Source organism: Saccostrea echinata, unplaced genomic scaffold (genome assembly GCF_033153115.1).
Source record: "Saccostrea echinata isolate AGI-Se365-2 ecotype Australia unplaced genomic scaffold, CSIRO_AGI_Sech_v1 ptg000046l, whole genome shotgun sequence".
NCBI lineage: Eukaryota > Metazoa > Mollusca > Bivalvia > Ostreida > Ostreidae > Saccostrea > Saccostrea echinata.
The window spans coordinates 1,891,049-2,035,227 of NW_026889795.1; the positions used below are offsets into that span (position 1 = coordinate 1,891,049).

A 144,179-nucleotide genomic window follows, 5' to 3' on the forward strand; every position below is an offset into this window, starting at 1 on the left:
TCACTCCTACATAGCACCTGATCCCACCTCTGATGTCTCAGACGTCCTTGTTTGCTCTGCTACTATTTTGTAATGTTTAATGGACTTTTGAGCTCGAATACTGTTCATTATCTCCACATATTTCTTTGTTTATTCTTAAATTGATAATAATTTCGATATGATTTTTTACGATATATATTTTCTTTCAATGTCTAGAATTTCATTACGTTTAAGTACAAATTACCTTATTTCAAATACCCATATAAATATTCATGAAATATATTGATACTGCTACGCATATGAAAAACAAGCACTTCTCTCACACATTTTGAGTGCATATTTTTAACACATTACGTGAAGGAATTACATTTTTTCTTGTTCAGGAATTTTAGATTTGGTGTTTTCTGGAGACGGGATAATATGCGTTGCGTCTGAGGTTCAAATGGTATCAATAACAGCTTTAGACTGTTGCATGCAGTTTGTTCTTACCCAAAAAAGATCCAATTTCTGAAGATAAATTGGCAAACATGCAGACTGAGCATACGCTACACAAAAAGTAAAACAATGACATTAAGCATAAAAGTTCAAAAAAGTTTCTCATCAAAAAAAAAAAAAAAAAAAAAAAAAAAAAAAAAAAAAAAAATTCCAAAAATATAAAATAAAATCTAAAGTTATCCACACCAAAATATATTTTAAGATATATGGGAGAATGACTCTTAAATCAAACGTATATTTGTGATATTCTGTTAAATTTTACATTCATTTAAGTTATAGAATTTTTTGAGAATACATATATCCTTTTTGTGACTGCATTATGATTAAAAGAAATTGTCTTTAAAAATTTGTCTTATTTATGTTAACAGGATTCTGTCATATTCTTTTTAATGTTTATTTTTAATCTGGTAAACAGTTGTGAAATGCCATATTTTACATTACAATAAATTAAATCTGAGACCTGACAAAGATAAAAGATACAAGGTAAATTAAGGTAGGATCATGGTATTTAATGTATCTCCTTTCTTCTGTTGTTGCTTTTACCTTTTCATTATTATTATTCTCTTTCACTTTAAGACTGATCTTTTTTATTTCTGATAACCATAGCCAAAGCATAATTATGATTGATAGAGAATATTTGAAGCATCTGACGAAGTTGAGCTGTATATACACCATATTATCTCTTATGCGGTTACTAAACAATTAATCAATCAAAAATGCATGATACCTCAATATTCAGAAAATATGTAAGGACATTCTTTCAAAAGTTTAATTCTTTTTTTTTTTTTTTTTTTTTTTTTTGCATTGAATGTTAAAATGAATGTGAAAGTATATTTTTGAGGAGAATGCAAGAAGGATGGCTTTAAAAGAAAACTTAGTCAAGGTGATGTGATAAACATGACTTTTAGTAGTAATAAAGGTCATACAAACTGTTTCCATAGCATATTTTTGAAGTACCCTATGTCCGTAACCTATACATGTAAGTTGAGTACTGGAAAATTTTTCATTATATAGATAGAGAAAATAGAGGTTTCTTTATATGTTTATCCTTGAATAACCCATATCTTTGGCACTGGAAGGAATTTTAGCTAAATTTATATGCACACATATACTGAATTACGTGTAGATCCTAACTAAATTGTGGGAAAATGCACATTCAAACATAACATACCAGCAGTGACATTAAAATATTAAAAGTTTAAATGAGCAGTTGCTTTCTAACTTGATAGCTAAATTTGGGCCCGTGTGCGCATGTTTACCACCAACAGGACAATGGGTCAGAACTTATGCAACTCGGGTCCCTGCGATATGGAAGAACAGCGTGATGTATTTAACCCTCGATTCCAAAGCCAGGAATGAGAGAGCCTGTCAGCTGTATACAGACACAAGCGATGAGCTGTTATTTCCGATAAATAAATCCCAGGCGATAGGCAACAGGAACAAGGAATAAAGTAGAAGGATACTGGGAAAAAATATTTATTAAGATGATTTCAGACTGTTAAAGTATAGAGCCAGGACGTGGATGGAACATTGAATAAAAAAGGAAGGATTAATACTGTATAAATACATATGAATCGAATATAAAATAAAAGATTAATATTATTAAGCGGTGAAATTGACACGAAACTTTCACGACTTGTGAGGAGAAAAAAAATTGGACAACACTGAATGATCATAGGAAAAGAAGAATACTTTTTCCTATTAATGAACGTGGAAAATGGAGAAGAAGAGCATACTATTTGAAAATGATTATTTCAAAAAGATTCATGCTATATTTGAAGGGATTTGTTACGATGAAGTAATATCCAAACCTCCACCATCAGATGGTAAGTTAAAATTCAGCTGCAATTTTAGTATCATCTTAATTCTGAAGAATATGTTTTAAGTCTTAAATATAAGTAAGCTCAAGCTCAGGACCATAAACTGGGAACAGACTTAAGTCAAAATTTTGATTTTGAATATCTTGAGTTTTATTTAGCATAGAAATTTGCAGGTTTGTATTATATTCAAGTTCAAAACCATACTGAAAATTTTGTTTCAACATTAAAATAATTTTTAAAGTTATATTGATTTGAAATTTTGACTTAAGCCTATTCTCAGTTTATGGTCTTTGGGTTAGATCAGTCTTAACCAAGAACAAAAGTAATGAGATTGCTCCTTTTGTTTCTGAACCTATGAAAAAAAAATGGACTCAGGGTATGGCTAAATTTTTAAAACTCTACATTGACCCTCTCTGCATTTGAATCTAATCTCATTTTTGATATTAAAAAAATCTGATTTTGTCTGGAATTTTATTGAAAACTTTAAAAAAATGTATCAAAGAACTCCTTTAAGGTTGGTTTAAAAGTAAGATAAACTGTTCTCTCAGAATCAATAATTTATAATTATAGATCATTTTGATCCCAAACATGTCTTGCGTCTCGCATTGGTTAAAGCTTAAATCGTAATTAATTTTAATATTTTAAGTCCTGGAGGTCACATTAGGATGGAATTTACCTACAACTTGTGAAAGATAAATATATCACATGTCAATCTAAGATAAACCGTTATTCAGCAGCCCACGTAATACATAATTTCTGATCAATTCTAAGATACACTATAATTCACGTAATTTGGATTTTTTAATGTCGTAATTTACATACTTTGGTATTTCATTATCACTCTATCTTAGACTCTTGCCTTCAATAACATGACATGTAAAAAGTGTGTTTCTGACATGTCAGAAACATAGATTTTATTGTTTAAACCATTAAACAACATATGTCCTGCTGTCAGGTTTGGGAGGTGTTGAAATATTCCTTCAAAACATAATTGTGGAGCAATAAAATAATGACTTTAAGCAGATTTCTGGGCAGCAGAAAAAACTTTATGATACGCTTATTTGTAGAAGCTGGGCATCCCATTGTTACTTTTAGTAAAGTAAATCAGATACAAAATGATTAGGTTTGAAATTTTGTCATGTGTACGAAAAATAAATAAATATATATAATTTTACAAAATATGTCTCAAAAGATAGAAAAAAAAACGTTACAATTAAATCCAAGTTTTATTTTATTGGCATTAAGCGATTAGAACATTGTTTGTTGAAATTTCGACAAAAAAGCGATCTTTAAATTGATTTGGAAATACAGTTGAACTTCGGTATCTCGAACACGGATATCTCGAATACAATGGATATGTCGAAGTGATTGAAAAGTCCCAACACTTTTTTCTTTATTTTACCCTCAATATCTCGAACCTACGGTTAAGTTTTTTTTCTCGGCACATTCAAGTTCGAGATAACGAGGTTTGACTGTAATTGATACTTCTCTGAGAGTTTAATAATAATAGTTGTAGGGTAAATGTTTGGATGTGAGTCTAATTCCAAGTATCTTAACCCTGACCAGATACACAATAGTATGATGGAGATTTCATGTAGTATTCAGAACTACAATACTGACCTGACATATGCTAGTTTGGTGGACATACCATGTCATATCAAGATTAAGAATCTAAGCTAATTGGTTAACAGAGGTATAGAATGATAATGAACAAACTCCATACCTTCACCAAAGTGAAATAAAAACATTTGTTGTAAGTTAAGAATTATTTTCATTTTTTTTTTTTATTATTATTATTTTTTTGTTTTTGTTTTTGTTTTGTTTTTTTTTTTTCAAAAGGAACAATATGCCCTCATATAATAATTATGTTCAACGTTAACATCAAAACGAATGCAAAAGCATGGCGTGTCAATGTGGTCAAATACTTTGCTATGAAGCGATTGTTCTAGGCTTGACAAGTATTGAAACCAATTTGTTAAGTGGTATATAATATTAATAAAGATGATAAAGATAAAATGAGTACTTAAATTGTCATAGTTGAAAATATTAAGAAACTAAAAAATGAAGAATTGGAACTGAAAAAAAACAAGTAAATAAAACATGTAAATAAACAAATGAAAATTAAAATCTCGCTTAAAGATATTCTTTTCTTTCTTTCAAAGTAATTGTTAATTATGATAAACAAAATTAAACCTGTCATACTTATTACATGTAATAAAAGAAATCAAGTAAGAATTTAAACTATAAACACTCTTAATACAGTGAAATTTGACAAAATAATTATATTCATTAATGTACTCTAGTATTTTATTTTTGCGTTTTTCTCTTTCATTTCTTCTGTTAAAACCACCTGGTATATATCCATATAATAAATATATCCTCTTGTAAAGGAATCTACCAAAGTGGACAAAAATTCCTTCATAAAGCTGGAATCTTTCTTTTTTGTGCACTGATTAAGATGTTTTTAAAGGGTTTCTTAATCGTCCGAATCCAACTTTCATGATTCAAAAAGATGTGTATTTTTTTGTTGTTGGGCGCAATAATCATGCATTGGCAAAGTAAATTCCATAGCAGAAAACACCCTGTTTTCCTGGAGGAAAACTTAATGAGGATTATTTTTGATCCTGAAATAAACATTGATGTTAAATGTCGACGGAATTATTTTAAAAAAGCTAAAAAAAACTGAAACGAATTAATTTGTGTGGACAATGAAACAATCAAAACACAAAAACCTTTATTCTGAAAAAATCAAAATGAAGCATCTCAGTTTGCTTCGAATATGAACACCATTAGTTGTTAATTAGTATTCAAATACCGGTCTTGTAGCACATTTAATCTTTGACCGAGTCGTGAAACCAAAAATAGAAATTGAATACCAAGCAATCAAATGCACTGGCTGCATTGATACAGTGTTCTTGGTAATATACTGTATTGTCTGCTTTGCATGCGTAGTTGAACTTCGGTATCTCGAACACTGATATCTCGAATACCATGAATATGTAAAAGTGACTAGCAAGTCCCAACCACTTTTATTCATTACGTATTTCATCCTCAATATCTCAAATTCCTGGATATCTTAAGTTTTTCCCCTCGGTTCCATCGAGTTTGAGATAACGAGGTTTGTATGTACATCGCGTTTGCAATGTTTTTGAATGAGTGGAAAGAGATGAAGGTCCCTGAATGCAGATTTTTAATTTTGATATTTATAAAGTTTTACGTTGTATTGCAGCCAATAGCAAAAACTTTTGAATTTAGTGCAGCTTTAGATTTCTTTGAATGAATGTAACTAATGCAGAAGTTCTACGTGATACTTTTTTGAGGCCAAAAATTATATCGCACATACTTCAAAAGTAAATGAAAAAAACCCAGCTATTTATCAAAGAATCTTTTAATTGCAATCTTTTAAAATCTGTTTAGACTTGCAATCAAAATAAATCATTTTAATTTAAAATAAATCCTCGCTTCCTCGAAAATAGATTTAAACTCGCAGGAGAAAGAATGTGCACCCGACAACCCAAGCGTTTAATCCATTGCTGAATATTATTTTAATCATTCCTTTATATAATTATTTCGTATCTTATGAAGGACGCACCATGCCCTCATTTAGCCAGATGGGATGTCATGCTGATAAATATTTTGCCATAATAAACATTCAATCTTCAAAAAAGTGATTCGCCCGCTTCACATTGGAAGCCAATTTTGAACACTAAATGAATCTGAATAAATTAAAATTTTCTTTAAAAATATGGTCAAATCCTTTATTTTAAATACATTCTATACTAAATTATTTAGGTATTTTATAATAAAGGGTAGCATATACTTATCTGAGGAAAGCTTATAAAGCATTTTTATTATGTTCCGCTTAGAAAAAGTAGGCATATTAGTTTACACCTGTCGGTAGGTAGACGAAGTGATGTCCGGTCAATATCTTTAGAACACGGCTTGAGAGACAAAAACTCTGTATACTGGTACCCCATTAGTAGATGACCCTTATTATTTTGAAGGCACAAGGTCAACAGGCAAAGGTCAAACTCTGGACATAAAGAAATATTGTCCGATCAATGTTTTGAGAACCCTTTGCTAGACAGACAACAAATCTAGTACACTTGTACCACTTTAGGTGTAGATGACGCTGGGAAATATTCAAGTCAGATATTCTTAATTTTAACCTTATCCTTTACAATAATGCAGTATGGCGGCATATATATTCCTAAAACATTCTTTTTTTCAAATATTTAGAAACGTGTCTTGAAGACATCAATATTATGTAATTCTTACTATTCTATTTGATCATTTGTTCTATTAAAAAAAAAAGTTTAGGATTATTATGGCAAAAACTTTGGAAAATAAGGTTTTAATTACCAGTATTTGATTTTTCTTTCTTTATCTTCACCCCACCCCTTCTCGTCTTGATTTTAACTAATTTTTTTGTGTATAAATTCTATTTCTAGAGAACCATAACATGTATATGTAATACTAGTATTCTGTCTATCTGTCTGTTAACATTTTTTTCTCTAAAAAACTTATCCTACTACAGATTATTTACGTTTATAAGACTCGGTATATGTAAATAGACTTCATCATCATCCCCATTGTATGTTGCCATATGGCTACTAAAACACAATGTTTTCTTCTCTTCGTGTTCTTCCCTTAAATTTCCCATGAAAAGCTATTACACAATCCATCTTCATCGAGGAACATAATTCAGTTCGTCATGTTTGTGATATTGAGGAAATGAACCGCATTTTTTACTTACATTTAAAATAATCAAAAAAATTCTTTCAAAATGGTATTCCTCCTGCAGTTTCAATTCGATTTGAATTAAATTTAGATTTAGTGGAATAAATGATGCAAATAAGAAAAGAAACAGTTTACACATTTTTGTAATGAAAAGGGGTGAAGATAACGAAAAGTTATCGATCTCATAAGAACTTCAAGCAATACAAATCTATGAAAAGGGCATAAACACGAACCCCTGGAAATTCCTGAGGTGGAATCAGGTGCTTAGAAGGAGTAAGCATCCCCTTGACCTTTTCACACCCCGCCGTGAGCCCAATGTATTGATCAGGTAGACGGAACAAAGTTTAACATGTAAATGTTATTTTTCCTATTTCAAAATCTTCAATAGGACTCCTTATGAAAGTTGCTAAAAAACATGGTTCGATGGAAATTCACATTTTTAAGAAATGAAGAACATTTTCTTTTTCAAAAAAATTAAAGAAATAAAAATAAATAAAATACGTCAATACCTCAAAAACAACTGGATGAAAAAAAGAAGAAAATTTCAAGGGTCTCTTAATATATAGATGTTTTTCATTAAAATCTAACTTCTTATCAAGGGCGTGTTCTATGAAGTAAAAAAAAATCTTGCTGATATATTTAATTCTTATATTATTTATTTCTCTTTTCAAGACAAGTTTTAAAAATTGACCTTTATGTTCATACCAATTATGCCATTATTTACACACTAAATTATCTACGATCATGACAAGGAGCACACGGCGGATGTGACCGGTCGGTAGGGGATGCTTACTCCTCCATGACACCTGATCACACCTCTGATGTTTTTGGAGGTCCGATTCGCTCTGCTGCCCATTTGTTTTGTTTAAATGGACTTTTAGCTTGAATACTGTTCGTTATCTCCATATTTCACTTTAATCATATTTTGATAAGTTCAAATAGGAAAAAAAATTATATTATTATATATTAGCTCAACTGAACTTTTCTGTCTATCTATCTATTGTATCTGTCTGTCTGTAATGATTTCTCCAATTTCAAATTCTTCAACTGGATTCCTTATGAAAATTGCTAAAAAGCATTGTTAGATGAAAATTCATATGTTTAATAAATGAAGAACATTTTCTTTTTCAAACAAAAATAAAGAAACAAAAATAAATAAAACACATCAATACCTGAAAAAAAAAGTGGATGAGAAAACAATTCTTAATAACTTTTTCATTTTGAACTTTGTTTAAATTTGCATGTAATGCATTAAAGAGACACAGTAAATCATTTACAGTAAGCTTGAAAAAGAAGAATGAAACTTTCGCAAGGCACATGACTTTTAAATTTTCTTTAAATAAGAGTCATAAGACGTTGACAAAGAAGTTAACAAAAATGCAGTTGACTCAACCTTTGTTTTTCAGGATCTTTTATATTTTACTTTTTAATTGCTTTAGAGTCCAGGCTGCAACTTTGCTATACTCAAAGTTTGAATAAATCTTTTGATTTATTAATAAATATTTAAAAAAATAAATATTAATATGGTTGACTTATCATAACTGTAAAAATATAACGAATCAGTCTTATCCACAGTTAACGATCACTTCACAATTCATAGCCTTTTCTTTTCAGGTAAGTTGTATTGTTCCCCCAAACATGATGATTTTCTGGGATGTTGGAATTACACAGAAGCAGGAACAACGGCATCCATTCCTTGTCCGGAACTCCCCGGATTTCATAAAACACGTCAGTTATCTTTTTTAAAAGTATTATTTACATGTTTATTGCAAGGTGTTCACAATGCAAAGATTATTATTTAATTTAATTACATTTTCAATGTAAGGTATTTACAGAAGCACAGAGCTACCGTTATACGTAATACAAAGATTATGAAATGGTTTTTATCACAGAAAATTATTAAATTTTCAAAAATAGGATCGAACTGCCTTATTTATTTTCACAGTTATAATAGTTGTGATAAAATGAAATATTGTTAGCTTATGATAAGCTTTTTACATACCCTCTATAGATATTATGAAATTATGTAGAGTAATACCTAAATTTGAATAGTTTTCAACCTGATTTGTGGTAAAAATCCCGTTTCCTATGATCTGTTTGATTAGTATGCTATGCGAAACCTTCACAAACCTTGGAACATAAAATATAAGAGCACTCTCCATACATCACATGCATGATTAAATCTCTTTCTGTGGTTAATTGGCCAATTTGCTCACACACTTGTAAACAGCAGAAAACTGAATGAAACCATGTTAGAAGCCTTTAATACAAAACATTTATCGCATTCAACTCTTAATATAGATGTGCCCGTAAAGTTACTTTGATAATACATGAAGCTCGTCTATATTTACATCTATATTTATTATCGAATTGTAATAAAGATGATCTATTTGACAATATGTCCTGTAGTGTAGACAGTTGAATGTAGTCCACTATCAGATTTATTAGCAAAGAGAAAGCTGGCATTCAATTTATGAAAAACCTTCTTCAATAAATCCCATTTTACTGCTACATTGACGATAATTTAGATGGGATATTTTATCAGCCAATTATCACTTCTGAGATGCTTATCTATAAATTTTCGTCAAATCAGCAAACCTAAAAGGCGGAAGCATTTGAGCATAATTAGCAGAATTAAGTTACATTTAATGGAATTGATTATGAATCTAAATTACAATTAATAATGATAATTCATTCGATCAGAGTGCAGGGCTAATATCAATACAATAAAAAAATGAAACATAATATGGTTGTCGTGCAGTCTTTAAAAAACTGCATACGTATTTAACATTCTGAGTAACATTTTGTAAAACTTACTGTATTGACACACAACAAAATTGGTTGCAAGTTTCACATAGAATTGAAAACTAATATATTAAATCCTTCGGTCGCCAAAACATTCATTCATCTTTTTCCAACAACAGAAAATGTTTATTTCGACTGCACTGACAACGGAACGTGGTACGTCAACCCTAGTACAGGTAGAGAATACGCAGACTATTCCAGGTGTAGAAACTACGAAAATGCCGTAAAGGTATGGCATTCATTAACGTTTAGAAAGAAATCTATAGATAAAACACGATTATATTGAGTGTTTAGCAAGTTGCAGATATTTCGAGAAACTAAACGTAAGAATGTAAATTCACTTATTTTGTGGGATCAAATTTTCGTGATACAAACGTGATACGGTAGTAAAACTTTTTATCATTTAGTGAATTTGTGTTTTTTCTTCACACCACACTACGAAAACACCTAAAATTCAACCCCAAGAAAGATCTGCGATTTCATAGTTCGTGGTTTTTAAAACATTTTTTTTTTAAATTGAAACTATTTATTGTCTTCTTCCATAATTGATTTTTACAGGAGTTGGAAGAAGATCTTATTCACATCTACCTGACCATTGCCTTATTTTGTCTCTCTTTAGTCTTGGTCTCCATTTCTCTCATCATATTCTTCAAATTCAGGTAAATATTATTAATTAATAATTCAGAACGTTTTCAAAAATAACTAAAAAAGCAACAAGTAGAAAACAAACCAAAAAATACTTAAAGAAAAAGAGACCAGTCGGCAGGGGTTGTTCACTCCTCTATGGCACCTGGATCATCCATGTCTTCAGATGTCCGTGTTTGCTCTGCTCACAAGAATTTATTGGATTTTTGAGGATGATTACTGTTGGGCATCTTCACATTTCATTTAAAAAAATATAAAGAAAAATAGAATTTGATCACTCCTAGTGTATCATCTAAAAAGACTAAACAATTGTTTCTTAGAAGACGTTTTGCCTCTGTTAATTATTTTTGTCCTTGAAATCGATAAAGCTTTAATATCTTTGAAGAGAAGTGTCTGACTTTAACCATACATGTTCACCGGGGATTTCAGTAAAGCTCAGTTTTGTATTTAAAGGGATGACTTTTCACTTTTATAACCACAAAGTTAAACATTTTTCTTTTCCAATCAGATAATGGTGCTTCTCTTGGATTTTTTCCCTGATACTTATCGAGATAAATAATTAGATTACAGAGGTCTTCCTTTCACAGCATTATTCGATTTTTTTTAGTTGTTAATGAAACCATAATAAAATTAATAAAAGTATAGTAAAATTAGGGAAATTCAGAGTAACGTTTAACAGTACAGACACTACTTTGAAAAAAAAAAACCCGGGTTTTTCATTGTTTCATTGTCCTTGCCAACTTGTTTAAGATGCTCTATGAATTAAATGATATATTTTAGACTGAACCGGCAAATCATAAGAAAAAGAAAATACCAATTTGAAATAAGCCTTCTTTCCAGTGTTACATTTATCTTTATTATATCTCCTGATTGAAAAGCGAGGTGTCTATAGTGATGAGGTGTCCGTCCGTCTGTCCGTCAGTCTGTTACGCTTTGGGATACACATCTCATATCCGCAACTCCTATTATACCACTGAATAAAACTTAATGAGAATCTTTGTTAAATACATGTAGTGCCATTGCGACCTCCTATTTTACTTTTTGATTGAACACGTATTTCGGGTTTTCCATACCAAAATATAAATACTGCCATTCGTTCTATAACATTCAAGGGTACCCATCGCTTATCCGCAACTTCTCCTATATCACTGAATAAAATTTAATGATACTTTCACAGAATCTTTAATACATTGTGCCATTGTGCATCTCTTATTTTACTTTTTGATCGCACAATTATTTCGGGTCTCCTACAGCAAAACATGGACTTTGCCATTTTTAACATATGGGAGGTGGAGGGTATTATTTTGTGAGCTCAGTCCTCACAGTACCTCTAGTTTTACATTACGTTCCACTTTTCTATATTTTTTTTTTTGGTATATTCCCTATATCGACTGTTTTTTCATAGTGATATATATATTACATATTTCTTGTATTTTTTCAGACAGTTACGATGTGACAGAATTACGATTCACAAGAATTTGTTTATTTCCTATCTGCTTACGGATCTGATTTATCTTGTTTATCTTTCTGTTGTACATTTTATGGAAGAAGTCGTTTTGCATAACCCGGTATGTTCTATCTTCGTAAAAAATACATGTAGCATTTTTTTAACATTAATTCCTACATTTTAGATGAACTAACTCTCAGTAATCATAAATGTTCAATGTTTTGTACTTTGGATCAATAGGGAGCAGAATAAATTAATTACTTTTATAATCATTGACATCTGTGATGTTATTACTTATGAAACATCATTTTTCTGGATAACTAACACCATTCAATAAATTGTAATTACTATTATCCCTGATTAAAATGATAATTATTGACACACTATTTCTAGGTTTGGTGTCAAATTCTCCACGTTGTCACGCAATATGCAATCGTTTGCAACTTTGCCTGGATGTTCTGTGAAGGACTATATCTCCACACTGTAATAATGAGCGCATTCACATCCGGAAAATCTGTCATTATTGCATGTCTAATTATTGGTTGGTGTAAGTATCATGCATTGAGATTTTTCTTTTTATTATTTTCAGAAATCGTTGTGATTCGACTTTGATTTTATGAAAGAGATTGATATTTTTATAATCCTTTGATAAAACCTCAATAATGATGCATGTTGCACCTGAAGACACCTTTCGGGATTGTAGACTTTTTAATAAAAAAGAAAAGATCAATAAACAAATGGATAATTGTCTGTTATAATTCACTTCAGACATTTATATGCTTATAATCATTTTTAGGTGTTCCACTTGTGTTAACAATAACATATGCAGCAGTCAGAGCTTCAATGAATGATAACACGATTGCGTATGTATAACAACCAATCCTCTACCGATAACATGATTAAGCATATGTATTATATCTTAACTAGAGCGTATATAGTAGAACCAATTACAATAGAGAGTTTTATAATGAATATTCGGAAAATAGTACAGTAACTTATGTATCATAATTAAATTTTCAATCTAGAATATCTGCTATCAGCATCTATTCTTACCTAGGAAATTCATAACAACTAGGAAATGGTTGCACATTTTCATTAAATAGAAATGATTGTTTATGTTTCAGGTGTTGGAGCGGCGAAAGCAGTTACCTATGGATAATGTACGCACCAGTAGTATTATCTATGTCGGTAAGGTTTGTTTATGTCAAGTAGAAAAGAATTAATTTCTTCTTTTGATTTGTCATCATTGTTGAACAGCTGATTTCTATAAAGTTTTCACGAGACTGGTAAATGAAGCAAAATGAAATGTATATAAAAATCACTCTTTGAATTATTTTTAGATCAACGTGGTCTTTGTGGTTAATATTATGCGCCTTTTGATAACAAAACTTAGACAAATACCGGAAGTCGCCCAGACTCGGTAAGTGTGGAAATTGTTTTGCAAACTCTTTTTCGTTTCTAATAGGAATAATTACTTAAACTTGTGTTTTCAGATTATACATCTGCTAAATTTGTACAACTTTGATTTACATTGTGTAAACTAATGAAAAACGTACTATGAATTGTGAAGAAAACAAACAGTTGTCATCATTCTCCAAAATCCATTTAAACAATAAAAATTATGAGAAGAGCCAACAAAGACCTTTGAAAATAGGGGCAGGATCAGGTGCATGGAGGAGTAGGAATTCCTTGTCAACCAGTCACACATGTGACATTTGATCCTTGTCATATTCGGGTAAATGGGAAAAATAGTTGACAATCCATTTGGAAAAATGGCCTAACAGTATGTTTGAAAGACGTAAATCAACATCGACTTTGGTATAAGATTTTTTTCTCCTTTACACTTTCAAAGTTTTAACAAAACTGAAGGCTTTATAGAATCTTTTTCCAATAGCTTTATGGAAACCCTATATCATATCATCCAAAATATAAATATAATCTGAACATTTTAAGGAAAAAACTTTGTTGAGATTTATTACAGACGTAAAATATTTGTCTTCATCATAAAAAATAAATTGTACCGATTAAGGAATAAATGAGGCATGTTCAGGAAAACTATCCTGCTAATAAATCCCCATTGATGACTTTCCTATACACCAAAACCTAAATAACATCCTTTATCATCATTGACCGCAAATAATAAATCTTATTATCAGAATTAATAACTTAATAAAGGATCCGTAATTGTCTTCATGCAAATAATGTAAATAAAGTTCCATTTTCGCAAAATATTTCTCTACTACTGTGAACCAGATATGACCTTGATCAATATTTCGTGAACAAAAATAATGACATTGCTCATAACTAATACAATTGCATTAAAGTACACGTGAATGTATTTTTTGTGTGTGTTTGTTATCTTAACAGGAAGGGAGTTCGTGCTACCGCCATTTTGATTCCATTGCTAGGACTACAATTTCTTATTTTTATCAAGCGTCCAGAGGATAAAGATTCAATATTGTCAGTAGTATATCATTACGTACTGGCTATATTTGTGCCGTTACAGGTACTAAACCATTGAATTTATGTAAAATCTGCGTGTTACTTAAAATATTATATTTTTTAAATTTTATTTCTTGGGAAATATATCTTAACTTTTTGTATAATTGAAATATAACATAAATTCAGTATCGTATATTGTTGCTACGGAAGATTGTACTAGAATTACATATTTCTCTTTTCAGGGTGCGTTCGTATCCATAATGTACTGTTTCTGCAATGGAGAGGTGCGTAAGTTAAAGAACTCGTATCAACTCTCGACCATTAGTACATTTCGAATGAGCCGATTATTATCAAAACGCGCAGGTGAATAGAATGTTTATTCACACACACAACGTGATGTCGTGGTGAAGCGTCTTTGTCACACTGACGTATTAACTTTAAAGCACATTCATATTTCATTTGATGTTATTGTAGCTAGTATTTTTATATTGTCAAAATTCCATCTACTAATAATTACAGCGGCGGATCATCATATTATAAAACAAAAATGACGTCGTTGCCTCAATATTAACATACGCAACTGGTAAAAAACAATTTCCGGATTATAAATAAAATATAAAAATGAAATATACTTACTACTTTGTGTTGCCCCTATTGATCTTCTTTTCTAGTTTTTTCGCTGTGGAAATTTTTTGTGTAGATTCCAAATATAGTGAATTGGGATGTTGGTTCATATTTTTCTTATTTCTAGTTTGAAATCGGCTGTGTTATTAATTTAGCTTTGCATTGTCTCAGCTGATTTTTAAACAATAAGCAGAAATTTACGAAAGCATCTATCTGGGCATGGGTCAACCAGAACATTCCATGATATTATTTTCAGCTTTACAATTAGCACAGTCCTTGTCCGATGCACTACATTATCTTCATAAAAATAGTTATTTAAGGGGGAAAAGGCTGGACAGCAATTGGCCAAAGTTTTTCGATAATTATCTTCATGTAATTAAATGCATGAATATTACCATTGACAAAAGTCAGAGTACCTACATCAACTTTGCCCTCTAGCCCATGCTACTCATTGTTTAAGCTAGTTACATCTGGTAATTTTTAAATAAAACACTCTGTAGTAATTTTTTCTTAACAAACTTTTTTCGGAATGACTTTTGGATTTTTTTTTCATTGAACTAGTTTAATGTATGAGTTATTTCTTCAAAGCTTGACATTATGTGTTTTACCAACCTCAACATTGATAGTTCTTCCACGCTGAGTTTTTTCTCTCCCCTTCTCAGTTAGTTCTTAATCATACCCTTTTCCGTATACTGAGTATCGGTTTCTCAAAGCAACTTGTGTACATCAGTGCTTATTCCACTTTGAAAATCTTGGTTTATACTTGTTAATTTATTTTTAGTTCTTCCCATATTCGAATTATATGACGTACTTAATTGCGTCACAAAACATGATTCGTCATAAATTACATATTATGACGCCATTGTATCCGGTCATGTGCTCCTTTTATATGAATATTCATACTGAGAGAGTCAAGGGTAAATGAAAGTGTTTATAATATTATGATCCTCCTCTGTATTTTGTATTTACAATGTTTGTACCTTTTATACACGTTAGTAATTCTTGATAATTATTTTTATCGGAGCGAAAAGAAGCTGGCCTCTGGAAATAATTCCTCCTTCAATTTTTTTTTTAATTTCAATGCTTGAAAACATGAAGAAAAGGAATTTAATTTAAGTTAAACACAGGCATTTGCATGCATTTATGTTCATAGTACATGTATAAATAAATAATGGTGTTGGGAATTAAATTCATACTTTTTTCAGAACAGCAAATAAGACATCCAATAATAAATGTTATTTAATCTCTTCCCTTATAAGCTTGACTTGTAAAAAAGACAGAACTATTTGTACACAATTTACAATTTCTTTTTAAGGTTCATTCACTACTAAAACGAAAATGGAGTCAACATAGAGCGATGTTGCCATGGAAACAGAAGCGCACACAGTCTACCATGGTGTCAAATACAACATATACCTTAGTTGATCAGATGTCACAGGTCCAGACGTCTGTTACTTAATTAAATAGATCAAACGAAAGCCGTGCTTAATTAATATTGATTATTAACCGATCCCCTAACAGAGGAAACGAAGTCTGTGAGCAGAGAAAAAAATATCAATTCATGTATTTATAAATAAAAATGTCATGTACATCAAATTCGATAGATTCGATTATCAATTTCCAATTTAACTCTGTATGGAAATACTTCTTAATGGAAACGATTCACTGCTCATTCCTCTGAATCTACAGAATGAAAATAAAGTTTATGTGAAAATGAAGTCGTGATTTATCTGTGCTTGCTTGTGGTATACATTGTACTACATGGAAATGAAAATTGAAGATAACAAACAATTAATGATCATTCTCAGAGGTCCTTTATATGAAATGTGAAAATAACGAATAGTAATCAATCTCAAAAGTCCATTGAAATAATGCAAATTATGAGCAGAGACAAAACAGACCTCTGAAAATAGAGCTGGGGTCAGGTGCTAGGAAGGAGTAAGCATTCCCTGATCAATAATATACTTTATTATATATATATATATATATATATATATATATATATATATATATATATATATATATATATATATATATATATATATATATATATATATGTTCAATATTCTGTGTGTATAAATAAATTATGGATGTGGTTATTTCGAAAATATTTGAGTGGTTCATTACCAACTTACACTGTTGCTTTTGTGCAAAGGTTTTCATCGACTCTGAGTCGATATTTTTTTTCAATGTTTCGTTTTTTAAATTAAGCATATATGTTAAATCATAACCCTTTTGAAATACTGGCATAAATTTAACTGACTTGAAACCAGCAGATCTTGTAGGGGATGCTTACTCCTCTAGGCATCTGATCCAACCTCTGGAATTTTCGGGGGTTTGTGTTTTATGCCCAGTTTGCAGGTTTGTATTCTTTGTAGTTTTTTTCTTGTTTGTTTAGATTGATCACTTTTCGTTTTCCTCATCTTTTTTTTTTTGTATTATCCCAAATCACTTTTTGTATTATCCCAAATCACTTTTTAAGGTTTTAAGCTATGATTTTATAATATTAAAGGAAGAGTCAAATAAATAAAAAAGTTCTCTTCTGAATATTGTTGCAAAAGAATTCGCACATAATCACAGTTTTGTGTTCTGCAAGAAAACTTCTGTCTAGAAAATGGCAGGCAATATAATGTCAAGAAATCAAATCTGAACGCTGCTCCTATATATTAGGTCCAATCCTCGTTATTGCTTAAAAAATTAATCTCAATATTTCTTTTTTATTTTATAGCTGCACCATCATCAAAAGGTTATTACACAGTTGACTAAGGCGCGAGCTCACAAAAATAAATATATATATAGATAAGAAAATACAGCAACTAAGGACCAAAGTTAGGTTATTTTGTATATTTTGCAGGTCCTAATATACTCAGAAAAACTAAATTAAGACATAACGATGAATGTGGAGAATCACAGAGACTTTTCACCCTTCCGTAATAATACATATTTCATTAATCCTATTGTTAAACTCTTAGGAATCAAAAGACTAAACAAACCATGTCTTAAAACCTTTTTGCTAGTTTATCATATATTTTAAGTCAACTGTTCAGTTTCTTAGATCTAATTGTTATTTGTTGTGTACTTTGCAAAAGAAAACTTAATTTGCATTCTTGTTTTCGTCAGTCATGTTCATAAGAGTTTCTGAAATCAACTGTAATACGAAATATGAACATCCGCAATGAATTGAATCTCGAAACTAGGAAGAAAGTTTTCTGGGATTTGAGATATCTTTGTAGGCTTTTTTTAGTCACAATTATACGGAATGACTTTGCAAGCTTCATTAAATATATACAATATGTACATGCATATCTAAATTTGGAATTTGACTTTGGAATCATTTGATGACATCATTAGATAACTGGATTTGATTATAATTTGACATCAATTTCATATTTTAATGAGCTTAATATTAATTATTCTTACTGTAGTTTTCACTTTTTCTGCAAATTCCATTTACAAGTGAACAACTAACAAGCGTTCCTACGTAAAAGAGGCTCCTAAATATGACAACTTGATTTTCTCTACCAAACAGTGCTCAAATTATAAAAAAAAAAGTGTATAATATTGGCTCTTATTTCATGACAAAACACGTTTTCTTGGTTTTGACGTAATGAAAAGGATACTTCTTTGATAGGAAATTAAATTGGGTTTTTCATAATGTCTTCCTACACGTAGTCGCTATCAAAGGAACGGGTTACCAATAATTTTTTTAACAGATCCATGTCAACTTATTCTATTTTCAATGATATTTAAAAAAAGAAATACAGATCTATTTCTTACGTTAGAAATATGTAACATTCTAATTTACATTGGCAATAGCTGGCATTGAAAACTCAATATATTAGTTGCAAATTAAAAATTTATATATTAACAGTGATAAATTGAGGCTTTAATCTACAAGCCATCTGTTTTATTAACCATAGATCATCTTGGCACAACGTAGTGCATACTTGTTTTAAGTTAGATTATTTTCAACAACTGTTATTTTTTACAATGATTGTAATATGAATTATGATATTATAAGTAAAATTTAATATACAGTCAAATAGGGTGTATTTCAGTGACTAACTCTTGACAAAATAAAGTAAATTGTTACAGTTTGTCAAGATAGGGCATAAGCTAAATATTATGTCTTTCCATCATAGCGAGAATTTGTGTCAACATATTTCTTATAAAAAATGTCAAGCAAAAAAAAAAAAAAATTATTTAACAAGTTCTTTGGTGTGAAATGCTTCACGTTTAACCTCGCTGGTTTAAATGATACAGCAAAACATAAAATAAATGAATTAAACTCAGATCGGAATATTTTTTTCGTACCACCAGATGTAAAAAAAAAATTAAAACATTAATAAAATGTTCGAAAGGAATGTTCTGATAATTATTTTTTAATTCATTAATTAAAAAAAGTACTGGTTGACAAACGCCTTGGAGAAAATATATCAGGGGAAAAGCCATTTTCCTCGAAAGAACGTTGCTAAGAAAACTGCCCGTTCCAAAAGTCACACATAACGAATGATTCTCCGAAGATAAAACAGGCAAATTTTACAATGAATGGTGAACATGGCCGATAATTCCTAGAAAAAGTCTCCTAAATTATCATTAAAGCCAGTCGTAAATCCTCTAAATTGGCCGTTCAAATGATAGACCCGCGCGCAAAATTCGTTAGAGAAAGAGGGTTGATTAAATTTCTCGACAATAGTTGCGAATTTAGAGAGTTTCCGAATATATTCCCTTGCTGGATTCTTGTGAAAATAAAGGTTAATTTGAGCTCTAGAGTATCTTTCTGTTCCAAGATAGGACAAACAAAATCCCAATCTGTTCTTGCATTTTTTGTAAAGAAAAAGTTTACGTTTCTAAGATCAGTGCAATTAAATTTTGTTTTGTCAAATTTATCATTTTTCTTTTATTTTTCACTTTCATCTTGAAAATATACTTATTATAATCCAATGTACAAGCTTTTTAGTATCTAAAACATATGACAATTGGATTTATATTCTTGAATAAATTTCTAATTCGGAAATTTTGCCTATCTTCCAAATTTACATATTTCATGCTCTAGTATCAGATACATCTTGTATTTGAAAATCTTAGGAAAACATGCATTATGTGTTTGTCAAAGCGAGTCTCAAATGTGACGAAAGTCCATCAGAATTGTGGAACTTCTGGAAAATGTTCTGATTTGTCACTCTCTTGTTGTCTCTGTGTACATTTTGAATGAAAATCAATGCTGATTTTAAATCAAGCATCAGTTGAAATTCTAAATTTCAAATTATCACAATTTAATTTCGTTATAAATTTTGTAAACATTTTTAAACAAGGGGCTTTCTTTGGCCGTAAGCATACCTTTTCTTTAAACTTGTGTTTAGTTTGTATTTGGCAAATTGTAATTTTTGGTAAATGAAATATGAAGATAACAAATAGTAATCAAGCTGAAAAGTCCATGAAATCAATACAAATTTGGAGCAGAGCAAACCCGAACCTCTAAGAACATCTGAATTGGGATCATGTGCCATGGAGAAGCAACATTTCCTGTCGACCGGTCACATTCGCCGTGTGAAAGGAAGATCATTCTAATTCGTGAAACATGTATTGTAATGTGTCACAAAGAACTCTAGAGGACACAACAGATATGTAGTCACACCTTTATCAGACCCCCCCCCCCCCCCACACACACACATACAAAAGACAAATAACCTGCAAATTCAAAAGGGAGAGAGTTTGTTTGATAAAAACAGCAATATGAAAGCTTTAAAGGTCAGAGCGCGATGGAAATGTTACGTTACATAACATACAATGTATGTGTATCGCGACATCATTACCATTTGAAAGAGACAGCTTTGGTGCCTGTTAATCCATAAATTCAAACACTTTTCCTAAGAGGCAAAATGAAATGCATGTATAACCAGTGGTTCTAACATAACCTTAACGATATGGGTTCCAATCGATCTAGTTATGCAAATGTGCGCAAGACGTTGCAGCAAATAAAACCATCTGTTTCTTTATTGTTTTACAAGTCCATTGACATTATTTGGTGGCCATCGACCGCCATTTTAATTTTCAAGCATCTAATTGACGCAGACTCCTGTGGGTATTCTGATTTGTCAGAGAGCTATTATTGTGAGGTTTGTTGTAGATTTCTATATAATGTGATTTCACTAGAATAAATAGACTTAAAATATAGCGGACAATAAGAACAAATAGTCGTTTATTGTAATTGAATGTATTCTCTTGATAAATAAAACAAGATTTTGTGTCAGACATGGTTAAAAATTAATCACTGAAATCCCAGAATAGATTTTCATCATAGTCATCTAAGATTGACACATTCAAAATCTCTTAATAAACATTTTATGTGCTAACGTCTTTGGTCATGTGAGAAAATATTAAATTTACTCAAATTGATAATTGAAATATCTTAAAGATTGTGAATTTTGACGTTTTCCATGAATAATAATAAGCCGGACATCTTATTAATCTATGCTGAAGTGAAAGAGGAAACTCTAATCAATTTATGATGCAAAAGAATAATGACACCTAATTATAAGCATCTGGATATAAATGAGATCAAACCAAGTAAGAAAAAGATCTACTTTAACAATTTTGTTCTAGATCTACTGACAATCATGTTTACATTCGTCTTAAAACTTTTGTCATCAATGATTGACGGAGGAAAACCCTCTGCCATAATATTTTAATTACATTATTTTTGCTAATACAAGGAAGATAATTATAAAATCATGAAAACGCAAAAAAGAAGTACGTTTTGTTGAAATTCAAGTTCATATAGAAATATTTTGTAACTTTCAAGATTAAATACACCCAAAACAAAAGGGGGCAGAGGGTGATATAAACACTATAGAAGTATACGAGTAGTACAGGAGTATAAAATTATTTATACGGAATTTATGTAGAAGGAAGACAAGATAGGAATATTGTATACGGGCTTAAACTTTGATATATCGTATAGCTTACCACTTCCTTAACAGGAAGTATTGCTTTCGGGCAAACTTTAGATCCTGTCCCACGCCTAATTTAAACTAGCTTTTTCAACGCCAGGTTATAAGTATACTCTACAAAATTGAATGATTTACAGGATATTGAAAAATTAAACAAAATAAATAATAAATAAATCAAAGACGTATTAAAGATTCAAACGAACTCTCCGCATCATTTTTAGGCAGGCTCTTTGACCAATCAAATAACAGGACATGGATATTCAAATTAAGTGTATGACTCACAACTAGTAAAGCACCTACATGTACCACAAGTGACCTGGAACAGACTTAGATCATCAAAACGATTTTAAAAACTTTTTATTGAGTTCTTTAACAATAGCAGGAATATTGTGCAGAAGAAAAGCAACAAAAAAAAAAATTATCGGAAAGGAACCTGCATGTGTACGAAATCAGGATTTAAAAAAGAGTATAGATAAAATCTTCTATAAAGTTCGAAGTATTTGAAGTCCTTCTATGAGTTTGTTAGAAAATAAAAAGACATTTTTGTACATTGTGTCAATACAATCCAAGTAGATATTCTCTTTTCAGGTAGATATTCTCTTTCAAAAGAAGTAGGCATTTCCTCTTCGAAAAAAAAATTCCGTAATTTAAATAATATCACTAACATACCAGAACGTTGCATTTTATCAAATGCAAATTAATTCCCTTCCGTAGTATGGAGATACGGAGCCTAAGGACTTTGGATCATTATGTAGTTATCAGACGAGGGGGTATTGGTATCTTAGACCTGATTACTGCCTTTAATTACGGGATAGACCTTGTATATCAGTAGAAATGGTCTACAACGGGTCTATATTAATCATGGCAATCTATTGGCCCATCTAGCGCTTCATTCCGACTGAATGCTTGCTACTGGGCATGAAGTAAGTGATAAATACCAGTTCCCTTTTTCATACCGATGACAATCAATTTGTTTTGTGTGTGGTAAACATGGGTTTTAAATCTATAATCAGATATATAGTGACTGAATAGGAGACATAATAGTTTGATGAGAAATTTAAGATTTATGAGGCACTAGAATATTTTGATACAAGAAAATTGAATCTGTTTTACTTTGATGTACTTTCTCTACCACGCAATGTGCAAATAGACAAGCCGTACTTATGATTAAATTTGAGAATAAAAGTAAAATGAGGTTTTTTTTTTTTTTTTTTTTTTTTTAATTTGATATAATGAACACCTGATGATGTCAGAAAAAAAGGACAAAGATGCTGGTTGTTGGATTACGAAATGCAAATGATAATATCCTGTCTGGTTTTTTTCTTTCTGTTAGTTTCAATACAATTTTAATACGAGACCAGCTGTGATGATGAAATTGGTTCAACATTTAGATCCTTGGCCCGACTAATGTAAGAAATTGTATTATTCGGTGCTTCGAAAGTTCCAAAAGTTGTACCTTATACAATGTATAAAAGATTGGTTGCTATCTTAAGTAAACACTAAGTCTTGGCATAGTTCGGCAGAGAAGATTGAACATGTTTTTAGAAAAGAGGCATAGCAAGACACGTAAGATTGGGACAGGTTTTCCCATCAGGGCAAAGGTGTTTGACTTCTGGTTCTGTAATACAGGATGAAATTATGTGAATCATTTAATTTAGAGGTGACCGGAAGTTTAATGGCTGCAGAGCTACAATGTATGCCCTTCAGCCACTTTCCACACCTTTCAGTATACAATCATTTGACTGAATAGTGCACCTTTATCCAGAGTAAGTCATACCTGTTGCCCTCATACTCAATCAACAACAGTTACTATTTATTGTCCGAACCTATTCATCGATAGCATTGATTTTCAAATGTGGACTGAAAACAACGAAATGATATAGGCCAAACTTACGAAGTGTAGAATACACTCTTTGTAAACGTAACAAATTAGCTTATATTTGCCAAAATTATTATCTATACATGTATACATAATCAATTGTTTAATTACAAATCCATGGCTCATATATAGAATACCTGAAAATTTCATCTATCATAATGTTACTTATGTGATCTACATTAAAAAAAACCTTCATCATTTACAATTAAAAAAAAAATTTCTCGTCCCCCCCCACCTCAAAAATACTAGAAATTCGATGACCTCTGTTGAAGACCTGACACACTCTGTTTAGTGCTCATTATATATAGTGAATCAATATCATTTCTGTCAATTTTTCTCCTTTAAATTCTAAGAAAATAATTTTATGACCCCAGTTATTTTCAGCTCATATTGCAACTTATATTCTTCCCGTAAGAATCACGATTCTCTCTCTCTCTCTGTGATTTAATTTAGATTTAGAAGTTTGGTAACTAATTCTTCGATATAAATTTCTTTGCATGTTTCACATGCCAATCATTTTTTTCTTTTTGACACCAGTTTGGTGTATTCGTGTCTTTCATCGTTATGGGCAAGATTTCGGAATACACAAAATCCAGATTAGGCAGGTTTTACTGTACATGACGTGTATATCTTTTTACACTTGAACATTAACTTCATTGTTTTCTTGAATAACAAATTTGATTGCGATTCATTTGTAGCAGTCAATATTTTGTGATCGTAAATTGTTTGATATAATATAATTCAACTGTGAACGAAACCACGTAAAATCCGACATTTCTGAACACATACTATTTCTGGGTTTTTTTTGTTTGTTTGTTTGTTTTTAATTTCTCTGCGTCCAGTCTGTTTAATCAACCTAATACCGTGGATTTTTTTTTCAATTTTTCTACCGTTTTCTTGATATGAAAATGTTTTCCCAAATTTTTTTATTTCTTTTTGAAGGTATTTGACAGCATATTACACGAACACGTCAATCAGTGTCAGCACATGAACAGTAACACAAACAATACATACATGTAGCTCCGATTAGACACAGATAGAAGATGTGAATTGTACATACATGTATAGTGCTTTATAACGGACGTTTATTGGATGCAACCGAAATGAATCTGATGCTAGATTATAGAGTATCTTACTGGTCTAAATAACAACAATCGCGGAATCAGATGCCGCCATTCTAATCGTGGATATGGTCAAGTATAGAAGCCTTTGTTCTGTGTAGATTCACCGGTCAATTGTACAATTCTAAACGACGTGAGCATTGTAGATTGAGGTTAAAGGGTCGATGAGTTAAGATACAACTAATCATTATGCTTTCTGATTCATTTTGTGTTAATTAACTTATTAATATTCTGTTATTATCTTTATTACAAATTAATAGATGTTGTAAACAAATGAAGTATGGCGATATCGAACAGTGCCCAAGCTCAAAAGTCCTTTGAAACAATTAAAATCGAGAGCAGAGCAAATATATACCTCTAAAAATATCAGAGGTTGGATCACGTGCCATGGAGGAGTAAGCATCCCCTGTTGACCGACCACACCCGCTATGTGCTCCTTGTCATGATCGGGTAAACTGAAAATCCGTAGACAAGTCAACTGTAAATACTGCAAAAATACATGACAATATTTTATAAACAGACTTAATTATATATATAGTTGTTTTGCAATCTTTTGCAACCCAAGATATTATTTTTCTCTCAAATATTTGAACTTACAGGAACTGATATAAAAGCAATTGTTCACCTTCTTCGTAAAATCATCAATTTTGTAAATCATAATAGTTTTGAAAATGTTCTGAGACCAGAAGTAATTTTGCCAAAGACATAAAGCATTGTTAATTACACTCATTAAAGTGAATTAATTTCCAGTTTGGTAGCAATTATCAAGGAGTTGTATTTACATTTTTGCTTGTTTCCGATTGATTATATCACTATATTTTATTGATAATTTTAGAAATACAGTAAGTGTCATTATAAGATATAGTAAATAAAAAGTCTTGTAATGTGAAAAAAAGATAATTTAAAAAAAGGTTTACATTAAATGAGTTATATGTGAACAATGTAAATAAATATTCGAAGTACAGTACCAACCAGACCCAACCTGACACCAAAGCAGTCCCAGAAAGCAGTCCCCGGGACTGCTTTGGGACCGCTCTGGGACTGCTGTGGGACTGCTCTGGGACCGCTTTGGGACTGCTATGGGACTGCTCTGGGACTGCTCTAGAAAGCAGACCCAGCAGTCCCAGCAGTCCCTGGGACTGCTTTCTGGGACTGCTTTGTTCACTCATGCGTGAAAAAGGTTCTGAGTGACATGATAGCTCCGCCCCTTGTGTATTCTGAATTTGCAGCTCTTTGTTGTTGTTTTGTTTACTTTCTGCAGAGAGGTGTTTAAGATAGAAACAAATATAAAAAAACAAGTATTAATTTCTTACAAAAATTTAATAAATAGAGATAGTCATACATGTAATTACTAAATGTCTTAAGAGGGCTGTAGATTTACACAATTTTAGTCTAGAATTAATTTTAAGAAAATAAAAGTAGTCAAAAGGGAAGTCAGGGGATGATTTTTATTCCTTAAATTAAACTTCGATACAGGTGTTTGAAAAAAAAATTATCTAGGCCTATTTAATAAATTAATGCTTTCAAATTACATATGTACTCAAAGTTTGCAAAAACAAACAAACTTGTCATTTCAGTAAGATACATGTATTCAGAGGAACGTACTGTACTGGATTTTTTTCTTAATTGAAAAAGCTAATACCATGCTTAAAAAAGAGCACTCCATGCTATTTTTTACCACCCTCAAATAAAACCTGATAATTTATTTAATGACCATGAAATAAAATTATTCTACCATTCTTCTGTCACATAAACAATGTGAACAATTATTCGGGGATTTATTTATGAATTAGTTTTTAATTTATAAACAAGTTATTAAAAGAGTACATTTATGTAAAAAATAAACATTTGAAAATACCGGGAATTGTGACTTGTTTCTTATTTCTTTGTTTGTGTTTACCTGGCCGGTTAATACAGCTGGATTGTATAAAATGGTTTCAACACCTGAGGTTTCAATCGCCTTTGGGCATAATTAGCAGAAAGTCAATGCATGTTATGTGGGTATCAGTTTTACACATCATTGAACACGCTGGTCAACATTGACACTAATTTCAATCTATGTCCTGCAAAAAATCTTAGTTTCAATAATTGTGTATAAATTTATTTCGGGATTAATTAATTTTGAACATAATCTGAGGGTTCCATTTGCATGATTTACAGATGTACACTCGAACATTTATATAATAAAACACTTAAAACTGAGAATCTAAAGATAATTTAATTAAGAAGTCATTGAAAATAATCATGACTGAAATATAATACTCGGCAATGTGCAACAAAGAATTTTTCAAAAGCTCCAATACTTAAGAAAAATGCATTCAGAGTATAGTATGGGAATCGGCCTTGCTCTATCATTATAATTATCTATTTAAAGCTAATTCTGGTATAAAATAAACAATTCAAGTTTAATTTTCTATATAAAAAATAAATATGAAAACCAATATCAATCACAAAAAATAAAGAAATTGGTTTATTTTGGTTAAAAATTAATACATGTATACCAAATAATTGTGTTTAAATATTCATGTTATTAATATATGTGAACGTCTTCTTCATTCAGTAATTATAATTTGTTTCTATACGCGTACTGTGATTTTCTTAACAGTTCAGAAACGACTGTCGCGTAAGAATTGTAAATATTTGTTGATACTACTCAGAAAGAATTGCTCATCAATTTCAAGTGCCTTTTATATAGTTACATTGTTTATTGGTAATCTCATTCTGAGTAAGCTCCGCCCATTAAATTAATTAACCCCGCCCACTGGGACTGCTAGGACTGCTTTCTGGGACTGCTGGGACTGCTTTCTGGGACCGCTGGGACTGCTGGGACTGCTCTGGGACCGCTCTGGGACTGCTCTGGGACCGCTCTGGGACTGCTTTAGCAGTCCCAGAAAGCAGTCCCCGGGACTGCTCTGGGACTGCTTTGTGTCAGGTTGGGTCTGGTTGGTACTGTATATCATGGCCTGTAGTTAAACCTTTCGCTCAAATATATCATGGCAGCAACAAAGTATATTAATTTTCATTGATAAAATATAAAAATCTTGCTGTATATTACTAACCAAGCAATTTGTTTACAATATGTAACTCTCATTGAAGTTTTGTTAAAACAGTGTGCAAAGAGCAAAAAAAACTGTCTTCTATTCAGTTTTGTGAATTTTGTAAATGTAAGCTTGCATGTATACTTGACAAACCTCACGGCGATTGTGACCGGTCGACAGGGAATGCCTACTTCTGCTAGACACCTGATCCCTCTCTGGAATTTCCAGGGATCTGTTTTTTTTTATGCCCTGTGCATAGATTTGTATTGTTTGTATGTTTTTTTTTTAGTTTTCACCTATTTAATTTGATGCAAATTTTTCCCAAAGAAGTAAAATCCTTTTTTTTTTCATTGGTTAGCAATTTGCGGCAATATACATTTTATTTGAGCGAGGTTCTTCAGTCATTTTATATTCTACACAATCATATGATGAGGGAACCACATCAAATTATGTATAAAAAGATATAACTCAAAACAGAATTCAAATCTGCAGATTCGGTCTTCACTTTCTTGCTATGATAAAAAATCATTCTCACTCTTGAGAATCTTTTACTTGAATAAATAAACTGCAAATCATTCAAAAATTACTTGAAACATGGACATTTTATTCAAAAAGAAGTAATTCGTTGAAGAATATATCAACTTGGTAAACTTAGGAAGCAAAAAGCCTTCGTGATTTTTGGATTTATTTTGAAATATATTATTATTATTATTATTATTATTATTACTATAATTATATGATATTTAGATTATATTTAAATAAAGAGAGAAAATGTAAATAGGGGCATGACTATTGGTCGCTCTACATCTCTTCATACATGTAAATCATATACGGTACCAATTTTGATGCACCAGATGCGCATTTCGACAAATTATGTCTCTTCAGTGATGCTCATTCCGAAAGGTTGGAATCTAAAATTTTGGAATAAAAATCAAAAAATGAAGGAGCTGAAAAAAGTGCCAAAAATTAGAGCCAAATACGTCGAAGGATTAGAGCTATGCATGAGGGAGATAATCCTTAATTTTGAAATAAATTTCTAAATTTTACCACAGCAATTAAATATATGTCCGTATTTTAAAACTAGTACCGAAGTACTTAGTTACTGGGCTGTGGAGACCCTCGGGGACTAACAGTCCACCAGCACAGGCTTCGACCCAGGGGTCATAATGTAAATCATATACGGTATTAATTTTGATGCACCAGATGCGCATTTCGACAAATTATGTCTCTTCAGTGATGCGCATTCCGAAAGGTTGGAAATCTAAAATATTAAAAAAAAAAATCAAAAAAATGAAAGAGCTGAAAAAAGTGCCAAAAATTGGAGCCAAATACGTCGAAGGATTAGAAATAAAAATGAGGTCAGAAGTCCCGTATAAACTTTGTAAAGTATAATGTAAAGTGAGCTTTAGTCCAACTGCAGTATCAACAGAAGAATAATTTTTGTGAACCAAGGAACATTCCAGTCACGTTTCTATATCCAGTGACGGATTTAAGGGGGGGGGGGGGGCGCACCCAGCGCCAGCCCCCCTAAACTTGTCAAAGTTAGCGTAAATCATATTTTCCTAGAGAAAATGTAAAAATGTCTCTTTGGTAGACCTCATTTTTCCCAACAAAATCTCTAGAATACAGGAACTTCCGGGGGCTTCGCTCCCTGGGCCCCCACCAGGGCTTCGCCCTGGACCCACTCGGGGCCTCAAGGCGGCCCCCAGACCCCCTGCCTACTTTTTGCGCCCCCTTTAGCTTCAATTCCTGGATCCGCGAATGATATCCCATATCTCTAATAAGAATTAAACCCAAGTGTGAAGCCTCCATGAAAAGTTGACGAGAAGCAACAAATCCTGATGATTTTCCCTTCGCGAGGAAGGATAACTCCAGAAGTTTTCATTCTCATTTTGAAAAAAAGTCTGCTTATTGTCTGAGCCAAAATACTCGAAACACAATGTTAATATCAGTCATACCCGTCTTTTAATATCTGCAATCTTTTGTATCTCATTGAATTTTTGCAACATATATGTAATGTTTTCAATTAACTGCGGGTTGAGGGGTGAGAAAAAAAAAGTTTTGCATTTGCAACGATACATGCAAGCAGGTAGGACATTATTTCGAGAGCACCTGTATAAGCCCTTCACTTGTTTACGATTCAATGTCATACGTTTTCAGGCTTCACCTGTGTGGACGTACCTTACATTGCCAATGTACATGAAAAATTCCCGGTAGAGACAAAAGAAACTACTTGCATGCTTCTTTAACGACAGGATAAAAAAATATCAAAGAAATATGATATAAGTTGCATAAGTCAGTGCAAAACAAAACAAAGGCAAATACATGTAAAATGCAAATAAATGTTAAAATAAGGCAGCGTTAAGATACATGTATGTGTCATCCATTCTATGCACGTAGCCGGAAAAAAATCATATGTAACGAAGGGTATAACCCAGTGGCGATTACACAGGAAACACAACAAATACTGTACGCGTACATAAATGGCGTATTCAAAATTTAGCGCAATCACTAGGTATTGAGTGTTTGGCGTAATCATGAATAAGCGATACAGACGTCTGTGCCATGTATTGTATTTATTAATGAATTATTAACGGTATTCATTAATTAGCGCATTGTTGTCTGCGCCAAAAGCGCTAAAATATGAAACCCGCTTTTTTAAGTACACATACAGTAATCGTTTTAATGTATTCATCAATGATGTATTGAGAAACAATTTCAGAAAAAAAAAAATTGGCGGGGGTTGGGGGTCATCTGGGACAAGACTCATCAGAAACTTAAATTCTTACAGATTAATTTGTATGAATCTGCTCTTCTGGTTCAAAAAGCGCATTGATTTTCATTAAGAACATACATAAAAATCCTTAAAACTTAATGAGCTCACATTTGATCTCAGTCTTACTTTTCCACTTCGCATCCCTTTTGTAAAAGTGAGACTGAGATCAAGAAAAGCGCTAGCTAAGTTTAATGGCACCGGTACCAGGAGCAACATGAATATGATAAATAACTTCTGCTAGACAGTTCATCCCACCTCTAGTGTTCCAGAAAGTCTGTGTTCTTGCCCTATTAATGATATATTTTGTTTACAGGATTTAAAAGATTGACGAATATTTGTTATCTTCACCATTTTCCCCCTTAAAGATACCATAGAGTAACGTTAAGGTCTAACACCCAGAAATATTTTCACACTATATTTTTCTATATAGCCTAAATCAAAGTCACCTAGTTAATTATTTTTTACTATGGTTAACTATAGTTTACTATGGTATCAAAGTTTTATTACTATAGTAAATCAAAGTATTTTTACTATGGATTTTAGATTGTTATATTTTTTCTTCAATTCATACATGCACATTATTTATATTAAATGGAAGTATTATTTGTATATTCACAAACTGTTTCCAAGTTTTACATAACTATTTTCGAATTCAGTAAGTAAATAATGGCTTAACAATTGGTATGAACACAAAAGTCAATTTAATAAAAAATATCTTGAAAAGAGAAATAAATAATATTAAAATTAAATTTTTGTAAGGTTTGCTCTTTTCACGATTTGTATTGTTTACAGGAATTTTTTTTAAGATCAAAAACTGTTTGTTAGCTTCACCTTTAAGGAGGTTGGATCCTGTTATCAAAAGTATTGAGAATTTTTTTTATTAAGTATATTTCTAGAATCTACACACATAGCTTAATAAAAATCAAAACAAAAAAATGGGGGTCAATGCGTTACTTTTAGCATACGGAGCATTTAATACAATGACCTTTTTTGCACTGTAATAACGTATAACACATAAAATTAATTTTTCAAAGTTTTTCCTCTAATATTTTTATCCAAATAAGTTATGTTAACAAACACAGTCTTTTTTCACTTGAATAGTCACGTTAAAATTTGTGACAACAAAAAAATTTCAAATTACTTTGCATAGACAATTACCTTTTTACACTCAAAAAATGTCATTTTTCTGGCATTAAAAATTTAACAAGCAATAAAATCATTTGAAAGTAATGACATTTTTCTGAATTTAAGCAGAATTGTTAAAATTATATTATATATTCAAAAAAGAAAATTAAAAGTGGGGGTCTTTGATGTAATATTTTAGATATTACTGAAATCATGCTGTTGCGGGTTCTTTCCCAAATGTATTCCAAATAATAAAAACTCAAAACGTTTTCACATTTATCTAGTTAATTAATTGTACATAGTATTCTGGCTCTCGTCCTTCCACTTCACAACGGTGAATTTCTACATTACACCATACTCCGTACACTGTGCACCATACACTGTACACCATACACCATACAAAGTAGAACGTGGAACGGGACCTGCATGACACAACATTAAGTTACACATTATACACAAAGCTGCATACAAGTTATGACCCACATAACCCACCGTACACAATAAAGGAACAATAATGTGGTGAACATCACAGCGCTGCATTACAGAACTTGTATTAAATGTTTTTACCCAATAATTACATTATTTTACATGTAACTTAAACTTACACATAGTAACTTTACTTACATAGTTACTTTACTGTTTAGAATCATAATGAAACTAAATACTGAAATACTAGAGCCCAATTAATTAATACTACTCACTATAATATTTATAGAACATACAAACTATACAAACGAACGAACGTTCAAACAAAACTAACTAAAATTAAAATACGTTGAAATAACAATTAGTTATCCCAGGACCGTAAAATTAACAAAACAGAGAAGAAAATGTAAATTAAACATGTTACTCACCTCAGAAGTCAGTGTCTGTAACTATACTTAGTAATACTTTAACTTTACAAAACTTTGCGAGTAAAAAAGTTAATTGGTCATTCAGAGCCCGTGCAGCTATGTGTCCGAAAGCCGGTTTTAAGAAGCGCGAAAGCCTAAACTCAGGTGAATAAATACTGGTAATGGAGAGGTACCATAAAGGGTATTCGAATAAGAGGTCCAGAATAGGATAACTGAAAGATACTACGGAACAAAGTTAGCACAATAATTACAATAAATTTAAAATACTTTACAAGACAAATAAACTATACAACACCGTAAATGTGACAGATGCTAATTTTAAGCTTAAATTGGGCTTTTTTTTCCCCAGGACTTTCACAATATTTTTGTTTTATTTTTCCAAATACGGTGATAGAATTCATGACAGTTAATTTAATAAATGATTTAGGACCGGTAAAAAACAGTTCACTGCATAAAATAAATCTGTGTGCAGATTGTAAAAATAGGAATCCAAACTTAACAATACTGTAAATATTTCGAAAGAGAAAAATTAATCATTTTCTTCTATGGAATATGGAATACAGATTATTTTTAGTGAAGTAGGCCTAATCTTGCAAGGGACAGAAAACTAAAAAACAATCGACTGATCAATCATGGCGTTCACCAACGCAAGCAACTGTAAATGAAATCAAGAATATTCTTTATTCAGATATAAATAAAAGGACAATTCAGCTGCAGAATTTACATTCTCATGACATTTTTTGTAATTTACTTTTCATAGATAATTGAATCATTGATAAATCATAATCATTTGTACCAGCTGTAGTAAACGAGTGGAATTTTTTATCGTTAGACGCAAGACTTTCGAGCTCCTAGTCTGCTTTTCAAAGTAAAACCACACAGAAAGTAACAGTAGTCTCGCCTTATATCAGTTTTGGAAAAAGACACTACAATATACTGCACACTAGACTTCGACACAATTGTGTGCTAAACGTTGATCTTTATAGGTGTAACATAATATCTAGTCCATTATGCTCTTGTGGTAAGGTAGAAGACACACATCATTAATTTTTCTCATGTCCTAATTACACTGAGGCCAGGAAAGATTTCTTCGACAAGTTCTTGAGATTTAATAAAGTTCATATTGTTGACACTCATACTTAACTTGGGAGGGGGGGGGGGGGGTACTTCACTCAGTATTGCTGAAAATGAATATTTATTTTCTATTGCTCATTCTAATATTCAGCACTCTGGCAGATTAATCTATTGTTCTTAAAATGTATATAGACAATAATTCGATCAGCAGTATGTGTTTCTATGTTGAGTTCATTTACTCTGTATACATACTGTTCGACATGTCTAATTCAATCTTTTGTGATATTACATGTACATGTAGGGAGAGGGCGAATTCAGTTTTTAGAACTTGTGCCCAAGCCCATTGTATATATTTATTGCAATAAAATATGTTCAAATCAATGAAGTGCTAGTGTCGTTTCTGATAAAGAGGAAACGTATGACATTATTCATTATAGAAAACATTAACAAATTAAACGTGTACAAGTAGTTAATTTCTTTATTTTTGCAATGGTTCTTTTGATTTTTAACAAATAACTACATGTAGTTAATTCTATTTACGCATAGAGTACTATTATAAGCACATGGTTAGAATTTCCCTACTTTTCCCTTGCTGAAATCTTATTCTAATTACCCAAGATTTTCTTATTTTTAAAGTTAAAAAAAGAAAAATACATAATTATAACGACATAGAACAATTCCTTTCACTTTCGATGCTTACATTGTATATATAATACAGTTCTTGTGTTCATCAGAAATCACAGTAAATGTATCTGTGTATTGAAAAAAATGTAGGCACCTAATTACTGTTCGACAAACAGGAAGAATTACTCAACTAAGGGGAGAGAAAACATACATGCATCTCCTGCATTTTTAGAGATTTTTAGAGTTGTTTCTCTTTGAATGGTGAACTGATGAAAACGCTATCGTAATTTTTGGTGGTGGTGGTGTTGGAGTTTTTTTTTTTTGGGGGGGGGGCTTTTTTGTTTTTGTTTTTTTTAATTTTCATTTATTTATTTATTTTGCTTATTTATTTATTGTTTTAGGTACGAAAGCCTATTAGGATCAAACTACGGTAAAAAAAAAAAATAAATTAAAAGGCGTTATAACGCCTTTTCAAGAAACGACCTTGCCCTTTGGTATGGGTGACAGATTTATTCAGACCCGCATAAATTTTACCCGTCCTATATAGAATTATGTATTGAACGAAAGAAAAGAAGACTAAATCCAGCAGTTATGATTTTATTCCTGACTACATAATATGTACACTTTCCAAGTCATACTTAAATATATATTCAAAATGAACTATTTATGAATATATATCAAAGAATGAATACAGCAGATTTTTTTTTTTCGTAAACAAGAAAGATTAACTCTTAGTTGAAGAAATGTAATTCGTTAGTTGCAAAGAGTTATTTCCCACATAATTAACTGCTTAGCTTCAGTTAAAGAACAATAACAACAAATTAACCAAATATTTACTTTTTAATGGTATCTCCAAAAAATTTCAGATATGATATTTTAAACAACAACAAGAATGACTTTATCCTTTGAAAATACAATGTAGAGAGAAAACATGAATATAGTGATGTCATGAGTTGCAGAACATGCATGTTAGTTAAAATTAGTTAATTAAAGTTATTTGTAAATGTCAAGAATATAAGCCTTTCACAACTTCCATAAACAAATGACTATCTGATGGATGAGATTTTAATTTTTTTTATGTACCTATGTCAGAAATCATAAATCAAAATTGTCTCTGTTTTAAATGCATGGAAGAAGTTGTGATTGGACAACTGTATGAAATTATAACTGAATAAGAGATCAACAAGAACATGTTTTGAAATCAAAACCAAAAAAGTCCATGGGAATAAATGTTCATTTCTACATAGTTACGGTTTAGGAAATAAGATTTTTATGCGAGCAACAGTTACTGATATAGTAATTGTACACTTTTTTCTTGGATAATTGCCAAAAAATTTTCGGTCATCGATCATGATAAAAAATAGTTGTGCTAAAGCCGTTGTGTCTCAAATGAACATTTTTCTCTGGAGAATTTTGTTTCAGATTTCAAGACTGTAAAAGAGTCAATATGGCAGATACATAACTGCAAGGGCTCAAATAACCTTCCATGTTTAATGTGACTGTGACCCAAGGGCGCTGACTTTGAAATCCGACAATATACAGTTAAACGTGGTTATTTCTAATATTGATATCTCAAATACTATGGATATGTTGAAGTGCTTTGGCAGTCAAAATCATCTTCTTTTATGTTTTTTACACTCACTGGTTATTTCGAATCATTGAATATCTGAGTTTAATCTTGGTTCAGTCTAGTTCTCAATAATGCGGTTTGTATGTATACGAAAGGCATAAAGAAAACTGTTCTTGATAGTGTATAAGGGAAAGGGGAGAGAGCGATTCTCTGAAAATCTGTTATCTCTTCGAGAAGCTAAAATCATTTTTCCTTACCTAACCCAAAAGCTTAGGCAAGCAAACTATTCTGATCAAAGATTATACATGTAAAACTCTGTTCAGATGACAAAACATCCCCCCCCCCTTACCACTGAGAGACAATGCAAATAGGTCCATAAGCCACAATGATTAACCTTTGTTCAGCAGCTGTTGATTTTTACGAACTATTCCCTCTTTCTTCACATGAAAATTTGAACCCCCTAGTGGGGAGGGGCGGGGGTCTTGACCTATTCAGACCTCGATCAACACATGGAAATACTTGAGGTCCTGGTACGTTTTAAAGGTTATTGAAACTTTAATCCAATAAATTACAATGTATACAAAGCTACATGTCTGATCCCCTATACTACCCCCTCCCCCCTCCAATACCCTGGGGCCATGACTAGAACAAATTTTAATGCACTACTCAAGGATGCTTGTATTTCAAGATTTACAATCATGACCTTGCTGTTCTTGAAGACTTTTGAAGATTTTTTTTCTTTATAATCTGATGTAAAACTTTGATCCCCTTTGAAAAACCTCCACTTGCGTATAATTGTGATGAAGATGAAACTCATGTGCAATCATCCTAAGGTAGTGTAGTTTCAAGTTTGTTCAAATCATGACCCCTGGGGGGGAGGGTGGGGTTACAATGGACGATCAAAATTTTACATAGGAATATATGGGAAAAATCTTTAAAAAATTTCTTCTCAATAACAGCAAAGCTATGATTGGTCATTATATATATGGAAGCATCCTCCAGTGGTGTAGATTTAAGTTTGTTCAAATCATGACTCCCGGAGGTAGGGTTGTGCCACAATGGACAGTCAAAGTTTTACATAGGAGTATATAGGAAAAATCTTCTCAAGAACAGCATAACCATGATTGGTCATATTTATATGAAAGCATCATCAGGTATTGTAGATTCAAATTTGTACGAATCATGACCCCTTGGAGTAAGACAAGGCCACAATGGACGATCGAAGTTTATATTGGAGTATATAAGAAAAATCTTCTCAAGAACAGCAAAGCTATGATTGGTTATTAACTATTCGGAAGTATCTTAAGGTAGTGTAGATTCATGTGTGTTCAAATCATGACCCCCTGGGAAAAGGGTGGGGCCACAATTGATGATTAAAGTTATACATAGTAAAACATACAATTTTTTTAAAATCTTCTTTTCAAGAACAGTAAAGCCATGGTTGGTCATATTATATGGAAGCATCCTTAGATAGTGTAGATTCACATTTGTTCAAATCATGACCCCCAGGGGGAGGGCGGGACCATAATGAGAGTTCAAACTTGTATGGAATAAAGTCACAGTTAGTCAAAGAAATATGTAAGCATCTTTAGTTAGTGTAGATTCAATTTTGTTCAAATCACCCAACCCCCTCTTTAATTGGGGTAGATTGGGACCACTTATGCATTTAAGCTTTTCAAAACTGAACCGATTTTTGTTTTTTCCAAGCCACAGTGCTCAGGTGAGTAATGTGGCCCATGGGTCTCTTGTTTATCTTGCAAAAAAGATTTTCGATCTTTTCTCATATAAAACTTTTTAAAAATAAATATTCCGATCTAGTGCGCTACAGCATATTCTATAGGTATTGCAAATCAGATGTGGATTCTAAAAAAAATCTCTAAAGACGTTTTAGAAAATTTGAAATCGATACTTTTTTTAAAAGTCAGTAATATCAAAACGTACGACTTTTGTACAGTCTTTACAAACATTCCTTACGACAAATTTAAAACTCTACAATTTATCATGGACAACTGCTTCCTCAATAAAAATGGAAGTCGGAAATTTTCGTATCTTGTAATAGGTCATCAACAAAATCACGTTGTTAAAAATCACCCTGATTCTACCTTAAAGTATCCTGAAGTTGATGTTAAAAGGTGGCTGGAGTTATTAATTGACACCGCTTTTGTAATCTTCGGAGACAGGGTCTTCCAACAAAAGTTTGGAATTTCGATGGGCACTAATTGTGCTCCTTTATAAGCCGGCCTGTTTTTTAATCTCTATGAAGAAGAATTTATCTAAAAAAATTTACATGAGAAGAAGAAAAAACTTGCTTTGGCCTTCAACTCGTCATTTTGATACATCGTTGACGTATGATCAAGTAACAATAGTTACTTTAGTTCATATGTTGACTCGATATATCCCATTGAATCTGAAATTAAAGACGCCCATAATGCAATTATTGAAAAAGAATAAGAAAACATCACATAGGAAAGATAAAATTATCGAATAAGAATAAGAAGATTATCAAATAAGAATCGTATCTTTTCGAAAAGAAATGGATATCTTTTCGAATGGGAACAATAACGTATAAATCACATAATTTTCGAATAAGAATGACAAAATTATTGAATAGAAATGACAAAATTATCGAATAGGAAACACGTGTTTTCGAATATGAATGATATATTTTGGAATAGGAATCATATTATCATATTTCTTCTAATAGGAATAGCAATTTATCGAATAGAAATGACAATTTATCGAAAAGGAATCACATTTTTACGAATAGGAATAACAACTAATGGAATAGAAATAACATTTTATCGAATAGGAATATGTTTTAGAATAATAAACTCTTTGAATAAAAATAACAAAAAAGTATAATAATGCAACGTTTTACACGCCATAATATGGTGTTTACATATCCAACTTAATCCATTCTCAAGGTTTGCTCCGAGTAAGATTAATTTTTAAGCCGAGGCAGGCTACCGACAGATAAGTTTGTTACAGGGAGTACTTAAATGCTATGGTCGCTTTGTTGACCTTTTTTCACAAATATAACCAACCTATCATTGGATTTATTTTGGCCGGTGTGTTTCATGCTAATTGTAAGGCTTTTGCTTTTGTTTTTATACTGGATTTGACTAGATGGAGTGTTCTGTCCACCTGATCAATATATAGGGCTCACTTTCTAGATACCAGATCCCACCTCTGGAATTTCCAGGGTTTTTGTTTTATGGCCTATTTATAGATTCGTACATGTAATTATTTATAGATGTATGAATTTTAGAAAGTGATGCCAAAAGTAAGGTTGTCATGCATGAAAATAAGTGTAATCGTGTATTGATAAAAAATGTACATATATACTCGGGATGATAGGCTTATTTCTATTATTCTTGAAAAGGGAAAACTTTAAAACCGAAATATGAATATATAGATACTGATTAATCCCGTAAAACAACTTCCCAGTTCAAAGAAGTCAAACTCTGTAGTGGGGGTCAATATTCAACAGGGTCAATTTTTCAACGTGTTGAGGTCATCAGAGATTAGAAAAAAAATTTCAAACTGTTGAAAAATGACCCCGGGTATAAATTCAACGATTTTGGGTTTCAATTTTCAACGGAGAAAAAAGCACCCCCGGTTCAATATTCAACGTTGAAAAATGAATCTCGGGTCAATTTTCAACTCGAATCAATATTCAACCTTACACCGGATCCCTGGAAAACTCAAATTTATTTAAACTGACATAGTAAAATTACTAAAGCTATGCCTCGGACCTCTTCCCCTTGCGATTTGAGCCAACACCTCCTAGGGAAAAATTTGCGTAATATTTGTCGGAATAAAAATGCATAGAAATAATCCCCATTATTTTATATATTCCGAATTTATAATGTCGATATGATACCATTTGTTAAATTTTAACTCCATATTTTGATAATTCCTTGCCTGTTAACAAGGAATACCAGTTCAATTTTATCGTCTTGTCACAATTTTGTTTAATTTGATTATGTTGGTTATGGTGTACCATAGGTTCATTCTCATCGTATAGTCGTTACGGATAGCTGGTCACGGCTGCCAGACCGGTTTTAACAATTTTGTCTACGTGTAAGTTAGTTCTGAGCAGGCCGTAGAAGTGAGAAGGTGTGTCCTTCCTAAGTACAAATGTTGTATGACCTGTGTGGTCGCGAGAGAAATAGCTACGTGCTTTGGGCCTGAATGTTTTGTGTGTGTTCGAGAAGTTTTCCTGTGTGGACAGTAGAGTAATTTTGAGAACTTTGGCAGCGGTGAGTTTGAACTGTATATTTTGTTAGCTAGGTTTTTTTTGTTATTTTTTTTTTTAAAGAAAAAGTTATTATTTCATTACTTTGTTAAGTTCAGTTTTATTTGTACTAGATAATGTACCCGACATATTCAAGTATTCCTTATGAATGCGTTTATTACCGACTATGGAAACCCAGACCTTTAAATAATGTGTTATTGTAGGTGACCATCTGTGTATGTGCGTGTTTACAGTAGCAGATGAACATTATGGCATACTGAGACATTCGAGGAAATTCTACGTACTAAGGCGTTGAAGGCTAGAGGGACGTGCGACCTTTGGACAGTATCGTAACCGTAATTCCATGAGTAACCAACGACTGTGTGTCCATGAACAGTATACGGTAACGTCTTGGGTCAACCTCTGTGGTCTCGCCAGTCAGTGTTTCCAATTTTGATTTTATTCGCACATGGCAATAAAACATTTGTCGGGTCTGGTATGACTCTATTATAGTCGGTATATTGATACTATCATTATTTTTTTTTGTTTATTATTATTTTGTTTGTTTGTTTGTTTGTTTTTATTTGTGCGAGTGTTGTAGATGTGCGTGTTGAGTGTGTGTGGAGGTGTGCAAATATTCTTTGCATTTTTTTTGGAGCACTATAATAAACTTGTTTGCACTTACTCTTTGTTCTTTTTCAAAGATTTGGTTACAGCGAGGGAATATTTCCATGCCATTATCACAAATTGTGACAATTGGGGGCTCGTCCGGGATGGAAATATTTAAGATCACATTATCCTTACGCTGATTTAACTGAACTTTGAAAATGGAGAAAGAGTTAGAGAAATTAGTAGAGATTGGGCAAAAGTTAGGTTTGCAAGGAGATCAGTTGTTAGAATATGTTAGAGAAAAAGAGAGAGCTGAAAGAAAAATTGAAGAAGATAAATTGTTAAGAGAGGAGAAAGCAAAGGAAAGAGAGGCGAAAAGAGAAGAGAAAGAACTTGATTTGCAGATAGTGCAATGTGAGCAAGAGTCTAGGAGAAAAGAAAAAGAGTTGAGCATGGAGATGCAAATGAAAGAATCAAACAATCATTTGGCATTGTTGGAAAAACAAATTCAGTTAGAGAGTGCAAAAGCAGAGGCATTAGCATTAGAAATTAACTCTAAGCATCAAAGTGCCCCCATGTCCCCTGATGTGTCTGTTCAAAGTCGTGCTAAGTTGCCCAAACTTCCTCCATTTAATGATCAAAGAGACTGTATTGACGCTTATCTACAAAGATTTGAAAGGTTTGCAGAAAATGCTAAATGGTCTAAGGATACATGGTCAATAAATCTTAGTGCTTTGCTTACAGGTACTGCTCTTGAGGTTTACTCTCGTTTATCTCCTGGCGATGCATTTGATTATGATAAGCTCAAATGTTCGTTGCTTCAGAGGTTTAGATTGTCTGAAGAAGGTTTCCGCGAGAAATTCAGAAGTAGTAAGCCAGAAAAAGGGGAGAATCCCCCTCAATTCTTCGCGCATTTAGACAATTATCTGAAAAGGTGGATGGAACTCGCGAAATCCCCATCAACGTTTGAAGGCTTAAAAGATCTTATGTTGCGCGAACAATTTATTTCAAATTGTAGTAAGACTTTAGCTACTTTCTTACGAGAACGTCACCCGAAAGATGTTAAGGAAATGACGCGTTTAGCAGAACAGTTTATTGAAGCGCATGGCACTTCTTCATTTTCTTACGATCGCACAAATTATCGAGTAGCGACCGATGATGTGAGGTCAACATCAACAACGGTTCAAAAGAAACCTTTTTCAAGTACAGGTAAGAATGATAGAAAGTGTTATGAGTGTGGTCGAACTGGACACATCGCTAGAGATTGTTTTGACAGGCTTAAGAAAGGAAATCGTACCCACACTTACAAAAGCGCAGCGATGTTAACCTCTGGTTCTTCATCAAGGGTTACTTCCCGATCTACGAAGTCACAGCACCAGAAATTGGATGTTGAGGTAGAGAATCAACTAGGAAACCAATCCCCTGAATCAGGTAAACATGTAGGTTCTTTGTGCATTTTGTCAGATAAACTAAAAGATTGTTGTATACAGAACAATCAAGTAACATTACGCTGTGGACATATGTTACCAGTTATTGGTGGAGCTTGTCGTGTTTGTCATAATATGCCAGTTTCAGATGGGTATGTAGGTAATCATCCTGTGGAGGTTCTGCGACACAGTGGATGCAGTGGGGTTGTAGTAAAACACAGTCTAGTTTCTCAAGACCAGCTGACAGGGCGGAATGTGGAATGTGTACTCATTGACGGAACTGTCCGGAAAGTTCCTGAGGCGTACATCAACATACATACACCGTTCATATCAGGTAAGGTCAAAGCTCTATGTATGAACAACCCAGTCTATGGTTTAATCATAGGTAATATAGACGGCGCCAGAGATCCATCAGACCCTGATCCAAAATGGGACACTCGCAGAAATAACAACGAAGTTGTGGAAATCGATACACAAGAATTGGTGGTAGGCTCAGCCGTACAGACAAGAAATCAAGTTCAGAAGGAAAAAGAAAAGTACAAAACATTGAAGGTAACTAGTATCACTGACAATTTTACCTCAGTAGATGATATGAGAGTTGCACAAAATGAGGACGCTACACTGGATAAGTATCGGGAATATGCAAGGACTGGTGTTCGGAAGTTCACAGGACAACAGAATGTGTCTTGGTTTGTCATTGAAGATGATCTGTTGTTCCGATATTTTCAGTCTCCGAAGGTGAGTAGCAATAACATTTTTAGACAGTTTGTTGTTCCCTCACCACACCGCATTACAGTTATGAAACTTGCACATGATTGTGTACTGTCTGGTCACTTGGGAATTAAAAAGACAACGGATAGGGTATTGTCTAACTTTTATTGGCCTGGAGTACAAGGAGATGTAGGAAGATATTGTAGATCCTGCGACGTGTGTCAGCGAACCGTACCAAAAGGTAAGGTCTCCCCAGTTCCACTAGAGTCAATGCCCCTCATTGATACTCCATTTGAGCGAGTTGCTGTAGATTTGATTGGGCCAATTTTAACCGATAGGTATGTACTCACTATGGTAGATTACAGTACAAGGTACCCTGAAGCCGTCGCACTGAAAGGCATTGAGACGGAACGTGTTGCTGAGGCAATGTTTGAATTCTTCACTAGACTTGGAATTCCTAAGGAGATTTTATCAGATATGGGAACCCAGTTTACGTCTAACCTTATGAAAGAGGTAGGTCGTCTACTTTCCATTGCACAACTAACAACCACTCCGTACCATCCTGCCTGCAATGGTTTAGTTGAAAAGTTCAATGGAACACTTAAACAAATGCTTAGACGTATGGCTGCTGAAAGACCCAAAGACTGGGACAGGTATATAGCACCTTTATTGTTTGCATACCGCGAAGTTCCTCAAGATAGCATGGGTTTTTCCCCATTTGAATTATTATATGGTCGATCAGTCCGGGGACCGATGACAGTTCTACGAGAGATATGGACGAAGGAATTAAAAGACCCAGAAGTCAAGAGCACTTATCAATATGTGATCGACTTGAAAGAGCGCTTAGAAGAGACATGTGAATTAGCTAGAAAGTACTTACAGAAGTCCAGTCAGCGCTATAAGAAATATTACGATCGGAAAACAAGGTCACGTTCATTCAGTGTCCAGGACAAGGTTTTAATCCTCCTTCCAACGGACAACAATAAGCTACTCATGCAATGGAAGGGTCCATTTACCATCGTTTCCAAATGTGGAATGGCTGACTACAAAGTTGATGTTCAGGGCAAAATCAAGACTTTCCACGCTAACCTTTTGAAGAAGTATGTTGAAAGAGAAACAAATTCACCTGAAGTTCTTAGTTCTTGCTCTGTCATAGAAGAAGAAATACCTCAAGATGGTGAGAATTTAGAAGTCGAGAGTGATTTCCCTCTAGAGATACCGCCTTCCGAAGCCAAGGAAACATTTGAAAACGTGAATGTTGACGCGGATCTGACTGAATCGCAACAAGAGGACGTCAAAAAGATTTTATCAGAATTCAAAGATGTTTTGTCTGATTTACCTAATCTTACTCATTTGGCTCAACATGAGATACATCTGACAACTACGGATCCTATTCGCAACAAGCCGTATCAAATTCCATTTGCTTTGCGTGATTCCGTTAGGGAAGAAATCAAGAAAATGATTGAGATGGACATTATAGAGCCGTCCGAATCTCCGCACGCCAGCTCTATTGTTGTTGCCAAGAAAGCTGATGGTTCTAAGAGAATATGCATCGACTTTAGAAAGCTAAACAAGGTGACAGTGTTTGATGCCGAACCAATGCCTGATCCCGAGGAAATTTTTGCTAGAATTGGATAAAGTAAGTATTTTACTAAAGTAGACCTTTGCAAAGGATACTGGCAAATTCCTATGAGGGACGAGGACAAAGACCTGACATCATTCGTCACTCCTGATGGTTTGTTTAGGTTCAAAGTAATACCATTCGGTTTATCAAACGCGGCGGCGACATTTAATCGTATGATGCGTGTTCTGTTGAAAGATTTAAAATATACCGATAGTTTCATTGACGACATCTTAATTCATTCTCAAACTTGGGAAGAACATTTGGTGTCTATTAGGTGTCTATTAGAAAGACTACGGTCGGGGAAACTGAATGCAAAACCTTTTAATGTTTTATAGGTTTTAGCTCACTTGATTTTTTAGGTCACTCAGTTGGAAATGGTGTAATGCGACCTAATAATGACAAACTTGAAGCAATCAAGAATGCCCCTCGTCCTGAAACCAAGAAACAGGTACGTTCTTTCTTGGGACTGATTGGTTATTACCGTAAGTTTGTTCCCAATTTTGCTGTTGTTGCTTGTCCTTTGACGGATTTGACTAAAAAAAGGCACCCCAAATAAAATTGAATGGTGCGATGAACATGAGAGATCTTTTATGAATTTAAAGTCATTACTGTTACATGCCCCAATTCTGAGACTCCCAGACTTTAAAAGAGATTTCTTTCTCAGAACAGATGCTTCCGACTGCGGAATAGGTGCTGTTTTATTGCAAATGCATGAGAAAATGTTTCCAGTGGCATATGCCAGTAGAAAGTTGAATGAAAGAGAGAGAAGTTATTCTGTGATTGAGAAAGAGTGCTTAGCTATTGTATGGGCTGTAAGAAAATTTCAGGCATACTTGTACGGTAGGACTTTCCTTTTGCAGACAGATCATCAGCCATTGGTGTATCTGAACAGATCAAAAGTTTCAAATGGTAGGTTAATGCGCTGGGCCATCTTTCTGCAGTCCTATAATTTTGTAGTTCATGCTATCAAAGGTGTTGATAACGTGGGCGCTGATTTTTTGAGTCGTCATGTTTTGTAAATATAGTTGTTTCATGTTTACTCTCAAAATATGATTTCCAATTTTGAAACTTAAAAGGGGAGGTATTGTCACAATTTTGTTTAATTTGATTATGTTGGTTATGGTGTACCATAGGTTCATTCTCATCGTATAGTCGTTACGGATAGCTGGTCACGGCTGCCAGACCGGTTTTAACAATTTTGTCTACGTGTAAGTTAGTTCTGAGCAGGCCGTAGAAGTGAGAAGGTGTGTCCTTCCTAAGTACAAATGTTGTATGACCTGTGTGGTCGCGAGAGAAATAGCTACGTGCTTTGGGCCTGAATGTTTTGTGTGTGTTCGAGTTTTCCTGTGTGGACAGTAGAGTAATTTTGAGAACTTTGGCAGCGGTGAGTTTGAACTGTATATTTTGTTAGCTAGGTTTTTTTTGTTATTTTTTTTTTTTAAAGAAAAAGTTATTATTTCATTACTTTGTTAAGTTCAGTTTTATTTGTACTAGATAATGTACCCGACATATTCAAGTATTCCTTATGAATGCGTTTATTACCGACTATGGAAACCCAGACCTTTAAATAATGTGTTATTATAGGTGACCATCTGTGTATGTGCGTGTTTACAGTAGCAGATGAACATTATGGCATACTGAGACATTCGAGGAAATTCTACGTACTAAGGCGTTGAAGGCTAGAGGGACGTGCGACCTTTGGACAGTATCGTAACCGTAATTCCATGAGTAACCAACGACTGTGTGTACATGAACAGTATACGGTAACGTCTTGGGTCAACCTCTGTGGTCTCGCCAGTCAGTGTTTCCAATTTTGATTTTATTCGCACATGGCAATAAAACATTTGTCGGGTCTGGTATGACTCTATTATAGTCGGTATATTGATACTATCATTATTTTTTTTTTTTGTTTATTATTATTTTGTTTGTTTGTTTGTTTGTTTTTATTTGTGCGAGTGTTGTAGATGTGCGTGTTGAGTGTGTGTGGAGGTGTGCAGATATTCTTTGCATTTTTTTTGGAGCACTATAATAAACTTGTTTGCACTTACTCTTTGTTCTTTTTCAAAGATTTGGTTACAGCGAGGGAATATTTCCATGCCATTATCACAAATTGTGACACGTCTTAAAGGGGCATTATCAAAATTCAATGTCTGACAAAAAACTAAATCCACGTAGTTTTTCTCATCAATCCCTCCTTCCCCTCAATAATAAATATGATGAATTTCAAGAACTAATACTGTACTTATCACTTAAAAATTTATATATTTCTTTTGTTTAATAAAAGAAAGAAACATTTTAATTTACCAATTTGGCATGAAATCTCATGCACAGTGTGTATTTTTTGCGTTATATCAAATGTGGTAGAATAAAAAACTTTGGGGGCTCTTTATTTTACGGAAGCTACAATAAAAAGGTGAAGGTCAGCAGGCTGAAATGTAGTGCATGTAGGAAATTCACATGCCTCACTTTGACAATAGTAAAAACAGCTGACATGTTTGTGATCCTTTTTGGGTATGGAATGAAAGTTTAATATCTAAAGTTTACAATATAATATGCATTAATTAGGGTGTATTTCAAGCATAAATTATGCCTAGAAATGTGTATTGTATCGTGAGACAGGATTTTTCATATTTTCACTCGTGCTTCGCACTCATGAAAATATAAAAAAAAAAATTCTGTCCCACTCGTGAAATAAATTCCATATCAACTATAAAAAATTGAATATCTTCTATTTATTACCACCATTGTCACCATGTGGTAAACATAGGATACGCCAAATAGACAAGAATCTCAAATAGGTCTACGTGGATCTCCACAGCTTGGAAACCCCCCCCCCCCCACACACACACACACATATAATAAAAACAGTGAATCATGACAGAATAGTAGATAAAATATCAATATCAGCAGATCAGATCTAACGTCTTATTAGGAAGGAAGTAATATCATTTTGCTTCATCATTCCTCATCATCGTGGACAATCCGCAGAAGCTTAATCACAAAGTTCCAAGGGGGTGAGGGGGGGGGGGGGGGGGGTAAACCAAGTAAAATATTTGAAAAGTTAAAAGAAAAAAAAGAGATCTGATATTCCAACTACGAGTATTTGCCATTATTTTCGGGAGATATTTACTCAGGTAAAAAAAATCTGGAGGAAGGGGCACAAAGATACTCTTGACCGCCCCCTTTTCGAAAGTGGTGGTGGGGACATTACTATTACTACGCCTATGATCTAATTGCTGATGTCTCACCATCCCCCTTCAAAACATTTCTGAATCTCAAAAATAGCATATGTATCACACTGTAATCGTATATATTATATATTGCATAAACGCCTGCGATATGTTGCACTTACATTGTCTTTGATATTTATATTTTAGCGGTATAGAATAACTGTCTCGTTACAACGAGTTAATTTTTTTTATCTTGTCAAAAATGAGCCTATTCGGCTTTCGTAAAAGATAAATACGCATTTAGGCAATAATTCAATCAGTCGCATTTCAAAGTTTGCAACTTAGATAAAACAACTATAAACATGTAGTTTTACATCCCCGTTTGAAAGGCAGAGTTTATAGTGATTGGGGTGTATTATTTCATGTCAGTATTACTTGGGGGCTCACATCTCTTTTCTGCAACTTCTCGTATACCACTGAATAAAATGAATGAGACTTTCACAGAATTTTTTTATTACACTGTACCATTGTGCGTCTCCTAATTTATGTTCTGATTGACAGCTATCTGGGGTTTCCGTCAGCTAAAGAAGGACTTTGCTATTATATCCATATAAAGGAAATTATTAATAGTCCTTTATGTTAAAAAACATGAAGATGTGTAACATCTCTTTTTTGCATGTAAAAATTATTCTAATGCAAGACCTAATCTTTTCAATCGCTTGTTCATGCTTGAATTGGTCACTATTGATATAGATCTATTTATAATGATGTTAATTTGCCTTTACAGATAAATAGCAGATTTGCTGCTGTTCATATATTTATTGACGAAACATGTAGATTCTCTAGGTGATATGTTATTTAATTGCATTTTCACTTGTATCAATTGTATTATTTTTATTTAATTTGCATGACATATTGTAATATATAAGGAAATGAACTAGTAAGTTATAAGAACTTGTTTCATATCCTTTTGATGTATTCAATAAAATATATTCAAAACAATTATGCTTTGTGAACGGTTAACACGAGCGGCTGGTGAACGCTGAACGCAAAACTGTGAACAATGCGCGCATTATGAGCTCATGGTGAGCAGACGTTGAACGCACGATGAATGAAAGGTGGGCAAACGGAAAAATTGGAAAGTAGAACGTTTCCTAATATATCTATATATTTAAAATATTTTAAAATATGTTTATTCACAATATTAATTCTTGGCTGTTCTAAAATTCAGTATAAAATAAATTAATGGAATTTTTCAAAGTAAATTATCAAAAAAAGATTCATTTCTATTGATATTATTGTGCTTTAATTGACATAATTAAACGTTTTCCGCTGTAAGTGTTCTCACCATGAGAAACCAAAACACATGAGTGGGCACTTTTTTGTACGATTCGGTTGATCGGTGATCATGAAATATTTCCATTTCTATTTGTTTTCTCTATGATAACTCTTTGAAAGTTAGTTGAGTTGATTTCTTGATCATTCTTCCGGAATGCAAATTTTGCCAAGCGAAAGGTCAGGAGCTAAGAAGGCCTAATATGTAATGTTATTCTCGTGCGGCTGTCTTTGTGTCTGACGCTAAGGAGGTCTAATATGCATGTAATTCTCGTGCAGCTGTCTTTGTGTTTCAGTGACGTCAGTGGGCGGGGACTATTGAAATTGACATGTGAGGCCTCGCGTAATTTAAATCTATTAGTCTATATTTTTAAAATCTAAATTTACAATTTTATTTCAAAATGAAATGGAAATATAAAGAATCACTGTCTAGTTAGTAGAGTATGCCAGGGACATCAACGATAGTTGGAAACGTTGGATAATTTATGCATAATGGGCTTCGCCCGTTATGCAATTTATCCCACGTTTCCAACTATCGTTGATGCCCTGGCATACTCTACTAACTAGACAGTGATTCCTCAATTCCGGGATGTGTTAAATCTTGTCCATAAAGAATATGTATACCTGACTATGTTAACGAGGCAGATTGACGTAATACATGTATTTCTATCTTGTTAAACTGTTTTATCTGGAGATGGTATTGTTAATCGTATGCTTAAGATGTTTTTAATTAGTTGACTGCGTGTATCAGATGTGGTTAGTTGATTGTGTGTGTCAGATGTGGTTAGTTGACTCTGTGTTGGAGCTGCACAGGTAACCATGCATGCATGTCTTTAAGAAGTGATTAGTTGGCTGTGTGTGTTGAACATGCTTAGTTGACTGTGTGTATTAGTTATAATTACACTATAGATATTAATTGGTTAGCGGTAAATACACTCACAGTTTTTCATTCACGAGGGGCGGAGCCCCGAGTGAATAAAAACTGTGAGTGTATTTACCGCTAACCAATTAATATCTATTGTGTAAGTTACTTGTACCAGAGGACCAATGTGAGAAAAGCAAGTTGATAATTAGAACCGCCTACTACGAGGTGTCAAGCCACGGTCCGGAGTCTGTATAAATAGCTGTCTCCATCTGCAAGGATCATAGTTAACTGCGGCACTGCTACTGCAAGTTGTTGATAAAAAATTCGGAATTGGTACGTGTGAAGATATTGTACCTTTGAAATGTTGAAGACGCAGAAAACCCGGCATGATTTTTGTAAGGTACAGGTATAGGGGTAGCGATTGTAGGCTTTTATATTCAAGCTGTTTACTCTGAAAGAAAATTTAACTTTCTAGATCGGTTTTTTGTTTTTTGTTTTGTTTTTTTTTTAAAAGGGGGTATGGGTATGGGAAACATCGCCATTGAACTTTTTCTTTATGGCAATCGGCGTACAGAAAAAAATGAAATGATTTGTGACATTTTAATGAAAGTTTGAAATGGAATTAGAAGTAAAAAAAAAACGCGGGGACTTCTGATGTGAAATTGCTATATGTATTTGGAGACGGGAAAGGGAATGACGAGAATTCGAGATAGCACGTATCATTTCCTGATTAAAGATACGCGTAGAAAACATACAGAACCATTTATGAAGCGAACATCGACAAGCTTATGTTAGTATTTTTTTAAATTAAAAATGTTGACTTATTAATTCATTCATCGGCCATTGCCACTTAAAATTGACATCATTCAGGTCTTGTCACAGTATGGCTTGATGCCAAAAGATGGGCGTGACTTAAAAAAACTGTGATTCTTCTGGCAAATACACCACAGCAACATCAAAGCAAAATCTAAATTTACCGCCAGTCCTATGGTACAATACGTGTTTAGATGACAGTGTGTGTCAGACGTGCTCAGTTGACTGTGTGCTTTAGAAGTGTTCAGTTAATAGTGTGTAAATGAAAGTGTTCAATTGGTTGTGTATCACTTAAGTGTTCACTTGGTATGTGAAAAATTAAGGAATGTAAAAAAACCTTTTTTGATATATATTGGGTCTGATATAATGTTTGGTTGTTATTTTTAGTTAAAAAAATTAATATTTCTTCCGTCTAACTCTCTTTTACAAGAAGTGTCCACTTGCCTGTGGGAAGTTAACGTGTTCAGTCGGCACGTCATATACTTAAGTGTGTGTGTGTGTGTGTGTGTGTGGGTGTGGGTGTGTGTGAGGGTATGTGTGTGTGTGTGTGTGTGTGTGCCATTTTTGAACCACTCCATGGACCATGTGATAGCAACAAGTGACATAAACATACCTTGTGAGTGTATACAGAGCTTGCAAGCGTATTATTATTTTTTAAATACACAGAGATTCCATTTTTGAAAATTTAATCCCCCTCTCGCATATATATCTATATGAAAACAAACCTCATGCATATTCATTTTAACTGCAAACGTGTATTTTTTCCATGGGGTCATAATTCCGTGAAATCACAAATTCTGCTCAATCTACGGAAAGAAAATATACATGTACGTGGATTTCTTAAATTGCCACTATATACCTTAAATATACGGACATGAGTTGTCCCAGTTTTTTGGACCTTATTATATTACTGATCAGAATTAACAAATACTGTTTTCTTTATTTTCCACAGCAATTTTATTTGAAGATGGAAATGAAGAAACGGTTTGCATCAAGGAACGACATGTAATCATTAACAACTTCCTTCATGAATTCTTTAAATTACATTCACTCTGGTAGGAACAGCCAAGATTTCTTTGCACATTACCTAAAACATTGATCTAAAAAAAATATCAAGACAAATAAAAATTAGTTGAGACTCCATTGTTCATAACCTGATCGAAAGAATAGACATTTTAAAAATTTCCTCTGAGTTGGTCCAGCAGGTGTAGTAAGAACAAGGACAGTAACATTTGGGCACAAAGATCGCAGCTCCTTAATCTTTGAAAACCATTCCCTGAAAGGATCTTCATCTGTCCTTCCCTCTCCCCTGAAAAAATTATAATCCTAATTAGAATTAAGAAGTATACGTGTAAACTCCATGACATGCAAGATTCTTATACTACATGTATATGGTGTTTGATAATTTCAAATGTATTATATGGTATTAATTTGCAAAAATCTTGTTTGCTCTGTCACCAAAAAATAGCAACTATCCAAGGTGAGATCATCAACATCCTGATAAAAAGTAGTTAATTATAATCTTTCGTTAAAACAAAAAAGACCTTTATAGGACAGGACCTTGATCAACGTGATACAAGATATATGTAATCAGGAAGGAACGCACACACCCCCACACCCATCCCCCCCCCACCCACCCACCCACCCACACACACACCCTCACCCACACCCACCCCCCCCCCCCCACCCACACCCACACCCACACACACACACACACACACACACATATATATATATATATATATATATATATATATATATATATATATATATATATATATATATATATATATATATATATATATATATAAAATAGGACTCCAAAGTCCGATGGTCACACCAAAGTCCGATGATCTGCGCCAAACCCTGATGGTTGGACACGCCAAAGTTTGATGGTGCGGAAAACAATTAACGTTTATGACGTCATAGTACTACTTCGCCAAGCTGCAATGCCGCGCCATGCCAAGGTCCGATCGTTTTAAATAATTACAAATAAATATTGATTGCAATGACTATCCCTCACCTTTTGGATAGGTGCGAGACTAACCCTAATCAGTAGAAAAGTGTGTAACAACTATAACCTAGATATCTTGGGTGGGTGCTAGACTAACCCTAATCAGTCAACTGGTGTGCGAGGACTAACCCTAAATCTCTCAAGTGGTATCGGAATAACTCATTATCAGTCAAATAGTGTGCAAAGACTAACCCCTTAGTGGTGTGCGAGGGCTAACCATAATAATTACCTCAGGTGGGTGCAAACAATAAGCAAAATCAGTAAAATTGCATGCGAGGACGAATACTGAATTGATGGCTTTTGAATGCAGGACAACGGCGTCAGAGATTGACTTCGGACTATTGTGACGTCATAGACGTTGATTATTTCTCCGCACCATCGGATCTTGGCGTAACAGTCCATCGCACTTTAGCGCAAAGTTGTATATATATAACAATTTGGCATGGATTGTTTTGAATGTTCTCCCTGACAGGAAGACTTAATCATTAACTTTTTCTGAATTTTCTGATTCACGGAGTAAGGAGTTGATCTTTACGTCTCAGGTTCAAATCTCACTGTGGGACTTGGAGACCGGTTCTTCGGATGAGACCGTATAAACCGAGGTCCCGTGTCGCAGTAGTTGCTGACACGGAAAAGATCCTTCACTGCTCAGTGAAGCTAAGTGCCGAGGTCAAAATAGGTCAAAATTTGCAGCTCTTCACCGGCAAGTGGTGGTCTCTCCATATGAGTCAAAAAATTCTCGAGAGGGACGATAAACAAGAAGCAAAAAAAAAAAAAAAAAAAAAAAAAACAAGCTGATACGGCATTATTACATTTTTTACTCAAATGGTATTTAATATGGACAAGAGACCTTGATCACAATTCTTTCCTTTCGATCCTTCCATATATCTATCTGTACAATTTCCGTCCACGTGGTTACACGTGTTCCTATTTTTACAATTCCTAGAGCACTTCGAAGAACACTCTTGCCCATAAAATCCATCTGCACAGGCTGTTCATGAAAAAATTTAAAAATACAAATTTGTGATAAAAATGAATCATATGTATTTTATTACATGTGAAAATATTTACATATAAAAATATCCATTTTAAAACTTATATGATGCATACTTCAAGCAATGAGAATGAGAAGTACTTCTTATTGTATTATAAAGATGAAACTGAAATATTTGTCTTAATCTGGTTGTTTTTATGTAGCCTTCTTTATGGCTTTTAAATTCATTCTCACTTTGATTACAAAACATCCCTCTCCATCCAGGCATGCATCCGAAACAAGAGCCATCTGATATATTGCATCCTTTTCCTTGGCAATTAGCAGGACATGGGATTGAACAGTTAATACCATAAAATCCTTGCTCTCTACAGCCTACATAAAACATTCAATTTTAGAGGTAATTAGGACACTAACACTTGATTTCATACAGTTTACGACCACATTGCTTATGAATAAATTAAATACCTTTCACTGTTACTTCACACAGACTGGTATAAGAATTAGTTTCATATCCTTTAGGATAAATTGTGCCTGGAAGCCTTTCATTATAATAGATGATATATCTTCCTTGTTTTAGGCAGGTGATAGTGAAATCTAGCGGTGGTATGTGTGATCTGTTTTTATAACAGATAAATTTGTCATCCATTTTGGTTGAGTTTGAGACATACAAAGAGAATCCAGCAAAACGCCCTCGTTGTCTTTGAACTGTAAACGAGAAGAATGACACTAAGTTTCAATATTTCAACGTGTCAGGGAAGAAACCTTAACCAACGCATGCCTCTGTGAATGTTTGTTCACAAGATATTTCAAAAAGTTTAATTTACATTTGGATAAGTTGACAATTTTATAAAAGAAAAATAGTCATTTGATCCAGATTTATTTCTCATTAGACGTTTTATAAACCTTTAATTTATTCTACATCACAAAATTCACACTGCACTCGCTAGTGACCTCTCAAAAACATGTTGTATAAAATTGTATACTAGTAGTCATTCCCAGAGCACATAAATTAGCCACTCTCAGGATATAATCACATGAACTACAAATATCACCCCACTTCTTGTGTGAACTACTTCGGTGAAAAAACAATTATAATAATATCCCAGTACAGTAAATAAATAGTTATTATCATTTTCAAATATTTCACTAGTTTTTGTTACAAGCTTTCTGATATTTTATTGCAAGAGGTTGTTTAAGACACTTCTACGAATTACTATGTGCTTGCTTATATATAGATATCTTAAATTTTAACCTACTGTTTATTTATTGGATATAATCCGTGCCTTAAATAAAAGTATAAGCATTATATGAATAGATGTAGATCAACGACAAAGGAAAATTTTCATGTAACTTTTACGAGGCTGGAGATTAGGAACTAGAACTCTACCATATATTCTACCTACTATAACCTCCACTCTCTTTGAAGTCTCTGAATTGTATCCTGATGCTGTAAATACTTAGTTCCTTGCCAAGGTCTACATGCCATCTCACGTTGTGATCTGGACCACTCTGGCTGATAAACTGTGTTGAAGTACATGTTGCAATGTTCCCATCAACAGCATTGTCTGATGCACATTGATTTCTTGGATTGCAACTCCTTGTTAGGGTCTGTTTCGTTGGGCGTTGTAAGGATAAATTATCTAAAATTAATTCAGAAATTTTAATATATGTTTCTCAACAAAAGATAGGGATCAAGACTTTAAAGAAACATAGAACAAGTGTGGTGAATGTAAATGATGGTTTTTGTTTTCCGCTTGATAGGAAGTAGCATAACGGACGACGTATCACGGAAGATCTATCACGAAAAAAACCTACTCTTTACTAGCATTGGTATTCTAGTTCCTCATTTTTTTTTTCTACTTTTGCAAAAAGGATAATATCACATAAAGCACATAATACGAGTATTTGGATATTTTAATTGTGAAAAGGGATAATATAATCAATAAAACATTTGGATGAATTTCTTTCTTTTTTAATTGTACTGTGACCTTAAATATCTTATAATATTTTTTTTATATAACCATATCGTGTCTCAATGAATGAAATATATTTTCTAGGCACCACGGTTAAAATTCACATTTTTGAGGGGAAATGTTTCCTTTGATTTCGTTTTAGAGATGCGTTTATTGTTTGATATTTCATAATTTTTTGAAACAGCTTATTTTGATAAAAAATATACTTATTATCTTTGAAGTTTGCTGAGATCAGACCATTTAGCTGAGCAGCCCTAACCAAACAAATTACTATAGTTTACCATACTATCGAAATTTTTATTTAGCAAAGTTTTTACTATGGATTTCAGATTGTTATATTTTATATTCTCCAATTCATATATGTACATTTTTATATTAACTGGAACTATTACTTGTATATTCACATACATGTATTTTGTCTAAAATTTACATCACTGTTATCGAATTAAGAGAATATAAATTTTGAAATCCTAAAAAAGAGTCCTTGAGTAAAGTTTCATAGTAAGAGTGTCAAGGTATTTACTATAGTTAACTATAAACTATAAACTATTATACTAGTAAACTATAGTTAATTATAGTAAATGTTTGTTTGCGAGGGTTTGAAACGCAGATATCAGTCATAATATGGTAGAATGAAAGTTAATTGGTATATATATTGTATGAAATAAAGCCGAGACCAAATTACAAGTATAAATTATAACAATTTTTATCATAAAACCTCTTTTGATTGATGCTAATGATGACATTTTTTTCTTGATATCAGTAAAAAAAATATAAATTTCTCATGAATACAAACAATGATTAGACATATTTCAAGAGAAAATAAAAAAAAAGTGTCAGACTCTATGTTACCAACAATATAATGCAATCAACCAATGGTATCCTTAGCAATATCAGACAGTATATTCATTTTGTAAATTCATAGATAGTTTAAATAACAAATACTAATACAATATTATTATGCTATTTTTTTCAATATATGCCGATAGCAATTTAAGATCATATTTGAATTTCATAAAAAAAAAAAATAATAATGTATGTCAATATCTTATGCAAAAGAAAACAATAATAAGAGAGGATTTTCAAAAGGGTAAAGAAATCAGAAAGTTTAAGGGAATACGTTTTCAAAGTAATATTCTTCTTACCGTATCCTAGGCAACAATGAAATCCAAGAAATACAAATATTGCCTTATACATCAAAGTAATATTCATTTTACCGTATCCTAGGCAACAATGGAATCCAAGAAATACAAATATTGCCTTATACATATCTTTATAGAAATGTGATGCGTTGTACGTGATTAAAATAATGACATTACTTTTGTGTATAAGGAAGTATCCAGAGTCCTTACTTTTTTTCATAAATAAACCTGACATAGAATTAGATCTGAAATTAGATTTTCAAGATACGTCATGTTTTTTTAATCTGATAATTTGCACGGAAGCCCGTTGAGGCCAGTTCAGAGAAAGATATGTTTCTAATGCGTTTAAATGCAATAATTATTGCGTTCAAACGCGAAGGATTTCCTTTAATCGCAAAAATCATTGCGTTAAAATGCAAAACATTACATTTTATCGCAATGTATATTGCGTTAAAACGCAAAACACTTTGCATTTAATTGCAAAAGATTGATTAGACGCAACAATTTTGTGATTAAAGGCAATACCTTTTGCGTTTAAAGGCAATAATTTTGCGATTTAACGTAATAATCTTGCGTTTGAATGCAAGGATATTTTTGAGTTTAAACACAATAATTTTCGCGCTTAAACGCAATTATTTTTGCGTTAAACGTAATAATATTGCGATTAAACGCAATACGTTTCGATTATACGCTACACTTTTTGCGTTTAAACGCCATACTTTTTGCGTTTAAACGCATTCTCTTTGCGTTTAAACGCAAGAACCTTTGAGTTTAAACGCAACAATCCTTCCTTTTAAGGATTTCTTTTGCATTGTTGTGAATATAAGTTTAAGTCTATATACGTGTACTTCAATATGTTGTACGCAGGTGCAATATTTCATCAGTCTTTTCCTGAACCCCTTCATACATGGGTGAAACTTTGTGACCACAACGTGGGGGATAGTTTTTAACAATTTTTTCTTCTTTAATCTTTTATTTAGAAGATCCAGTCTATTTGTTTGCAGAAAATTTTTCAAAGAAGAAAAAATAACAAAATAGAAAAGTGATTTGTGATTGTAAGCAACTGACCAAATCTTCATTAAGAATATAGCGATCTAATAAGTTTAAGTCATGTCTCGTTCTTAGGTTACCTTTCTTTTTGCAACCCGACATTTTTCTCTCCTCTATCAATTCAAATCAGTGATTTATCCTATCAGAGAGCGTTTGCTCGGAGGAATCTGATTCTATAAAGCTAGACAATACAAATTTTCCAAATAAGTAAAAATGAGAAAAAAAGGTATCAGTATGCACTGGTCCATTGTATTTTGCAAGGATTGATATAAATGATTGCCTTTAAACACAAAGATTATTACGTTTAAACGCAAATGTTATTGCGTTCAAACGCAAATGTATTGCCTTAAATCGCAATATTATTGCGTTTAACCGCAAAAATTATTGCGTTAAAACACAAAAACTTTTGCGTTTAATCGCAAAATTACTGCGTTTCGACGCAAAAGATTGTGTTTAAACACAATGATTTATGCTATTTAAGGCAATCTTTTGCCTTTAAATACAATAATTTTTTGTTTAAACCCAATAAAAAATATTTCTTTTTCTGAGCTGGCCCCAACGGGATTCCGTGCATTTGTGGGTTGGTATGAATTTTTTATGTAGGTATATTAAATTAAAGATAGAGAATTCACTTAAAGCTTTATCGATGTTTTTTTTAGTTTAGCAAATAATAATGTGGAACTTCTCTGAAATCAACACTCTTATATAAATATATATGAAAATTACTCTTTTCATAAAATATGAATAAATATCAAACATAAAAAGGCATTTTTAAAATTAAACAAAAATTTAACCGTTTTTTTTTTCAAAATGAAACAAATTAGGTTAGCTGTGTAGGAGGGAGCCGTAGTAACAGAAAACCCATCGTGTATGAGAAAATTACAATCACATCTTCTTGCGATTCATTTCAATTTTTAGAATCGAAACTACAAAGTACTTATGAGAAAGTACAGCCCTACCCTCCCCGCACGCCCATCAACAGGACTGTCAACTAAACAAGGAAGCTACGTGTAACTGTCAATGCATAAAAACCGTCTTCAAGGAAAATTAATAAAGAATTGACCTATGATAGAGAAATTCTAAGTAAAATCTAATCTATAGATCTCTTATTTCAGTCAGTCCTCAGTTAAGAATGTTTTTCCTGTTGTGTCGAGCAGTCTTGTTGGGGCCTAGTTCAAGTAGAATCTTTAAAAATTACAAAAATAGATATCAGGCTTAGTGTTTATAAGGCTAATATTGTAATCGATTTTGTTTTTGAGCAAATGAATAACATTTTCCTCTCAAGAATGAATTGAAGTCATAACTACTTTCAAGAAGTGCATGGAACTAATTTTGTTACAGCCGATGGTTATTTTTTAAAACCCCTGCTTGATGATATAATACTTATTGCTGTTTCAAAACAACAGCATTATTCTAATGGAAATAGATAAGTGGATGCATTTAGATTTTTACCTTGAATATTAAAAAATAAAAATACTTACATGTCATATGAATGACCTATTCTGAATATCTTCAAACTTCAAATATAGTTAAAATTTTCACTGCTATTTTAATTTGCCTTCAAAACTATAATTGTTAGTCTTTATCCATGTCACTGTGATCGGTATTAAAACAAGTTTATTTAATTTATTGGTTTAGTTGCATCATATCTAAAAATACATATAAAATAGGATGAGTTAAGCGTATTTTTTTAAAAGGTTGAAATGAAATAACCATATACATAAAGAATTAATTTCATTATAATGAAAATCACTCACATTTATTTCCTTTGAACATCCCTTTAGATGGTAGCCTTTCAATTTAATCTATCAAATTTAACCTATAAAAGGATGATTTAAAAACTGCAACGAAAGTTGATAAGGATTGTTAGAAATTGTAGCTAAAAGACGAAAAAGAAATTCAATAGGACATTCCCTTTTTGTCATTGCTGCTTATAATAATGTGAGATTGACCATTGATCATTATCCTCTAAATACATGAACTATTCACTGCTTACAGAAGAGTGCATTTATTTATCTGTCTGGTTACATCTTTAATGTATATTTAGAAATTTGAATATACTGGTACTTTTAATATTGTTCGAAAAAGTTGAAAATCAGGACAAATATAATTATATGAATTATGTGCATCGTATATTTTCTCACTTCTTTTTGTTTTTACCGATTCTTAATAAAAGGAGGTAATGTATGTATATCTACTTGTATATGCACATATGGTATGTCTTTCAAATAGTTTAAAATTCTGTTGCACCAATATAATAAAGTAAAAATAAGTAGCATTTTTACATCTTATTCTCTCTCTTTCCCCTTCAGTCTCTCTGTATTGATGTGTGTGGGCATATTGATTTTTTAAAAGTGAAATCAAAACAGAGGGCTCAAAGCGGGTGTGACGGGTCAACTGGGGATGTTTATTCCTGTTTGGCATCTGATTCCACATCTTGTGTTTTCAGAGTTTTTTCTTTCTTCTTTTAAAAAAAAATATTATATAATGTGCAGGATTTTTGATTTATCACTGTTCTTTTACTATTTTCTAATAGATCTGATAAACTATCATTATTCACTGTGTACATTGTAACTGGTTTACAAGAACCAATTGCAAGTTGAATGGTTGCGTTGAAAAATGGTACAATCATGCATATGGTCCAGGGTGTTTTTTTTTTTTTTTTTTGCATCAATAATATTTGATCTAATTCATAATAATTTAAAATACCGTTGGATTAGTCAATAAGAGCAAAATTTCTGTGCTAAGATGAATTCGATATCAAAATAAATGATACCTGCACCAACTTTAGTGTATGCAACAAGAACATTTTTAAGTAAATTAATTTCCTAAAATCCGTTTTCATACAGGTCTAATAAATACTTCCCTGCTAAATGTATATATATATATATATATATATATATATATATATATATATATATATATATATATATATATATATATATATATATATATATATATATATATATATATATATATAAGTATTTTCTGAGTTATCTAAAACAGTAATCTTGCAGTGATATCTCCCTACCAGTTAATGAGATATAATCAGGAAAAATATTTTTAAAGGATATAAAAATGAAGATCAAATACCTACTTCTCGAGGAACTTACTCCATATTTTACCCCTTTTTATATATTTCATTCAGATGTATTTATATATCAAGTATAAATTTGGCTTTTGGTTAGGAGTGCTTGTAGAATAACATCATTTTTTGGCAAAATTTTCTATCATTGGAAAAATAAAAATGGTTATCCGATATTTTAAAGAGTGAAGCTTTATGAAACACATCCATTCTATTCAAACTCAAATTTGTTTTCAACCCCCCGGAACAAACAGAGGAGTGCCACAAGTAAATCCACCAGGTACATGTAAACAACAGGAACAACAATAAGAGACCAGCAAGATATCCACAGACTTTACTTACCTCCAGAGAAAGCTACTTCCATTGACACTCAAACACCAATCACCATAAAGTCCTTCACACCTAGTAAACTTAAAGTAAACTTTTGATATTATATAACACAAATTAGATATGGACATAGATCTTCATAACTTGTGTCATTATATGTTGCACAAAGAGATGAATCAATTAATTTGTTTTTCTTTATTTTGGCCATATAAAGAAAAGAAATTCTGTTTTATTATTAATTTCAAAATGTAAACAAATTAAAACATCATTTTTCATATAAACTAATAAATTGAAAATTGAATACAATGATTATTAAAGTGTATCATTGATGGAAAATTGTTATTATTTTGAAAGAAATTTTATTTTATATATATATTAGGTTGTGTACAAAACAAAGAGAAATTAAGAACAAAATTGGTAAGAGATTGTCAATTAAGTGAAATTGTCAGAGGTTTAACCATCCACAAAGAGAACAGCTCGGGTTATCTACAATTCACCTCTAAAAGAAGTAATCAACAACCAAATTATGAAAGAACTAAAGGAAGAAATTGGGAAACTGACATCAAGTATTAACTGTTCTTTGCTCAGACAAATAGATAGCAAAAGTCTGGCTACATTTAGTTTTGACAAAGTGAATGAGGAATAAAGTTGTGGACTCCTTTTTGCACCAGTACATGGCAACATTAACTAAAAACTATGCCATGTGAACAACTGTGGCTACATGTGTACTGCTGAAATCCAACAAGACGCACATGTCTGCTTTCGAACATTCCAATACAGATTTTTGACCATGGTGGAGCTACTGATGATGAAAAAAAAATCTAGTGGTTAACATTTATCAACCCTACTCACAACAAAGTTTTTTTTTTATCTGAAATAAGCTTCTTAAACACGATTCTCTTCAGTTAGAATTACCAGTCCTGTACAGTGTAAGACTAAATTTAATTTGCTCATGTGGACTTAAATCAATAACTTCAAATTAATAATTGATATGCAATTTATTTTAAAATAAACTATGTCTACTTTCTAAAATTTTAGTACCTGAAATTAATAAATTAATAATTGACATATAAGTAAAATTTAATCTCTTTTGCTCAGATTTTGCGTTTAAGTTTTTTTTTCTTTTTTAAAGACTATAAATATTTTGTCAAAGATGTGTGTGTGTGTGTGTGTGTGTGTGAGGGTGTGGGTGGGTGTGTGTGTGTGTTCGTTCATGTCTAGAAGTTAGGTAACTGATAGTTAGATATAATTTTCATTGCATGTTGCACATGCCATGCATCAAATCAGATTTTCTTTTGCACAACTATTTGGTCTTATGATGGCATCCAAAATTTCTTTTATTAATCTACAATATACATTACATGCGTATATCTTTTGAAATTTTAACAGTACATGTAATGTGTTTTCTTGAATGATATATTTGTTTGCAATGCATTTGTAGCAGTCAATATTTTGTTATCCTTATTGTTTGAAATAATATTAATCAAGTATTGGGTTAACTAGTAAAAACAAAGCCACGCAATTCTGAACATCACTTTTTCTTGGATGTTTGATTTCTCTGCGTCCAGTCCATTTAATCAACTCGATACTGTGGATCTTTTTTAATTTTCCTACTGTTTTTATATGAAATTTTCTTTTTTCCAAAAATTTTCATTTTTTTAAAGATATATGACAGCGCATTACAAGAACACGTCAATCAGTGTTAACACATGAGCAGTAACGCAAACAATACATATCTCCGATTAGACACAGATAGAAGATGTGAATTGTACATATAGTGCTTTATGACGGACTTTTATTGGATGCGACCGAAATGAATCTGATGCTAGATTATAGAGTATCTTACTGGTCTAAATAACAATAATCACGGAATTAGAAGCCGCCATTGTAATCGTGGATATAGTCAAGTATAGAAGCCTTTGTTCTGTGTAGATTCACCGGTCAATTGTACAATTCTTAAGCATTCGTTAGCATTGTAGATTGGGGTCAAAGGGTCGATGAGTTAAGATACAACTATCTTGCTTTCTGATTCATTTTGTATAAATTATCTTATGAATATTCCAGAATGTACCAGATATAGAATTGTCATTATTGATTGGTACATATTTTTTGAAGAAAGATAACTCTTGTAGATGAAATGATAACTCTTGTAGATGGATGTTTTTTTACAACACAGATAACAATGTGATATTCAGTTTTAAAAAGCAACGCTTCATTATGTTTTCAAACATGAATTTGATATGTATGCCACTAAATATTATTTTCCTATATACCTCATATTTTTAATTTTATGTTGAGATAATACATGTAAATTATTGATCTTTCTATTCACTGTCTCAAATTTTCTTCATATCATGATTAGACATAATATTCATTAAGAACGTAAGAAACGCTTCATACATTAATTCATTTTCCATTTGAATCTGACGCTATTGTTGTTGATGAAAGCCAATGTTGGGAATTAAGAAAATGGTGAAATTTAGAGTAGAGGGTTATTACACTTCAAGCTGCGTCCCTTTCTCTACAAATTCATGTACATAAAAAGATAATGAAGTATAGAAAAGTATGTGGATTAGCATGTAAGCGATTTTTGCAAAAGTGTCAATTTCTGTTTTTGTATAATAAGCATTTCCTCCAGAATGTCCACCGTCCTTTTCTGCAGATTAACTTTTTCCTCATTGATCTTTAGAAGACTCTGGCAGGCGAGAGAAGTGTTTCTGTCTTTCTGGTTCTTTTTGGTTAAATTTCCTGTCAAGAGGAAAGAATATCATATATTTTGTGTGAAGAGAAACATCTCAAACATCTAACAACATTCCTGAAGAGTCAGATCAGAGCGAACTTTCGATAATTAGTCAATAAAATCGCCTCGCCACCGAAATGTTGGCTAGTAGCTAAGATATTTCTTAAATGGTTACTTACAGTCTTTTACAAATAAAAACAAATCAACTTTCTCTCAATTCTAAAGCAGAACTATCTTATCTTCATCTTTTACATTTCATTTGAAGAAAAAAAAAGTTCGAGAAGAAGCACTCTGCGGGAAATTCAAAACATGCTTATTATATGTAATAAATCATTCTCTCAGGTTATATAACTTGTGCAAACATTTCCGTGCTATTTTTTGCATGAAAAAGTGAAGAAAGAATATATAAATACACATCTAAATGATACGCCGAATGATCACTTACTTGAAAAAAATTAATTTTCCGTAGTTTTCAACAGTTGTGAAACAAAAATCTAGGATTTTATGCTAATACAGTGAATAGTACATCAAGACATTTTTCACTTATGATACCTGTTAAAAATAAATATGGTATCACAGGACTTGAAGTTGTTGGTTGCTCTGTAGTTGTTATGGTGGTAGTTTTTGATTTTTTGTTGGCGGGGTTTGTAGAAGCTGATGATGTGGTGATGGTGGTATGCTTAACTGTCAGCCAGACATTAGTGTACTTTATCCCAAACAAATTCCCTACCAGACATGTGTATTTTCCAGCGTCTTCTGTCCTAGCATTCTCAATAACCATTTCTGGTCCACTGCTTAGAAAATTCTAAAAAAAAAAAAAAATTTAAAAAAAAAAAAAAAAAAAAATCCAAAAAAAGGATATCAAAATTGAATCATAAGAAGCAAATTGAGAGAATTGTGATCCCCCGCTCTAGGGGTTTTGTTGGTTGAGGTTCAATGAACCAATTATCATATGAGAACTGTGTTGTCTGTTCATCATGCTAAAAAATTATATATTTTTAAAGTAATATCTTCAGGGGCAACTTAGCAACAAGGTATTTTTTTAAAGTAGGTCAAACTTCAAGGCCATAAAGTAAAAATTCACAGTACACTTGGAAAGACCTTGATACAGGTAATGCACAGGTAAAATGTGAAAGCCTATCTTTTCCGGTACAAAAGCTTCGGCCAAGGTTAAGATATTTGAAGAGTAGATCAATGTTCAAGGTCAGAGTAAAAAAACAATAGTACATTCAGAAAGGTATTGTCACAGGTATTGCATACATGTATTATTAAATAATAAATTACTTCCATTCACATGTCGACTCGATATATCACGGTGAACTTGAAATAAAAGACACCACAGAGTCTGCCACATCTGTTTCATATTTGGATGTTTTACTGACTATAAAGGATATAAAGGATAATGGCCAACTAACAACTAAACAACTAAACTGTTTTCCATCATCAACTTTCCTTCTTTATGTAATAATATCCCGCTATAACCTGCATCTGGTGTTTACATCTCCTAAGTTATTCGATACTCAAGAGCATGCTCCAAGTACGATCAATTTTTAAACCGAGGCAGGCTACTGACAGATAAGTTGATATTACAGGAATTTCAACAACCTCGTTTAAAATCAACAATTCTATGGTTGTTTTAATGATCATATTAGCAAATACTCGTATAAGCTATCATTGGGTCGTATTTTGGATGACGTGTTTCATACCAATTGTTAGGCCTTTGTTTTCATACTGAATTTGACTACGGAATGTTCCGTCTGCCTGATCAATACATAGGGCTGTGTGACCGGTCATCAGGTGATGCTAACTTCTACTACCGACCTGATTCCATCTCGGGAGTTTCCAGGAGTCCGCGTTTTATGCCCTCTTCACAGATGTGTATCGTTTATAGATTTCTTTGAGATTAATCACTGTTATATTCACCTTTTTATTTTTAGAATCATAATTCAAGGTCAAGACCATGAGGTCTAATATCAAAGTATATTCAAAAAGGTCTTTTCTTACGTAATGCACATGTGAAATATGAAAACCCTATCTTCTCTCATTCAAATGTTATTACTTAAGTTAAAATTTCTGAAAAGGAGGTAAAAGTTTTTAAGTAATTGGGTGAAAAATAATTATTCATTCTGAAAGGTCTTGTGACATATATGCAGATGTGAAATATGAAAGCCCTATCTTCCCTCACTCAAAAGTTTGACCAAGTTTTTAAGTTTTGTGACTGACAGACAGCTGGATGGACAGCTAAATCGACGACAGACAAACCGACAAATGAGATTCAAGCCCCCGCTCTTTCGCGGAAGCAGAGAACAATAGACGCCCAAGAAAATTATCTTAAGAAAGTGCTAAATCAGATAATAGACTATTGATAGAAGATAGGTCTCATATTTATTATAGGCACTAAAGACATTACTTGGCAACAGTATGAAAATAATATTTTTTAAAAGATTTTTTATCCATACAAAAGCTACAGAACAGCTTCAAGGAAAATCATTTAAGTATACAATCTCAAAAGGTGTAGACAATTCCCAGATTGGTAATTTCTAATACTGATGTTACTCTGCAATTTATTTGTCACGTAGTGGTAACAAACTTGTGGATTATTTTTCTTTACATTTATTTATATATTGAGTAGTGCGGTGATATGGTTAAGTACACACATACATTTGTATCGAATCCACTTGCAGAATCACCGTCAGTGTCCCGCTTCATCCACTCAGTGGTGGCATCTGGGTCATTCAAGGCGCGGCATCGGAACACCACCCTTTCTCCCTCCATCACTGTGGCATTCTGTGGCTCCTCCAACTCTAGTGGCCACGGGATTGCTAAATGTAAATAGACTGATATATATCATTTTAAGAAACGGAAGCAAATTTTTTGTCCTGTTTCTCAAATATATAGTCTTCTTTATGATAATCTTTTGCTTAATCGCTGTCTGTTATGGAAAAAATCAAATTCAAGACAGTAAATTGTACATTCTGAACTAACGAAAACATATATACGCTTACGTTTAACATCCACAAAGAACGTGAATTCTAGGCTGCCCTCTGAATTTTGGACCACACATTTAATTTTTACTTCAACATCCTCTATAAAAAATTATTTTTGTCTATATTTTATCAAAAAATTAAGATGTACTGAGATTTTATAATAAATAACGTTTGCTGAAAACTCCAGCTTATTGAACGCATTAATTTTCAATGACAACTTTGTCCACGTTTTTTTTCCCGAACAACCCTCGTATTTGTAAATATTAACCCGATAACGTATTGTAGGATTTTTTTTAAAAAAAAAGTTTTCTGCAGCTTTAATGGCAGTGTTTAAAATTTAATCCCTTACCCATGCCCTGAAACAAAGCAGAGTAAAATTATACTGTAATTCGTAATCTCATACCTTTGGTCTCTGGCTAGCACCAAACAGGCTTTCCTCTTTGTACCATGTTACTGCTGGCTTAGGGTTCCCGTATGCTGGACAGCTCATTCTAATGTCACTTCCTGATGTTGTGGCAATCTTTTTATCTCCATTGTATGGTCTAGAATTGGGTTTCCATTTTGGGGCTGTTAAGAATAGGTGTACATGGCATATTTATTTTGGAGTTTTGAAATCCTGTGATAGATTTTCTCTTTTTTAATTGTATTAACTTGTTTGGTGTATATCATTAGTGAATATAGGATCTCAGTTGAGAAACCAGTATACTTCAATGATCAATTCTGTGATGGATGTCCTAGTCATGAATTTTGCAGTAGTCTGTGAAATTGAATGCACAATTTGTGAACTTGTTTATGTCGGGGAAATCAAACATTAACTTATCAAAAGAATGTCGGATACAGGTTTGAAATAAATAAGGGGTCTTTAACATATTTATAAACATTTAAATTCCCTTGACTTCTATTCTTTCAATGGATAGTGGTTTGAAAAAAAAAGATTTACCGTCACACAAATAGCACTACTCTCTCTACTCTATTCCATAGACAAGCAGAGGAACAGTTGATCAGAAAACTGGGCCTAGGTCCCTTAATAGTTGCAACGACCACATCAATAAGGAAGGACATCTTTCAAGTCCACGATATTTTATCGTAAATGTGATTAGTCCTTTTAAGAGTACACTAAGACGAACACGTATTCAATATCAACAGTCACACAATAAGACCAATATGTTTCATTTGATTCGTTGTTAAATTTCTTCAAGAGACATTTCAATGTTCATCACCTTTGACGAAGAAGGATGTTTATGGCCAGTTAACAACTAAACAATACGACAAACGGGATGACTTCGTCTTTTCTTTGTCAACTTCCCTTAGTTCACAATCACCATCATATTGTGTTTGATTTCGGAACGGAAGAGAATTATCTGAGTACGATCACAGGCTACTGGCAAATAAAAATAAGGTTACAGGGTTTTCAACTACCAGTGTCTCATTTATGTCAGCGTTTTTCCTATATACGTTTTGAACTTGTTATTTATTTTATGCCTCTTATTGTAAGTGTGAATGTCATATGATCATTTTTCGGTTAAACTTTTGAAATCTGAAATTATGACGTATTTGGATACAGTTTTTGGCACCTTTTTTCAGCTCTTCAAAGTCTTTTTTATATAAATATTTTGGATTTCTAACGTTTCGGCATGATCATTACTGAAGAGACATAATTTGTCGAAATGCACATACGGTGCATCAAAATTGGTACCGTATATGATTTACATAATGCACATTGAAAATAGATTGTAATTGATTATATTTCATATTCTTAATTAAAATTAAACAATGTGTTTGATAGTACTTACCTCTGTTAATCTTTTGACCATCCACTGGTAATGCAGGATAGATTCTACACACCAGCAACAAGGTTAATAAATGTTGTGGAGGTAACATAATGATAAATGTAAAAAAAAAAAATTCAAATCATTTAAATATGAAGAAAGCCGCAATTACGTTTTGTTCGGAATGTCTACATGTAAATCCTTTTTGACCTTGTTTATTTTTTAATGCTCCTTACTGTAAGTGAATGTCATATGATACATTTTTCCGGTTGAACTTTTGAAATCTGAAATCATGTACACTTATAATAGTCTTTAGTTAAGGGAAGATAGTTGAGGACCTCACGTGACAATAAATTAATTATAACTTTACAGATAAACAGGTTTATTTATTTAACTATTAATTTTGACATTTTTTCTTATATTCTTTGGTAACGTTAAGCAAGGACCAATCTTTATAAACAGACTTTAAAAGCATCTTTACTAAAACCACGCAAAAAAAATACCATTTTTCTAATGCATTAAGAGATGAACAATATACATATAATTTAAAATCTTTTCCTCTATATAAACAAATGTTCTTTTCAAAAATTTTATGTAAAATATTCAGTCATGACGATTACAAATCTTTGAAAGATTCGAATCAGAATGAAAAGCATTCTGAAGTTTTCTTTTTTATCCTAAGAGTAAAGTAAGTTAAAAGGATAAATAACTTCAGTATATGATAACAGTTGTTTGGATACATGTCATACTTGATCTAGTCCGTTGTTGGGAAAATACAATATAACCTGGATTATTACAAAAAAGACGAAACTCCCTTAAGAATCTATTTTATTAGCCAGCTCTTTCTGCAAAGGTATATATGTTAATCTTCAAGTAGAATTGATTTGAATTTACATTTTTTCTCTTTTGAAAATTCAATTGTATAACAAGGAAATTAAAAATTGTGGCGTGTAATACTGAATCAACTACTAAAATTATATACCAATTATTTGACATTTCAACAAAAATACTACCAAAAAATTTTAGAGCAACATAGTGCTTACAAACTGTGTTTTTCCACTTAGGTTGAAACTGTGCCCCTTTTTATGATCCCCCCACTCAGGCCGCAAGGGGACAAAGACCATGAAATTTAAAATTTTTCTTTTCTTTTGCCCATACATGAAATACACCAAAATTAGGCGGGTACGTTAAGGGAACATTAAAATCTTTTCCTGGGAAATTTAGACTTTTAAAGAAACTTAAGTCTGATAAATTATCAAAGCCGCCGATAAAGTATAAACTATTATTGAATATGCATAAAGACAACAGGGTGTAAGAGGCCAAGAAGTGCACCACCACGACGTCATCACGGGACTGCTATTAATAGAAAATATTCTTTAATAAAAAGTAAACAAAACAACACTTCCCCGGGGTTTAATAAGTAATGTAGCTGAAAAACATCTCTTATGCCTAAAAAATGCTGCTAGAGTCCTGCTGTCCGGCCGGGAAAATAGTTATTCCACACATTTGCACGAAACCTTAACAGATGTTTTGCATTAGGCCTATATTCAAATAACCCGAGATATTTCTTCAAACCATGTATACCTCATGATGCTAGCAGCACTTTCCTAGTATTATAGAACTCATGCTTTCGATCTGTACAAATATTATGTTTTGAAGTATACAGCTTAAGTTGTTCTTTTGCGTTAGTTTGTTACGAATGACAGAGGAAAGGCCGACCGGGATACGTAAATAGCTGATTGTCTTCAATAGAAGATAAAATCGATGAAAATAAATCAGCATACCTGCTTAACAAACCTAAAATACTTATGAATAACACACAATTTTCACGGTATTAGCTTCTAAACTCAGTTTTACGTATCCTTTTACATGACGTCTTAGCCAAATTCTCGTTACACAACATGATCAAGTCTCAAGTTATTTGTTGAACAGTTATTACTTCATAGGTTGGAGCTTTTAATCCAAGTGACAGATACAGCAAATAAAAAAAACATTTTATTTTTGTTATTTTTTGTATGTTTCTATTCATTTTCCGGAGATTAATTACATCTCTAAGTACCAATATAAAAAAAAACTTGTTTTCTTCATCTCACCTACTATGACGTCATATTGTATCAGTAATTTAGTCAAGTCAGAATATTTGATTATTTCCTTAACACACCTGCACGATTGAAATTGGCTCAGCGGTTTAAAAGAACAAGCTGAAAATGTTCAAATTTTAACAAACAACGCATGTCACAAGGCAATGCACACAAACAGATTACAATGTCATCAGAGTAATTCAAGTGACCTAACAACATTGAAGTTATTACACCTAGTTTCAATTTCTTTGAATATTTTTATAACATGATACTATTTTGGTTGGCCCTGTTTAAACAGGTATTCTTAGTACTGAATATGCTGATAAAAATTGAACCGATGTTGTAAAAATGGACGGTGTGCCTTATATGCAGGCCCAAAAACTGCTTTCAAAGTCTATTTTCTTAAAAAAGACATTCGCTATTCCCCATCTTCCAAAGGTTAATTTGTAACTGTTAAGCTCCTCAAACGATATCGATAAAGTACCGCCACAATAGCCACCAATCCCACCAAGAGTGCAACGCCCGCCACCAGACCCAAGATAACGTCAATTGAGTCCTTCCTCATCTGTATGGGCCGGTTTTCCTGCTGGGGAGTCCTGGATACTTTTGTTATTTAGTGGAAATTGGTCCTTCTCTAACAAAAAAAAATACTACAGTTAACTATAGTTTACTATAGTATCAAAGTCTTACTATAGTAATCAAAGCTTTTACTAAAGTGAATCAAAGTTTTATTAATATAAATTTCAATTTTTTGTATTTCATTTTCTAAAATTCCTATATTAAACTTTCTAATATTAAAAGGAATTATGACTTGTATATTCACATATTATTTCTAAAGAATACATCGTTGATACGTAATATAAGAATTATTATGTCTCTAAATCCCAAATAAAAAATCAAGAGTAAAGTTTTATAATAAATCAAATATTTACTATAGTTAACTATAGTAAACTATAGTAAATTTTTGTTTGGTAGCCCGGAATTTCATAAAAGCAGTCGTCCTCCAAAATGGATGTTTTGACAAAAAAATGGAAATTGATCTTTTAAAAAAAGATGCAGTAGGAAATATAAATGTTGAGCAAAAAAAATCTCTTTGAAAAGGCGTTACCACATTTTATGCTTTCTGTAATGATTTAAAGAACGACGAGTGAAATTATTAAGTACATTTTACGCATTAATATAAAACGAAACCAATACTGGAAATGTAGAAACAAAAGTACATGTGTTTATATCCTCTTTTATATATTTTTGAAACAAGTTTTCAGTGTATTCGGTTAAATTTACAAGAAAAGTTATAACGAAGACATTCAATACTTCAACGAATGATACATTTTTGTTGATTACATTAATTGCTAAACACAACTGGACATTCATTCAAAATATGCGTCCGATAATCACGTTTTTGATCAGACACAGAAAGAACCACACCTTGACTGTAGTTAAAGTTGGATAGACTATTAGTGAACATCGGTCTAAGAATTCCATCATCAAAGTTCTCATCCACTCCACTGCCTTTGAAAAGGAAAAAAAATAATGTTTTTGTTCATACATAAAGTTAGCTTAATAGAAAGAAATAGTACATTGCATAAACATATCGGTAATATATTGCACCGTTTATTCTTAGATTACCAAATTGAATACCTACATATGTAGTTATAATGAAGCTAGATGTAGATTCTTTATGCAAAAGAAAAACCATAAAAAACAGAAACAATGAAGACATTACAACAGGTCCTGCTTGATCACTTTTTTCATGTTTTTCAAATAAAAGAATTGATTTTTCTCAGCGAAAACTTGGTATTTCTGCGTCTGTTCCCCGGGCTAAAAAGGCGGAGTCCCTCGCCTAACCAATTAAAAACGTCAACCAATTCAAAAGTTTTTGCATGCTTTTCTTGCAGATTTTTTAATGCATGAAAACAGATTTTCTTTTATCCGCAGTAAAATCAATATAAAAAGACAAAGTCAATCTGATGAATAGTTAATTGCATGGGTGGTAATAACAACTACCAGGGATTAAATTTGAACATCTGTAATTTTCTTAGAGGGAAAACAATCCAATGTTTAAATCTACTGTCTGTATAAAACAGTCCATGGTTTTATTTTGAAAGATAGCTTGAGAAGATTTTACGGAGTAAGTCAATGTTTTCAAGCGTTTTACTAATGTATAAAATGCAATTTAAAACAAATACCATTGGTAAAGTTCATTCCCGTATAATTAAGGTAAATGATTCACACATCCGATTTCAAACCATTTACAGTATCCTTCAGATTTTTCTAATAATATGTTTTGTTTCTTTACCTATGTATAATTTTGTCTTAGACTTAGTGATCATACCTATAGCATAAATCTTTTTAATGGATGCAATGGTTTGTTCACTATAACAGAGGGATTATTTTATGACTAATTCCTAAACCAAGTGATTTTTAAATTTACTTTTGTAATAATATTGGTAGGCTTAAAAGTGCTTCTGATCAAATAATGAGTAGCACATTACCGAAAATTTCTTCATCATCTAATCCATACATCTTGGGATCTGTAAAAATAGGTTTTGAAGTTATCATCGATGCTGCTGGTTTGGTCTTTGTGACAGTTCTGTCTTTATTTACTGTCAGCAAGAAAACAGCAGACTTTACTTCGATAGAATACGTAGTAGAATACTCTATGGTACAGGTATATTTCCCTGCGTTACTGACTTGTACTTTCTCAAACACAATTTCTGGGTCATTGCACGAAAGGAACTAAAATAAAACATTGTACGAAATTCATATCATTTGACAGAATTAAATTAGGATGAGATTAATACAAAAACTTTAAATTTAACATAAACATAAATTGAAAGATCATATCATAAAAGAGATTTCGATTCAAATATTGATTGCGGAAAAAATGATGTGAAATGAACAGATGAAATTTAAGAGTTATCTTAATTTGTTGTCGAAAATAATAGATAAGAGAATTGAGACTTGAATAACTCAGAAAACTTGTATGATAGCACTGATTTAAAGCAATATACAATAACTGTCTTCGTCAAATGCAGTATCTTTGAATTTATCATCAAGAGAAGATTTTACTTTAAACCGTTAAATGTAAGTTTATTTAATGTATCCACATAATTAATATGTCATCGAAATCTGAATATAATGTAGATAAAAATATGTTGTTTAATGCACTCAATTACTTACGCCATCTAATTAATATTAAGCTTAATATTATGCTGTCGCAGTAGTTATTAACTTGAAAGAAAATACAATGAAAAGTTGTGATTTGCTTTTTGAGTGCTAATACTTGTTACTGTGATTTACTTAGTTTCTTTTTTTTTTTTTTTTTTTTTTTTTTTTTTTAGAAATTTACAAAAATGCAATCTTACCTACAACATTTAAACGGAAGGTAAAGTCAATACTGCCTTCTGAATTTTGGACCAAGCATGTATAGTTTCCAGTGTCTGATTTCTGGAGAACCTTGAGTCTCAAGTAACCATTTCTAGCTTTTGTCTAAAATTTATTTGACGCAAAATAAATTTTTAAAACTTTTAACTGGTATCTTAAAACATAAACTTTAAACAAGAGGCCCATGGGCCTTAACGGTCACCTGAGTATAATACAACAATTTAGAGGATCCCAGAGTATAAAATAAACTGATAAATGAAGCTTTGTTACCCAAAAGCAAGAGAAATAGGATGATCAGGATCAATGAAATAATTAGTCTAGTATTCAGTAACAATTTAAAAATTAAGTTATAATCTGTCCCCATTTATCACTATGCAGACTATTAACAAACTATGAGTGCTTCTGTACTATTTTTAACCCATATCATAACCTCTCACATTTGTCTCTCTTGCTCTTTGAAGGAAAAAATTAATAAGATAAGTTATTTTTGTTTTTTTTTATCTATCTATATTATATACAAGTCTACCTGATCATTCAAACTATAGAAGTACTTTTTGTATTATACAATAAAAATTCTTGCATAATTCACTTATTCTTTTAACCTTTCAAATGCATTACGTACAGTGATTAACTATCAAAAGTGAATGGCAAAGGGGATTAAATTTTCTCACTAGAATACAAATCTTAGATAGAGCCCTGGTCAGGACCAAATGTTAAAAAATCTGGTAAAAATGTCCTTGCTCATTAAAACTATTCAACTGTTTGCTTCCGATATGCCCAGGAGCAGAGAAGATTTTCAATGAAATAATGAATTTTCGCTACAGATTCAACACAGCCTACCCTAACACCAGAACCCATGACCCAGGTCATGAAATTCAAAAATTTGAAGAGGTACCTTCATCATCATAGCTAAACACTTTGTTGAAGATTTTCAAAGAATCAACACATTTTCACTATATTATCAATATACCTCCCCCCCCCCTCCAAGAGAAACACCAGAACCCCTGACCCTGAGACCAAAACTTTTTGTAAGAAGCACCCTTGATCATATTAACCATGCACTTTGTGTACCTGCTCAACACCAAGGTGCAGACAGGACTATTTAATAGAATTAAAGCATTTTCACTATGTAATCAATAGAGCCCTGCCCTAACACCAGAACCCCTGACCCAGTGGCCATGAAACTCACAATACTGGAAGAAGCTCTCTTGCTCATTATAACTATTATCTTAGTTTCTTTGCTTTGTAACTAGGAGCAGAGAAGAATATTTTCAAAGAAATTATCCTTTTTCACTATATAATCAATAGAGCCCCCCCCCCTTTTCACCAGAACCCCTGGCCCTAGGACAATGAATTTCACAATTTTGGAAGAGGTATCCCTGCTTATCATAATTATTAGAAGATTTTCAAGGAATTAATGCATTTTCTCTAAATTATCAATGTAGGCTCGCCCTAAGACCTGACCCAGGGGCAATGAATTTCACAAGTATGGAAGAAGCACTCGTGCTTATCATAATTATGTACTTAGTTTGTTTAATACCCAGGAAAAGATAAGAAGATTTTCAAAGAAATAATGCACTTTCATTATATGATTTATATAGCCCCACCCTAGCACCAGAAAACCTGACCCTGGGGCCATGAATTTCACAATTTTGGTAGAGGACTTATTTCATAAAGATTGCAAAGGTAAATTCATAAATTTCAAGCTTTAGTTTTTCCTTCAGATATGACAAAAATGTATTGACTATTAATTTTTAATGCTTCATAACTTCTTCCAACAAGTTATTGGAATTTCGATGGGTGTTAATTGTGCTCCTTTTTAAGGCGAGTTCTTTTTATATTCCAATGAAGCAGAGTTTATTCAAAAATTTCTACATGAAAAGATAAAATCACTCGTGGCCTTAAACTCGACATTCAGATATATCGACGACGTTTTCTCAGTTAACAATTATAGTTACTTCTTTTCATATGTCAAATCAATATATACCAGTGAATTTGAAATAAAAGATACCACAGAGATTGCCACATCTGTTTCATTTGACTATAGACGATAGGGACCACAAAACAACTAACTTGTTTGACAAACGAGATGACTTCAGCTTTTCAATCATCAATTTTCCTTATTTTTATAGTAATATTCTGCTCTCACATGCGTATAGTGTATATGTTTCCCAACTAATTCGATACTCAAGAGCATGCTCTGAAAACGAAAATTTTTTTTAACAAAGGCAGATTACTGACTGACAAGTTGATTTTACAGAGATTTCAACAACCTTGTCTAAAGTAGGCGTTCCGTACATGCTGTGGTCGTTATGATTACCTTGTAAACAATCTATTATTCGGTCGTATGTTTCATACCAATTGTTAGGCCTTTGTTTTTATACTAAAATGAATACGGAGTGTTCCGTCTACCTGATCAATACTTCGGGCTCGGGTGTGACTGGTCAATAGGGTATGCTTACTTCTCCTAGGCACCTGATCCCACCTCTAGAATTTCTTTGGATCCGTGTTTTATGCCCTGATCACAGATTTGTATTGTCTGTAGATGTTTTGAGATCGGTCACTGTTCGTTATCTTCAACTTTTTCATTCCTATCTCTCTAAAATTGATTTTTTAGTGTATGATACATGTTGATTAAGGTGTATAATAATGCATTAAATTCGTGTTTTGTTAGATCAAAGAAAATGCAATGCACTCTGATTCAAAACAAGAAAGAGGAAAAATTTTATTTTCTTAACTATGTGGAATAACGGTTATATTTCTCTATATCATGTTTATTACAATATATTTCTATAAAGATTATTTATATTAAACAATATTTTTATTGATTGCTGTTTACGGATGGTAAGGAATTCAATCATACTAATAACAATAACACTTATCTTAAAATTAATACTTTCAAAATAACACATTCGATGATTTTGATCACAATAACAAAAATTTATAATATTAATGAAAGATATATTATTTTATCTTCATATTTCAACAATTAGATTTCCAATATAAAAAATTACAAACCTTATGTCGTAATTTTTCATGAAACATATCTCCGTCTTTAAACCACGTTGTTTTGGGTTTAGGATAGCCGTATGTTGAACAGTTAAGCTGGACGTCACTTCCTGAGAACTTGGTAATGCTGATACCCTTATTGAGTGGCCATGACTGTGGCGTCTTCCATACTGGAGCTTTTAAAATAAATTGATTGTAGAATTATTAGATTAGATTTCACACGTACTTTATTTTCAATGAGGAAACTTTGAAGATAAATACTGATTTATCATTTTAATTTCGTCTATGTTTCTTTTAATTAGGTTGGTGTTCAGTTTTTAATTACCGTCGTGTTTTGTAGAAATTTTTGAAAGGATGTTTTTTTTTTCCAACAAGCCTGGGTCATGGGTTCTGGTGTTAGGGTAGGGCTGTTTTTTTTTTTTTTTTTTTTTTTTTTTTTTTTTTTTTTTGAACAACAGGTTGACTGCAACGGACCTTGTGGATAAGCTTAAAGATTATTTGAGATATGACTTATAAGGTAGTTTCATTAGTCATTACCACATATTACTCCAAGTACTGCACTGTCTTAAACTGAGTAGAGTGGGTTGGGTAGAATACTATTTAGGGGGATTCTTGACTAGACAACGATAACCCAGAGATATTTAGCAGGGGCATTTCTTTAATATCTCAATTTATAGCTAGTTTTGATGTGTGTAAGGCATAAGTACAATTAACAACATAAACAAAGAACTGCGAACGATAGTATTGTTCTCCCGCCTACCTCAAAGTCAGTTTTCAGAAGTTAATACATTTGAATGATATTTCATATCTATATAGATATTTACATGCATTTTCATAAAACATTACTTCTTTGGGAAAACAAAGAGAGATAACTCTATAATTTTGGTAAAACTTGTGTTTTTCACTATAGAAATCAACGGAAAATATTTTTAAAACATCCCCCCACCCGTGAAACAAAAATTCCTTTTTACAGGTAATATGGACTGTCATTTCACAATTTCATACCAAAGCTTTTTATGTTTCACGGGTGGGGGGGGGGGACATATGTTTACAGACAAAAAACCACAAAAATGCTTATTTTTTCAACAATTTCAAAGAGGTTTACAACTAAAACATTGTATTCTATTAATAATATATGTTTAATTTTATATGAGTAAAACATAAGAAAAGATTTAAGGAACATTTATTCATTTCCATGAATATTTTAAAATGTGGTGATGCTTTAAAGCCCGATTTCAATGAAAAATATCGTCTACCCCCCTTATTTAAAGAGCTGGAATTAGGGGTAAATAACTATTTAACACTGGTATTAAAATTATCAGTGAATTACCATTGAACTGTTCTTTGCATTCAACAAAGATTTTATGGCCAAATTGCCATTAGTATTGAATTAAATGGGTGTAAAAAGTAGGCGGGAATCGAAAGTTAGCGTGCGTAGTTCTTTAGTCGTACTTAAAAGCCTAGATTGACTTTAATAAGACCACTTATCTTTGTACAAACCTTGTACAAAAAGTAAATTCTGCATAGCATTACATCACTCCAAAACCTTTCTGAACACATGACTGTTTGCTGAAATGGCTGTGTGTACATTTTCACCGAAATGTTTTTATTTGTTAATATTTTGTAATGATAATTTTGAACAACTGACTTCTACTATTATATATATACATGTAGAATATATTTCATTTTTCTGCAATAATGAATCACTCAGGAACTTCAATGTTTTCCTTATTTCATACTTTAATTATTTTAAGCTTCCTCTGAAAAAAAAAAATCTGCAGAAAAAAATTAAACCTGCAATATCACTTCAAGTACATCATATTTTTTAAAGATTTTTTTGATATCTGTGAAACATTCAGTAATTACATTTCTCTAGTTCATCGTAAAGGCAATTGAATAACTTTTTGTGCGTATTATTTTTAAACATTAATATTTACTTTTTATAAAGTTTAAGTTCTGTATTATGCCCGAATAGTGAAAGTGTTTGTATATAAGCTTAACTTAAGGAAATAAGTATCTTAACAGCTTAAAAAAAATAATTGAACTAAATGCAAATTCTGGAATTAAATATATTACTACTAAACAAAGGCCTAAACGAAAAGATATGATGAATTTTGCAATTCTATTATAGCCTTTTTTATATTCATTATGGATAATTTACTTTGTAGTACTTATGTAGTACTTATGGTTGCTCCTTTTTTGCATAAATATCAAGCCTAATGCAATTAGGATTGTTATGAACTAAGTTTCATAAAACTTTTTTGGTGGGGAGGGGGATTAACACCTTTCTTGCTAGAGTGATTTTCACATCTTTTTATTAATATGCTGTTTCCATGTTTTGAGTATGGTCCAGTCTTCCTTTTTTGTTTTTATTTTGGTTTGAATCAGGATTGCCTAAGGTCAATGAACGTGTAGAAACTACATTTCGTTTTAGATATCTTTTGCGCTTTTTGAGTTATGACACGCTGCTAAATACAGGTATTACATATATATACAAAATGTTTTCTATGAAATTCTGAATAAGCCCATGTGGTAAAATATTCATCGCTCCTGATGAGTACAAGTCATTGAGAAAGTTCTTAGAAAGTTTCTCAAACGCAATGCATTTTCTAGACTAATGTGGCCGAGAAACATGCATTCCTAGATGAAACTCAATCACAAGCATTTCAGTTGAAATTTAATATGAAATGAGAAGACTTTAGTTTGAAAAAAAACATGCCGACGGATCAAAAAGACATGTGGAAGACACTTCAACGAAAATTATATTCAATTGTAATCTGTGAAAACTTAATTCATAGCTGCTAATCAGTTAATCGTGCAAAATGGGAACATCTAAATACTAGGGTGGAAAATATATCCATCATGATTTTTAAAACATGATAAAATTACAAAATTCATAATACATTTAGTCAAATTAACGATAACTTAAATTATAAAACATACAACTTAATTGATTTTTGAAACCAATACTGAAAAAGACAGCAGCAAGACATTCTGCATTATATTCCCTTAGTAAAATATTTCACAATACTTACGCTTCTTTTGTATTTGACCATCAACTAATGATGCAAGACAATTACTGCCAACCAGTAAATATATACCCAAACGTTCAAAAGGTGGCATGATACAAAATACATGTTACATTCACGATTTATGAAAGAATGTTTACTTTTTTCGTAATGCAAATTTGGTTCGTTTCCGCTTTTTAAGATTTTAAAACAGTTACAACCTTCTTCCTCGTGCTCTCCAATAAGAAAATGGAAAACAATCTTGGGCCAAAGTTTAAATGAAACAAGAAGGAAGCATTGTCAAAATAAACTTTTAAAAACTTGACCAAATGTCAAGGAACACTTTATTTCCAAAGCCCCTAGATTTTCTAGCCGTCTCTCACAATCTCTTCCGACATAATTTGAGTAACATTTATAAAGGCGTGATAGTGCATAGATCTAAAGAATAATAATTAAAACAAAAAATGCAATAGGTGTATTTCATAAGGTAAAAGTTAATACTGTTAGCACTGTTCGGTGGGGATTGTCCTTCCCGCGACGGCACTGCCCAGAAAGAAAATTTAGAAAGGTTAATAAGAAGTACCCGGTGTTAAATAATTTGCTGTGATGCACCAAGAAATTATTTTATTTGTTCATTGTTTAACGTCCCTCTGGAGAATTTTCACTAATATGGAGACGCCTCCACTTGCCGGTGGAGAGCTGCAAATTTTGGCCTATACTTGGCACTTAGGGTCATTGATCAGTGATGGATCTTTTTCGTGCCAGCACCTACAGCGACACGGGACCTCGGTTTATATCCGAAGGACCGGTCTCCACGTCCCACAGTGGGATTCGAACCCGCGACGTAAGTATCAACTCCTTACTCCGCGACTCTAAAACGAACGCTCGAACCACTGTGCCACGTGGGCGACACCAAGAATTTAACACTAACAAATAATGTTTGTTTACATGACAATATCAAAAACTGCTATGCATCGCATATGATACTGATAGTGCGTTCCAAACATAAATCATTCCACAAGACTGTTTTTAAAGACAGGGATAAATCTGAAAATTATAAATTGAAGTATGAATTTTTGACTTCATAAAATTTTCAACTTCAGTAGTAATTTATCTAAAGTCAAATCCCATATGGCATATATAATGTGCTTGATTTTCAATCAATCTAAATCTTCTGTTCGAAAATTTTTGTTATATAAATCAACACGTGAGCAAACATTTATAAAACTTCTTTTATTAAGAACGTACTTTACGTATAGTATCTTCGATAATTTTGCAAGATATTCTACAGTTAATTAAATATTAAAGTACATTCCGATGCTCTAAGACAAAAAAATCATAATACATTAACAGGGGTTTTGAAAAATGTCAAATGATGAAAATACTGATTTTTCAATGAGAAAGAGACTAATTATATACTAGTAGCTGTAGCTGATATTTCCTCAAAATGACTTCTAGAAGTTGTATACATCGTCATAAGAGTCTCATAAACGTGTTTAATTTTCAGGAACTAGAGAAAAAGTTAAAAACAACTTTAATTTGCATGTGTCCTTTAGTATTTATGCACTGTGTTTCTCAATAACAGACTAAAATATAACTCAGATCCGGAATACTACAAAGACATGATTAAAGAACAATTCTGTATTTTGATAGAAGAGGTGTCCTCTCTCAATAATGTAAAAACCAAGTATTTAACAGATATGGTTGGCTACATAATAAAATATACACTGTACACACTTGTTAAGATATTGAGCTTTGTTAGAAAACAAAACTTGGAAATTTTTGTGGATTATTTTAAGATATTATGATTTGCATATATTTTATTGCACATGTGCTTTGGGACTGGACAAAAGTTCGAAAAACTTAAATACTATAAGATATCATAATGACCCAATTGAATATCAAAAGATATTCCAATATATATATATATGAGTAATAGAAATTGATACATGCAATTTCAATACTCGAAGAAAGCATGCATAATGATAGTAAAATTTAATCAATTCATATTTCTCTCCTACAGTGTATAATAAAGAAAGTTGAGAAAAGGACAAAAATACCCATAAAAGTCTCTGAACCCCCATAGTTTGAAAAAAATACAATTCAGGTTTTATTAAACAACATGCTCATGTTGTCAGTTGTCGGAGTTGCCGTTTTATACAAATATACCAGCTTATTTTCTCATCCCTGAGCTTACTTAAGTCTCATTTCCTGAGGTGTTATTCATATTTTCTCATATTGGTGTGTATTTGTATTATATGACATCTTTCTCCGATTGCAATAATATACCACAAACATTATCACGAGCACGACACCCACGGCCACACCCACGATTATGTAAATTGTATTTGAAATTGTTTCCTCTTCTGCCTCATCATGCTGTGTTGATTCTTTACTGGTCGGTGGACGTTGTATGTTAAATTCTGTTAAGATTGTATTTAAGTTATATGACTGAGAAAATTGAAATAAATATTAATATTGATCACTAAGCCTTGCTATTAATAACTAATGAACCTTTAACATTAATCCTGTAATGATGTGTTCCCTTAGGTCAATAAAGAGAAAGGGGGGTAAATAAAATTATAATATGATTGAATGATTCAAACCTCTCCGAATTGCTGACATCCAACTTTGTAGAAAAACACTACGTTATATCATCGTCACACGACCTTCCAGGTTAACAAAGGGATTTATTTTTTTCTACATTGGACTCAAAATAGAATGGGAACTTCTATACTGATACGATAAGTTCACCGGCATTCGACTTCCACTCAGATAAATGTTACATTCAGCACGTGGTATTTGTATGTGTGTTAAAGATTGGGGCCGGGCATAGAAGGGTGTGCCCCATTTCTCCTTATTTTAAGAATCAAATGTTTACTATATCAATTTAGGATAAACCTTTCATTGCAAGAAAGCTTGCCTTCCCCCTTCACTTTTTATATTCAAATTCCTCCAATGTTCATGGACAATACATCCTCCCCCCAAGGAAATAAGACTTTGGAGTGTGGAGAATTCTCTTTTATGCTTGTCAGTGATTTCTTTATAGGTACATTGTCAATTATTTTCCTTCCTGCCCCCCCCTTTCAAAATATATACCATGTGCCTGACCATTTATTTTTATTCTGCCAGACAATTCCAAATTGATGCAAGTGGTTATGTTTATTTTAACCCTGTTCTCTCACTTTGTTTAGCCAGGACTTCAACACATGTAAACAATTTAAAAAAGATACCATGGTTCGCTTAGCGAGTTTGTATCATTTAATCATTGAATATTGTACTTCTCAGGTGACTAAGTCGATATATTGACCTCAAAAACAGCAATATTTGTATATTATCACATGTTTACTCCTTTATACGGTGGATATAGCTTGGGATATCGTTTTTATATCCAAGGGTGTGAAGTCACAATGGTTTTTGTCTGAATTTGATCAAGTCACATATTGTGGATTTACAACAGTAAAACAGTGTAAAATATGTAATAGCTATGTGTAAAACACGTGATAAAAAGAATCTCCTATGGTTTGTGGTTAGATACGAGGTTTTTTTAATCCAACTCGTTGTGTGTTTTTATCCCCGAGCCTTAGCGAGGGGATAAGAACACACAACTAGTTGGAGAAAAAATCATATCCAACTACAAACCATAGGAGAACTACATGTATTGCCTGTTCTCGTTCTTTTAAAAATAAAATATTGATTGCAATTGCTCATTGTTTTTGTTAGTCTTGATGATGAAATTGCACCTTAAATGCTAAGAAAGTTAAAATTATATTACTCTCAAGATCCTAGTTGTCTGTGGTATCTGGGAAATGTATCATAGAACTTTTGGGTTATTGGTCGTGGCGTCGTTGTAATGGTGGTGGTTGGAGTAGTGTTGTTTGTTGTTGCTTCTGTTGTGGTGGTTGTTATTGTGAAGCTGGTGTTAGGTTTCACTGTGGTGTTTGTTATATTTCTGGTAGTGGTGGTGGTCAGTGAAGTGGTGGTGATGGTTTGTGGATGTCCCTGTAATGAAGAAGGTGGTGTGTGGTTTTGTTGTGATGCTAGTTCGTATTCTTCTAGCGTAGGTCCACCGTGTAGCAGTATTAGTTGTCACTATAGTGCTTAGTGATGTTTTTGTTGTGGCGATAGTTATTGATCTTCTAGTGTTGGTGGTTGTTGTTGAAGTTGTGGTTCTGTTGGTTGTTTTGGCATTTTAAGTGTGTTCTGATTTTTACATCAAATAATGGGCCAAATTTGGCCACAATCATAACCTCTCCTTTAATGCATTCCCAAAATTAACATGTTTTCGAAATGTGAATTTGATATCAAGAAAAATACTTTGTTTAACACATTCAATTATTTACGTCATTTAATTAATGTTTAACTTAATATTATGCTGTAACTGTTTACTTGAAAAAAGTATGATAAGAAGTTGTGATTTGCTTTTGAATTGTAACTAATTGATACTGCTTCAGTTTCTTTTTTTTTCTTTCATTTTTTTAGCAATCTTACCTACAACAATCAAACGGAAGGTAAAGTAGACGTAGACTGTCATCTGAATTTTGGACAAAGCAAGTATAGCTTCCGGTGTCTGATTTCTGGAGAATCTTGAGTCTTGCGTAACCATTCCTGGCTATTGTCTAAAATTTAATTTAAGCATATTAAATTTTTGAAACTTTTCACTTTTTGTTAAGACATAAACTTAAAAAAAATAATAATGACTCAAAAAAGATCGCAAAAATAAATTCATAAATCTTTAAGTTTACCCTTCAAATGTTACAAAAATGTATTGACTATTAATTTTTAAAACTCCAGAATTTGATATATCATTTCTTTCAAAAACTTCTACATGAGAAGAGGAATACACTTCCTGTGGCCTTAAACTCGACATTCAGATATATCGGCGACGTTTTATCAATTAACAATAGATACTTCCATTCATAGGTCAATTCGATATATCCCTGTGAACTTGAAATTAAAGACAACACAGATGTCTGCCAAATCTGTTTCATATTTTGATATCTTACTGACTGTAGAAGATAAGGACCAACTAACAACTAAATTGTATGACAAACGAGATGACTTCAGCTTTTCCATCGTCAACTTTCCTAATTTTGTAGCTTTATTCCGCTATCACCTGCATTTGGTGTTTACGTCTCCCAACTTAGATACTCAAGAGCATGCTCAGAGTACGATCATTTTTTTTAAACCAAGGCAGGCTATTGACAGATAAGATGATGTTATAGGATTTCAACAACCTTGTTTAAAGTCATCATTTCGGAAATTATATGGTCGTTATGATGACCTTGTTAACAAATATAACCTATCATTGGGTCGTATTTTGCTTGACGTGTTTCATACCAATTGTTAGGTCTTTTTAATATACAATTTGCCTACGGAACGTTCAATCGACCTGATCAATGCATAAGGCTTACTGCCAGTGTGACCGGTCAACAGGGGATGCTTACTCCTCCTTGACACCTGATCTCATCTCTCTAATTCCCAGTTGTCCGTGTTTTATGCCCTGTTAGGAGATACGTATTGTTTGTAGATGTTTTGAGACTGATATTCTTCGTTATCTTCTTTTTCATTCCTTTCTCTCTAAAATGAACTTTTTTGTGCATGATACATGTTAATTAAGGTGTATAATATGGATTGAATTAGAGATTGTTAGAACAAAAAAAATGCAATGTACTCCGATTCAAAACAAAAAAGAGGAAAATTTTCATTTTCCTTCTTATATGGAATAACGGTTATATTTTTCTATATTATGTTTATTGCAGTATATTTCTTTATAATAAACAATTTTTTTTTTGAGATTGTTGATTACTAATGTTGAGGTATTCAATCATACTAATAACAATAACACCTCTCAAGAAAAAAAGACTAATCTTAAAATTCATTTTCCCAAAAATAACATATTCAGTGATTTTGATCGTAATAACAATAATATACAATATAAATGCAATAAATAGGATTTTATCTTCATATTTCAAATCAAATTTCCAATATAAAAAATTATATACCTTAAGTCGTAATTTTTTCAGGAAACACATCTCCGTCTTTGAACCACGTTGTTTTTGGTTTAGGATACACGTATATTGAACAGTTAAGGTGGATGTCACTTCCCAAAAACTTGGTAATACTGATACTCTTACTGAGTGGCCATGACTGTGGCTTCTTTCATGTTGGAGCTTTAAAAATACTGTAATCGTTCTTTTTTAAACGGATTCATCATTCCGCGAAAACAATTTCTGTTCATTCCACGGGTAGAAAATTATGCAGATTTCTCACAATGCTATTAGTCGCCCGCGTGGCGCAGTGGTTAGAGCGTCTGCTCTAGAGTCGCGAAGCAAGGAGTTGATCCTTACGTCGTGGGTTCGAATCCCACTGCGGTACGTGGAGACCGGTCCTTCAGATGAGACCGTATAAACCGAGGTCCCTTGTCGCTGTAGGTGCTGGCACGAAAAAGATCCCTCACTGCTCAATGGCCGTAAGTGCCGAGTATAGGTCAGAATTTGTAGCCCTCCACCGGCAAGTGGTGGCGTCTCCATATGAGTGAAAAATTCTTGAGAGGGACGTTAAACAACAATCAACCAACCAACCAACCACATTGCTATTTGAACCTTAGATGTCCTTTAAGTACGCTGGGACAAATTTCTTCGGAGAATTTGTGAACGCGTACATACATGTATAACGTAAATTAAAACCACGCAGAAACCGTTCTTCTACAGTATATTAATAGCAAGAACATAATATTATTAAATTTCAGACGTACTTTATTTTCAATGACAGAACTTTAAATATAAATATTGATTTAAATTTATATTAAACTAGAATTTAAAACAAAATTTAAGTAAATTAAATTTGATTGTTTTAAATAGGTTGGTGTTCACTTTTTATTGTCTTCATATGACAATTTATATGACAAATAAGATGACTTCAAGTTTTCCATCATCAGCTTCCTTTATTTATATAGAAAGATTCTGGTATCACCTGCATATGGGGGTTTACGTCTCCCATCTTATTCGATATTCGAGTAAATGAGTACTGTTAACTTTTAAACCGAGGTAGGCTACTGACTGATAAGTTGATGTTACAGGGATTTCAACAGCATTGTTTAAAGTCGGTATTTCGTTTATTCTTTAGACTTTATAATGACCTTATTAGCAAATATAACCTATCATTGGGTCGTTTTTTGGGCTGACGTATTCCGTACCAATTGTTAGAATTTTTGACTACGGAACGTTTCGTCTACCTGATCATAGGGCTCACGGCGGGTGTGACCGGTCGACGGGGGATACTTGCTCCTTCTGGGCACCTAATCCACCTCTGGGATTTTTAGCGGTCCGTATTTTATGCCCTGATCACAAATATGAATTGTTTGTAGATTTTTTGTTAGATCGATCACTGTTTGTTTTCATGTAATGAGAATTTTTATAGAAACATTTGAATGGGAACTGCTGGATATTCTTGTAAATTGAGATTTGACTTGTAAGGTAGTTCCATTAGTCATTACCCTGTACTTCAAGTACTGCATTGTCTGAAACAGGGAGGAGTGACTAAATTGGTTTGAATACTATCTAGGAGGTTTCTTGACTAGAAATGGATAACTCGGAGACAATTAGCAGAAACATTTAGGTAAGATCTTAATTCATAGCTAACTTCAATGTGTGAAGTAAGGCTTAAGTAAAATTAAAAACATAAACAAATATAGTCGCACTTAAAAGCCTGGATTGACTTTAATACGACCACTTGTACAAACCTTAAAGTAAATAAAATTCTAGCATTATATCTCTCAAAACCTTTTTGAGCACATGACTGTTTGCTTAAATTGCACCAAATTTTACTGGAAGTTATTGTTGACAAAGTATAGGCAGATATATATTAAGATCAATCTCAAAGCTATATTCATCGTGCATACAAGGCAAATAAATCCGAATTACAGAACAAAAACGGTAAGTTGAATTATAAAAAATACAATTTAATTTTTTCAATCAATGTTAAAACAAACAGTCAAAAGTCCTTCTGCATTTTATTTCCCATCTAAAATATTTCAGAATACTTACGCTTGTTTTTGTTTTGACCATCCACTACTGACACAAGACAAGCATTGCCCACCAGTAAAAATATAACCAAACGTTGAAAAGGCGTCATGATATCAAATGATACACTCACGATATATGAAAAGAATGTTTTCCCTTCTTCGTAATGCAAATTTGCTTCGTTTTGACTCTGCGTTCACTATTTAAGATTTTTTAAAAATCTACAAAAAGTTGCATCCTTCTTTCTCGTGCTCTCCATTTGTAATTTGAAATCAGGAAAATTGAAAACAGTCTTGGGCCAAAGTTAATTGACACAAAAAGGAAGCTTTGTCAAAGTCAACTTTTAAAAAACTTGACCAAATGTCAAGAAACACTTCATTTCCAAAGTCCCTAAATTCCCCATCTTCGCTAGCCAAGGGTTTCCGATCCGAAATCTACTCTACAACCCTTGACAGATTTATTCCTATTATACGGGAAATTCAATCGCGCCGCCTATCGCCGTAATTGAGTTAAGTCCCTTGAAGCTCTTTACTATTTGTCCAATGAAAATAGCTGTAACATACGTGAATATGAACGATTTTGTTCCCTTTGTGATCACAAGGAGATTCAAGATGAAATTCATTTTCTCCTTGTATGTCCTCATTTTAGTGTACACAGACTTGAACTTATAAATATTTGTAATAATAAATGTAAAAATTTTCAGTCCCTATTATATGATAATCAATTTCTTTGGTTCATGACTAATGAAGACCCTGAGATCCTAAGATCTCTTGCTAGATTCCTTGATAATCTACCTTAACTGAAAAATTTAAATATATTTGGGGATGTATATACATGTAGGAATGGCAATATATCATCTCTTCTGTTCTTTGATATGCATATATGTATCTTTCCAGCTACTTGACTATATATTATTATTATATTACAATATGTATACTCGTATATATCTCTTGTAGATGCATTTATCAATGATTATACAATTAAGCACTGCTCATTATATTTAAGATCATGTTTGTTCTATCATTTGGATCTTCCTCCTTCTTTGTTTCATGTTTGTAAATCTTTTTTCTCCTCCGGGGGCCCAAATTGGACTAATAAATCTTGTATCTTGTATATGACGTTTGAAACAATATGGCGACCTCCATGGTAGAACAATGCGAGACGATTTGTAATCGATTTAACATAGAATCGTTGACAGAGAAGCAAGTAAAAAGCGTAAGTGCCATTGAAAATGGGAAAGATGTGTTTTTAAGTACAAGAACTGGTAGTGGGAGGTCTCTTAGTTACGAGTGTTTCCCAGTGTTACATCCGGGAAAATGTGTCTTAATCGTCGCCCCATTATTAAGCATAATGAAAGAACAGTGTATAAAACTTGGACTTCTAGGATTTAAAGCAACGTACATTGGAAAAGATTTGTTAGAGACTGATGCAGTGGAACAAGGCTTATTTGATTTTTTGTTCGGTAGCCCGGAGACCTTCATCAATAACGGCAAGTGGAGAGAGATGCTGAAATCAGACATATACCAAAACAAATTACAATTAATAGCTGTCGACGAGGCACATACGGTTACACAGTGGTATGTTAAGTAAATCAAACCTTAAATTTAATATAAATTAAAACATGTACTGAGAAAAGAGCCAAACAAATTAATTTAAGTAATTAATCAATAAGTTAAAGTATCCCTAATTGAAAAAACAAATTGTTTGTTCATGCTAAAGGGAAAAATGTATTTTTAAAAGGAATAATTGAGCATTTCTTTTTAGGGGAGAAGGTGACAAAGATGACAAACCTTTTAGAGAGGCATTTTCCAATATAGGGGAATTGAGGTCACTCTGCCCTAAAGCATCTTTGATTGCTTTAACTGCAACATCAGGACCAAGTCAGCGTAGGAGAATTATAAAAATGTTATGTTTTCGGACCAATGTCGAAGTAATATTAGATTCGCCAGATCGTGAAAATATTAAAATAACATCTATGTGTATTCCCAATTCTGACAATTTAGAAAAAGTGTTTAAGTGGTTGATCGATACTTTAAGGACCCAAAAGGCACAAACTGAAAGGCATATTATTTTTTGTGAAAGTATCTCAGATGTCTCCAAAATTTACACAACATTTGTCAAACATTTTGGCAATGACTGTCAACTTTTTGAAATGTTTCACAGCAAGACTGATGAAAAAGTAAAAGAAATAATATCTGAGGATATGAACAAGAATGGCAATATCCGAATTTTGATCTGCACAAATGCAGCAGGTATGGGGGTTAATTTCTACAATGCGTACCATATTGTCCATTACAAATTACCTAGAAAATTAGATACATTTGTACAGCAGATGGGGAGGGCGGGAAGGGACGGAAAGTTGTCGGATGAATTGATTCTGTATAAAACTAATAAAAATCAACTTTAAAAAATGGAAAGTGAGCTAATTCGATTAGCTAAAGATAATAAATGTAGACATGAAATCCTTTGTGAAGCATATATTTTACATAACAAGAAAATATTACCACTTCATGACTGTTGTGATGTATGTGAAAAAACATGCAAGTGCAAAAGTGATCCATGTCCTCGGACACATGAATGTTTAAAAATAGATAATGAAGACAGTGGATCATCTGAAGATGAAGATGAGATGAAGAGATTTGTAAGTGACAGAGAAAAAGAAATCATTCATGATAAGTTACTATTTTATAAATCACAAATGTCCAATACTGATTGTATCATAGATTTTGAAGTATTAAATGGGCTAACAAATGAAGTTGTTAAAAAGATTGTGGAAAATTGCAACTCAGTTTTTTACACCTGATGATGTAATGAGAAAATTCCCCATTTGGTGTACAGATACTGCTACTGATATCTGTGAAATTATCTCTGATGTTGGTGGTGATTCTGATATGTATAATTTTGCTCAGGACACTGAGGAGTCAGACTGATTTTTTGAAATAAATATATATAAGAATACCAAACTTTATTTATCTTGCATCTTGTTTATTTAACCTTTAACATATTTAAGGGAAAAATATCATTAAAGTGTTGCCACAGTATGGAAGATTCATACATCTAAATTTCTGACCATAACAGCATAAAGTCGTTTTAGACAAATCAGAATTTGCATAAAATTTTATGGATGACAGAAAAAAAACATAAAATTTAAAATATTTAAAATTGTTTCCTATTCTCGTTCTTAATTTTTTATTTCAATACTTAGTTTAGAATAAATATTGATTTAATGAATAATCGAAAAATGAATTAAGTCTAAAAGTGCTCCAAGTCCTGGATCTATTTCAAAGGTTATTTGTCTTTTTTGTCTATGTCACTGTAAGGATGAAACACACACACACCACTTGAAATATGCCATTCAATTTTCCCTCTGTTAAAATACGTCAAACCAGAAGTCTCTGATGAGACCTGAAGCATACTTTTGTGTACCTGGTGAATCTAAGAATAAAGATGTTCTATTGTTTCTTCTTCCGAGTGACAAAAATTGCAGTACTTAGAGTCATTTTTTTTTTTTTAATTTTGAACTAAAATGAATTTGTCGCTAAAATTCTGTTTGTAATTCTATACTAAAACCAATGGAGTTTGCAGTTTTTTGTCACTTTGAAGGGTATTTTGTGAAATTTTCAAATAGTCATGAAAATGAAAACGGATAAATGACTCTTAAATCTCACCGTATGTTTTAACTTATGTAAAGTTTAACGTATGAGATTGATAAAGTGATAAAGTACATTTTTTATTTGTGATCTCATTGAAATTAGTAATAAAATGACTATTTTCCTGCTTTTAATCTTTAAACACGTGCCCCCCCCCCCTCCCCCGTGAGACAACAAAACCTTTGGAATGAATAAAAACTGGAAGAAAAAAAATCTGTTGTTTCGCGGGGGAAGATGTTTTGAAAATAAATTTCCATTTTCCGTTAATTTCTATAGTGAAATATTTTTTTCAGATTAAAGATTTATATTTCTTTATTTTCCCAAATAAGTTATGTTTTACATATATGTATTTAGAGGGGGGTAGTTGGGAGGGGGGTCCGGACCCCCCTGGAATTTGTAGTTATTTAATGTATAGACCTATACTAAACCAACTAAAAGTGACCTTGGAACCCCCCCCCCCCTCCTAGAAAACGCGGATCCGTGTTAAGTTGATATGAAAAGTCATAGATATGAAGCATAAGATGTCAATCCCCCCCCCCCCCCGAAATAGGTTTTTCACGTTTAGGAAAGGAGTTTACGTTTTTGTTTTTTGTTGTTTTTTTTAATTGGTCAAGAAATTTCTGGGTTGGATTTTTTTTACTGGGATGGGCCCCTCCTGTAAAAAAAATCCTGGATCCGCGCCTGGTTTTATGAAAATTCATATAAATATCAATATAAATATGAAAATTTATTCAAATATGTGTGGCAGATGGCGGTAAGCAGTGAACAGTTGGCATTAAGCAGTGAGCAGTTGGCAGTGAGCAGTTGGCAGTAAACATTGAACAGTTGGCAGTAAGCAGTGAACAGTTGGCATTAAGCAGTGAGCAGTTGGCAGTAAGCAGTGAGCAGTTGGCAGTAAGCAGTTGGCTGTCGTATATGGAATTCCATAATAAATAAATGAATAAATACATTAAATAATAATCTGAAATGTGTAAGTTAATTGAACACTCTTAAATAAGAAATAAAATATCTTAACATGAAACACTGATTATAAATAAATAAGTTAATTGAATACTCTTAAATAAGAAATAAAATATATTAACATGTAAGAACACTCTGATTATGAATAAATACTCCATGTCAAGAGGATATATTTTTTTCAAATTAAACATTTTTTCCCCAAATATAGCCAATAAAATTAAAAATAATCAAGATCAACCTCTGTACAAGAAGTTTATATTGTAGAATTCCTCTTTATGAAATAAATCAAATAACAAGATAGGTAAAGCATCTGGGGTCCCTAAGACACAAATCATTAAATCTGATATCCTAAAATTTAATCTGTGATCATTTAGACCTAAAATGCGATCAAATGAATGTATCGTAAATCGATAAGTTCACACTGAGAGAACTAAACTGAAAACCTTTGATTCCTGTATTACATGGTTCATGTATCTTGATTTAATACACAAATGAAACTCAAGAAACCAACAAAATTAAATACCTTTTAAAACCATAAACAGCAACAAACTGAACTTTTTAGCTATTACCAAACAAAGATACATCATACGATGCAACCCTTCTGGTCTGTGAATAACACCTGCCAGTTGATCCAGGGATTTATCAGTACCCTCTCAGGGGCCGAAATTCGGCCCCATTCCCAATTGAAAATAAGTTCAATTTTTCCCAATTTGGCAGTATTTTTTCCCAATTGGTGAACAATGCTTTTATATTTAATTAACACAAAGTAAAATTGTCAGATTATCTGTAATTTTCCTCTGTTTAACTCATTTAGCAAACCTGCAGCCATAACATGTTTTAAAAAACACTGTAAAACATCGCCGACTTTTACTCCGAATTTCCTCTGTTTTTCTGAAAATGGAGATATTGTGTTATTATGTAGATTTATTAAGTTATTTCAACCTACTCAATTGATCTATGAGTGAATGGTAAGAACTGTAGGCATTATTTCAGATAGAAAAATATATTTTCAATGGATTTTTACAAATTAAAATGGAACTTAGTATAATTTTTAAATTGCAGGAGGTTTATAACCTCCAGAAACAGATAAATTCTTAAATGACCTAAATTGGAATCTCATTTACACATGTACTACCTTAAGTTATATAAATACTTTATACTCAATGAAGCCATATTTAGTGTTATTTAAGTCTATTATTCTGATAATTGATCTTGTATGATGAAGTTGGATTATTAATTTGTCTGTTTGGTTGCCCAAATTAGAGTTCATGCTGAAATGTTAAATGAATTACATTGAATTACATATGAATACATGATGTAAGCAAGATTTTTTATTTTTCCCAATTTCATCAAATAGCCGATAATTTTTTCCCAATTCCCCCCAAAAAATGGCGTTTCCCAAAATAGGCTGATAAATCCCTGTGATCAAACTCGGACCTGCCATTCAGCATTGCTAATTGAGCACTATAAGCTCTTTCATTTGTTAAGACATCTCCACCAAACACTTTCTTCTTAATTACCTTTGGATTCTCGTCAGAAGTGTGGGCAATATACTTCATGTGGATGTGTTCTAGTATTGATATCATGTCCTCACTTTTATTTTCACTTTTGTCCAACAAATCAAGAACCACAAAGTCAGACTTCATGGACATTTCATTCAGATGAGGGTGGTTAATTACCGTTGGTATGAATGGGGCATATTTTTTGAAACACCCTACATACTTAACAATAGTTTTCATCATGTGAAACAAACAGTTCTCTTCTAAAAACTCACAATCTGAACGTGTTGGAATAAATACATCATTGTTTATTTCAGTGATTGATACAGAAGGCAGTTGATTGCTTAAACTGTTGTCAACAATTCGTTTTTGCAGACCTATTAACAGAAACCAATGCAGACTCTTCCTTTCCTTTTCCTTACTCATATTTGAAGGGCTTTTGGTAATATCAAAATTATCCCCAATTATATCTGAGGATTTCGCATCACCCATACCTGAAGTTTCAAGTTCTCTCTTTTCATTGATAACTGTAGAGTTGATGTGTTCATTCTGGTATTCTGCCAGATCCACCTTCTTCTTTGCTGCTGCTGAGGAGGACACACTTAGTCCCAACTTTTGGAACAAGGAAATACACTGCAATAAGAATCAAGTCATAAAATTTTGGCTCAATCTTAATTTTTTTTTTCACAAATACTACAGAATTTTGAAATGAAATGCAACTGGATAATTTAGCAATAACGCAGCATTGAAAGTAATAACATCTCTGTCTCATCTTCTACTATCTATGAATTAAACCTTGCTGTGGATAGAATATGAAAGATGCATGTCCGAACATTCATTCTTGAGTATTCCATCTAATAAAATGCTGACAAATACATTTTTCTATTGAGGCTTGTCTTGATGAGGGCCATAATAAAGTATGCCATAACAAGTAAAACAGTGTATGTATACATACATTAAGCCTGTTCTATATATGTATATATATACATGTATAAATCTATACATTCCATTTAACTAACTAATATTTTTAAGAAAATAAAATGGAGAATATCCATCATCTTGTATCACCAGTTTACCTCATCTGTTGCTCCGCTGTGATCCAAAATTTGCGCAATAATATGATGAAGTGCAGACATGTGCATATTCCTGTTTCTTGCAATTATGGCTGTTGTAACTGCGACTCCAACAGAATCTTTGAGAGTATGCGATAGTGTCTTATGTAACAGAGGAGCATATAACTGCACTTCAAAAAGCAATTTCTCAAATTTGAAACTTGATAAATTGTCACATTCTGTACTCCTTAGACAACAATTGGATTTCTTTGAGGTAAGCTCTGTAATATCTTTTTCAATGTCATGAATAACAAACTTTGCTAGCTCCTCTTTAAGTGAAGAATTGTATGCAAACTTTGCTATGCGTCTTTTGGGTTGTCCCCTGGAAATGGCTTTGATCACTTGTCTAAGTTCAGCATCCTTTACAATTCTACACTTGATCTGTTTTCCAGTGTTGAACAACACCTAAAAATGAAGCAAAGCTGAATCCATACACAAAGTGTTACATAATGATGAACAAAAACCATACAGTTATAACCAACAGAAAACAATTATTTACAATTTTAAGTTACAATCTTTCATTTCAGATCACTTTGCTTGCACTTTTTTCTAAAAATTGATCAGCTTTTATTTGTTGCAAAACTGCATAAACACATGTTAATGTAACTAATGAAAATCAAATAAATAAAAGCATTAATTGTATTTAAACAATATTTTATTCACAGAAGTGAAAGGGATTGGGCAACAGGCTCAGCATATTTGACCCTCTCCCTAATTACACTTCTTAAATGAAAGCATTGATAACTATCATTTAATATACCTAGTTCAGAGTTCAATATATAAAAATAAATAATAATATTAATAATAAAAAGCTGCTGTTAGCTTCAAAGAAGTTTGATGCAGAGCATTGTTTCAAATTCAAGATAAAAATCCAAACAATGCATGAAATCTAATGTTAAATTCAATATTGTTTTTCACTCACATTTTTCTAAAACTACTATTTACTTAAACTTTCTGTTGTACTGGTTAGTGTATTTACCTTAATTTTACTGGGTGTAAACAGTTTTATACATGGTTGTCGAAGTTTCTCTGGAGTCTTTGTCAAACCTGTTAGAATGCATTAAAAATTCCACAATTAGGATACTTAAAAAAAAATAATGTAATGTTTCACGTACTTATAAAGATGTATCTATAGTGGCATAGCAATGAACTTATATCACCTGTACTTTGGTCCTCGGTTTATAAATATTTATACTTTCTAATATGTAAAGAGGGTATTTCTTTACTTATTAGTAGGAAACCTTGATCCAAGTAATGAAGTTAGTATACATTAATCTTGATGAACTTATGACAAGTTGGCAACATATCAAACGGTGCAATATTTTATGAGAAATGTCAAAATTACAAATTTAATTGCACATTACAGCTACATAAGTGCTGAAATAATATAAAGAGTTTGATCTCACCTGGCTTACACCTCTTTACTTTCCGTGGAGTTGGAGAATGTATTAAAGGTCTACTTCTCTTTGATCCATCTTCTTCACTAAATACATCTTTGCTTGTTCCTAACTCTGCAGGGGTAGTGAAACTTGCACTCACATTCACACCTACGCTAGTTAACTCTACATTGTCCAAAGTAAGATTTTCACGCAGAGATTTTATCAACTCAATTCTTTCCTTTCTTAGTTCATCCAACTTGTGTAACAAGTCGTAGTCAATTTTATATAATCTCTTCAACTTAGCATAACAGCGATAACAAACATACTTAGACGAGGAACATACTAAAGACCTGACCTACTAAAGACCTGACTGACCTGACCAACAAAAAAACTCTCCAATAATCAATATTCTGAGTTTTTATATCAATTTTTCATGATAATTTCTTAATCATAAGGTGCAATTCAGTTGAATAAAGGTTTATTCAATCATTTTTACCAAAGAACTATATACGGTATGGGCGTATTCCTGCCCCCATAATAGTCAAATTTTGAAAATCTCTTGAAATGAGAAAAAGTGCATATATTGTATAAAATAATCCAAATTAAGACAATATATTATGAAATTGGAAAAATTAGTTGGCTTTTCTTGTCTCTGTGACGTCACAAACTATTTGGATTTCCGTTATTTTTAAAAAAGAGGCCAAAATGCACAGAGTTTGTTCAATTTTGACTATAGTATTTATAGAGCGCAAGCTTGCTCAGGTACCATATTTACATATTCCATTGATATTATCATTCTACACATTATATCAAAAGATCTAGTCTGAGCAGACTTGCGCTTGATAATTTCCAATCAAAATACCGACGTAAAATACACTATTTTCTCTCAAAATCATTGCAATTTGGAATTTACGTCATTTTATTGACGTCATATCTAACTAATGATATCATAGTTGATAAAAATATTTAATGCTTTGAAGTCTACAAATATCCACCTGGTTTAGAACATTATTAAAGATTTCTCCATCAAAGTTTTATTTTGGGGGCAGATACTGGCCACTACAGAATATAGTCCTTTATTGTCATTTATCAAATCATTTCATGAAAATTTAATGAACTGACCAAATCTGAAATGACCTGACCAAATGATAATCATTCATAATTGTTATCTTTTTAAAAATATTTGATACATTTTTAACATATATTCTCTATTATAGTGATTGATAGTTTAGATAAAATGTTTTTAGAAACATTTATACCAAATATTAAGTCATTTATCCATTCATTTCATGAAAATTTAATGACCTGACCAAATTTGAAATGACCTGACCAAATGATAATCATTCATATTCATAATTGTTATCTTTTTTCAAATTTGTTCTCTATTAAAATAATTCATACTTTAGACAAAATGTTTTAAAAATATTTTTACCAAATATTTAGTCTTTTCCATTTAATTCATGATAATTTAATGACCTGACCAAATGATAATCAAATCTTGATCTATCTTTTAAAAAACATTTGATACATTTTTAAAACATGTAAATTATTAATACTTAGATAAAATGTTTTTAGAAATATTTATACCAAATATTTAGTCATTTATCCATTTATTTCATGATAATTTATTGACCAGACCAAATTTTTTAGAAGCATTTTTTACCAAATGTTTAGTCAATTTATCCATACATTCATTTCATGATAATTAAATGATCTGACCAGATGCTGATCGGACATATTTACCTCAAGCTTATAAAACTCTTAATTTTCTGTATATGTTCAAGCACACACACTTTTTAAAACTTTTTATCTATCAGCTGAAATGATTTTTTATATCCAATTATAGATGATGAAATCAATATTGACCTATAAATCGACTGTACGATGACCTGACCGTTCATATTTGAATGTATTTTCAGATATTTATAAGGTGCTTTAAATAAAATTTGTCTTTTGTTTAATTTTCCATTTATAATTAAATTCTTAGTAAGTAATATCAAGTTTTTAATTATAACTTGACCTGACCAGTGTAGATACCTAACCAATCTGACATGAATATATAAAGACCTGACCAATGTAATAAACTAAAGACCTGACCAAAATGGGAAGTATACATGTATATAATTACAACTATATAGATTGTTATGAATTCTGATTTAAACTAAGAGAGTTGTTCAGAAAGTTCGCGGAATTTAACATAGCATTTGTTTAACTTAATGTATTTATGTCTTTGAACAATGTTAGTTTATATGTATATATGGTCGGTCAGGTCTTTAGTAGATATGATCAGTCAGGTCTTTAATAGATATGATCAGTCAGGTCTTTAGAAGATATGGTCAGTCAGGTCTAAAGTATAGATATGATGGTCAGTCAGGTTTTTAGTATAGATATGTCAGTCTGGTCTCTGCAAATTGCTGTCAGGTCATCTATATTTTATTTTATGCTTAAAAATATAAGATAAGATTTTTTAATTTACCGGTAAGTGGATACAATACTTTAAATTATAATTGGTGAAAAGTTGCTTATGTAAATTCGGCTTAGTTTCATCAGGTCAATGCAAATTGCATATTTAATATATAGGTTCATAAGTTTGTGTTTATCTGTCAGAAATGTTTAATTACAAAGTATTATACCTTAATATTTATTAATTAACATTATATGTATTAAATATTTTTATACAATGATAACGATTACAAAAGATTTTCATTTGGTCAGGTCATTTCAAATTTGGTCAGGTCATTAAATTTTCATGAAATGAATGGATAAAGAATAAATATTTGGTATAAATGTTTCTAGAAACATTTTATTTAAACTATCAATCACTATCATAGAGAATATATGTTAACAAGAGGCCCATGGGCCACATCGCTCACCTGAGTAACTTTGGCCATGCTGTTCTTTACCAGATTTCCCCCCTTTTAATATACCTATTGTGGCCCCGCCCTAGCCCCGGGGGTCAAAATTCGAACAATTTAGAATCAACACTACCCCAGGATGCTTCCAAATATGTTTCAGCTTTATTGGTCCAGTGGTTCTTGAAAGAAGATTTTTAAAGATTTTTCTTATGTATTTCAATGTAAAAATTGGATTCCCTATTATGGCCCCGCCCTACCCCCGGGGGTCATGATTTAAACAATTTATAATCTACACTACCCAAGGTTGCTTCCATATAAGTTTCAGCTTTTCTGGCCCTGTGGTTCTTGAGAAGAAGATTTGTAAAGATTTTTCTTATATATTTTAATGTAAAACTTGGATTCCCTATTATGGCCCCGCCCTACCCCCGGGGGTCATGATTTAAACAATTTATAATCTACACTACCCAAGGTTGCTTCCATATAAGTTTCAGCTTTTCTGGCCCTGTGGTTCTTGAGAAGATTTGTAAAGATTTTTCTTATATATTTTAATGTAAAACTTGGATTCCCTACTGTGGCCCTGCCCTACCCCAGGGGGTCATGATTTGAACAGTTTATAATCTACACTACCCCAGGATGCTTCCATATAAGTTTCAGCTTTTCTGGCCCTGTGGTTCTTGAGAAGAAGATTTGTAAAGATTTTTCTTATATATTTCAATGTAAAACTTGGATTCCCTACTGTGGCCCTGCCCTACCCCAGGGGGTCATGATTTGAACAGTTTATAATCTACACTACCCCAGGATGCTTCCATATAAGTTTCAGCTTTTCTGGCCCAGTGGTTCTTGAGTAGAAGATTTGTTAAGATTTTTCCTATATATTTCAATGTAAAACTTGGATTCCCTATTGTGGCCCCGCCCTACCCCCGGGGGTCATGATTTGAACAATTTATAATCTACACTACCCCAGGATGCTTCCATATAAGTTTCAGCTTTTCTGGCCCTGTGGTTCTTGAGAAGAAGATTTGTAAAGATTTTTCTTATGTATTTCAATGTAAAACTTGGATTCCCTATTGTGGCCCCGCCCTACCCCCGGGGGTCATTATTTGAACAATTTATAATCTACACTACCCCAGGATGCTTCCATGTAAGTTTCAGCTTTTCTGGTCCTTTGGTTCTTAAGAAGAAGATTTTTAAAGATTTTTCTTATGTATTTCAATGTAAAACTTGGATTCCCTATTGTGGCCCCGCCCTACCCCCGGGAGTCATGATTTGAACAATTTATAATCTACACTACCCCAGGATGCTTCCATATAAGTTTCAGCTTTTCTGGTCCTTTGGTTCTTAAGAAGAAGATTTTTAAAGATTTTTCTAATGTATTTCAATGTAAAAATTGGATTCCCTATTGTGGCCCCGCCCTACCCCCGGGGGTCATGATTTTAACAATTTAGAATTTACACTATCCCAGGATGCTTTCACGTAAGTTTCAGCTTTTCTGGCCCAGTGGTTCTTGAGAAGAAGATTTTTTAATGACCCCACCCTATTTTTGTCTTTTCTTGATTATCTCCCCTTGTAAGGGGACTTGGCCCTTTATTTTAACAATTTACACTCCCCTTTACCCAAGGATACTTTGTACCAAGTTTGGTTAAAATTGGCCCAGTGGTTCTTGAGAAGAAGTTGAAAATGTGAAAAGTTTACAGACGGACGGACAGACGGACAGACGGACGGACGACGGACAACGGGTGATCAGAAAAGCTCACTTGAGCTTTCAGCTCAGGTGAGCTAAAAATGTATCAAATATTTTTAAAAAGATAACAATTATGAATGATTATCATTTGGTCAGGTCCTTTCGAATTTGGTCAGGTCATTAAATTTTTATGAAATGAATGGATAAAGACGAAATATTTGGTATAAATGTTTCTAAAAACATTTTATCTAAACTATCAATCACTATAATAGAGAATATATGTTAAAAATGTATCAAATATCTTTAAAAAGATAACAGTTATAAATGATTATCATTTGGTCAGGTCATTTCAGATATGGTCAGGTCATTAAATTTTCATGAAATGATTTGATAAATGACAACAAATTTGGTAAAAATGATTGAATAAACCTTTATTCAATTGAATTGCACCTTATGATTAAGAAATTATCATGAAAAATTGATATAAAAACCCAGAATATTGATTTTTGGAGATTTTTTTGTTGGTCAGGTCAGTCAGGTCTTTAGTAGGACAGGTCTTTAGTACCGTATATTCCCTTAGACGATCCGTCATTTTCGTGTGGAATATAACCCAACACCTCATACAGCTGTTGGAAGACCTCAAATGTGGTAGAAAATATCGTTCTTCGTGATTTTTGGTCAAGAGTTTGACAACACGTTCTACAGTAGCCTAGTTTCCTGTCCCTGTTTTGCTTCGTGTACTCCGCGTCACTAGGGCCAGGTGGACTACAATGGATTCAGGGCGAATCTGCCCTGAATCTGAGCCCATTGTGACGTTGTATTTAGCTGCGCTTCCGGTGTAGAAATTCATTGTGACGTCGTATTTTTCTACGCCGTCGATGTAATGTATCATTGTGACGTTTATATTTATTTCCGTGGTTAACGGCAACGGCTCAAAAATCCAACGATTTACTGCGATTGTTATGACCAATCAGGGGACAGCATAGATTATAATCCACCTGGCTCTCCTGCCTTGGCAAGGATGAGCCAGGGGACCAGGCTAGTTCTACAGATGGCCGCATCCATTATTATCAATGAGCCATGACGTTTGATTGGCTTAAATTGATGGGCCTAAAATGCGGAATTCGTCCTAATGCGGTCTTTGAATAATATCTGAAAAACATATCAAAACAAAAGAAAAAAACTTTCAAATTAATTATTCCATTTTTTTTTTTTTATCATAAATTACGGTAAAACTTTCAATCGCAGTAAATAATGAACTACTTTTACATAAAGCACGAACAAATTTTAATTCAGTCGAAAATCGTCAATTAGTAAACTTCTTGCGTATGCTGGGGCCTTGCAGCCAATCAGATTCGTTTGCGCGAGTTCTCATTTTTAATATATTCGATCAGTGCATATTATCTATTCAAGCTATATTACTAAAGTCAGGTGATATATTACTAAAGTCAGGTACTCTTCACACAATTGCTCCGAAGAAAATAGTTCCATTCATGATCAGCAGATACAACATTACACCAAATGTTAAGAATAATGAGGTATATTTAATACCTTAAAGTAAACAAAATTAACGTAAAAAGATTTTAAGAAAATCACTTTTTCCCCAGAAAAGCAAATAAAAAGTTTTCATATTCCTACGCTCGCTGCCTCCTCAGTCTTTTTCACGAAAATATATTCGATTGATAATGATAACTCTTTTCACCAATTATATTACTGTCATGATTATTGTTCGTTAATTGCCGCGTATATTTCTTTTGAGTGAGAATGTTAATCATTAACTGTGTTTTTTTTTCTCTCTCTCTTTTTTTTAAATAACGGAATGGTTATTTTGGTTAAACAGCTGCAATCGTAACTTCTCTGCACAGCAACGTGATATTCCGAACTCGTCGGAAATGATCTTCGCACGTGTGTAGACCTAGGCTATTTGGTCTTGCAAGCACAGGTGTGTGCACCGTTCGCTAGTGACGCTAAGATCATATACATGTAGATTTTCTACAGACATGAAGAAGTTTAGAACTATACACCAGTTTCATAACAAGTGCAATTTTTTTTACTCAAGCCCTAGACTGGGCTAGAGGGGCTGAGTTGTCTATGTAAAACGATGCGAGGTCATCGATCTACTCACTTTAAAAACACGAAATATACTAATTTTATAAATAAAAACATTTCTAGAAACAAAAATGAAGTTTATCTTCAAAACATCTGCATATTCAAAATCTTATGTCGGATTCTATTCTATGACGAAGGAATATTCAGTGATGCTCCACAGCCGCAACCGACCTCGCGCTTTCCTTTGCGTTTAACAAAGGCCGTCTCTGGACGAGTTCACTGTCTGATTACTCTATAAGGTGACAGGTTGTCCCATCTTTAACATCTGCCTTTACTTTGATCGAGTGATTGTACTTTAATAGCACAAAATTAAAAAATAAATTTATACTTGATAGATCTATAGTTTTGCTATTTAAAAAATTGGGCTGATCTTTAATAATCCATAACGGCTTGGACTTGTTTACAGAAGATTCTATAATTGGAAATTTAGATGGTACACATGTAGCACAGGCCCATAGTCCGCGGGATTTTTTCGGAGCCCCCCCCACCCCCACCCCTCCTTCACTTTGAAAACGTTGCTACAGGCCTGTAACATGCTGTTTAGATTAAATATTCCTGAAAATGAGTGAGGTGTTAATTAAATAAGTTTTTTAAATTATACTATTAATTATATTTAGTCTATGTTCTATGTGAAATTAAAACTATTTTTTAGGCATGTGCAACTTTGTGATAAAGTCACTACATGCATGTAACGTTATATGTACATGCAGTTTGTTTCCTAGTACATGCATATTTTTATTCAACAAAAGATGTTGAAACTCAGTAGCCTAAATATTATGTCACTTTAGGATATTTATGGCACTTTTATAGTTGACTTTCTACAGCTTGAGTATCAATTTGTCAGTAAATACTTGTTTTTTATTAGAAACCATCTGAGCACAATGAAAATTCGAATAAATTAAAAGTCGAATATCTTGGATATGGGGTAACCCATATCTATTCTTGTTTCAGCTAACTCTGCCAAGGGTTGTAGGGTAGATTTCGGATCGGAAACCCTTGGCTAGCGAAGATGGGCACACCCTGAAAAGGCATATTATATTTTGAGAAAGCACTCGGTGTAAATCGATCAAGGTACAAGTTAAGTAGACGCCGTTTTTAAATCGGTACCTGGATGTTTCGTGTCCATGAATGATTCGCACTGGTATGTTTTACTCCCCATTGGTTTTTGCACTAATTGTTGGCAGTAATATTATACATGGTATACTATGCTGGGTGATATGGGAAATGACATGAAATTTTTTTTTCAATTCGTCGCCACGAAATGTCTTTTGGTCTACATTATATTCGTAGCCAAAACTTGGCAGAAATTTAAAAAAAAATCTTAAAACTTATACCATGTCCTATTCTAGCCAACGTTTTACGTAACTTGTGTTACAAATTTCCTTTTCCTTTATTAATCCCTGAGTTGGGGGGGGGGGGGGGGGGGGGGAGGCACAACCCACAGAAATCCCATGACAAGTAATAAAAAAAGGTCTCAGGCGCCATTATTAAGGGAGCACTACAGTAACTGTATATTATATGTTGGCAATTTATTGGGGACACCACAACCACCACCACCAATGTTGTTTTTTTTTTGGGGGGGGGGGGGGGTTAATCTAAGATTATCCATTAAAACGATTTAAATAAGACCAGAAAAAAAATTTCACAAATACAGGTACCCTTCATTGGGTAAAAAGAAGCACTAAAAGACACTACTAGATATTTTACCCTAGCAAAAATTACGTTATTTACGAAAGCCCATTGAGCTCATTTTCGTAGGTAAAAAAATTTTTTTTTCGCGTTATAACGCGAAACTTTCGCAAATAAACGAGAAACTTTCGCGTTATAACACGAAATTATACATATATAGTCATGTTACACAGGAACCTGTGATCTTGACTGACAGATAAAAAACATGAACGCAGAGGGGGACTTCTATGAATTTATAAATGACATTTCTTCAGAAGATATAAAACAGAATTGATGCGAGAAATATATAGATATATAGTGTAGTGTTCTCTTGTACCAACGACACAGGTTCAATTCAATGTCTTTATTAACATGGACACATTCTGGCATTGTATAACAAAGTCCTTGTCTCTGACATAGTATGACAAAGTCCCTGTTTCTGACATAGTATGATAAAGTCCCTGTCTCTGACATAGATTGACTACAAATGAAATGTAAATATAATAAATACTTGTACTCAATACAGAATGTACATATAATGTAACCTTTTATCAATATAAATCATGACACAAAAAGTGCTTCTTATATGAAACTTTGTAAACAGTGGTAATATGACAAATTCCTACTCAAATTCAATGTAACAAGTAAATGCATATAGCAGACAGTATGTAATAAATAATTAATATATAATTACCGTGATGTATGTCTGGTACTTTCAGCTAGAACACAACAAACTACTGCACTCATTGATCTAAATATGGCGCTCGTGCATTTCTCAACATTTGATAAACGTATCATTCTGATAAAATTGGAATGCACAGAAATCGAAACTTACGGACAAAATTGGAATTCAGAATAAAATATACAGATTGTCCATTACACCGGCCCCTAAATGTGTTTTTACAAAAACATATTTATCAAAAATGGACAAAACAATGTATCCAAAATGAGTTAATTCACTAAACGTTTCATTGCACAAAGGTTCACTGATTTGTTTTCTCTTTTTCACAATCTGTTTCCAAAAGAAGACAAAGTTTTGTCACTGGCCGCGTAATAATGGAAGACACTGTCTTTATCCTTGCAACACGCACAACATCATAGTTGTCCTTTATCACTTCGAGCACTCTACCAAGATTCCATGCGTTTCTTGGAGTGTTTTCCACAATGAGAACTAAATCACCCTCTTGTAAGTTTCTTTCCTGCTTCAGCCACTTCTGTCTCTGTTGGAGAAGGGGTACATATTCTCTGATCCAACGTGTCCAGAAAACATCAGCCAAATACTGAATCTGCTTCCATCGACGTTTTGCGTAGTTGTCAGATGTATGGAAAATTCCAGGGGGAAAGCTCTCTCCTGATCTCATGAGTAGTATATGATTTGGTGTAAGTGCACAAAGGTCATTCGGATCATCTGAAGCTTCTGTAAGGGGTCGTCCATTCATAATAGCTTCAATTTCACAAAACAAGGTTAACAGTCCCTCATCATCCAAATGAATTGTTTGTTCATGTAGAACAGAATACATGATTTTCCTGACTATCCTGATGAGGCGTTCCCATACTCCTCCAAAGTGAGACGCAGCCGGTGGATTAAAGCTCCATTCAATTCCTGACTGTAATAATTGACTGGAAATGCTGTTCGTATTCCAGGAATGAAGTGCTGTTCTTAGCTCACGTTCAGCACCTACCAGATTCGTTCCATTATCAGACACTATATAAGTTGGTTTTCCTCGTCGTGCAATAAGCCTTCGAATGGCGTCAATACAGGAGTCTGTATTCAAGGAAAAGGCAACCTCTAAATGTACTGCTCGGGAAGATAGACAAGTAAATATGACACCGTACCGTTTTACTATGCTTCTTCCTCTTTTAAGCTCAAATGGACCAAAATAATCCATTCCCACTCGAGTAAAAGGGGGGTCATCAGGTTTCAGTCTCTCGCTGGGAAGGTCTGCCATTTTCTGTTTCAAAGTAGGTGCCTGATATCTTCTGCATATAACACATCTGGAAATGATGGACTTCAAAATTGATGACACACCAAGAATCCAATATTTCTCACGAATAAGTGCCAGCGTTGAATTTTTTCCCAAGTGTCCGACAGATTTATGTGCTTCCTCTGCTATTAACCTGGCTAATACAGACTCTTTGGGAATAATAATTTGATGTTTACTGTTAAGAGTTGTATCCAGTTTCTTAAGTCTACCGCCTACACGTAGAACTCCATTGTGAACAATTGGGTCTAACTTGGCTAATCTTGATAACCTTTTAACAACTCCATTTTCACTTGAATTCAAGTCTTTAAATTCTTGGGCAAAATGCTTCATCTGCACATACTTCAAAATGTCTGTTTCTGCTCTGTCAAGAATGTCTACATTTAATGAAGGTCTTTGTGTATCATTTTTCAATCTGTTATGCTTTTCCTTCATTTCTAATTCTTGTATTTTCTCTTCTGTCAATCCCTCCGATATCATTCTTGATCTCCATTCTCTTTTCCTCTTCATTATTCCTTTGAGGTTTTCTCGCGCTAAGAGTAGCCATCCAGTCACTGTTTTCAGCTTTTTCCAGGAAGAGAAGTGCTGGAGTAATCTCTCCATTCCTTCTACTGTTTCTGTTTCAACTGCTGTGTTGACGCTGTCCTTTATTTCAGCACTGTTAATTTCTGATGAGTCGCTAATGATTTCAGTAGACGGCCATGAAACATCTGCTTTCCATAACCACTCAGGACCACTGAACCATGCTGCTGAGTCAAGAAATCTACTTACTACTGGTATTCCCCTTGACGCAGAGTCTGCTGGATTATCTTTAGAGTTGACATAGTGCCACTGGTTGACTGTAGTTGCTGCATGAATTATGGCAAGCCTATTGGCAACAAATGTTTGAAAACGAGTTTTTGTGTTATTTATGTAACGAAGAACTGACATGCTATCTGTCCAGAAGTAAACTTGATCAACTTGATATTCCAATTGTTTTGTAACTATCTTGCATAATTTCACTGCTAAAGTTGATGCCGTCAACTCAAGCCTCGGTATTGTCACTGTTTTTAACGGTGCCACTCTTGACTTTCCAAGAACAAAGGAACAGTGGATTTGTCCAGTCTCACTGATGAGTCGTAGATATATAACAACTCCTATTCCAACTTCACTTGCATCTGCAAAACAGTGCAACTCCTGACATGTCGTCCTCCCGAAGTCTTGTGGCTTGTAGCATCTTTCAAGTGTTACATTTTCAAGTTCTTTTGCTTGTGTCAGCCAATTTTTCCAGTCCTTAAGCTGACTTCCTTTAATCTCTTCATCCCATCCAATTGAATTTTTGCACATTTTTTGAAGAAGTGTCTTTGCTGTCATCACAAAAGGTGACACGATACCAAGAGGATCAAATATTGAGCTCACTATTGATAAAATTCCTCTTCTGGTTGTTGGCTGATTTTTAATGTTTATCAGAAATCCTAAATGGTCACTGTTAACAAGCCAGTACACACCTAGTGCACGTTCTACAAGTGTTTCACTTTCACCTTCGAGGTTCCATTCCTGCACATCTTTAGCTCGATCATCTTCTGGAACAGATTCTAAGACTTGTTTTGAGTTACTAATCCATTTTGTCAGATGAAAACCACCTTTGCTACAAAGTGTAGACAGATCTTTAATGAGTAAGGCCGCTTTCTTCTCTGTGTCAACCGAAGCCAAACAGTCATCTACATACATATTCTTGAGTACTGTGGTCACCACTGTAGGATCAAAGTCGGAACCATATTCTTTAGCTGTCTGTTGTAGTGCATAGTTACAGCAAGTTGGAGAGGAAGTGGCTCCAAAGATGTGAACTTTCATTCTGTATTGTTCAGGGTTGGAATCCAGATTGCCATCCTTCCACCACAGAAATCTTAAACAGTCTCGATCTTGTTCAGGGATTAATACTTGGTGAAACATAGCCTCAATATCTCCTTGTATAGCAATTTTCTCCTGACGAAATCTTAAAAGTACACCAAGTAAACTATTTGTAAGATCGGGTCCTTGGAGTAACTGGCTGTTTAGTGAAATCCCCATATACACTGCAGAGCAGTCAAACACAACTCTAATCTTCCCTGGTTTTTTATCGTTGTAAACTCCATGGTGCGGTAGGTACCATACTCTGCCATCATCTCTTTGTAGCTGACTTTGAGGAACAGGTTCTGCATATCCCTTCTCAAACAGCTTATTCATAAAAGTCTCATAGTCATTTCTAACCTTTGGATCCTTTATCAGTTTCTTCTTTAGACTCCCAAGTCTCTGAAATCCTTGCATGATATTGTTGGGTAACTGAATTAAGGGATCCTTAAACGGAAGTCCAATTGAGTAATGACCATCCTGAATGTGAATAGATTCTGAAACTTGAGTTAAGAAGCTCTTATCTTCTAAAGAGTTTTCTTTTACATCATCCACAAGACGTTCTGGAAAGTCATAGTTTATGGAATCTTTCACCATCTTTTCTAAGTTTATGTCTCTTTCCTGAGCATCTTCTATAGCTACTCTGTTTATGTCAAATGTATCTGATGCATTTTCTCTTATGACATTCCATACTATCCATCCTAGTCGTGTCCTTGTTGCGTGGGGAGAACCACTTGGCCCAGCAATTACTTCCAATGGAGAGTAGGCATCTGGTATGTTATTTCCAATCATAATTCCAATTTCTGCATCTATTTCTGATGTTTGAATTATTGACAGATGTGGCCACTGTTTTAACTCTTGCTGCGTTGGAATGTGTTCTTTTGATACAGGCATATGTTCCTTTGTATACATATTCGGTAGATCAATCACATGTTCCATTGAAAGTCCACACACTTGCAAACCACTGATAACATATGTGTTCAACCTCTGAGAATTCCCCATTGTCTTTATGGTGATTTGTTTCTTCTTGCCATTTGCTCCAAGCCTATGCATTATGTTTTCTGTACAAAATGACACACTGCTGCCAGAGTCAAAGAATGCATAAGTTTCTATGCTATACGGTTTATTTTTCAGTTTTACTCTCACTGGAATTATTGCCATAGCACAGGTTGTTTCTCCGGCCCCTTTATCACTAAAGGCACTGATGTGAGGTTTGGAGAACTTGCATGTAGTTTTGATATCTGTTGACATAGGATTAATGTTTTCTTTGTCTTCATCTGTACGTTTTGCTACACATTTCGCAGGATCATGTAGGATCGTAGGGTGACGCCTACTGCATATGGAACACTTAAGTCTTGCTTTGCATTTTTTAGTTATGTGGCCTTTCCTAAGACATCCATAACACTGTCCATTATTTCGCAGGAAGTTGTATCTGTCTTGAAGTCCTTTGGTTACAAACTTCTTGCAGTCATTCAGTGCATGGGTACTACTTTCACAGAATTCACATTTCTGTTCTCGTACATTAAAGTCTTGTACTTCACTTGTAACATCAGTAGACGCAACAGCTCTCTTCTGGTTACGATCTTGATTTCTGGAATTTCCACCAATAGATGCATTACCATACGTAGGATCATTCGATTTCTTAGCTTCTGTTTTCACAAAACTTACAAAATCTTTAAACTTCACTGTCTTCTTGGCTTCTTTAGTTTTCAGTACAACATTTCTCCACCTATCATGCATATACACAGGAAGTTTTGTCATAAGTCTCTTTATGTTGTCTGAATAATCTAAGACAGAAACACTATCGATGCTTTCAGCTGCGTTCTGACACTCCACAAGGAACAAGGAGAACTCATCTAGCATCTTTGCATCCTTCACTGCTGGCCAGTCTAATGCCTTCTTTATGAATGCTGTTGCAATTACCTCACTGTCTCCGTACCGCTCTTCAAGCTGATTCATAGCTGCTTTGTAGGCTCTGTCTCCTGACATATGACTAAATCCAGACACTACTCTGTATGCTTCCCCAAAAGTCATTTGCTCAAGATAATTCATTCGTTCATCATTGTCTTTAGTATTCATCACTACTTTGGTATTAAACTGTCTGACGAAACGTCTAAATTCTAATGGATTGCCTCCAAATTTTTTTATCTCTGGTACAGGTTTCCGGAGGTATTGTACAACACACTGCATAGCATCAGATTCAGAGGTCTGTGGTTTTGTTTCATCTAGGCAATGAAGGTCAAGTGGTGGAATTTCTTCACGCTTGGGTATGAATGTCTCTGCGTTCGGATTCAGAGGCCTCTCAAACAAGGACGGTACTGATGCAAACTCACTATGAAACAAAGGCGTTCTTGGCGTTGGTTTTGGTGCTAATGTTCTAGGATTCACTATATCAATGTTAGAAACATCATCATGCAAATCAGCATCACTACACCTTTCATATTTCTGAAGGACTTCTGTTTTAGCATTCGCAATAGCAATATTTGTATTCAAGTCCAACTCTTCTTCTTCAAGTTTTAGTTTGACTTTCGCTATCTCTAACTCCTTCTTATGGGAAAGTGCTGCTTTGCGAGCTTCTAACTCAGCTACTCTTTGTTCTTCTTCAAGGCGTTTGGATGATATACTTGTAGCTATAGATGTGCGAGACTTGGACTTCAAGCTTCTGACAGTTTCTTTTGTTGCTTCTACTTGTGATTCCTCCTTTACACTCTGGTGATAGGAAAAGAACTCCTCTATTTCTTTCTTAAAGTTCATGAGAAACACATCGTAATCATAATGAGTCTTAAGCAATTCTTCTCTCTCCTCCTTGTCAGTTATTTGAGAGACAAGTTCATCAAATATAACAAGAAAACGCTCATAATCCTCAAGCCATGCAGCATACTTTCTTCTAACTGTTTCTGGAGATTCATTATCAGAAATAATCTGTCTTATCACACCACTTGTTATCTTCAGTGTTCTAAATGTTTTATTGTATTGTTCTTGTTTATATACCTTTCCTTTGTCTGTTAATTTTCTGTTTCGTGTTCCCGATCCTGTTTCTTCTGTAACGGGCATTATGCTCATAACCTGGATCGCTCATGGAATCACGTCAATGTTGTAGTGTTCTCTTGTACCAACGACACAGGTTCAATTCAATGTCTTTATTAACATGGACACATTCTGGCATTGTATAACAAAGTCCTTGTCTCTGACATAGTATGACAAAGTCCCTGTTTCTGACATAGTATGATAAAGTCCCTGTCTCTGACATAGATTGACTACAAATGAAATGTAAATATAATAAATACTTGTACTCAATACAGAATGTACATATAATGTAACCTTTTATCAATATAAATCATGACACAAAAAGTGCTTCTTATATGAAACTTTGTAAACAGTGGTAATATGACAAATTCCTACTCAAATTCAATGTAACAAGTAAATGCATATAGCAGACAGTATGTAATAAATAATTAATATATAATTACCGTGATGTATGTCTGGTACTTTCAGCTAGAACACAACAAACTACTGCACTCATTGATCTAAATATGGCGCTCGTGCATTTCTCAACATTTGATAAACGTATCATTCTGATAAAATTGGAATGCACAGAAATCGAAACTTACGGACAAAATTGGAATTCAGAATAAAATATACAGATTGTCCATTACATATAGAGATATATTATAGAGATATATTAGTGTTGATTTTGCATTTAATCTGAAAACCTTACTAATTAATTAAATGAATATTCCTTTAGAGATTTTCTTGTTTTTCACTTGTTGAATCCAAGAAATTCTGTAGACTAATTTTTTTCTCAGGAAGATCTCCACTCATTGCTTTCTTGGAATAAATTGTCAATGTTTTCGTAAGTAATGGTATATGACCAAGTGGTGCAACCTTAAAATACAATGTTGTATTTCTACAGTGAGTCTATCGGAGATGAAATATTTGATACAAATATTTGTCATCCAATTTTCACATTAGGTTACTCATGTGATGTGACACAATTGTTCCGTGAAATATACAGTCAAACCTGTGTTAAGCAGTCACCTTCGGGAATCATTAAAAGTGACCTTTATAGAGAGGTGACCTTTGAAGAGAGGTTCATCTTTTTCAAGAGAATTCTTTTCCAATTTATGTTAGTTCTGTGTTTTACAATACTTCATACATCATAGAATATTAAAGAAGGATGTGTATTGGAAATCAATGGTCTAAGTTTTTTCTCTAAAATAAATTTTAAATAGTCTCAAGATTTATTTTAAGCTAAATTTAATGACAAAAAGTATTTGAGTTTAATAAGGCATTGCATTATCCTCCATCCAAATAACAAAACTTTTTTTATTATAAGAAATTATCATGTTATGCCATGAATTAAATATAATGTATTCTTATCTAAACTGCATCTTAAAAAACACGTTTAGTTACGTAAAATTAACAACTGTATGTTTAAAAATACATAAATCATTGCGTAATCAACAGACAAGTCATGTACTCTCAGTTGATCAAAGCAGTGCACAAAACAGATTGATATCAAATTCACAGGTGTTACGAGCAATGAAGCGTGACTAATCCGAACGATTGTCTTACCTAGGTGAAAATCACGAGATAATCAGGACACATTGCGTATACAAAACAGTTTTAGGATTTCTACAAATAATACGTTAAACTGCCTCGCCATGCGTTTACACAATAACACCTATCGGGGTTGGGCATGCCAAATGTGAACTAATAATTGGGAAACACCTAAATATTGTATCCATTAATAGATAAATAAGTATGCGTTTTTTTTTTAAGGACATTGGCAAGGTTCCTGGTTATTGTATAGAATTTTTCAAGAACTTTTGAGTAGGTTTAAATGTACAAAACAGGCTATATTCTGGATTGTTTTACCTACCAATCCAACATTCTTTTTTAGATTTTGTCAAATTAGTGTTTTTACAATTCTTAATGAATTTCCTATGTAAAATGTTGATAAAAGGGACCTACATAATTTTTTACCATAATATTTCTTCAAAACCCATTTATTTCGTACAGTTTTTGTATTATATACATTATTGTATCTTCATTTCCTATGACTTCTAGATATTTTGACTGAAATGTATATATAGAAACAAGACAGTGATATACCGGCATCGATCATCATTTTTGAGTTGCGTCCCTTAACAGCTAAAATTGGTCTCGAGACTGGTTGATTGTTTTTATCATGTTTGTATCTGTCTTAGTTCATATCATTTTAAACTATACTTTATTTATGCATTAAAAGAGAATAGGATTCAGCAGTTGAGTTACATGTCACTGACATTGTCAGATTAACAGCTGATGGATTTGGTTATTATTTCCCTCGACCTCTTTATCAGTGTTTATATACAGGCAACAATATTTTTTCCGAAAGATTTACATGTAAGTATTAACACCTACAGAAAAAGCGTTTCTAATAATTTATGGTCTTAGACTTAAGCATTACCTAGAATTTTCTAAGTCGTTGAAGGAGACGGGAACGTCGGTACCTGCCGGTTCTGGAACAGTTGCATGTATGTTGTCATCATGTCCAGTCTCATCCTCGGTACATCGATTGACATCATAATTATGGTCTAAATTAATCCTACTCACTGACCAGCGATTCGTTAGCAGCTGAGAATTTTTCCTGTACTGGGATATTTTCTTTGAGAAACCTTGTTTCTTCCAGCGTGTCATGATGCATCGGTGATGTTAAATGACAGACGATTGTTTACATTTTACCGCGCTGATATATGGCATATATACGGCATATGTCGTAAACAGCATATTTCCGATAAATTATAAATATTAGAATAAGAAAGACACAAATATTAGTTGTATATGTAATGTGTAACTCTGACATAAATACAAAATACAAATAATAATAAAATAAATACAATATAAAATACAAAACTAATCATTCACACAACTTTTTAAATTTACGACATTTATAACTACGGCGACCCGTTGTTGTTAAAATATCGTGAGAAAACAAGTACCTTAAGTTTAACTCACTTCGCTTTTCCATATAAGGTATGTTTTATGAAAATTCACATAAATTTCTACATAGAAATAAAAACTAAAATCATTCAAATATGTTCATAGGATTTATTCAAGCATGCGCATTAAAGATATTAAGATATCAAAATATAGGCAATATCATCTATAAGCAGTAGCAGTTGGCAGTAAGTAGTGAGCAGTTGGCAGTAAGCAGTTGGCTGTCGTATATGGAATTCCAAAGCACAGTGATTCGTTGTAAATAATATAGATGCCGATCCATCACTTCAATTAACTCGGTCAGTTTTATCCAAAATGATATACACATGTGTGTCCAAAATAGATCCGTAGAAATTATTGGGGGGGGGGGGGCATGCAATTGTGTTAGAAAAAATAGAGTTAGAAAATTGGTAAAACAAAACAGACACATTAGCAGAGTTTCGGAATGACTGAAACATACATGACTGGGGTGGAGAGTAGAGGTTCCCTACCCTCGGGGAGAACATATTAGAATTTAATTTTAAAGCTCCTGGTCATCTCCTGGCGGATCTATGGGATATGTGTGATTCCTATACCCCTGGAATTTTCAGAGTTATTTTAAAAATATCTATGTTAAAGTAGTGAGAAAAATTACCTTAGACCCCCTAAGAAACACAGACCTCTCCAAAAAAGAAAGACCCCTTTCAAAATGGTAAGGAAAGTCATCTAACAGAACAGAATTGACTAAGGGAAAGTGTCGACTCCTTCCTCCATCCCTCCATCATTACCACTACGAAATAGGGTTTTCAGGTTAAGGCAATTTGTTTAGATTTCATTTTGTTTGTTTGTTTGTTTGTTTTTGTAACAGAAGAAGTTAAACCCCCTCCCCCATTATTATCTATATACTTAAAGCATTCAGTCTTTGCTCATGTCTGTCTGAGGACATAAATTATTTTACGGGGACACTTTGCAAGTGAAAGTCATGTTAGAAAAATTGATAGAATGAATGTGTTTTGAAGAGTAAAAATAAATATATAATTTAAATCAGTATAAAAAAGAAAGGAGAAAAAACTTTTAACCATGAAATATCCCTAACAAAAAATATTATAGTTAACTTTAGTTTACTATAGTTAACTATAGTGATAACTTTGACACAATGAAAACTTTGATTTACTATAGTGATAACTTTGACACTTTGATTAACTATAGTGATAACTATGAAAACTTTGATTTACTATAGTGATCACTATGACACTATAGTGATCACTTTGAAAACTTTGATTTACTATAGTGATAACTTTGACACTTTGATTTACTATAGTTAACTATAGGTAACTATAGTAAACTATAGTTAACTATAGTTACTATAGATATAAATCCTATATACTTAAATGCATATTGCTACGTAAATAAGGGAAGTTGACGATAGAAAAGTTGAAGTTGTCACTTTTATCATAAAGTTTTGTTGTTAGGTTACCATTAACGTCTTTTTCTAGTAAAATATCCAAAAGTGAAACGGATGTGTCAGGCTGTGGTAACTTTTATTTCAAGTTCACTGGGATATATATATATATATATATATATATATATATATATATATATATATATATATATATATATATATATATATCGAGCCGATACATGTATAGAGAAATATCACGTGACAATTACGTAATATACATGTACATGTAGAAATATCTTTGAAAAGTCTTCTTCTCAAGAACAGGAACATCAAGATTGTTCATATCAATATAGATGCATCCTCAGTAGTGTACAAACCATGACCCTCGGGGTAGGGGGAACAATAGTAGATCAAACTTTGGTGTAGAAATATATGTTTTTTTTTTTTTTTTTTTTTTTTTTTTTTTTTGTTTTGTTTTGTTTTTTTTTAAAGTCTTTTAAAGCCATGATTAGTCAAAATATATATAAGTATCCACATACTGTATAGATTCCAGTTCGTAAAAACCTTGTTCCCCGCCTCCCCAATTGAGGAGATATATATTTAAACTTTTCAATACTGACCTGATTTCTGCATTTCTCTATAGCCAAAGTGTTCAGGTGAGTGATGTGGTCCATGGGCCTCTTGTTAAAGATGGTAGCATATTTCACTTTTTTCTAATTATCTCTTTTTAAAAGAGGATGTTCATGACTCTTCTTTCGAATAAACTTGAATTCCCTACACTAAAGAAGGCTTAATTTAGGGCAAGTTTGGTTGAATTTAGTTCTTTAATTGGTTCATAAGAATAAGTCGAAAATGGTAAAAGTTTACAGACTGAGAGACAATGGAAAAAGCTCACTTGAGCATTCACAGAGCTAAAAAGCAGTGTTGTAAGTGCTGATATGGGGGAAGGAGGGCAACTATAGATCGATACGTTGTCACTTAAGTACTGCTAATTGCTAAGCGGTGTAAATCGCTAAATAAAGGGGGGAGCCTTTCCATTTGTTGAAGAAGCATGTCTATAGGGAAAAAAGCAAAAATTGTTTTTTCTCCAAAATAGGCGGGCCATTCTATTTATGAGTATTTCGGAACGAAAAAGTGTGTTCCCCTTAGATCCGCCACCGAGCAAGATGGATAGTGACTGTCTTTATGTAGATCCGCCATGCACCGAGTTACATGGATGGTTTTGGATTTCTTTGACTTCATATATTGTTTAACAAAATAATGAATATAATTATTAGGTGTTCATGTTTTCTTCATGTATATATTTTATTTCAAGATATTAATTTCCGTTTAATAAAATCACTCGCGTGTAACATACCTCCTGATTAATGCCTGCAGGGTCATAATTAAGGTCCTGGCCATAAGTCTCTATATGTTCTCTATTTCTATTGGGTTTTAGTTTTGAGATCTTGTGTTTTATTGGTTTACTAAATTCCCCCCAAATATTCTGGTTTGCTCTGGTCAGTCTTTGTCCAGATTATCACACGTACACTGTATACAAAACTTTGAAAATGTGACCACTATGATACTAGTACTTTCCTCGTCTTTTGGTAAGCTTATATCAATTTTGTTGTGAAAGTATTTTATTTTAGTGTACAACGTACATGTAGGTAGAAAGTCCAGATGGTATAAACGGTAATTTTTCCTCGACTTTTTTTTAGACCACTACTGGGATATGTTCTCTTACATGTGTATATTTCCGGATCATAACACTCCATCTCGATCCTTAATAATTCCACTCTCAGGTTACAGAATATTATGCAGGAAAAGGGGGGGGGGGGGGTGGGTGGGTGAGTGGGCTGCCAAAGCCACCTCCAGTATTTTTGCTGTCAAGATCACACGCAACGTACCTTAAAATGTAGCTAGCCCATTGATACATGTAAATTTCCAAGATCTTTTTTATTTAAAATCAATAGTACCATCAAAAACTCAGCATACATTTACCAGCTGTTTTGAACACATATCAAGAAAATCCTTGTTTTATTTAAAAAAAAAATGTACAAAATTTACAAAACATATAGTTTTACTTTTAGCGATATTTCCTCAATTTTTTTTTTTTTTTAAATTATGCTGAATATTCATTTTTTAAAAAGTCGCACAAATGCCCTTAAAATTATTGGAATTCTTTGATAAATATATATATACAGGGAATAAGAAAATAAAGTTTAAATTTTCATTGAAAGGCCCTTTTTGATGAAGTACGTACGATCAGAGTGATTACCCTATAATGTTAATCTATCCTTTTTTTTTTTTTTTTTTTTTTTTTTGCACAAAAAGAGCATTGTCTCCCACCCCCTCAACCTCAAAAGCTGTTACACGAACGTGCCTGTTCGTCTCTTACCAGTCTTTGCACTGTTGAATGAAAGGGTTTAGTCAGGCCCGTAAATGTAGGAAGCAATTTCAAAGGGGGGGGGGGGGTTAATCTTTAACAAGGTCATCAGACGCTGTTGAGAAGGAACAACAACAAAAAAATAGTAGTATTTTCTAATGTATAGTATAAACTGACCAAATTATTGAGGAGCACAACAGTAAATCATAACTTTTTTTTTGGAATGAAGTATAAAAAATTATTGGGGGCACCTGTTCTGAATAATAATCTACACGTAACTGGGACTGATAATCTAGTCCCACTTGCCAGTATTGCGGTAGAAAAATGTCTTTCCCAGATACTACTAAGATGGAAAATAATGGAAATATGAAAGCCTAGATTGATACTTTTTAGTGGAGGAATATATTTTTGATGGGGGGTGTTCTTTTTTTTTTTTTTTTTTTTTGGTTCCTTTTTACATGTTTTATTTTTTTATTACAAGTATGTGTGGGTCAACTCTATTCCATTACCGTGTGTAAAAATGTAATGCCAATCTGTAAATAATAATAATTAATAAAAAACCAATATAATATATGATTGTTTTATCTGAATTAATTTCCATTGGCAGATCAATATGTCAGCTTTAACCTTTTAACCTTTTAAGGTACAGTGTATGATTGCGCATGTCTCATGCATGAACACTGCTCTCAACATGCTCAAGAGGCCATGTCTAGGTAGCTTATGAAAGATACAATTATCTACAAAAAATGTGAAAGTAAGTTTGTTTTTTTTTAGTGTATTTGATATTATTGAATGTGTATTATACTTTGTAAGGCACTGGTCGACTTTGGTACTGTCGGTCTCCACGTGGTAGGTTATAGCGAACACTCGTATGACTCGGGTCGGATTTAGGGTGTAATTGTGATGAATGAAGCTCGGGGGGCGGGGGGGGGGTATATCTGTAATGCTGAATCTTGTATGTGTCTGCAATCCCAGTGAGTGTCCACTTAATCCACCCATAACGCGTACAAACAAATAATTTGTTGTAAAGTAAAATACATGGGAAAAATCTTATTTTTCAATCAGAGTTATCCATCTTTGATTTTGATCTTCAAAAAGAAGGTAGAGATGTTTCTTGCACACAGGAGGACGAAATCTGGCTATAAAGAACAATGTCACCGGTATTTCTTAGAGTTTTATTTTGCCTAACGCATTCTAATTCAAAAACTTAAAGGAATATTACTAAATTTGCTTGTCGTCTTTAGAACATGGGATTTCCATGGGATATACATGTTCCATATTTTCAAAAGTTATGTCCCTTGACTGCAATCTCACCATAGAATACATAAAGCCTCTGTATAACTTTTGGTCATTTGATAAATAGTATTTTGATTATCCCAGGAGAGGGCTACACATATTCCATTGTCAGAAAAAAAAATTAAAACGCAGTAAATTTAACAGTCAGCATGCCCAAAGTCCAGGAATCAGAAGATAGCTGCGGTTGCATCATCTACTGGACTTTTCAAAACAAAGAGCAGTGAACTCCTAACCAATCAAAGAGCAGTAAAATCATACTTCTGATCCTGAAGTTGATTTCTCAATCAAATGAAAAATATAATTACTTACTATGTTGGATAAATATGTCAATTAAAGAAATATTACAATGTTTGTATATATACTGTCAGTCATTAAGCAGTTACATATAACTATTTTTATACTTTTACCTGTTTAAATGGTTACAATATTGTAATAAAAAAAGTTGATAATGATCAGACTGCAAATATTAGAATGGAGGAATAAATACCCAGGACTTTGAAGCATTTGTTACAACATTTCCGCTTTAAATAACTGATTATCTGTAAAATTAATATAACTGTAATGATATTTGTAATACTAGCTGTAATTCATTGTTTATTTGTAAGAACTTGATTTTTGCATTCATTGGCTCGGCTAATCTCCCCATCTTCTTTTGCATACAAGTTGCTAGAGTAAAGATTAAATAATTATTTTAATAATATTTACATCCACTGAAAATTGTCTCCTTTATTTCTTATGAAAACCATGGTCATTTATCTATAACATATGGTTATAAGCAAGCCACCTGTTCAGATTTCTTGAGCAGTGGCCCTCCCATCAATGAAACATACAATGACATACATATCAATAATACAATATTGATCCAGACTAGGTCATTTACTGATGGGTATGGCCAAAATTTTTGTATCACGATATATCATGATTTTTTCCAACAATATCACGATAATATCACAATATTTTTGAATGCAATTTTTACTATGATTTTAAAAGCATTTCCATAATTTTTTGAATAAATATATGGAGTGAAAACATAACTTCATGCACCTTTTCATTTTCATTTATATATTGATAAGGCATGTCTGAATGCTGGGATGCCATTGTTTTTCTGTTTTAGATCTTCTTTTTTTTTTTAACACTTCCAGTAATTTTAATTAAACAAAATTTTGAACAACAAAACTAATTATTCCACCATTTATTATTAGTATTATGTACTTAAAACCAGTATTTTAGTCTCCTTATCATGATATGTATCATGCAATAAAAAATTGCAATATATACCTGTATACCGTAAAATTGTGCATCCTTATATATTTCCTCTTGAATTTTCATTGACAGGATGCAGATTGGAACATTAATGGAAGCTAAACATGGGACACATTAATTACCCTGACCTGCTGCTATCATCTAAGGACTCGACAGAAAGAAACCTCTGCAGTTCACAGTATCTCAGCTGGTTTATTATGATTGATGTAAATCACTTTTGCTAATTGCTACATTTCTTTTTGTGTAATTTCATTCTCACATATATTTTTATTATTAAAGACTATGTATACAACAATGCTGAAATTTTTGTTGCGCTTAAGTAAATATCAAATAATTATCTTGCTACAATATTAAGATGTCTGAAAATCTGATGATCTACAGTATACTTATTTTCACTTGACACCATGCTTTTATACTCTCAGTGGTTTTGATCAAATTATCAAATTTGAGAAACTTTTTCATAATTTCCTGCAACTACATTCAAGATGGAAAATAATATAATAATTACTTAGGTATAAATTTGTTAGTGATCATAGTAAGTTTAGTTTTCAGTATTTTTTGTAGGTCTGGTTTTGAACGTTCCCCCAGCACTTCTGCAACATCTATCCATGGCGTCCGCCTGACTGGGTGTGGTTATGGGACCCATAGCGTGTTAGCTTTGTTAGTCTTGAGAGTTCTATTAGTTACTAAATAGGTAGATATTAGTGAAATTTAGTGTGGTTTATTTTTTTACAATAGTTTATGATATTAAGTAAGTTAATTGTTTTAATTGCAGCTAAATTCCAGTTTTCATCACTGTGGTTAACCATTAGTAACTGTGAGAGCTTGTACAATAAAGTTAAGTATTCAGTACTATACTGACAATTATTAGAGTTAGAAATATTTGTTAGGGTTAAGTTCTATAGCAGGTGGGGGTTCCCTCTCCTTTTATTTACCATTTTTCATTTTTTTTTTTTTAATATATGATAGGTGAAGTTAAGTTTTTCATTCTCCTTGACAGTTTTTCTCCTAAACTTGCCCTAGTGTCTCAAAGTCGCACACACCGCCACTTGGGTAAGTTTTTGAGAAAAACTGACAAGGTTACTTCTTCTACAGAACCCTTGAACATTTTGTTGAGTATATAATGTCAATTTAGTTTAGTCTCTTTAGCAAGTTATTCTTCATTATACGCATGGTATAGGTATACGTTCCGTAGACCCACAAGATATGAATATTAGAAACCTCAGTTTTAAGTTCTCAAGTAGATGGGGGTTCCCTCTCCTTTTTCTTTATTTCTAATTTCTCTAATTTTATTTGTGCAAGATTTCTTCCACAAGAGAAGTGTAGAAGGTCTTCAGTCTTGTAAATTTCCTCCTAAACTTGTCCTAGTGTCTTCTCCAACTAAGCAAACACCACCACTTGGGAATATTTTTTAAGAAAAACTGATGGGGTCACTTATACAGAACCCGGCCCGCCTTGAACATTTTGATGAGTACTCTCAGTTTAGGGTAATTTCTATAGTATATTTCTTCAACGTTTATTTTCATTGTATTAAAGGTACATTTGTAGTAGGCTTTAATTGTTACTTTGACAGTTAGAGTTCTGCATGAATATACATAGGTTATTATTGTAGATTTTGGTTGCCGTGGATAGGTTTGCATGATTAACATGGTGTTGGGTGCCCTTTGGTAGCCGGGGGCTTAGAGAATTGGTTATCAGCCTAATGGGCTTGTCGTAAGAGGCGACAGAAGTAGGAAATTCCTATCTAACAGCTAACCCTCTGCCATCAACTAATGCTCTCCCAGCACTTGCACCACATCTAACCTTCGCGTCGCACGCGACTCGGTGTGATTATTGATTTTCGTGAGCGAGATGTGCCTTGCGCGGTCTACGTGATTCTTCGTGTTCCTGGGAGCCGTCGCTTGTTTGCTGCGGGCACCTGCGATGTGTGTCTGCTGCCTGGTTAGTCTGGAGAGTTTCCTGCTGCAGTCCCGATAGAGGTGGTGTAGTTGTAAGTTGTGTTAGTTAGGTGTTTCTTAGTGTTAAGTTTAGTTTGTGTAGTATTTCTTGTAGGTGCAGCTTTGTAGTAGACTAAGTTAAGTTAGTTAGTAGGCTTTAATTGTTAGGTTCTGCATGAGTGTAGGTTATTATTTGTAGTTGGTGTTTGTTAGTTAGTGCTTGTTGTGGATAGGTTTGCATGATTAACATGGTGTTGGGTGCCCTTTGGTAGCCGGGGGCGTAGAGAATTGGTTATCAGCCTAATGGGCTTGTCGTAAGAGGCGACAGAAGTAGGAAATTCCTATCTAACAGCTAACCCTCTGCCATCAACTAATGCTCTCCCAGCACTTGCACCACATCTAACCTTCGCGTCGCACGCGACTCGGTGTGATTATTGATTTTCGTGAGCGAGATGTGCCTTGCGCGGTCTACGTGATTCTTCGTGTTCCTGGGAGCCGTCGCTTGTTTGCTGCGGGCACCTGCGATGTGTGTCTGCTGCCTGGTTAGTCTGGAGAGTTTCCTGCTGCAGTCCCGATAGAGGTGGTGTAGTTGTAAGTTGTGTTAGTTAGGTGTTTCTTAGTGTTAAGTTTAGTTTGTGTAGTATTTCTTGTAGGTGCAGCTTTGTAGTAGACTAAGTTAAGTTAGTTAGTAGGCTTTAATTGTTAGGTTCTGCATGAGTGTAGGTTATTATTTGTAGTTGGTGTTTGTTAGTTAGTGCTTGTTGTGGATAGGTTTGCATGATTAACATGGTGTTGGGTGCCCTTTGGTAGCCGGGGGCGTAGAGAATTGGTTATCAGCCTAATGGGCTTGTCGTAAGAGGCGACAGAAGTAGGAAATTCCTATCCAACAGCTAACCCTCTGCCATCAACTAATGCTCTCCCAGCACTTGCACCACATCTAACCTTCGCGTCGCACACGACTCGGTGTGATTATTGATTTTCGTGAGCGAGATGTGCCTTGCGCGGTCTACGTGATTCTTCGTGTTCCTGGGAGCCGTCGCTTGTTTGCTGCGGGCACCTGCGATGTGTGTCTGCTGCCTGGTTAGTCTGGAGAGTTTCCTGCTGCAGTCCCGATAGAGGTGGTGTAGTTGTAAGTTGTGTTAGTTAGGTGTTTCTTAGTGTTAAGTTTAGTTTGTGTAGTATTTCTTGTAGGTGCAGCTTTGTAGTAGACTAAGTTAAGTTAGTTAGTAGGCTTTAATTGTTAGGTTCTGCATGAGTGTAGGTTATTATTTGTAGTTGGTGTTTGTTAGTTAGTGCTTGTTGTGGATAGGTTTGCATGATTAACATGGTGTTGGGTGCCCTTTGGTAGCCGGGGGCTTAGAGAATTGGTTATCAGCCTAATGGGCTTGTCGTAAGAGGCGACAGAAGTAGGAAATTCCTATCTAACAGCTAACCCTCTGCCATCAACTAATGCTCTCCCAGCACTTGCACCACATCTAACCTTCGCGTCGCACGCGACTCGGTGTGATTATTGATTTTCGTGAGCGAGATGTGCCTTGCGCGGTCTACGCGATTCTTCGTGTTCCTGGGAGCCGTCGCTTGTTTGCTGCGGGCACCTGCGATGTGTGTCTGCTGCCTGGTTAGTCTGGAGAGTTTCCTGCTGCAGTCCCGATAGAGGTGGTGTAGTTGTAAGTTGTGTTAGTTAGGTGTTTCTTAGTGTTAAGTTTAGTTTGTGTAGTATTTCTTGTAGGTGCAGCTTTGTAGTAGACTAAGTTAAGTTAGTTAGTAGGCTTTAATTGTTAGGTTCTGCATGAGTGTAGGTTATTATTTGTAGTTGGTGTTTGTTAGTTAGTGCTTGTTGTGGATAGGTTTGCATGATTAACATGGTGTTGGGTGCCCTTTGGTAGCCGGGGGCTTAGAGAATTGGTTATCAGCCTAATGGGCTTGTCGTAAGAGGCGACAGAAGTAGGAAATTCCTATCTAACAGCTAACCCTCTGCCATCAACTAATGCTCTCCCAGCACTTGCACCACATCTAACCTTCGCGTCGCACGCGACTCGGTGTGATTATTGATTTTCGTGAGCGAGATGTGCCTTGCGCGGTCTACGTGATTCTTCGTGTTCCTGGGAGCCGTCGCTTGTTTGCTGCGGGCACCTGCGATGTGTGTCTGCTGCCTGGTTAGTCTGGAGAGTTTCCTGCTGCAGTCCCGATAGAGGTGGTGTAGTTGTAAGTTGTGTTAGTTAGGTGTTTCTTAGTGTTAAGTTTAGTTTGTGTAGTATTTCTTGTAGGTGCAGCTTTGTAGTAGACTAAGTTAAGTTAGTTAGTAGGCTTTAATTGTTAGGTTCTGCATGAGTGTAGGTTATTATTTGTAGTTGGTGTTTGTTAGTTAGTGCTTGTTGTGGATAGGTTTGCATGATTAACATGGTGTTGGGTGCCCTTTGGTAGCCGGGGGCGTAGAGAATTGGTTATCAGCCTAATGGGCTTGTCGTAAGAGGCGACAGAAGTAGGAAATTCCTATCTAACAGCTAACCCTCTGCCATCAACTAATGCTCTCCCAGCACTTGCACCACATCTAACCTTCGCGTCGCACGCGACTCGGTGTGATTATTGATTTTCGTGAGCGAGATGTGCCTTGCGCGGTCTACGTGATTCTTCGTGTTCCTGGGAGCCGTCGCTTGTTTGCTGCGGGCACCTGCGATGTGTGTCTGCTGCCTGGTTAGTCTGGAGAGTTTCCTGCTGCAGTCCCGATAGAGGTGGTGTAGTTGTAAGTTGTGTTAGTTAGGTGTTTCTTAGTGTTAAGTTTAGTTTGTGTAGTATTTCTTGTAGGTGCAGCTTTGTAGTAGACTAAGTTAAGTTAGTTAGTAGGCTTTAATTGTTAGGTTCTGCATGAGTGTAGGTTATTATTTGTAGTTGGTGTTTGTTAGTTAGTGCTTGTTGTGGATAGGTTTGCATGATTAACATGGTGTTGGGTGCCCTTTGGTAGCCGGGGGCGTAGAGAATTGGTTATCAGCCTAATGGGCTTGTCGTAAGAGGCGACAGAAGTAGGAAATTCCTATCCAACAGCTAACCCTCTGCCATCAACTAATGCTCTCCCAGCACTTGCACCACATCTAACCTTCGCGTCGCACGCGACTCGGTGTGATTATTGATTTTCGTGAGCGAGATGTGCCTTGCGCGGTCTACGTGATTCTTCGTGTTCCTGGGAGCCGTCGCTTGTTTGCTGCGGGCACCTGCGATGTGTGTCTGCTGCCTGGTTAGTCTGGAGAGTTTCCTGCTGCAGTCCCGATAGAGGTGGTGTAGTTGTAAGTTGTGTTAGTTAGGTGTTTCTTAGTGTTAAGTTTAGTTTGTGTAGTATTTCTTGTAGGTGCAGCTTTGTAGTAGACTAAGTTAAGTTAGTTAGTAGGCTTTAATTGTTAGGTTCTGCATGAGTGTAGGTTATTATTTGTAGTTGGTGTTTGTTAGTTAGTGCTTGTTGTGGATAGGTTTGCATGATTAACATGGTGTTGGGTGCCCTTTGGTAGCCGGGGGCTTAGAGAATTGGTTATCAGCCTAATGGGCTTGTCGTAAGAGGCGACAGAAGTAGGAAATTCCTATCTAACAGCTAACCCTCTGCCATCAACTAATGCTCTCCCAGCACTTGCACCACATCTAACCTTCGCGTCGCACGCGACTCGGTGTGATTATTGATTTTCGTGAGCGAGATGTGCCTTGCGCGGTCTACGCGATTCTTCGTGTTCCTGGGAGCCGTCGCTTGTTTGCTGCGGGCACCTGCGATGTGTGTCTGCTGCCTGGTTAGTCTGGAGAGTTTCCTGCTGCAGTCCCGATAGAGGTGGTGTAGTTGTAAGTTGTGTTAGTTAGGTGTTTCTTAGTGTTAAGTTTAGTTTGTGTAGTATTTCTTGTAGGTGCAGCTTTGTAGTAGACTAAGTTAAGTTAGTTAGTAGGCTTTAATTGTTAGGTTCTGCATGAGTGTAGGTTATTATTTGTAGTTGGTGTTTGTTAGTTAGTGCTTGTTGTGGATAGGTTTGCATGATTAACATGGTGTTGGGTGCCCTTTGGTAGCCGGGGGCTTAGAGAATTGGTTATCAGCCTAATGGGCTTGTCGTAAGAGGCGACAGAAGTAGGAAATTCCTATCTAACAGCTAACCCTCTGCCATCAACTAATGCTCTCCCAGCACTTGCACCACATCTAACCTTCGCGTCGCACGCGACTCGGTGTGATTATTGATTTTCGTGAGCGAGATGTGCCTTGCGCGGTCTACGTGATTCTTCGTGTTCCTGGGAGCCGTCGCTTGTTTGCTGCGGGCACCTGCGATGTGTGTCTGCTGCCTGGTTAGTCTGGAGAGTTTCCTGCTGCAGTCCCGATAGAGGTGGTGTAGTTGTAAGTTGTGTTAGTTAGGTGTTTCTTAGTGTTAAGTTTAGTTTGTGTAGTATTTCTTGTAGGTGCAGCTTTGTAGTAGACTAAGTTAAGTTAGTTAGTAGGCTTTAATTGTTAGGTTCTGCATGAGTGTAGGTTATTATTTGTAGTTGGTGTTTGTTAGTTAGTGCTTGTTGTGGATAGGTTTGCATGATTAACATGGTGTTGGGTGCCCTTTGGTAGCCGGGGGCGTAGAGAATTGGTTATCAGCCTAATGGGCTTGTCGTAAGAGGCGACAGAAGTAGGAAATTCCTATCTAACAGCTAACCCTCTGCCATCAACTAATGCTCTCCCAGCACTTGCACCACATCTAACCTTCGCGTCGCACGCGACTCGGTGTGATTATTGATTTTCGTGAGCGAGATGTGCCTTGCGCGGTCTACGTGATTCTTCGTGTTCCTGGGAGCCGTCGCTTGTTTGCTGCGGGCACCTGCGATGTGTGTCTGCTGCCTGGTTAGTCTGGAGAGTTTCCTGCTGCAGTCCCGATAGAGGTGGTGTAGTTGTAAGTTGTGTTAGTTAGGTGTTTCTTAGTGGTAAGTTTAGTTTGTGTAGTATTTCTTGTTGGTGCAGCTTTGTAGTAGACTAAGTTAAGTTAGTTAGTAGGCTTTAATTGTTAGGTTCTGCATGAGTGTAGGTTATTATTTGTAGTTGGTGTTTGTTAGTTAGTGCTTGTTGTGGATAGGTTTGCATGATTAACATGGTGTTGGGTGCCCTTTGGTAGCCGGGGGCTTAGAGAATTGGTTATCAGCCTAATGGGCTTGTCGTAAGAGGCGACAGAAGTAGGAAATTCCTATCTAACAGCTAACCCTCTGCCATCAACTAATGCTCTCCCAGCACTTGCACCACATCTCACCTTTGCGTCGCACGTGACTCGGTGTGATTATTGATTTTCGTGAGCGAGATGTGCCTTGCGCGGTCTACGTGATTCTTCGTGTTCCTGGGAGCCGTCGCTTGTTTGCTGCGGGCACCTGCGATGTGTGTCTGCTGCCTGGTTAGTCTGGAGAGTTTCCTGCTGCAGTCCCGATAGAGGTGGTGTAGTTGTAAGTTGTGTTAGTTAGGTGTTTCTTAGTGGTAAGTTTAGTTTGTGTAGTATTTCTTGTAGGTGCAGCTTTGTAGTAGTTAAGTTAGTTAGTAGGCTTTAATTGTTAGGTTCTGCATGAGTGTAGGTTATTATTTGTAGTTGGTGTTTGTTAGTTAGTGCTTGTTGTGGATAGGTTTGCATGATTAACATGGTGTTGGGTGCCCTTTGGTAGCCGGGGGCTTAGAGAATTGGTTATCAGCCTGATGGGCTTGTCGTAAGAGGCGACAGAAGTAGGAAATTCCTATCTAACAGCTAACCCTCTGCCATCAACTAATGCTCTCCCAGCACTTGCACCACATCTAACCTTCGCGTCGCACGCGACTCGGTGTGATTATTGATTTTCGTGAGCGAGATGTGCCTTGCGCGGTCTACGTGATTCTTCGTGTTCCTGGGAGCCGTCGCTTGTTTGCTGCGGGCACCTGCGATGTGTGTCTGCTGCCTGGTTAGTCTGGAGAGTTTCCTGCTGCAGTCCCGATAGAGGTGGTGTAGTTGTAAGTTGTGTTAGTTAGGTGTTTCTTAGTGTTAAGTTTAGTTTGTGTAGTATTTCTTGTAGGTGCAGCTTTGTAGTAGACTAAGTTAAGTTAGTTAGTAGGCTTTAATTGTTAGGTTCTGCATGAGTGTAGGTTATTATTTGTAGTTGGTGTTTGTTAGTTAGTGCTTGTTGTGGATAGGTTTGCATGATTAACATGGTGTTGGGTGCCCTTTGGTAGCCGGGGGCGTAGAGAATTGGTTATCAGCCTAATGGGCTTGTCGTAAGAGGCGACAGAAGTAGGAAATTCCTATCTAACAGCTAACCCTCTGCCATCAACTAATGCTCTCCCAGCACTTGCACCACATCTAACCTTCGCGTCGCACGCGACTCGGTGTGATTATTGATTTTCGTGAGCGAGATGTGCCTTGCGCGGTCTACGTGATTCTTCGTGTTCCTGGGAGCCGTCGCTTGTTTGCTGCGGGCACCTGCGATGTGTGTCTGCTGCCTGGTTAGTCTGGAGAGTTTCCTGCTGCAGTCCCGATAGAGGTGGTGTAGTTGTAAGTTGTGTTAGTTAGGTGTTTCTTAGTGTTAAGTTTAGTTTGTGTAGTATTTCTTGTAGGTGCAGCTTTGTAGTAGACTAAGTTAAGTTAGTTAGTAGGCTTTAATTGTTAGGTTCTGCATGAGTGTAGGTTATTATTTGTAGTTGGTGTTTGTTAGTTAGTGCTTGTTGTGGATAGGTTTGCATGATTAACATGGTGTTGGGTGCCCTTTGGTAGCCGGGGGCTTAGAGAATTGGTTATCAGCCTAATGGGCTTGTCGTAAGAGGCGACAGAAGTAGGAAATTCCTATCTAACAGCTAACCCTCTGCCATCAACTAATGCTCTCCCAACACTTGCACCACATCTAACCTTCACGTCGCACGCGACTCGGTGTGATTATTGATTTTCGTGAGCGAGATGTGCCTTGCGCGGTCTACGTGATTCTTCGTGTTCCTGGGAGCCGTCGCTTGTTTGCTGCGGGCACCTGCGATGTGTGTCTGCTGCCTGGTTAGTCTGGAGAGTTTCCTGCTGCAGTCCCGATAGAGGTGGTGTAGTTGTAAGTTGTGTTAGTTAGGTGTTTCTTAGTGTTAAGTTTAGTTTGTGTAGTATTTCTTGTAGGTGCAGCTTTGTAGTAGACTAAGTTAAGTTAGTTAGTAGGCTTTAATTGTTAGGTTCTGCATGAGTGTAGGTTATTATTTGTAGTTGGTGTTTGTTAGTTAGTGCTTGTTGTGGATAGGTTTGCATGATTAACATGGTGTTGGGTGCCCTTTGGTAGCCGGGGGCTTAGAGAATTGGTTATCAGCCTAATGGGCTTGTCGTAAGAGGCGACAGAAGTAGGAAATTCCTATCTAACAGCTAACCCTCTGCCATCAACTAATGCTCTCCCAGCACTTGCACCACATCTCACCTTTGCGTCGCACGTGACTCGGTGTGATTATTGATTTTCGTGAGCGAGATGTGCCTTGCGCGGTCTACGTGATTCTTCGTGTTCCTGGGAGCCGTCGCTTGTTTGCTGCGGGCACCTGCGATGTGTGTCTGCTGCCTGGTTAGTCTGGAGAGTTTCCTGCTGCAGTCCCGATAGAGGTGGTGTAGTTGTAAGTTGTGTTAGTTAGGTGTTTCTTAGTGTTAAGTTTAGTTTGTGTAGTATTTCTTGTAGGTGCAGCTTTGTAGTAGACTAAGTTAAGTTAGTTAGTAGGCTTTAATTGTTAGGTTCTGCATGAGTGTAGGTTATTATTTGTAGTTGGTGTTTGTTAGTTAGTGCTTGTTGTGGATAGGTTTGCATGATTAACATGGTGTTGGGTGCCCTTTGGTAGCCGGGGGCTTAGAGAATTGGTTATCAGCCTAATGGGCTTGTCGTAAGAGGCGACAGAAGTAGGAAATTCCTATCCAACAGCTAACCCTCTGCCATCAACTAATGCTCTCCCAGCACTTGCACCACATCTAACCTTCGCGTCGCACGCGACTCGGTGTGATTATTGATTTTCGTGAGCGAGATGTGCCTTGCGCGGTCTACGTGATTCTTCGTGTTCCTGGGAGCCGTCGCTTGTTTGCTGCGGGCACCTGCGATGTGTGTCTGCTGCCTGGTTAGTCTGGAGTTTCCTGCTGCAGTCCCGATAGAGGTGGTGTAGTTGTAAGTTGTGTTAGTTAGGTGTTTCTTAGTGTTAAGTTTAGTTTGTGTAGTATTTCTTGTAGGTGCAGCTTTGTAGTATTTAAGTTACTTAGTAGGCTTTAATTGTTAGGTTCTGCATGAGTGTAGGTTATTATTTGTAGTTGGTGTTTGTTAGTTAGTGCTTGTTGTGGATAGGTTTGCATGATTAACATGGTGTTGGGTGCCCTTTGGTAGCCGGGGGCTTAGAGAATTGGTTATCAGCCTAATGGGCTTGTCATAAGAGGCGACAGAAGTAGGAAATTCCTATCTAACAGCTAACCCTCTGCCATCAAGTAATGCTCTCCCAGCACTTGCACCACATCTAACCTTCGTGTCGCACGCGACTCGGTGTGATTATTGATTTTCGTGAGCGAGATGTGCCTTGCGCGGTCTACGTGATTCTTCGTGTTCCTGGGAGCCGTCACTTGTTTGCTGCAGGCACCTCCGATGTGTGTCTGCGGTGTTGTATTTCCCTTTTATTTCCTGTTTTTCTTTTTGTTTGCGTAATAGAGGAAGTTAGGTTTTTTATTCTCCTTGATGGTTTTCCTCGTAAACTTGTCCTAGTGTCTCAAATTTGCACACACCGCCACTTGGTAAAAGTTTTTGAGAGAAAACTGACAAGGTCACTTCTTCCACAGAACCTTCAAACAATTTATTGAGTATTGTGAGTTTAATTTAGTCCCTTAAGCAGCAAAGGGAGTTATTTGTCAGTACTTCTGGCGTAGGATTAGATCTGTAGACTTGCAGGCTATGATTATTAGAGACTCAAGTTTATGATATTGAGTAAGTTAAGTTTTTCTTTTGCAGCTTTCCAGTTCTTCATCATAGCAATTCATCATTTGTTATAGTGCTTGTAGTTTATTAAATTTAAGTATTCAGTATTGCACTGACTTATTTAGAGGAATATTATTAATATTAGTTAAGGTTAAGTTTTCTAGTAGATGGGGGTTCCCTCTCCTTTATTTGTTTGCATAATACATCTGTAATAGGGAAAGTTATTAAGGTTTTCATTCTCCTGGACAGTTTTTCTCCTAAACTTGTCGTAGTAAGTGCCTCAAATTCGCACACACCGCCACTTTGGTAAGTTTTTGAGAAAAACTGACTGGGACATGCACTTCTTCTACAGAACCCATGAACATTTTGTCAAATACTGTGAGTTTATAAGTCTCTATAGCATCTTGGGGAATAATTTGTCAGTATACTCATGGTATAGTTTTAGATCTGTAGATCTACAGGCTATGATTATTAGAAACTTTAGTTTTAAGTTCTCCAGTAGGGTTCCCTCTGCTTTTCATTTAATATTCCCAATTCCTCTAATTTCATTTGTGTAAGATAATCTTGCACAAGGGAAGTAGGTCTTCATTCTTCTTGTAGTTTTTCTCCCAAACTTTTCCAACTTAGCACACACTGCCACTTGGGAAAACTGACGGGATCACTTCTTTTACAGAACCTGGTCTTCTCAGTTTAGGTTAATTTCTATAGTATTTCTTGTAGATCTATTTTCATAGTAGTTAAGTTAGTAGGCTTTAATTGTTAGAACTGCAGCTTGGAATTGTGCATGTGTCAATCATTATTGTAAATGGTATTTGTTAGTTATGCTCAGTGCAAACAAAGTTTGTGGGGTTTATAGGAATCACCTTGTTCATCTGTTTACATGTCTGTCTGTTTGTGCAATCTTGTATGGGCAATAACTTTGTAATGGAGAACAACTGGAAGCTCATACTTGGTACAAAAATTGCTTATGAGCTGAGGGTGTGTCCTGACCTGAACACAAAGTCATTCTCACAAGTTCAAGGTCACTGGCAGAAAAGTGTAAAATTCTTGTCCAGGCTAAAACAGTTAAATAGATTAAATAGAGAATTGTTGGAATCTCCTACTTGATAGTTTTTTACCGTAAGGTGTGTCATAACCTTGACCCAGGGTCAAAGTGACAAGTTCAAGTTCACTGGCAGAAAAATTATAAAAAGCATGACCGGTTTATAATTTTTAAATTAAAAAATGTCAATATTACACTCAAAGATTATTTAGGACCAGAGGATGTGTCATTTTTTCTAACCAAGGTCATTTTTGCAAGTTCAAGGGCACATTTGCAAAATTGCAAAATGACACATTAAAAAACTGAAGCAGGGGTATTATTTTGTGAGGTAATGCTCACAGTACCTCTAGTTCGAGCTTGTTGTGGATAGGTTTACATGTCGATTAACATAGTGTTGATTGCCCTTCGGTGGCCGGGGGCTTAAAGAATAGGTTGTTGGCCTAATGGGATTATCATAAGACTCAGGGGACAGAACTAGGGAATTCCCAACAGCTAACTTTTCTGCCATCATCTACTGCAGCCTGTAGAGGGATGTAGAGGGAAGCTGATTGTATATCCATAATCATTGAATAAGCAGGTAAAGATGCACATTTGGTTAGTTCCTTCCTCTCTTTTCTTTCTCATGAAAAACTTTTTTGAAAAATTCATTTGATTTCAAAATCATTTCTTTACAAATTAATTTTTGATAGAAAAAAAATGCTAAGAAGGAGCTTGTCCATGACACAAAGGATCATTTAAAGAGAAATTAAGACCACTATTATAGGACACAGGTAAGACCATTCTTTTTTTATCCATCTTTCTCAAATTCGGTTAAATACTAAATTAAGGGGATTAATTCCATGGGATGTTATTTTCACATTTTCACATTTTTGTGTCCTTTGACACATTTGTGGTTAATCGCACTGGGGACGTGGAGACTGGTCCTTCTGAGGTCTTGTGTCACAGTAGGTGCTGGCACAAAAAAGATCCCTCACTGCTCAACTGGCCCTGAGTGCTGAGTATAGGTCTAAATTTGCAGTCCTCCACCAGCAAGTGGTGGCGTCTCCATATGTGTGAAAAATTCTCTAGAGGAATATATCCCTTACCAAAAATATTACCTTCCTGCAAACATTTGCTGCAAGTCTGCAGCAAACATTGCTGCAAACTTGCTGCAGACATTGCTGCAAGCTTGCTGCATTATGAAGCTAAGTAAACCATGGCAGCCTATACAAAGCCTTTGGGTTTGCAGCAAGTTTGCGGCAAGTATGCAGCAAGCTTGCAGCAAACATTTTACCATGCAAATGAGGTTTGCTGCAAGTCTGCAGCAAACACTGGATTTTCCAAATATGGAAACCTTGCTGCAAGCTTGCGGCAAACATTGCTGCAAGCTTGCAGCAAACATTGCTGCTAACTTGCGGCAAGAAATATAATTATTGTATTTGGCACATTCCTGCGTACAAGCAGCAAGTTCGCAGAAAGCCTTTGTCCTGACCTTAATCTGTTAACAATAGAGAAAATCCACCACATGTGTCTGAAATGATGCAAGCTAGTTTCTGAAGTGTTGATAGTCTCTCTTTATGTTTCTTGACAATGTTCACATTCTATTCTTAATAAAAAATATAATTTTTTTGACAAGTACAGAAAATTAAAAACTTCGCACATTCATTTAACAATAAAATTTTACGGTTAATACTTATTTATTTGAAAACATATAAACATTTATGATAGTTGATTTGGAACCTTTAATACATTTAAAGAAACATACAATTGTGATATTAAAATAAAGATTAAAATTCATAAATAGATTAAGATTTGACCTAGCAAGTACATGTTACTTGAACATGTTACTTGAACATCCTTTAAAGAGATAATTGTTTCATATCAAAATAAAACAAAATCAGATCTTACCAATTAGATGTTGTGTATGCCAATATACACCTACATTCAGAATTTTGCTTTTGTAATCATTCAACATGTTCAAAATGGGAAGTATTCCTAACAAAATACTGAAACATCTACACTTCAATTCAAACATTTCAAAATGGCGAATTCTGTGTTGACCCCAGTACAATCTGCATTTCATTGGCTGATTTGACTTGTTTACTGTTCTTGTGAACTTCCTGCAAACATTCAATTTGTTAAATGTTTCCTGCGAACTTGCTGCCAACAACAGATTGGCGTATATGTTTCTTCCAATGTTCCTGCAAACATGTTGAGTTCCTGTGAATTTGCTGCAAGCTTACAGCAATTGCTGCAATGTTTGCTGCAAGATCGCAGCTAGCGGCAATCATCTGCGAACAAGAAAATTTTCTTCCTGCGAACAATTTTGTTTGCTGCAAACTTGCAGCAGACTTGCTGCAGGTCTGCAGCAAACATAACAGTTTGGTAAGGAATGTTAAACAAACAAACAAAAAAACAAAAACAAAAAAATGATCATGGTTTGATGAATTTGTGGAATTGGTATAAAATAAAAGTTACTTCCCTTGATCCAGAGCATAGCCAGAAGGATGTGTAACCTAGCATTCATTAGCGAGATGTATTCATTTCATGAATAATACTCAAGGGAGGTTTAAATGCAGTGGTTAGATTTGGTACTTAATTTACAAATTAATTGAAACAAGTGCCAACAGGTGCTAACAAACAGCTTTGACTAAAAATGTCAAATGATTTTCTTGTATGTTAATATTGTGATGAGTACATGTACACCACAAAGTTCTTTCAGAAGGGATAAAACATCAAAGTAAAGATAAATGTGTTACATTTGATTCGAATTCAACAAAATAATATTATCATTCCTTATTTATGGCAAGTCCAAGAGTTATTTGAATAAAATTTTTTTAAAGCCAAATGTTGATAAAAACCAATATGCAGGATCAGGCCCTGAGACCATAAACTGAGAAAAGATGAGTCTAAATTTTCATTCTTAATATCTCGAGTTTTATTGCCGTCATGGAAGCTCAGTTGGTAGAGCACTCACTCTGTGATTGGAGGGTTGTGTGTTCAAATCACGGCCGCAACTGACCAAAGTCAATAAAAAATTGGTAGCAACTGTAAAACAACAAATACAATCAATCAATCAAGTTTTATTTTTGATTTCATATGTGTTTAAAAAATTCCATATTCGTATCATATTCAAATACAAACATTTTATGAAAATTTGTTTTGATTATCAAAATTATTTCAGATGTTATATTCATTTGAAAATTTGACTTCAGTCTGTTCTCAGTTTTTTTCTCTTGACTGATAATGTTAGATATACATGTATCTTCCAATAACTTAGACTCAAGTTTCAAAATAAATGAAACAAAAAGCTTTATTGAAAACTCATTAGCTCACCTGAGCCAAAGGCTCAAGTTAGCTTTTCTGATCACATTTTGTTCAGCATCTGTCTGTCCTTCTGTCTGTTTGTCCATCTGTGAACTTTTCATGTTTTTGACTTCTCCAGAACCACTGGGCCAATTTCAACCAAACTTGCCACAAGGCATCCTTGGCTAAAAAATCTTCTTCTGAAGAACAGCAAAGTCAGAATTTGTCATATTAATATGAAAGCGTCCTCAGGAAGTGTAGACTCAAATTTGTTCAATTCATGGTCCCTGGGGCTAGGGTGGGGCCCCAATGGATGAACAAAGCTTTTACATAGGAATACAACGAAAAAAAATCTGTAAAAACCTCTTCTCAAGAATAGCAAAACCATGATTGGTTATATTTATCTGGAAGCATACTCAGGTAGTGTAGATTCAAGTTTGTTCAAATCATGACCCCTGGGGTAGGGTGGGACCACAAAAGGCAATCAAAGTTTCACATAGGAATACATAAGAAAAATCTTTAAAAATCTGATGATGAAGAATAGCAAAGTCATGATTGTTCATATTTATCTGGAAGCATAGTCAAGTAGTGTAGATTCAAGTTTGTTCAAATCATGACCTCCGGGGGTAGGGTGAGACCACAGTAGCTATAGGCACTCAAAGTTTCAAATAGGAATACATAGGAAAAATCTTTAAAAATCTTCTTCTCACAAACAGGAAAGCCATGATTAGTCATATTTGTATGGAAGCATACTCTGGTAGTGTAGATTCAAATTTGTTCAAATCATGACCCAAGTGGTAGGGTGGGGCCACAATTGGCGATCAAAGTTTAACACAGAAAAATCTTCCAAAATATTTCAAGAACACTCAAAGCAACGATTAGTCATATTCATATGGAAGCATCCACAGGTAGTGTAGATTCATATGTTTTTAAATAATGACCCCCAGGTGTGGGGTGGGGCCACAATGGGCCATCAAAGTTTTACAAATGAATACATAGGAAATATCTTTAAAAAACTTATTTTCAAGATCAGAAAATCAATTATTAATCATTTTAAAACAGAAGTTTCCTCAGGCAATGTTAATTCCCCCAGGGGTAGGGTGGGGTCAAAACAGGGGATAATTTCAATCAATATACATGTACATGTATTCACACCATGAGTTATTTCCCCCACTTTTGTTGACTGGGTTCAAGGGCAACATGCATTTTATCAGACCAAACAAAGGCAACAATTTGATTCTTTAGGGCTAGCAAAAATCCATTTTGTTTAACAAAAATGCAAAAACAGCTGTGTGACTAATGTTGTTGGATGATCCTGCCTCAACTAAGGATTAACAAATGTCAATTAAAACATAGAAGTGGTCAAACATCTCATTGACTGCATGTCCAATATTTTTTATTCATCCAATCCTCAGTTTAAAAAAAATACATTGGATATGTTAGGTTTTTACCTCACCTGAGCCTTTGCTCAAGTGAACTTTTTTGATCAAAATTTGTGCATTGTCGTTGTCATTGTAATCATCGTAAACTTTTTCAGAATTTCATCTTCTTCTATGGAACAACTTGGCCTATTTCAACTGAAATTTCCACAAAGCATCCTTGGATGAAGGAGATTCAAGTTTATTAAAAGGAAAAGCTATGCCCTCTTTCATTGGGAGATATTTAAGAATTAGTAAAAATTTAATGGCATCTTTCAAAAATCTTCTTTTCTATAGAGATGTGGAAACAGCAGCTGCATACACAGTCGGACACAAATTGGTGGAAGCAGTAGCACACTTGTAGACTGATGGATGTTGATCTGGTGGAAACAGCTGCAATCAACTGGACTTGGTGGAAACAACTAGAAGAGACAAGCCTGATGGATGTGGATCTGGTGGAAATAGCAGCTGCAGTCAACTGGACTTGGTGGAAACAACTAGAAGAGATGAGCCTGGTGGATGTGGATCTGGTGGAAACAGCAGCTGCAGTCAACTGGACTTGGTGGAAACAACTAGAAGAGACGAGCCTGGTGGATGTGGATCTGGTGGAAACAGCAGCTGCAGTCAACTGGACTTGGTGGAAACAACTAGAAGAGATGAGCTTGATGGATACTGATCTTCCAAGATGTGGAAACAGCAGCTGCAGGACTTGATGGAAACAAATGGAAGAGCTTGATAGATCAGTTGACCCTCCCAAAAGATATACCACAATTACTGTAGATAACTGACACTGATCAGGTATAGGACACAGCCATCATCCAAAATCTTCTTAAGGTAGTCCAATCCTCAGGTTCTAAAAATTAGGAGCAAAGTAATTGAAAATGTTCACAAAAATGTCACTAAATTCACAAAATATAATGGAAATATGCCCACATTATTTCTTCGGAGTTTATCATTATAATCAATCATATTATACATATATATATGGAAAATTATGAAATCTCAAATATAAAAATAAATTTTTAGGAAACATGTTAAATTAAAAAGCTCTAATTTATACATTTTCTAATTGAAAACTGATCAATATATTTTCAGATTAAAAAAAATACATGTAGTTGGACATTTAGAAAAATTGCATATTTTCTTTAATATATAATACAGTTAAACTTCATTATCTCTAACACCATGGATCTTGAATACCATGGATATGTCAAAGTGATTTGGAAGTCCCAACAACTTATTCTTTACGTATTTTACCTTCAATATCTCAAATCCTTGGATATTTCGAACTCTTTCTCTGTTCCATCGAGTTTCAGATAACAAAGATTGACTACTTCTGTGGTAGTATATAGTTCTTATATTATAACTTAAATTGTTATACATGCATAATATTAATACGTATCAGGTACTATAAAAAGCGGGTGATAACATTGCAAGACATAACAGTTCACTTCAGTTTTTATTTCATACTCATGAACTTAGTCAATTATAGTACTCTATATAGAGAGACAATTTCTTTTTGTTTTTTCACTTTTTGGCATCTTATTTTAGGCCTACAGTATTAATTTTGAACTCATGTACTAGGAATATCAATTATCTTTATCAGAACTGTCCCACTGAATGAAAGGGAACTCTTTTTTTAGGTGCGCATGATGCAACTTCATGGTGTGTAGTCTGTTGGTCTGTTTGTCAACATGTGAAACCCATGTGTATTTCAGGGTAGGTATGTTAACTGTCAATTTTTTTCTTAAAAACTGCATAAGGCATATTTTTTTCTGATCTCAAATTTAATCTAGCTTTATTTTCTCTTTCATTGATTATCTGCTGGGAGTCTAGATAATTAATTTAACTGAAGCTATAAAGTAACATGTTGTGAAAATATTTCCTTGTGTGAGACAAGAGTAACAGGTAACTCTCATTTTGACTACAGTTTCTCTGATTTCAGGAGTAGTCTCCCCTGTTTAAGATCAATAATGGCAGATATACAATGCAGTATGCTGTCTGGTCATCAACAGGGAGTTTTGACACCTGTCGTATCTCTACCAATCACCTCTGTAACCTTTGTTGTGTTCATCAGACAGGTAAGAAAACAAGATAATAAATTAAAATAATTTTAATAAGATAAATGATAAAAAACATTTACATGTGTAGACTCATATAAGAAAATGTCACATTCTACAACTATACATCATTAACATATCCACATTTTCCCCATTTACACAGTTGATAGAATCAGTGCATAATAAAACATAGCAACAATTATTACATTTATTTAATAGAATTCACAAACTATGTATTAAATACAAATTTCATACTTTTAAATTAAATATCAGCATCACCCCCCCCCCCCCCCCATTTTCACACTTACAACTTCCTTTTTAATTTTGGATCTGTTAGTGATTTACTGTAAGCTAGTGTCTTTAGATTTTTTATCAATGAGCTGATATCTTTTAGATCTAAAGTATTTTCTTTGAGATTTATGTTTTAATGGTTTTTATTTCATTTTTAAGAAATTTTGCCTATTTTGTTGCTATAGATAATGGACCACTTTACTTCCTTTTGTAACAGGTGCCCCTACAGATTCACAAAGTTCCAATGTTGAGTTTCCATGACCTTATTCAGTGAGTGTACAAGTATGATATTTAATTCTATCAAGATTACTTGGTCCTAAAGTCAAATTTATACAGTCTTTTAACAAACATTTAATTGTCTTCTTCTGTCATATTTAATTTAAAGTCACTAGGCAACACTGAAGATTTCCACTTATTGCTTTTCAGTCCACGTCAGGAAAAGGAATAAAGTTGACAGGACTTTCTGCATTTTCTGCACTTTCTGCACTTTCCTTGGTAGCAGCTTACGATGGAACCGACAGCAGTAGACATAGCCCACTTCATCAAAGGTAAGTCTCTGGAGTAGTGTTTGGTAGCAATTTTCGTACTCTGTCCTGCATCGAAGCTATAGGTCCAAGGCAAATCTTCTCTGCATGGATTCTCTTATGTCTTTGGTTTTTCTCAGAAATGTGTGACTGCTGAATGGAGCATTAGCTGTCTGTTTTCTTTGAGAGTTAAAGAAGTGACACAAGTCTTTAAGCTTTCAATGACATGTCCTTGTTTTTCAGATGCACCAGATGCAGTGGCACTATCTCCATCACTGGTGAAATGGGAAATGACTAGTGGACGGTCATCACTTTGTAACTCACCAATACATTTTGCGTCCCATCTCTTCTCCTCTCCGATGGTTGTCTCCGGAGGAATGGTTGCAGTGCAGTTGTCGTGTCCTGGGCAGGTAACTTCCTTTCCTTTGCTTCTCAGGTGTGCGCCTTTCTTGCATAGTTTATTCCCACAGAACACTGTCACAACATTTTTCCTCTGAGTTACATTTTTACTTATGGTATATTTAGTCACTTGGGTGGCAGCTTGGAATGGGGTTTTTCCAATGGCACTGAAAGTGGCATTATTATATGGGGCATCTCCTTCTGCTCTGATAGGGGTATCAGGAAGTCCATATTTTCATGAAGTTCTTGAATGTTCTGCCTTATTTTCTTCATACTAGTTTTATTCACATCTGTGATAATTTTCCTCACTTTGTTGCAGGTCTGTTGCATGTTGGTGGTTGATGCTGGTTCAGTATTTGCACCAAGAAGTATATCACGCATACCCTCTGTAGTAAGACTGGTATCCAGGTGACCGACAGCCATGGCCACACTTAGCTGTGCAGCTCTACGTCCCCTTCTGGATCATCTCACCACTTCATACAGCTTTTCTTGGTGACTGATATAGTGGCACTTCTTATATCAGATGGAAAGGATCCATGCCAGGCCTCGTTTTTCCTCCCCATGCTGATTCCAGTCCAGTGAAACGTCACAGTCTGGAAACTTCTGTAAGTGTTCTTTAAAAGCCTGATTCCACAATTAAGCAGTCTTTTCTTGGTGAAGGACTTTGTATAGTTTTGAGTTTGGGTCATCTGACATGGTTTCTGTGTAGGAGTCTACAGGTTGGACTCTACACTGAATTAAAGGGAACTTTTTTTCAGGTGCGCATGATACAACTTCCTGGATGGTGTGTAGTCTGTCAACATGTGAAACCCATGTGTATTTCGGGGTAGGTATGTTTACTGTCAATTTTCTTTCTTAAAAGCCGCATAAGGCATCTAATTTCTGTCTAAGCATTAATCTTTATTTTCTCTTTCATTGATTATCTGCTGAAAGTCTAGTTAATCAATTAATTTAACTAATGCTATATAGTAACCTATAGTGAAAATATTTCAGAATCCTTGTGTGAGACCTAAAGCGTAACATGTAACTCTCATTTTGACTACAATTTCTCTGATTTCAGGAGTAGTCTCCCCTGTTTAAGATCAATAATGGCTGCAGATATACAATGCGGTATGCTGTCTGGTCATCAACAGAGAGTTTTGACGCCCATATTTCTACCAAACACCTTTGTTTTGTTTATCAGACAGGTAAGAAAACAAGATAATAGATTAAAATAATTTTAATAAGATAACTAATAAAAAATAAAACATATTTACATGTACAGACTCCCTCATTGATTATCTGCTGAAAGTCTAGTTAATCAATTAATTTAATTAATGCTATATAGTAACCTATAGTGAAAATATTTCGGAATCCTTGTGTGAGATCTAAAGAGTAACAGGTAAATCTCATTCTGACTACAATTTCTCTGATTTCAGGAGTAGTCTCCCCTGTTTAAGATCAATAATGGCGAATATACAATGTGGTATGCTGTCTGGTCATCAACAGAGAGTTTTGACACCTGTATACCTGTATCTCTACCAGTCACCTCTGTAACCTTTGTTGTGTTCATCAGACAGGTAAGAAAACAAGATAATAAATTAAAATAATTTTGATAAGATAAATAATAAAAAATAAAACATATTTACTTGTACAGACTCCCTCATTGATTATCTGCTGAGAGTCTAGTTAATTGATTAATTTAATTAAGCTATATAGTAACATGTATTGAAAATATTTCCTTGTGTGAGACCTGAACCTGTACAAACGTACATTTCTGACACTATATAAGGATTATGATGAAGTGCACAATGAGTATGGATATCCTCATGAATTACTTTACTCAAATGCATGTAGTTTTGTCTTATTTTCTGTTCTGTCCTATATTTGATGTGTAGCATTAACAATTTCTCTTTTTTTAAAGTTTTAAGATTTGGTGACTGCATGTACCTAGTAGCTAGGGAATTAAGCTGAATTCACGTGGGTTTGCTTGACATTACCAAGGACAAGGCTTTGTGTCTCAATATGAGTGAAAAATTCTTGAAAGGAATGTTAAACAACAAATGAAGAAAAAAAAACAACCAAGGACAAGGACCCTTCAAGTATGGAGAGTTTCTTTGATTACAATGTTTTACTTTTTTTTTCTTCATTTTTTACTGAAATCTGATGAATACCTCTAGATCTTGTTTCATTCATTTGCAGAAAGCCTGAGTGAAGAAATTTAAGAGGGACATCCTTGAGATCATATGGAGTTCTAAGCGAGACACAATGCAGATATCCAAATGTTCAAAGCTAATTAATGTTTTTCATGTGTTTTTAAAATCGAAAACATTTTTAAAAACATTTTTGTAATGGGTGTTCGAATTATGAAAGGGTATGGGGTTGCCCAATTCGGACACGTGGGTTTTCTCCGGGTACTCCGGCTTCCTCCCACACTGACCCCATTTTTTTCTTTTTCTTTTATGTCATTGAAATAACCATTAGTTATTGTTATCGTTAAATAGATGAAGTAGTTGAAGGCTAGTTGTATAAGTAGACCTTTACAATACCCTGGGGCAATACTGGTTGGAACTTCAAGTTCCTTGGCCGCTACGGTAGCCAGGCTGGCCCGGGGAGGAGAGGTTGAAAATGCGACTAGTTGTAGGCTACCTTGTCTTTCATGCTCTTTGTTTTTAGTTTATCTAAAATTAAACATTATATATATATATTGCAGATAATGAAAAATATTAAATTACAGAAGTGTTCCTAGAATGTACATATGTTAGCTATTGTAATAATAAATGTTAATTCATTGAGTATGAAATGTGAAGACTAAATACGCAGTGAGAGTAATTGATAAATTTTGAAGAAAATGTTAAATTGTGATTTGTACAGTAAATGTTAGATTTCAA

At 33.8% G+C, this 144,179-nt stretch overlaps 7 protein-coding genes across 9 annotated transcripts; 4 read left to right on the plus strand and 3 right to left on the minus strand.

The window, feature by feature from the left end:
- The first annotated feature begins 1,704 nt into the window (after positions 1–1,704).
- LOC133202081 (calcitonin receptor-like) lies at positions 1,705–16,690 on the plus strand. Of its 2 annotated transcripts, none has more exons than XM_061337863.1 (12): positions 1,705–2,300; positions 8,649–8,762; positions 9,959–10,068; positions 10,398–10,498; positions 11,926–12,052; positions 12,325–12,478; positions 12,728–12,794; positions 13,056–13,119; positions 13,272–13,351; positions 14,299–14,437; positions 14,616–14,736; positions 16,313–16,470. In XM_061337863.1, the coding sequence occupies exons 1-12, from the start codon at positions 2,192–2,194 to the stop codon at positions 16,348–16,350; spliced, it is 1,224 nt and encodes a 407-aa protein (XP_061193847.1). In that variant the 5' UTR covers positions 1,705–2,191; the 3' UTR covers positions 16,351–16,470. The 2 variants fall into 2 exon arrangements, with proteins under 2 accessions (XP_061193847.1, XP_061193845.1); XM_061337861.1 differs by having other exon boundaries at positions 1,707–2,300; positions 14,616–14,657; positions 16,313–16,690.
- Positions 16,691–41,075: 24,385 nt separating this feature from the next.
- On the plus strand, positions 41,076–42,444 carry LOC133201936 (uncharacterized). The gene is made up of 2 exons (XM_061337724.1): positions 41,076–42,296; positions 42,388–42,444. The coding sequence occupies exons 1-2, from the start codon at positions 41,076–41,078 to the stop codon at positions 42,442–42,444; spliced, it is 1,278 nt and encodes a 425-aa protein (XP_061193708.1).
- A 21,515-nt stretch (positions 42,445–63,959) lies between these two features.
- Positions 63,960–68,995, minus strand: LOC133201937 (fibroblast growth factor receptor 4-like). Its single transcript, XM_061337725.1, has 7 exons — positions 68,908–68,995; positions 67,518–67,681; positions 67,464–67,470; positions 67,133–67,213; positions 66,789–66,949; positions 64,680–64,932; positions 63,960–64,135 (listed from the first exon to the last, which is right to left on the minus strand). The coding sequence occupies exons 1-7, from the start codon at positions 68,993–68,995 to the stop codon at positions 63,960–63,962; spliced, it is 930 nt and encodes a 309-aa protein (XP_061193709.1).
- Positions 68,996–89,698: 20,703 nt separating this feature from the next.
- On the plus strand, positions 89,699–91,305 carry LOC133202055 (ATP-dependent DNA helicase RecQ-like). The gene is made up of 2 exons (XM_061337833.1): positions 89,699–89,969; positions 90,157–91,305. The coding sequence occupies exons 1-2, from the start codon at positions 89,743–89,745 to the stop codon at positions 90,797–90,799; spliced, it is 870 nt and encodes a 289-aa protein (XP_061193817.1). The 5' UTR covers positions 89,699–89,742; the 3' UTR covers positions 90,800–91,305.
- Positions 91,306–93,235: 1,930 nt separating this feature from the next.
- LOC133201938 (uncharacterized) lies at positions 93,236–102,589 on the minus strand. The gene is made up of 7 exons (XM_061337727.1): positions 102,474–102,589; positions 102,111–102,293; positions 97,020–97,342; positions 96,593–96,660; positions 95,578–96,018; positions 94,444–95,134; positions 93,236–93,321 (listed from the first exon to the last, which is right to left on the minus strand). The coding sequence occupies exons 1-7, from the start codon at positions 102,587–102,589 to the stop codon at positions 93,236–93,238; spliced, it is 1,908 nt and encodes a 635-aa protein (XP_061193711.1).
- A 3,699-nt stretch (positions 102,590–106,288) lies between these two features.
- Positions 106,289–112,210, minus strand: LOC133201939 (uncharacterized). Its single transcript, XM_061337728.1, has one exon. The coding sequence runs from the start codon at positions 112,208–112,210 to the stop codon at positions 106,289–106,291; it is 5,922 nt and encodes a 1,973-aa protein (XP_061193712.1).
- A 26,178-nt stretch (positions 112,211–138,388) lies between these two features.
- On the plus strand, positions 138,389–139,755 carry LOC133202227 (uncharacterized). Of its 2 annotated transcripts, none has more exons than XM_061337999.1 (2): positions 138,389–138,869; positions 139,679–139,755. In XM_061337999.1, exon 1 carries the CDS (start codon positions 138,404–138,406, stop codon positions 138,746–138,748), a length of 345 nt encoding a protein of 114 aa, XP_061193983.1. In that variant the 5' UTR covers positions 138,389–138,403; the 3' UTR covers positions 138,749–138,869; positions 139,679–139,755. The 2 variants fall into 2 exon arrangements, with proteins under 2 accessions (XP_061193983.1, XP_061193984.1); XM_061338000.1 differs by having other exon boundaries at positions 138,389–138,833; positions 139,679–139,753.
- Positions 139,756–144,179: the final 4,424 nt, after the last annotated feature.

What these genes read in the sequence shown, in the direction of transcription:
- LOC133202081 (XM_061337861.1), top strand. Translation starts at nt 2,192, where the DNA reads ATGGAGAAGAAGAGCATACTATTTGAAAATGATTATTTCAAAAAGATT. An exon ending in ATGAATGATAACACGATTGC is followed by an intron (nt 12,795 to 13,055) that starts GTATGTATAACA and finishes TTTATGTTTCAG; the next exon opens with GTGTTGGAGCGGCGAAAGCA. An exon ending in ACTGTTTCTGCAATGGAGAG is followed by an intron (nt 14,658 to 16,312) that starts GTGCGTAAGTTA and finishes TTTCTTTTTAAG; the next exon opens with GTTCATTCACTACTAAAACG.
- LOC133201938 (XM_061337727.1), bottom strand. Translation starts at nt 102,589, where the DNA reads ATGCGGCCATCTGTAGAACTAGCCTGGTCCCCTGGCTCATCCTTGCCA. An exon ending in TTACACCCAGTAAAATTAAG is followed by an intron (nt 96,019 to 96,592) that starts GTAAATACACTA and finishes CTTCATTTTTAG; the next exon opens with GTGTTGTTCAACACTGGAAA. An exon ending in TCAATTAGCAATGCTGAATG is followed by an intron (nt 93,322 to 94,443) that starts GCAGGTCCGAGT and finishes TTTGTGTCTTAG; the next exon opens with GGACCCCAGATGCTTTACCT.
- LOC133201939 (XM_061337728.1), bottom strand. Translation starts at nt 112,210, where the DNA reads ATGCCCGTTACAGAAGAAACAGGATCGGGAACACGAAACAGAAAATTA.
- LOC133201936 (XM_061337724.1), top strand. Translation starts at nt 41,076, where the DNA reads ATGGAGAAAGAGTTAGAGAAATTAGTAGAGATTGGGCAAAAGTTAGGT. An exon ending in CCCCTGAATCAGGTAAACAT is followed by an intron (nt 42,297 to 42,387) that starts GTAGGTTCTTTG and finishes ATATGTTACCAG; the next exon opens with TTATTGGTGGAGCTTGTCGT.
- LOC133201937 (XM_061337725.1), bottom strand. Translation starts at nt 68,995, where the DNA reads ATGTTACCTCCACAACATTTATTAACCTTGTTGCTGGTGTGTAGAATC. An exon ending in GTTCTTTGTGGATGTTAAAC is followed by an intron (nt 66,950 to 67,132) that starts GTAAGCGTATAT and finishes ATTTACATTTAG; the next exon opens with CAATCCCGTGGCCACTAGAG. An exon ending in CAAGTGGATTCGATACAAAT is followed by an intron (nt 64,933 to 66,788) that starts GTATGTGTGTAC and finishes TTTTTTTTTTAG; the next exon opens with AATTTTCTAAGCAGTGGACC.
- LOC133202227 (XM_061337999.1), top strand. Translation starts at nt 138,404, where the DNA reads ATGGATGTTGATCTGGTGGAAACAGCTGCAATCAACTGGACTTGGTGG.
- LOC133202055 (XM_061337833.1), top strand. Translation starts at nt 89,743, where the DNA reads ATGAAAGAACAGTGTATAAAACTTGGACTTCTAGGATTTAAAGCAACG. An exon ending in GCACATACGGTTACACAGTG is followed by an intron (nt 89,970 to 90,156) that starts GTATGTTAAGTA and finishes ATTTCTTTTTAG; the next exon opens with GGGAGAAGGTGACAAAGATG.